The 144,179-nt window shown below is 34.6% G+C and overlaps 13 protein-coding genes, 3 long non-coding RNA genes and 1 pseudogene across 25 annotated transcripts; 6 read left to right on the top strand and 11 right to left on the bottom strand.

The window, feature by feature from the left end:
- Window positions 1–6,521: 6,521 nt before the first annotated feature.
- On the bottom strand, window positions 6,522–7,778 carry LOC140005270 (uncharacterized). The gene is made up of 2 exons (XM_072045990.1): window positions 6,922–7,778; window positions 6,522–6,839 (listed from the first exon to the last, which is right to left on the bottom strand). The coding sequence occupies exon 1, from the start codon at window positions 7,511–7,513 to the stop codon at window positions 6,935–6,937; it is 579 nt and encodes a 192-aa protein (XP_071902091.1). The 5' UTR covers window positions 7,514–7,778; the 3' UTR covers window positions 6,522–6,839; window positions 6,922–6,934.
- Window positions 7,779–33,204: 25,426 nt separating this feature from the next.
- LOC113739865 (elongation factor Tu, chloroplastic) lies at window positions 33,205–34,984 on the bottom strand. Its single transcript, XM_027267257.2, has one exon. The coding sequence runs from the start codon at window positions 34,824–34,826 to the stop codon at window positions 33,348–33,350; it is 1,479 nt and encodes a 492-aa protein (XP_027123058.1). The 5' UTR covers window positions 34,827–34,984; the 3' UTR covers window positions 33,205–33,347.
- A 4,058-nt stretch (window positions 34,985–39,042) lies between these two features.
- Window positions 39,043–45,766, bottom strand: LOC113739862 (probable serine/threonine-protein kinase WNK3). 2 transcript variants are annotated; one of them, XM_027267248.2, is made up of 8 exons: window positions 45,201–45,762; window positions 45,031–45,068; window positions 44,667–44,894; window positions 44,353–44,576; window positions 44,091–44,248; window positions 40,845–41,022; window positions 40,623–40,760; window positions 39,043–40,498 (listed from the first exon to the last, which is right to left on the bottom strand). In XM_027267248.2, the coding sequence occupies exons 1-8, from the start codon at window positions 45,291–45,293 to the stop codon at window positions 39,630–39,632; spliced, it is 1,926 nt and encodes a 641-aa protein (XP_027123049.1). In that variant the 5' UTR covers window positions 45,294–45,762; the 3' UTR covers window positions 39,043–39,629. The 2 variants fall into 2 exon arrangements, with proteins under 2 accessions (XP_027123049.1, XP_027123050.1); XM_027267249.2 differs by lacking the exon at window positions 45,031–45,068 and having other exon boundaries at window positions 45,201–45,766.
- A 3,733-nt stretch (window positions 45,767–49,499) lies between these two features.
- LOC113739863 (uncharacterized) lies at window positions 49,500–54,737 on the bottom strand. 2 transcript variants are annotated; one of them, XM_027267252.2, is made up of 6 exons: window positions 54,465–54,737; window positions 53,952–54,123; window positions 51,034–51,288; window positions 50,820–50,906; window positions 50,527–50,660; window positions 49,500–49,729 (listed from the first exon to the last, which is right to left on the bottom strand). In XM_027267252.2, the coding sequence occupies exons 2-6, from the start codon at window positions 54,093–54,095 to the stop codon at window positions 49,627–49,629; spliced, it is 723 nt and encodes a 240-aa protein (XP_027123053.2). In that variant the 5' UTR covers window positions 54,096–54,123; window positions 54,465–54,737; the 3' UTR covers window positions 49,500–49,626. The 2 variants fall into 2 exon arrangements, with proteins under 2 accessions (XP_027123053.2, XP_027123051.2); XM_027267250.2 differs by having other exon boundaries at window positions 49,584–49,729; window positions 53,952–54,112.
- A 2,427-nt stretch (window positions 54,738–57,164) lies between these two features.
- LOC113738748 (uncharacterized) lies at window positions 57,165–61,071 on the bottom strand. The gene is made up of 4 exons (XR_011812730.1): window positions 60,999–61,071; window positions 59,739–59,794; window positions 58,797–58,895; window positions 57,165–57,397 (listed from the first exon to the last, which is right to left on the bottom strand). It is a non-coding gene; the product is annotated as an uncharacterized lncRNA (long non-coding RNA).
- A 1,227-nt stretch (window positions 61,072–62,298) lies between these two features.
- Window positions 62,299–63,393, bottom strand: LOC140004405 (berberine bridge enzyme-like 22). The gene has a single exon (XM_072044800.1). It carries the CDS (start codon window positions 63,391–63,393, stop codon window positions 62,299–62,301), a length of 1,095 nt encoding a protein of 364 aa, XP_071900901.1.
- Window positions 63,394–66,280: 2,887 nt separating this feature from the next.
- Window positions 66,281–67,949, top strand: LOC113738747 (berberine bridge enzyme-like 22). The gene has a single exon (XM_027266002.2). It carries the CDS (start codon window positions 66,281–66,283, stop codon window positions 67,907–67,909), a length of 1,629 nt encoding a protein of 542 aa, XP_027121803.1. The 3' UTR covers window positions 67,910–67,949.
- Window positions 67,950–70,580: 2,631 nt separating this feature from the next.
- On the bottom strand, window positions 70,581–71,772 carry LOC140004915 (uncharacterized). Its single transcript, XR_011812729.1, has 2 exons — window positions 71,031–71,772; window positions 70,581–70,652 (listed from the first exon to the last, which is right to left on the bottom strand). It is a non-coding gene; the product is annotated as an uncharacterized lncRNA (long non-coding RNA).
- An 11,334-nt stretch (window positions 71,773–83,106) lies between these two features.
- Window positions 83,107–84,075, top strand: LOC113738935 (uncharacterized). Its single transcript, XM_027266200.1, has one exon. The coding sequence runs from the start codon at window positions 83,107–83,109 to the stop codon at window positions 84,073–84,075; it is 969 nt and encodes a 322-aa protein (XP_027122001.1).
- A 1,337-nt stretch (window positions 84,076–85,412) lies between these two features.
- On the bottom strand, window positions 85,413–91,006 carry LOC113738830 (uncharacterized). Its single transcript, XM_027266097.2, has 9 exons — window positions 90,481–91,006; window positions 88,771–89,495; window positions 88,244–88,458; window positions 87,779–87,859; window positions 87,560–87,646; window positions 87,285–87,417; window positions 87,132–87,203; window positions 86,525–86,662; window positions 85,413–85,765 (listed from the first exon to the last, which is right to left on the bottom strand). The coding sequence occupies exons 1-9, from the start codon at window positions 90,882–90,884 to the stop codon at window positions 85,647–85,649; spliced, it is 1,974 nt and encodes a 657-aa protein (XP_027121898.2). The 5' UTR covers window positions 90,885–91,006; the 3' UTR covers window positions 85,413–85,646.
- Window positions 91,007–100,907: 9,901 nt separating this feature from the next.
- On the top strand, window positions 100,908–102,349 carry LOC113738522 (high-affinity nitrate transporter 3.1-like). The gene is made up of 2 exons (XM_027265761.2): window positions 100,908–101,163; window positions 101,521–102,349. Exons 1-2 carry the CDS (start codon window positions 101,037–101,039, stop codon window positions 102,006–102,008), a joined length of 615 nt encoding a protein of 204 aa, XP_027121562.1. The 5' UTR covers window positions 100,908–101,036; the 3' UTR covers window positions 102,009–102,349.
- Window positions 102,350–105,405: 3,056 nt separating this feature from the next.
- On the top strand, window positions 105,406–106,595 carry LOC113740271 (high-affinity nitrate transporter 3.1-like). The gene is made up of 2 exons (XM_027267833.2): window positions 105,406–105,654; window positions 105,779–106,595. The coding sequence occupies exons 1-2, from the start codon at window positions 105,528–105,530 to the stop codon at window positions 106,261–106,263; spliced, it is 612 nt and encodes a 203-aa protein (XP_027123634.1). The 5' UTR covers window positions 105,406–105,527; the 3' UTR covers window positions 106,264–106,595.
- A 4,079-nt stretch (window positions 106,596–110,674) lies between these two features.
- On the bottom strand, window positions 110,675–117,266 carry LOC113738838 (manganese-dependent ADP-ribose/CDP-alcohol diphosphatase-like). 5 transcript variants are annotated; one of them, XM_027266114.2, is made up of 5 exons: window positions 117,136–117,266; window positions 116,246–116,531; window positions 114,136–114,557; window positions 113,397–113,535; window positions 110,675–111,901 (listed from the first exon to the last, which is right to left on the bottom strand). In XM_027266114.2, exon 5 carries the CDS (start codon window positions 111,889–111,891, stop codon window positions 110,932–110,934), a length of 960 nt encoding a protein of 319 aa, XP_027121915.1. In that variant the 5' UTR covers window positions 111,892–111,901; window positions 113,397–113,535; window positions 114,136–114,557; window positions 116,246–116,531; window positions 117,136–117,266; the 3' UTR covers window positions 110,675–110,931. The 5 variants fall into 5 exon arrangements, with proteins under 5 accessions (XP_027121915.1, XP_071902088.1, XP_071902087.1 ...); XM_072045987.1 differs by having other exon boundaries at window positions 113,405–113,535; XM_072045986.1 differs by lacking the exon at window positions 113,397–113,535.
- LOC113740174 (quinolinate synthase, chloroplastic-like) lies at window positions 116,974–124,456 on the bottom strand. 3 transcript variants are annotated; one of them, XR_011813063.1, is made up of 8 exons: window positions 123,372–124,456; window positions 122,063–122,347; window positions 119,986–120,204; window positions 119,704–119,883; window positions 118,910–119,425; window positions 117,964–118,125; window positions 117,715–117,876; window positions 116,974–117,271 (listed from the first exon to the last, which is right to left on the bottom strand). XR_011813063.1 is itself a non-coding variant. In XM_027267699.2 (7 exons), the coding sequence occupies exons 1-7, from the start codon at window positions 124,158–124,160 to the stop codon at window positions 117,805–117,807; spliced, it is 2,223 nt and encodes a 740-aa protein (XP_027123500.2). In that variant the 5' UTR covers window positions 124,161–124,456; the 3' UTR covers window positions 117,469–117,804. The 3 variants fall into 3 exon arrangements, 1 of the variants encoding a protein (XP_027123500.2); XR_011813064.1 differs by having other exon boundaries at window positions 116,974–117,266; XM_027267699.2 differs by lacking the exon at window positions 116,974–117,271 and having other exon boundaries at window positions 117,469–117,876.
- Window positions 124,457–127,920: 3,464 nt separating this feature from the next.
- LOC140004914 (uncharacterized) lies at window positions 127,921–128,945 on the top strand. The gene is made up of 2 exons (XR_011812728.1): window positions 127,921–128,142; window positions 128,671–128,945. It is a non-coding gene; the product is annotated as an uncharacterized lncRNA (long non-coding RNA).
- A 1,058-nt stretch (window positions 128,946–130,003) lies between these two features.
- LOC113738934 (lysM domain receptor-like kinase 4) lies at window positions 130,004–131,860 on the top strand. The gene has a single exon (XM_027266199.2). It carries the CDS (start codon window positions 130,004–130,006, stop codon window positions 131,858–131,860), a length of 1,857 nt encoding a protein of 618 aa, XP_027122000.2.
- A 1,101-nt stretch (window positions 131,861–132,961) lies between these two features.
- On the bottom strand, window positions 132,962–137,007 carry LOC113739861 (serine/threonine-protein kinase AFC2-like; annotated as a pseudogene). The gene is made up of 12 exons (XR_011813062.1): window positions 136,731–137,007; window positions 135,789–135,978; window positions 135,451–135,477; window positions 135,221–135,363; window positions 135,070–135,118; window positions 134,858–134,972; window positions 134,561–134,652; window positions 134,217–134,373; window positions 134,050–134,114; window positions 133,843–133,940; window positions 133,657–133,759; window positions 132,962–133,544 (listed from the first exon to the last, which is right to left on the bottom strand). The product of XR_011813062.1 is annotated as a serine/threonine-protein kinase AFC2-like (transcript).
- Window positions 137,008–144,179: the final 7,172 nt, after the last annotated feature.

Genomic DNA, 144,179 nt, shown 5'->3' with positions numbered 1-144,179 from the left:
AAACACTGTATCATTAACGTGCACTCAGCAGAATTCTAGTGAAAAAAGAAACGAATGGCCATTCAGATATCATACAACACAAGGACAGATATTAGGAGACCATTAGCATCTGCAGCGAAAAACTGAAAATCTAGAGAAAACCTGAAAGTAAGGACTGCCTCTTCCCTCTTACCAAACCAATGACAAAGGGGGAAAAAGATGTCAAAACACACATATGCGCGTGCAGCAGAAACATCTCTTATGGGCAAGAAAATGCATGGTACATGCAAAAATAAGATGAGATGTTACTATGCTATACATAAATAATGTAAATTAGAAAATCCTTTGCTCTATGCATTCTCTTTTACCAACTCCATTGAATACAAAAGAGAAAAGCGCAATGAATCGTGATAAGGTGAAAATATACTCATAAGATCAGAATAAATTGTTCAGTACACCAACCTGACGCATATCACCTCTGCTAAGTTGTCAAACAGTTGTGGTCCTGCAGAGAAAAATCCTCGTCCAAGAGGGGTGTAAGGGACAATGCCAATACCAAGCACTCTGATAATGAAACATGAAAGTAAATAGAGTCATTTAATTTCCTCCAAACCAATTGTAACAGCACAAAATATTTCTACCTGCTTGTCGGAAGAATTTCTTCCTCCAAATCTCTTGACCACAACGGACATTCTAACTGAACAGCTATTATAGGATGAACAGCATGAGCCCTTCTGATTCTCGAAGCAGAGGCCTCTGATAGACCGATGTATTTAAATTTACCCTCCTCAACAAGTTTTTTCATCTCTCCAGCCTGGCTCAAAAAATTCCAGAAGGAATCGAAGACAAGCATGTTCATTTTACTGGTAATCACAAGACATGGCAGGCATCAGAGATGAGCACCAAGCAAGCACAACTGAAATTAACACCTTTAAAGTAGGCAGATATGTACTCCAAAAATCTTAACAGACAGCTCTCGCTCTTAATTTTGCCTCCCAAATTTAGGTCAGATAATCATGGACAAGGCTTTGTTGGAAAGGACAAACAGGCTAAAAGCCAACAGATGAGCCTTTAAAATATGGCAGTTCTTTTACGATGACCAATATATCTAAAAGCGAACATTTCAAAGAATTCATACCAGTACTACTTTATACAAACCATAATTGTAGTAATGTTGAAACATAAGGCAGTTTAAAATATGACAGTTTTTTTAAAATATGGCAGCTTTTCTATGTCAGTTACTGCTGTTTTTGAGACGAAGCTTTACTAAATCAGTTGAAGAAACAGTATTTTGTAATCAGGATTATCCAATCTAAAAATTGTAATTTCAAATGGTTAAACCCATAATACCAGGTAAAAATGGCATTAAAGTGGTATCGAAAATATAACTAACCGTGACTTCAATGGGAACATGAGTATTAATACGATGAGCATAAAAAAGATCAATGTATTCAACATCAAGCCACTTCAGGCTGCTGTCACAATAAGCACGCACATACTCTGGATCACCACGAATGTCCGTTTTCCCATCCCTTGCTCCAATGCCAAACTTGATTGCTATCTGCACTTTCTCTCTGTATCCTCCTTTCAAAGCCTACGCCCAATTTAACCCAATTATAATACTTATCAATTACCATAGCTGAAAGGACAATCAGAATCCAATCTCATTCAAGGACCAAGGCAACAAGCATAACACTCAACGCTGCATTTCTTTAAAGTCGCACCATCATTCAAAACACAAACAATAAAAGTTCAATAAAACTCCCAGAAAATTAGCCCGTTTGCTTGTTCCACAGGTTCTATTCTTAAACAACTAAACATTGTCAGATCTATGCCAGGTCAACTTCTACCGTTTGCTTGTACTGTTTTGATACATATTGTTTTAGTAAGACTAGAAAAAAGCACATGAGTTGCACTTTATGATAAAGTTTAGCACAGACTTGTATTTATTCATTTAATGTGAACTGATAAAATTGACAAACTAATTTTGAGAACCAAAACATGTTTTGTTTTCTAGCAAAGAAAAAATAAAGTCTCATGAATACTGCCCAAGATGAGATCTTTTGATCGAAAATTTTCCTATCTAACAGTTAAATCTAAGGCGAAACTAAAAACTTTTGATCTTTTGTGATTCAATAGACCCACATCAGCTTTATAACTAAAAACTAAAAAGATCTGTCTTTGGCTTTCCTTTTTAGGATGCAATGATAATAATAAATTCAATGATAGGTTTCATGACTGAGAAGATCAATTCTCTGTGATCAGATATTTGATCACGACGACACGATGTCCATATTCGAACACAGAAATGATTAAAAAAATACATAACATCATTTATAAAAAAAAAAAAGTCTGAACACCTGCTGAATTATATCCTTAATAGTCAAAGAAATAATCCACATGTATAACACCTTGACCTCTCTTTTTCTTTCAAAGACATTCGACAAAAACATACTACTATCATAACTGCTCACCTTCGAGAATACCCCACGAAATACAACTGAGCTCATAAACTGCTAGTTAAAAACTTAAAATAAAAGCAGAAACTAATTAACAAGCAAACAAACCACTAGGAATATATATATGGATTTATTGTGTCTCAGGGCATCAAAAGTTTGGCAACGATGTTGAGAAGGATGAAAATGAAGTAGAGTGCCATGTTGATCACCAGAACTGGGGTCGGAAAGTTCATTGAGATGGCCAGCATGAACGCCGCGGCCAGCAATAAAATGGCAGCATGGTGCATCACAAGAGATGCCAGCTGGTTACGGGGTCGGATGTATATAGGCACAATCATGGAGAGAAAGGACAGCTCGAGAGCCACGCAAAACCAATGAAAGGCCATCGGAAGTGGTTTTGAAGTTTGGAGAGCTTGCAGAGCAGCCCCAACAGCAGTCAAACAAACTCCCATCACCAACAATAACAGTTTCACGCTCATCTTGTTACCATCAGCAGTGCTAGCGGCTGGACGTGGTCTCCCACCCCCGGGTGGCTCATCAGTGGAATGTGTTGCATTAGTCTGGTCTACTCGGATGCTTTGCAATTCAGGTGGCGACTGGGACTGTTCTGGACTGTCCGCCCACCACGTACAGGGTCTAAAGAGACGGATGTCTTTAGCACGATTGATGACGTTCATGGATTTTTTCCAGATGCTCATCACCATAGTTGTGAAGGACAAATCCAGGTACGTACAGGTATTATTTTGGTAATAAGGTTAAGAGAGTGCGGAATTGAAAAGGGCTGACGGAGTGTGAAATTGAGGATTTCTTGACAAGGTATTATTTTTGGCTATCAGATGGAGAGAGTGAGGAATTGAAAAAGGTTGAGAGAGAGAAACTGAAGATGTGTTGCCAATCCTGGAACGATACCATATATATAGGCAGGGGGTGTCACACAGTCACACATTACAGCAATGTCGAGGGGAGGCGACGTTCTTGACTGCAGACACTAGCTAGTGGCGACGTTATGATAACGTCGCCACTAGCTAGTGTCTGCAGTGTCAAGAACGTCGCGCTCTCAAACTACAGCCTCCCCTCGACTTAATGTACAAAGTCGAGGGAGATATCTTCGAAACTTCGAGTGGGAGCAGATCGAACTGGGACGTAAGCCAAGAACCTTTGGACAAGATTTTGCTCCTAGCCCAACGAGAGTATCCTTGAGCCCAAGGATTAGCCCAACAGCCTATTGCAAGATTTGGCTTTTAGTTCAATGAATCTAAAGACATATTCCAAGCACGTTCACTTCAAATTTTCGATATGGGACGAATTGGATCCTCGAGACTTTGCGTTTCCGTGGAACCTAATCAAAATCCAAATTGTCACCTGCAAAGCGATTAGTAAATTTTGCTGTTACTATCATTTGACGAATGAATTGGAAATATAGTGTTTTGTTCCGACATTGGCCTTCATATTCTTCATTGAAGGCATATAATTTGCCTTTTTTCTAATAAAAATTTATCAAGATTACTAGAAGTCAGAGAAATTAAGCATGATAAATTGTCTCCAGACACATGATATACATAATTTGCAGACACTTGATAAATTAGCTCTAGACACATGATGAACTAGGTAGTAAAAATGATTTAACTAACAATAGCTCTTCCTTCCCACCATTTTTGTCGATTCTTGGACCTAAACAAAATTTTATATTAACTAAATTTACTGTAGCTGCCTCATTCACTATCAGCCCCTTCTCACTGTCAAAAACCAAGCCCAAACGCAAAAGACCAAATCCCTCATTTTCGTTTTATTTCCACTCTACATCAACATGGTCGTTTTAGCTAGGCAAAATTGGGTTCTCGTCCCATAAGTTCTAGACTCGTGATGCTTTAATTCCTTGTATATCTTCTACAAACAAATTTGGTCCCTTTAAATTTCCTACTTCCTGTGGTTTACGTCTAGTTCCTTTAGCTTTAACAGTTTCTGATGTTAGTATATCCTTTAATTACATTTCCTGTAGAATACTATTATACAAAACAAAAAAATAAAAAAAGGAAATGACCAATTAGATAAATAGTCTTGTTGATGTGAAATTGTTGAATATAGACAATGATCACACTCTAATGCACTCTAAATTAAATTCTGTTGGCAATTAGCGCCACCCCATAAACAATATTTACAGAGATAGCCCCGGTAAATTTTTGTTGTACGCAAAAGGATTTAGTAAAAAAAAATGCACATAATTGTTTTCTATTGCATTCATGTCCTTGCCAGGTTGCAAGTTCCACAAATGAAATCTACAGTCATTGGACAAGAATGTTACGTCATTACATTACATAGTCTTATTGAGATAATATATTTAGGAAGCACTACACTACCATTTTAAAAGAGACTAATCTTTACAAGTTTAGGAGCCAACAAAGTTGAAAAAGAGACTTTACGAGGGGGATCAAATTTTAGGGTATTGTCACTGATCATGATAATGGATGTGTTTAATAAAAAATTGTTTTGAAAGAATTGCTCCATCCATGATCAAAGTTTAGCATAAAGTCACTGATCATGATTTCTAGGTTAGACGCAATCATTTTTCAGAGTAAAGTCTTTTTTTTTTTTTTTTGAGAATCAGCAACTATTTATTAAGATATGCCTTGTGCAGGAGCAAGAAAACATCAGGAAGAAAATCATCCCACAAGAATTTGTCTGAAAATTATATACTTGAATGTGCAATTTTGATATTTTGCTCGTCTGAAAATTACCGAATGTTCAACAGCAGATAGTAAGAAAAGGAAAGAATAACTGAATAGTTGCATGTCCTCTCGTGAACTGGTGAAAGACATAGAGTTCTATTGTGCATGACCTCGACTTTCACGATAGGATGACAGAATTTGTGATTAATTTTCTTCTTGCAGTAACTGACCATCTTTCCCAGATGCAGTTCAAGAACAAGATTATGAGGACAGAACGCAGCGAGCAGCATTCTTTCAGGAACTTATCATGTCAGCTATTTTATAGGCTTGTCTGCTCTCTATTTAATACAACATAATATGTGGTGGAAGACACTGCAGTTTACGTTGATGTCAGTTAAATATTGGCATTGTATGTTTGTAATGAATCGACTCATATGTAATCATAATATTACCAGATAATGCATCAGTATTCTTTTATCTGTGAGGAGGAGCCATTTTGCGTTCTTTCTTGTACTCTTGAGCAAACTTTATGGCAGTACTGCATCATCGGTTATCACAGGGTATTAATGGCACTTTTATGCTATTGAACTATATATTATCTTGAAGCTCTAATTTACAGGAGATATTAGAAGGAAAAAAGCTAGCATGTCGGTACTTTCCTGTGCTTGCTTACTTTATCAGAAGCTCTATGATAGAAGGCCTAGATTTAACTTATACCTGGGTTCAGATTTGTACATCCAGTGCATTCCTGCCCTACCATTAATTATGCATATATAAGTTGGTGAGCCATGGTGTATGATTATAATCTTTTAACATGTATAAGAATATATGGGATTTTGAGTAGTGATTATAACTGTAAAAGTGACTAAATCCGTTGCGTGGATCGAGTCACCTGAAGGATCCAAAACAGTTATCACTTCATAGGGGTGCTTAATCAAGGAACTCTAATTTGTTTGATAAATCATTTGAATGAGCGACCTATCAAAAGTAATTCCTTAAAGGACAAAAATCACCAACTTATGATAAAGTAGAATGATGCAGTTTAGTAATATACTACAAGGAAAAATTAAGTCTTTATGGCACAAGATTTGTGGAATTTCAACTTCGATGTTGAATTCAAGTTTCCTTGAAGAGATCTCTTTATTTCTCCAAGAGAATAAAGTCAATCACGGCTTTATTTTTTTGTCAAAAAAAAAAAATTGGATCATGGTTAACAATTCTAGTCATTCCTAATTTCTTATCCACGTCATTTCTTCTTTTGTTGTATGCACTGCGCAATAAAACCAATCATCAGGTGCAGAAATTAAAACCGCTATATATCGACACTCGAATTTTCTGTTCTGTCTTCTTCTTCTTTTTTGTGAAATAAATAATTCAGTGCCATCAATCCAATAAATAATAGGCTTTACACTTGTCAGAACAGGAAAAGATGCACTTATATATAACCAGAAATTCAATTCAAATATAGCATGATGTCCGCATTCCAAGAATGGAATAGTACGAACGTGGTGGTAGTCATAAAAACATCATCCTTGAGGCAACAACAGCTAAAACAACAACATCTGCCCTGTTTACACGGATTCGTAAAATACATGGATAACAATCCTTTCAAAAACACACACACAAATGAAAAGACAAAGCGAAAAAGCATGAGCTTAACTTTTAGGAGAATTTTGGCGTCGCGAAGATGTTCGAGCATTTCAGAGAATAACACAGTAGTACGTCCTGGCAAGCCCTGTTTCAGCCAGGTAGATATGTATATAAAGAAAACACTGAAAAATGCCAAAAAGAAAAAGAAAAAGTTAACAAACAAATACCTGAGCAGGAGATTCAACGATTAGCAAAGATGATTGCGAGGATTGCAACGATGTAGAGTGCGATGGATATCCCAGTGAGCGGAGCCGGAAATGTCACTGCAATGGCCAGCATGAATGCAGTGGCGCCCAAGAAAATTGCAACATGCGCCATGACAAGAGATGCCGTCTTGTAACGGCGGCGGATGTAAACGGAGACCAACAAAGCAAGAAAGGCCAGCTCCAGAAGCATGCAAAACCAGTGAAAGGTTGGAGGGAGAGGTGCAGGAGTGCGGAGAGCTTGCAAGGCGGCGCTAAAGGCTGCAATACAAACTCCAATGACTAGAAACGCCCATTGCATCTTCATCACATAGTCGACGAAGTTGGGGTTCTGATCATCGCCATTATTATTAGGTTGCCGGGCGGTAGGCAGGGACGGCTGCTCCTCAAGTTGAGATACTGCACTAGGTTGGAGTTGGAGTTGCACGGTTGGCGGCTGTTGGGCGGCCCCGTTTCGAGACTCCCACCATTTCCATACCGGGAACCACTGACCCTGAGCGAAATTCTTCAAGGTCAAGAAGAAGTTGATAGCTGCAAGCCTGAGTTCTCCCAACATTTCTGAGACGGGTAATTCTCCGGAAGAAATATTCTCAATGGGTTTGCCACCTCTGTTGTGTTGCGCCTCTATTTATATCGTCGGACAAGCATCTACATACATAGATTCTTTACCTTGCGGGTGGGTTCCCAGTTTTTTGTTGTTTGCTCTGGTGGCAGAGCTTCTGTTTAGCAAATTTGAGTAAGGGCTGTGCAGCCGTCACAGGAATAGTGATTTTGTGAGGTTGGCACTGAGATTAGTTTTGTGCATAATGCATCTTTTTTTTTTTTTTTTGGTCAAAAGTGCATAATGCATCTTGAATGCTCTAATTATATAATTTTGTAAGAGATCTTTGGTCAAACTTCCAACTGTAACTTTTTTTAAAAAAAATTGTCTGTTTAGCCATTTAGTTGGACCTAATGGGTTTTATTACTATTTCTATTCAATAATGCTGTGCTATTCTAATCCTCTACTGTGATGCATGCAGTTGTGTGACTTTGGATTAGCTACGTGGACTCCTGCACCCTCCTTGCCCTTCCTCTGCAAGACTGCGATACCTGTCATTATCCTTCCTTACATTTATATATTTTCTTTATTTAATTTTATTTACCTGCCATTATATTTATTTATTTATTATAATTAATTTTATATTTTAAAAAATATGACACTTAAAATATATTTTAACAGGTGCTTAATAGTCACCTGTTAGACACAGAGTCATACATAAATATTCTATGAGTACGTACTCAGACTAATTGACCCCATGGCACTTTACCACAAGATATACTGGTAAAGGGAAAAAAAAATGGAAAAATAAAGGCAGAAACAACCTATTCAATATTGAGCTTAAGCTAGCTTACTAGTCGTTTCATACAAATTTTTTGTTCATGGCATATTAAATTAATCATATGAAGTCTTATTTATTGGCTATAGCATGGCTTGCTCAGTACGTGTATGTATACTAGTTTAGGTGTGCCCAAATTAGTTGATGATTGTATACTTTAAAAAAGCAGTGTGAAATGATCATTATGTTACATTGATCTCATCCGCGCAAATGGTTGCCAAATGCTACTGTATGAAGTAAAGATGTCATATGACACATTAATTATTCCACTTCTTAGACTTCTGGCTGTTAATTCATCAATCACTTGTAGCAGGCTAGGACCATTATTTGTACCACATTTAATGTCATCCTATAAATATGTTTTGGGTTTCTTTTTTATGTTGATATTGATTTAGGTTGGGTTTCTTTTCATGTTGTCATTGATTTAGGACAACATTTGGCTTTATTTGCCTTTTTTTTTTTTTTTTAATTTGCCGTGCATTCAGCATTCCATTATTTGCCTACTATTGCGTATTCGGAATAAACCCTATTTACAAAATCAGATTGATGGGTTTAAATCGTTAATAGACCACCTAATGTCGTCATCGTTAAATCAATTTGCAATTTTTGACCTCAAACCCATGGGTTTAAATCGTTATTAAATCAATTTTCAATTTTTTACCTCAGACACATAGTGTCGTCATCGTTTAAATCGTTAATAGACCCCCTAGTGTCGTAATCGTCAATTTTCAATCTTTGTTAAGCAAAAAAGTTTTTTTCTTTTTTTTGCCCTTTTGAAAAAACACAATCTTTGTTGTTGGAATGCATCCTTTTCTTTTGGTATCTTTAGTTATCCTTAGCACTAAGGATAAAAGATGTTATGCTGAACAAAGGAATCGTGGAATTTATAAGTACCTCGTCATCAGGTAGTTTTTCAGTGGCAGCAATTAATTAAGCAATAGCCTTTCAGTAGTTACAGACATATTTTTTGAAAAAAAAATATGAAAAATTGTTCAAATAAAGAAAAAAATATAAGAAAATTTTGATTTAATAATATTCCAACAAAGATCAAAGGCAGCAATTTATCTAACAATAGCCCAACAGTAATTGTAGTAATATTTTCTTTTGGAAAAGATAACAAACCTGTTATTTGAAAAGAACACCTTTAATGACAACACCTTTAGTTGACTTATCAAGTCAACTATTTTCTAGGCTTGACATTCGAATTTTCTGCTCTCTTCTTTTTCTTCTTTTTTGGTGAAATAAATAATTCAGTGCCATCAATCCAATAAATAAATAGACTTTACACTCTTCGTAACAGGAAAAGATGGACAAGGGGCACAAACGGTTGCAGGGTGTGTGTATGTTGTGTGCATTTTGCACTGTGAGTAACATCGATTGCACACGGTGTAACTTTCTTTGCACACGACGTAACTTTAAGACAAATTTTTATGGATCCCACACTTGACGTGAAAAACGAGTTACAAAACGTAATCTGAACCGCACAAAATTTTGAGGCCAAATCATGGCCGTCCCCATTTCTGGAAAAGATGCACTTATATATAGCCAGAAATTCAAAAATAGCACGATGTCCACATTCCAAGAATGGAATAGTGCGAACATGGTAATCATAAAACATCCTTGAGGTGAATTATGCTACATATATTTCAAACAACAACAACAGAAAAAACAACAACATCTCCTGTGCTTACACGCTTTCGTAAGGTACACACGCACAAATGAAAAGACAAAGCGAAAAAACATGAGCTTAACTTTTAGGAGAATTTTGGCGTCATCATATCAGCGAAGACGTTCGAGCATTTCAGAGAATAACAGAGTAGTACATCCTGGCAAGCCCTGTTTCTGCCAGGTAGATATGTAAATAACAAAACAAATTCAAAATATGCTAAAAAACGCCAAAAAGAAAAAGAAAAAGTTAATAAACAAATACCTGGGCAGGAGATTCAACGATTAGCAAAGATGATTGCGAGGATTGCAACGAAGTAGAGTGCGATGGATATCCCAGTGAGCGGACTGCGGAGCCGGAAAAGTCACTCCAATGGCCAGCATGAATGCAGTGGTCCCCAAGAAAATTGCAACATGTGCCATGACAAGAGATGCCGTCTCGTAACCAATGATGGAGCCAAGGCGAGGCAGAGGAGGGTCATGGCCCCCCTAAGTTTTGAGAATTTTAATTCATAATATGTAAATATGTGTGTAAAATTGGCCTCTCCTAAATTTTAGTTTATATTATGAGAGTTGATATATATATATATATATATATATATATATATATGTGTGTGTAAAATAAATTTGGCCCCTCCTAAATTTTAGTTTATATTATGAGAGTTGATATATATATATATATATATATATATATATAAATTAGTCATCTTTGAATGGAATGGCTTGCAACCTTTAATTTGCCATGAATGTCCATATGCCTGTTACATTCATTGTTTGGCTCATAGGTTTCAACTTGCTTTAGTTGCAGTTTCTAAAGAAGTAACTTCTGTTCACCAATTCTTCTCTAATTTAGTCTTCATTATCAACATTGCTACTACATCTAACAAACGTAATGATGAATTATAGGAGGCTCAAGCAATTGAAGTTGCTACTAAGATTGCTAATGGTGAACTTGAAACTGGAAGGGAGTTTAATCAAATTGGCACTTTAAAACGAGCTGGAGATACTTGTTGGGGTTCTCATTTGGATTCTATTTCTAATTTACTGAAAATGTTCAATGCTACTTGTATAGTTTTAAGTAACATTGCAGTAGATGGAGGTTCATACTCTTAACGTGGAGATGCAAATTTTGTTCAATGTTATTCTTTAAGTTTGTTTTCACTTTGCATCTTATGAAAGACATTATGGAAATTACTCATCTTCTTTGTATAGCATTACAACATAAATCTCAAGATATTTTGAATGCAATGCATCTTGTCTCAAGCACAATAAAGCTGCTGAAGAATTTTTGAGATTCGGGATGGGATGATTTCTTGGTGAAAGTTAAATTATTTTGTGAGCAATATCAAATTGATATCCCATGTATGAATGCTCAATATATTGCAAGACGTGGTAGATCTCAAAATCATCATGATGAGATTAGTGTGGACCATTACTATCGAGTGGATATATTTCTTGCAATAATTGATTATCAATTGCAAGAGTTACATAGCAGGTTTAATGATCATACCGTGAAATTGCTTATTTTGAACACTGCTTTAGATCCTAGAAATGGATTTATGCTGTTCAAGATTGATGATATTTGTAAACTTGTAGAGAAGTTCTATCCGAATGATTTTATGGAGCAAGAACTAGTACGTCTAAGAATAGAATTTCAACATTTTGAGCTCTACATTCCAAATCATTCTGAATTGCAAGAATTATCTGGTATTAATGAGTTATGTCAAGACTTGGTGAAGACAAGAAAATCAGTGATATATCCTGTTATTGATAGATTGATTAGACTTGTTCTTATTCTTCCTGTATCAACTGCAACTTCAAAGCAGGCATTTTCAATTATGAAAATAATCAAGACAAAACTCCAAAACAAGATGGAAGATAATTTCTTGAATGATTGTCTAACTGTGTATATAGAAAAGGAAGTTGTTGAAAAATTTAGCAGTGATTCAATCATAAATGAATTTAGTTCTGTGAAAGAGCGTAGAGCTCAATTTACTTCTAAGAAAAGATGTTGAAATTTCAAAGTATGCTAACATAACTTTTATTTTTTTTAATTGAAAATAGTTACATTTATATTACAAGGTTATATATATATATATATATATATATATATATATATATATATATATATATATATATATTGCATAAGTGACATATTGAAGAGCATCTTCTCATAATGTGCAAATTGGATGGTTTGTGATGTTATAAGATATTTAATCAAAGGTTATCTTTTTTGTTAATTTTTGTTATGACTGTACCGTATATTTATGAATAGACATACCTTTATAATTAAATTTAATATTTGATATTTTTAGATGTCGTATATTTAAATAGAAGAAAATTATTTTGAACATAATATATTAAAATAATTTTATGAGGAAAAAATTTTGGCCCCTCCAAAAAAAAAATTCTGGCTCCGTCACTGCTCGTAACGGCGGCGGATGTATAAAGTGCAGATAACTGAATGATACATCCCAGCTATTCTTGTCCCACTCCCAACAAAACAAATCTCCCTCTCTCTTTTTTATCAGCACTGCCAGAAAAAAAGAAGAAGAATGAATCCAGAATCATTCTTGGCTTATAGCCTGACCATGAATGAGAAAGGAGGGACTATTTCATAAATAATAAAGGAGATGATAAAATGCCTCTCTCTCTCTCTCTCTCTCTCTCTGCCTTATCTTTCTCATTTATTTTAGCATAATTTTTTTAAATATTATCAGTGTAAAGATTTTTTTTATTCAAATAAATTTAAATCATACCACATAACATGAATTAAAATTTGAAATTCAATCTTACATATATGACATATATCAAATGACCCTATCAATACATAAAAAGTTAGGGCAACGTTCATAAAGAGAATAATTACTCAAATGAGCTCCACTTGCCCAAGTGCAACTGTTCCTGCCAGTTATATGCATTTTGCACATCACATAATTTTGATTACATATGATGTAATTTACTTTCGATAACGTGTAATTTTAGAATAAAATTTTATAGATTCTACACATGTCGTTAAAATCAAGATACAGGATGAAATTTGGACCGTACAAATTTTTTTGATCAAATTTTAGCCGTGAACTCGGGACGGTCCTTCGGATGACCGTCCCTCCCCATTTCCCACATTAGTCTGGTCTACTCGGATGCTTTCCTTTGACTTTAACTGGATCCGATTAATGCATAAGTACAAATGAGTCGTCTATTTGGCTTAATTTTTCTACATCTTGGTTGGACCTGAGAATACCTCAAATAAAATTTGAAGCACTAAATCTTACATTCATCTTAAAAAAAACACACAAATGATCTTGGTAGATGAATGTAAGATCACAAGTAGTGCACAAATTGGGCTACTGATACTGCTACAGCACATTTTGTGATTTAAAATGATGAATTTGCCCTTGATGCTCAATCAAAAGAGTTAATGTATGGCGGTGAATTGATAGTTAATTTAGTTAAATTGGGATATGGGAGTGAAGTTATTGCTGTGGCAATGTGAACAGCCGTACAATTCGCGCGAGATAAGAAGAAAATTAGCTAGCATCCACTAGATAAACCGGTCGAGTGATCGGAAATTTCTCTTCTAATCTTTCCGCAGTATTTGGTTGGTACAAATCAAAGAAGCTGGCACGATCCGATGGTTCAATGGGACCAAATACAACACAAGGAGTCTGCGTAAAACACAAATATTTCTTCCTATAGGCTATAGCTGTTGGGAAATATGTTGTGCCAGGCTTATGCCATATATTACAGTGTAGATACTAATAGTAGCATTACAAGCACTATGATTTTTTTTTTTCAACAAACACTAAGATTTTGAAAGACACAAGCGATCGATAAATGTCTTCCAACTTCCAATAGCCTATTTCGCTTTTTTTCGGCTTGGTTTTGGAAGGATCCTGGAAGTTGAGTTACAGTTTCCTCCAAAAAAAAAATTTTTATAGTGTCAATTTGCATGACTGACTTTTACGTACGTCTATAAATTTCCCCGAAATCAGTTATTTCTTCAACCGATCTAACTACTAGAAATAATTTGGTCTTCACTACTATGACGAGGAGGATATGGAGAAATTTTGAGAATTTCTTGACCCTTGTCATTATCCCCTTTGTACCCTACACCCCTTCGCCGGACAGCCCACAACACTCCGAGTCTCCGCCTGAATCCCAAACCATCCAAATAACTCACACCCGGAGGCCGGACAACCCACAATGCTCCGTCTATCTGCCTGAATCCCAAATCATCCAAAAACCTCGTACCCCTCCGTCGGATAGCCCACAGCACTCCGAGCCTCAACCTGAATCCCAAACCATCCAAATACCTCACACCCCTTCGGCGGACAGTTCACAACACTCCGGCTCTCCGCCTGAATCCGAAACCATCCAAATACCTCACACCCCGAGGCCAAACAGCCCACAACACTCCCAGTCTCCACCTGGATCCCATACCATCCAAATACCCCGGACTAATCCAACAGATTCCACTGACCAGCCAGCCCCAAGACCGGGCGGCGAGAGGCCACATGCTCATGATTGCAGGAGGATGAGTATGGAAACGCGGTTATTGGTCATGGGGGTTTGTTTGACGGCTGTCGCAAGTGTCGCCCTGCAAGCTCCCCAAACTTCTACACCACTTCCAATGATTTATCATCACTGGGTCTGTATGCTTCTTGAGTTGTCCTTCGTTTTTATGATGTCGTCTGTGTACATCCGAGTCATCCGACCACTTAACGAGCGGGCATCTCTTGTGATGGACGAGGCTGCCATTCTTTTCCTCTCCACGGCGTTCATGTTGGCCATTTCGATGATCTTTCCATCCCCATTTCTGGAGATATCCGTAGCGCTCTACTTCGGTCTTGTCCTCCACATTATCGTTGCCAATATTTTCAGGGCCGGCTGATATTGACACAGCAGAAATTATACCAGCACATAGCATTTTGACTTGAATTCACTACCACATCACATTATGTTAATTAATTGCGTTCTTTTCATTTTTCCTTTCTGTTTTTCAATTATTGCTTTCTCCTGTATTAGTTTATTTATTAAGCATTGCGTTGGGTTTGGATTTTATCCCACCAATCATTATTTGGTTAAATTTGAATTTTATTTTATCAACTTGTTATTTTGTTGGGTTTGAGTTTTATTCTACCAACCCTTTTATCTTGTTGGATTGGTGCGATAAAATCCAAACTCAATGTATGAAAAAGTTATAAAATATATACAAAAAAAAAATTTAAACATGGAGCATTAGCCTGATATGAGATATATTTGGGTCAGCTTTCCATTTATTGTTTCCCTCTGTTGTCTTTCCAGATAATGGATACCTTTGCCCTTGCATTCGTACTTTTCAAGCATGGCTATGAGGATCTTTAATCGCATAGGAGTTAAGTACTTGATATGCTCTCTAGTTCTACTAGCTTCTGTTTAAATTTTCTGCTCGGAGAAGTTAAAAAAGGATATGATAGTTGATGAGCATCTAACTGGAGTCTTGAACAGCATGAGAAAACAGCAACGAGTAAATATCATATAGAAGTGTCTTATTTTGATCATAAAATCTCCACATAAATCTCTTCTTAGACTTCTTGATATTGAAGCCAAAGTGCTGTTACTAAAACTCAGATGAAGCTGAAAAATATTTGAACTGCTGGGACCATTTTTGGTTAACAACTAATAACATAAATTTGCTTGTCATTAATTTGGTAATTTATACTTACATAAATGAACATCTGTCAGTAGATCAAATGTGAGTTATCACATGTTGCTGGAAGGTAGTGTTGCATTGAAAGTTCAATAAAAACAAGAGGAAAGTGATCTCTTCTGAGAAGAAGAATTCTAGATAGTATTTCTTGAATCTCTGGTCCTCTTTTATACAGTAACTTCTTGTATTCATTAAATTTGCTGTTCTTTTTGTTCTTCACGTAATGGGGATAAGGTGGAGCAGCTACTGAATTCCAACACTAAAAGCCATACGATATTCCTCAGATGGTAGCACGCTTATTGGCAATCAACTGCAGTAACCAGTAAGCCTATAAGAATGTTTCTGGAACATTAAAACAGGATAGAGTGAATGCTTGTCAAATTAATGATTAAATGAAAGGCCAAACTCGATATAAGCTCCACTACTTTAGCTCTGTTTGCATGACAGTTCACAGACTAAGAGTAACAATTCCTTGTATGCTCTGGTGCAGAGTAGCTTGCTTTTAGCAATTATTTGATGTCATTGAACTTTCCTTTTTATCTTTGTCTGAAGTTATTCAAAATAGAATGTGCAAGGGAAGGATTTTACTGACTGGAAATTACCCAACAATCAACCGTAGTTTTGTGATATGGTAAAATAGGAAAGAGCAGAGGAATGATAAAGATGTACTCTCAGTTAGTGAAGTGGTAAAATGACTGCACTGGACTAGGGTTGCATGCTTTATGACCTTCATTTTCCAGATAGGATGACATAATTTACAGTTGAATTTGCAAGATCAAGATTTTACCTAAAAGTATTCTAGGCTTGTCTGCTCTCAATATACTTTGACAGATAAACTCAGGAAGGATGATTGCTTTATGGACTTAGATATCAGGTTGCTCTTAGAGTCTTAGTGGTGCAAGATGTTAGAATGACTCATTAATCATTGGTTAAAACTTGTAAGGAGAATGGTTGCATAATTCACATGTATTGTATTATTGGTTTGTCCGTGAGGATCAATTTTTTGTGTCTTTCTTGGCCTGTTGAGTGAACTTTATGGTGGATGCTATTAAAAGGTTGTCTCTTCTAAAGGGATGGGATCATCCATCATACTCAAACCCTATTGAACTATGTATTAAAACTAATAGGAGGTACTATTAGAAAAGATCCATCAGCAGTATAGGCAGTCTAGAGTTAATGATCAATTATTCTCCCTTGCTCCTTTAATCCAGTCCCCTTTTCCCCACATTAGTACTAGTTCAACCTGAACCACCTGATTAGTTCCTATCCACGTCCTTTCTTCTTCCCTTCCATGTCCTTAAATAAAAGCAATAATGAGGTGCATAACTCGAAAATTCTAAATATTGCGAGTCCAATCCTTTCCTTATTACCTTTTTTCTCTCTCTTTTTTTCAAAAGAAAAAAGAAAAAAAAAAGTTCAAGGCCATCAAACCCAAAACAGGCAGGCTTCAGTAACAGAAAAGATCCACTTTAATATAAATAGGAATACAACGTAAGAAAGGAAACTGCCTAAGAAAAACGTAAAACTACTCGTTACAGGAAATATAATGCAGGTATTTCCTCCAACAACAAACATGGTCTCTGTTTGTCCTGTTTTGCACGTACCTGTCCAACGCATATAAAAACAACACGTACTAAAATGCTGAAAACGAAAATACACAGTGGAAAAGAGAATTTTAACTTGCTAGGAGGTAGAAAATGATTGGTGGAGATGTTAAACAGCATACATCAGCGAATAACACTGCAGCAGTCCTGTTAAACCCTGTTTCAGATATATCTCTGTATTAACAAGCGTTATAAAACCAAAATAAAGTGAAAAATTCTAGAAAGAAAGAAAGAAAGAGAGAAAAATCACCAGTCACGCAGAGAACGATTGGCAAGGATTATTATGGTGAATCCAATGAAGAAGAGGGCGACAGACATCTGGTTATGTGGGGGATGGAGGGTCATCAAGATGGCCAGGAGAAGTGCAACAACGCAGAAGAAGACTGCAACGTGCTCCATGACACGGGATGCCTTGTGGTAATGCCTACGTATGTAAACAGATACCAACAAAGCTAAGAAGGCCATCTCGAAAGCCATGCAGAACCAGGGGAAGGTTGAAGCTACAGGGAGAGTTGCACGAGTTTGGAGAGCTTGCAAGATAATGGTAATGGCCGCAAAACAAGCTCCAATGACCAGCAATGCCCACTGCATGTTCATCATGTTATCAATCTGGACGCGAGGATCATGATCATTATGACCGGGCTGCTGCTGGATCATAGGCAGGGGCAGCTGCAGCTGCTGCTGCTCTGTTTCGGAGAATACTGCACTAGGCTGCTCGAGTTGGGTGGTGGGCAACTCTGGCGCAATGGGCCTGTCGTTCCTCCATAGCCGGAGCTGCTTGGCAAGCTCGATCAACGTGAGGAAGAAGCTGACGAGTGCAAGCCTGAATTTTCCCCACATTTCTGACTACGTTACTTTGGTGCTGGCAGAAATATTTGGAGCCCGCTTTTATACTTCCAGTTGCAAGCCATTGGAATTGGAGAAACTCTCCCATTTTCGGAGTGCGTGCAAAATTCGAGTCAGTGGACTGGAGAGAGTCTCCACTTCCAATTTTGCGAAATAAGGCAATTTCCGTGAAGGTAGAGCCCAACTGAAAAGAGTTAAATAGTGATTCTCTGTCGGGGACTTTTGTAGTTCCTTTTTGTGTACTGATAATGCGACGGAATTTTTTGCGAGCGTGAATCTCGGAAGCGCTGTGATCCTGCGCCAAGATGAATACTAAAAAGTAAAATGATAGGAAAATTGATCCTAAAACACACAAATCAATCGCCCATATTTTCCAATGTATTTCTTTAAGTTCCTTACTTTTAGTATTAAAGGTTTTTTTTGTGGTTTGCTTTGTCGGAGATAGCATGAAGAAGTAGTTTGCTTCCATACATGTTCAATTTGTTAGCACATGGAGAATACCATCAAATTTAGACAGACTTTTTGAGTCTTTTTTTCACTTACTTTAAACTTTAAAGTACTGTTATTCGACTGTAGTAAGCGAAAGCAGATTAACTTTGAGAAATGTGAAAGTTAGAAGAAAAATTGTAGTTCAAGAATATCAACTAGTACATTCCTAAGAACGTTAGTATTTTTTCTAAGAGCTAAAGTTGATATTCAAAGATTTAGAGGCCTTGCATTCAAATTTTTCTTTTCTCTTCTATTTTTAAAATTTCACCCTTTCCCTGTTAATTTTTTCTTACAAACAAAAAAGGATGAAAAGATATCTATTAACGAGATATCTAAATTTGCATGTGGCTATGCACTTGAAAATCAACCAATTTTGCTTTTCTTTTGACCCGAAAGTGGTTCTTATGTAGATAAAGGATATTACACGTTGTAATAACTTTAACTTTTCACAACTTCCCTTCAACGGATTAATCTTAACACAAGTGGGACGTTCAATTCCTTTTAAGTTTGACAATTTCTTAGGTTTCCTATGGGTTTTTCTCAATCCGCTATCGGACCAGCGTTGATGACATAAAGCACTGTAACTTTGATTAATCATTTCTTGCCCTGAAACTCTGGTTAATCAAATAAGGAAATGAGAATTTCTTTATTTTGTACACAGCTGTAGTGGTGCCATAACACTCTAGGCTGCTTAAGAGACTTATTGGCAATTGGCACGTCACTCGGCTCAGTGACTCACTTCGGTTGCATAAGAAGGTTGGGACATAATTCCTCCGGACTCCGGCAAACACAGAACAGGAAAAGACATCATCAACTTTTGGAATTGAAATCATCAATAAACTCAGCGAAGATGAACAAGAGAAAGGTTGTATAAGTTATGTAGCATGCTATACTATTCTTCAATCTTTGAAATTTAGGGGAGGAAAGTCGGAGATGAAGAATAAACAGTGCTTTAAAAAATAAATTTGCAAGTAAATATGAGTTATGAAAATTAGGGGAGGAAATTACGTTTGCATTATATTGCACATCGTTACTACTAAATAATTGTCGAGCGATTGTTTAGGGAAATGTTTGCACCAGGCACCTGCGCGTCGCACAGAATGCTTGTCTGGTATCCAAATTATAAAAGGATTTAATGCACTTGTAATTGTAAACGAACTGAATATCTCATGTTTGAGTTCTGTTGATTAAATTACTCGAAATCTCTGTTCGTGTTCGACTCATTAATTAAAATCTTTGTTCGAATTCAAACTTGAGTTCGACTTGTTTACCATAAACGAGCTGATCTCGAACAGGCTCTAGAAACTCGAATTCAGGCTCTTTTTTTCAAATAATCAATGGATTCAATACTAAACTAACCATCTAACACTGATTTTTGTGAAGACATTTAGGGCCGTGTTTGCAAACGAGCATTTAAATTTGCAAACGAGACTCATATTCGTTCAATTATTTATTGAGCTGAAATGTTTGTTCAAACTTGACTCTAATAAAATTTTCAATGACTAACAAGTTGAGCAATCGAACACTTCCACTCGCATAACAACACTAAATGCAGTGTACCGCGAATACTATTTGATGTGTTTTGCAGTAAACTCCCTTATTTTTTTTGTCACATTAGCCCCTCCAATAGATTAACTCAGCATTGGACCATTTGACCTTGTTAGAAATCTGAATTTGCTCCTTTGTTGAACTTGAATTCTTTTTCTAACCAGCTGCTACAAAACCCCTTTCTCTCTCTTTTAATTGTCTTAACTTGCGATTGATATATCTTGAAATTATTTTTCCCCACTTTTTTTTATTTTTGAAAACAAAATTGAATCCCAGTTTCCTATGTATTCTTCCCCAAATCAAGTAGGCCAATTTAGGGACTATTCGTTAGGGTGAAAAAGTGCTAAATCTAAATCTTTTCAAAGATTTAAGAATTTTAGTTGTTTGATAAACAAAGACTTATGTGCTGAAATTATTAAGTGGTGGTAAATTTTTGTGTGCTTGTGTATGTTTTTTTAGCACAAAAAATTTATTTCTTGAGATATCAATAATATTGTGAATTATTTATTTCTTCTCTCTTACATAGATAGTTTGCGTAGTTATTTTATTCTTTCATTTCTGTAACCCTACACACATCAATTATTATTAGAGCCTTAAATTTGAGTTCTACATCCAAGAGGGAGTAATTGCCACCGAGTCACTGAGGAGCAATCTGACTGTAAGCAACGGGAACCGGAGGAGGAGTCCTCCTCGATGATGGGCTGCTACTCAATGTCAGTTGCTGCTGTTTTCGAGCTGGATAATGTGAGATTGTGGTGATGGACCTGATGGAGTCGGGGTACTGTCCCTTCAAAGAGATTGATGACGGTGAGAATGAATTGTGGCGCCATTCTGATTAAGACTATAGTCCAAAGGAAAATTGGTAGCAAAAACTTTTTTGAGTGTTTGAGAAGAAGAATCGTTTTTCTGGAAGGTTTTTTCTAAGGGACAAGAGAAGGCATAAAGCTGCTCTGCATAAAGTTTTGCAATTTACCCACCTTGTTTGACGGATTTGGATTGGAGTCATGATCAACGGATTATTGTGGTCTTAAATTAATGGGAACAAAATTTAAAAAAATAAAGAAGGGGAAAAACAAATGGCTCGAGTCTATATTAGACACCAAACTGGTGTTCATCGTGGCATAATTTGAATCATTGATTTTTGAAAATTGAATTCACTCTAAATATAACGTGACACAATCTGAACCATTTATTTGAATAGTACGTTATTTTTTCAAATGTATTTATTTACATCATCATTATAATTTTCAATACAACTTTTTATCTTTTCAATTACCTTTTTATCTCACATACATCATATTACAAAAAGTGCTACGGTAAAAATATCTCAAATAATTTACAATCCAAACACAATAAAATCAGGTTTACTCAGATGTGAGCCTATCACAATTGGTTAAAGGAAGCTACGTTGAATGTGAGCCAATCACAATTGGTTGAAGTCTTAAACTTTTTTTTTTTTTTTTTTTTAAAGTCTTAAACATTCAAAGTAAGTTCATCAAAACCAAAATTGATAACTTATACACTTAAAGGCTAAGGCATGTACACGTGAGGTGGGGTACTAGCGACCGCCGTTAACTTTGACAAAATAGAGGACAGGTCAGGAAAAGTCATAAAAACTTTGAATTTTTTCCTATAATTGCACCCTACTCAATTTTATAAATTTACTTTTTATCTATATATATTGCCCACCAAAAAAATCACGTCTTTCCATCATATTATCAATAAAGGGTTTTTTTTTTTTTTGCTCTTTTCTTTCGTTTCTTGTTGTCAAAAACTGTACCTCAGGTGATTTATCCATCGTTCTTGAAAAAGATAGCAATTACGAGTAAATTTTTTTTTAACAGTGACAGTATATAGTGCTATAAATCCATTGATAGCTTTGAGAACTGAAAAGATTCCATAATTAAAGATTTAATCGTAACATGTTATCCACCTTCTAAGAAAGAAAAGACTGAAAAAAAAAATAGATATCATAAAACATCTAATTTTTTCCAACAAACATAAAACATCTAATCACCTGCTGAAACCAGGGAATAATTAGATGGACTAATTAATTACAACCAGAGATTTCAATAATCTGAAAATACATTGCCTCGACTACGTGGCCCTTAGATATGCTAAACCCCCTATTATTCACTTGTAAAGTGGTAAAAGAGAAGCAAATGTAATTGCATGCACACTGGTAGTCACAGCCCAGCCTCCTTGCTACAGCATGAAACTGAAAATGATTGCTGACCACCGAACCCAACAAAAAAAAAAAAGAGATTGCTCATATTGCCACAGCAGCAATATCTCTCTTGCCACAGCCCAATCTGACTAAATGATCAATTTACCACCAAAAGCTCATTCTTTTTCTGATCGAGTATTAAGGGTGAATTCGTGAATTTAAGTCAAAAGTGTGTTTTGACAAAAGATTATTTGAAATAATTACCGACAAAACAGCGGTTGAAAAATTAAGAAGAGTGGTTGAAAATTATGTTTACAATACAAATAATATATTAATTAAAATAAAAATACTGTCCAAAAATTATTGTTTGTGACGTGGGAGTAAAATTTCTGCTGTGGCAATATCAGCCCCAGCCGATGAAAACTTTGGCAAAGATGATGAGGAGGACAAGAACGAAGTAGAGTGCCAAGGATATCTCCAGAAATGGGGCCGAAAAGTTGATCGTGGTGATCAACATGTACGCCGTGGAGCAGAAGAAAATGGCAACATGGCCCATCACAAGAGATGCTTGCCGGCTAAGTGGTCGAATGTATATAGACAGAATCAAAGCAATGAAGGCCAGCTGAAGAAGCATGCAAAACCAATGAAATGTCAGTGGATGTGGTTTAGCAGTTTGGAGAGCTTGCAGAGCAGCACCGACGGCCGTAAAACAAACCCCCATTATCAACAATGCCCATTCCATCCCCATCACCGTCATGTGACCTTCAGCAGCGTTAGTGCTAGGATCTCGATCAGCCCTCCCGCCGCCCGGTATTGGGGGTGGCTGGTCAGTGGGAGCTATTGGATTAGTCTGGTGGGGTATATGGATGGTTTGGGATTCTGGGGGGGAGTGGGAGTACCGGGCGGCCCTTGGTGTTTCGGGCGGCTGATCAGTGGGAGCTGTTGGAGTAGTCTGAAGTATTTGGATGGTTCGGGATTCAGGTGGGGACTGGGAGTGTTGTGGGCTGTCCAGCCTTCGGTTGTAGGGTCTAAAGAGATGGATGACAAAGATCATGAAATTCATGAACTTTTCCCCGATCCTTCTCATCATAGTCATAAAAACCAAAATTCTTGCTTTAAGGCCGAGAGAGAGACCAATATTCCTCTACGAGCAAGCTTTGGTTGAAGGGGCAGGCATATAACACACACACACACACATATATATATATATATATACACAGTTTATGCATCTGTATATATATATATATATACAGATATATATATATCTGTATGCATGTGTCTTGAGTGCAAATGAGTTTCGATGAAGCTTCTCAAAGGCTGGCTTAAAGTTTACGCACAAAAAAAAAAAAATGCTTTAAGTTTTTTTTTTTCTTTTTAATTTTCCGTGTGATATAGGGTCCTTACCATGATAGGCTATTGGAAGACATAACATGGATTGATTAGTCATCAAGGGTTTACATCATTCGAAAGCCTTTTCAATTAAATCATTTTATTTACTCTGCCATACATTAATTGATCCATGAATGTGGCCATATCCTTGAACAAGTTAGTTTACTGTTATAAGAGAAGTTGAAGCTCTCGGTTTCCTTCTTAGGCAATTTTGCTTTTCATGGATTGGTTCCTATTTTCGTCAATAAAAGTTACTTTACTATGCAAAAAAAAAAATATTTAGAAAGTTTATTATGACAATATTTTATACAATATTCAATAACCTATTAAAATATTAATTACTTTAAGAATTAGGACAATATGAATTTAACTAATAATCCACCGAGACAGAGAGAGAGAGAGAGAGACCAAATTAAATTCCTCTACTAGCAAGCTTTGGTTGAAGAGGCAGGCATGTATATATATATATATATATATATATATATATATATGTATGTATGTATGTGTGTATGTAAGCTATAAATAATCTCTCCAACAAAAGGACTTTAATATTATTGCACACTCTTTTTTTTTCTTTGCATTTTGAACCTTGATTAGTTTTATAGTCGGTGAAATTAACTTGTTCTGGCGTGCCAGTGTGGAGGCTTCAATGAAATTCTGGAACCTTCTTCTTGCAGTGAAACTCCCATTTCGAAGGGTCGGTTTGAAACTTTTCAAGTGCCGTGCTGACGCAGTGGGGCTCAGGTCACTCAGTATGACGTGCCAAGTGCCAAGTCGGAGGATAAGATTGTGCCGTAACCTTTGGACGTATCAATCAAGTGGTTCTTATCTGCTTACCAAACTTGTCCAACATGGTGCTTACCAAAATAAAATTAGAAAAAAAATTGTATCCAACATGGGAAAGATTGGACAATATAAATAAAATATATATATATATATATATATATGCAGAATAATCTAAAGAAAAATGTTAAGTGCCTATTATTAACATACTTTCTCACATTTTGGTTAGTATAAACATATCTTCACTTGCATTTTTTTATTAATCAAAAGACATGCTCCCAAATAAAGAAGATGAGATATAGAAATTGAGAGAAAAACATACCTTCATGATATTCCCAAATTTGGTTTGATTCTTGAATTTGATAGTCCATTTTAGCTTTGGTATTCGCTAGGTTGTTTTAATTTCAATGTTGCCAATTGAAGGATTTTGAAATAGCGTTTGAATTGCAAATTGTTTGCAAAAATTTTTTTTTATTTGATTGCATCACAAACATATTTTTTAATTAAATTTTTTCTTTTACAAATCTAACATCCGTTTGATTTTGTAAACCCACACTTATTTGTGTAACTCTAACAAAGATTTTACTACATTATAATCTATCCTTCCAAATTTTCAACACACGGACACAAAATATTGATCAAAGTGAAAACAACATTAAAGCCCTTTTTTGGGGTAGATGACAGAAAAACTGATTAATCATTTAATCTACAATGCAAAATATGGTTGGAAGTTTATTGATGAAAAGTACAAAAGGTTTTCCGCTTTCCCATTTGGTTCCTTTATCAAAAACATTTAGAGACAGACTAAATCCACAATTTGAGAACAATGCCCTTATCTATTAACTTCATTTGATGTTTCTTATAGTCTCAAAAAACATTTATTAACAAAGCGAAAAAGAGAGGAAAAAATGCTTTCATTGTAGAAGAGAATATTTTTAAATATTTTACAAGGGCTCAAGAATATTAATTTTTAATTTAGCAATCCAGATTTTTCAATTATGAATAAGAATGTAATTAGCAATATCTACACGTTTCAAATCTATAAAATAGTTTTCAAAATGAAACATTCAATCATAATGATTTTTCATATAAATATCTGTCATTTGGTTAGGTGTAAATTAGTATTAAAAACAATTCTACAAATAAATGTAGTAGGATCCTAAATGGAAAGAAGAAAAAGTTATTTTAAAGCAACTTCAAAGAAACAAAAATATTGCAATGTAAAAAACAAGTAAATTTCTCTATAAAACTAACATAAAGATTACGGTATATATATATATATATATATATGTTTTCTCTAGAATATATATATATATATATTACAATTTGTTTTTTGTTTTCCATTATGTAGGAAGATAATATAAATACTACAAAAGTTTTGATTTAATGCATAAAAGTTAAGGACATTAATGTCTAATCCATAAAGAGTAAATCTTACATTTACATACATACATACATAAATATACACACGTACAAAATTCCAGAAACTTCATAGATAACTTAATTACGATTGAGCTGTGTAATGCTAGTGATAGTGACAAGTCATCTGAAAAGGCTGGCTCTATAAAATGACCAACCAATAACAAGCCAACCTTTTGCTCATCCAGGCCAGCAAAATTCAGGAGTCAGCTTGCAAGTTGCAGGGGGACGGTGGCAGCCGGAGGAACAGTATCAAAAGCAATGAAAAATGAACTGAGGGAAACCTTTGCTGGAGACTCCGTGACCAAAAATGAGGAGCTCGGGACTGAGGTTTTGAAATTGAACACAAAATTGAGGATAGTGAATTGGATGCTTGAAACCACCGGGCCAATGACTTAGTGACCACCAAGGTTAAGTTCCTCTTGGACTGTAGTCTCACCTGCAGTAAAAAAAAAATTTAAGAATTGTGCTATAGCACTTTTTTGATTTAATTAAATTTGTATACTCATTAGTCCCTACAACAGCCTTCTTAGGCTCTTCCTCCTCCCTAGATTAAGATAGACTAGGTTATACAAATATATCGTTGCTGATAAAAAAAAAAAAAGAATTGAATGCTCGAAATTATCTATCCCCTTCTGAATCTAATTGCCAACAACCTGTGCAACAATTGCAGGAAAATTAATAGAAGTGCCATAAAATTGGGATTCCAACAAGGCTATTTACCCTCAAAAACATTTAAACGGTGTAATAGTACACTTTCCTGATATGAAGATTCACCTCTAGTTTCCGTACAAGTCTTGTTTAACACCTCCTCCCACATAGAAAAGATTGAGGTTAGATAAAAAAAAAAATGAAAAGCAAAAAACCCCAAGGTGGGGGCATTTAATTGAGCAAAAAGGAACCAACATAGTAACCCTGCGATAACCAAAGCATTTCTCTTAAAATAAGGTTTAAAGTGGAAATGGAAGGGAAGATGAAATATGCATTGCAACAAATAAATTGTGGGAGTAAAGAAAAAGTCCGAGGCGATTTAAATTTAGTTAAGTTGTAAATTGTCGATACTTGTATTTGATATGGAAGGAAAACAAAATGGCATGTACGTGTTAAATAATTGAACTCGTACTAGTATAAAATATAAATTATGATGATATATAATACAATATATTAATGCTAATACATTTTAGTTTTATTTCTAGAAAAACATAGCTAGAAATTTATAAAAGTTGGATTAGTAGGTATGCCTTCTAGATTAGTATGTCTAGTAATGTTCTACTTGGCGGTTCTCTTCTAGTTTAGTAGGATAGGGGCGGCACAAATATTTGTAGTTGATATTCCGACCGAAACTATTGCATTTATAGTTGCCACTCCAATGGACATCAAGTACGGTAATAATAATCCCGATCAGTATTGAAATTTGTGAGCAAACCTAGCTAATGAATTAGTTGAATTTCACTGTAAATTTGTGCGCAGCAGTGGGTATTGGTGGGGGCTACTATATAACCTGCCTCGTAGAAGACTTGAATATTTTAATATATATTTTTTAGAATTAATCTTTTATATATTGATATTGTATATGAATAAATCTTTTATACATTGACAGTGTATATATGACACAAAATTTAAAATTTAAAATTTAAATTCAGATTAATTATCATGCATCCAACATGGTTATTGCTTATTACTTTAGATTTCAATAATGTATTTTTTATATTACTTTGCCCTTAATAGAGCTTTTAACAAGCCAAATTTTTTTTAGCGTTTAGCCTTTATTCGTGTATTATACTAACAGGATTCAAATTCGATCGAATATTAAACTGGCTATAAATGTTGCCCGAATTTGATTCATTAATTTGTATAAATATTTGAGTTCTAATTCGAGCTCGGCTCATTAAACTAAATGAGTAGAGCTCGAACTCGAGTTTGAATTTGAGTTTTGAAATGATTTAATTATTTTTTGGAAAATATATTATTTAGAATAACTTTAATTGTGTTTCTTTGATTTTGAAATAAACGATGCTAACTTTATGTATAATTACTTGTTTGAATAAAATATAATATATAATAATAATAATATTAACTATATTTTTATTTTTATTTATTTATTTTTATAATCGTATATGTGTTGGCAAACTATTCGAATAGTTCGTGAATAGATTTATGTTTGACTCGATTATTAAACGAATCTAATATTGTATTCGAGTTTGATTCGTTTATTAAACAATCCAACTTTTTTCGAACTCCAATGAACCAAACGCGAGTATGTTTGTGAACAGTCGATTTATTAAAAGTTAGTTCCCAACATGGTTATCGCTTATTAGTTCTTTCCATTCATTCCTCCTTTTTTCAAGCTTTTTTATAACAAACTAACTCTAACCTTAAAGATAACAACTCAACAAAACACCGGGCTCGTTTGGATATCGAAAATTTAAAAAAAAAAATATCAGATTTGCTTTGCTTACATCATATACATAAATTTCAACCACCTTTTTATTTCACATACATTATATCACAAAAAGTGTTATAGTAATTATTTCAAATAACCTAATCTATATACATAGGAAACAAAGGCCTAAAAAATTTTCATTTTAGCAACTATACTGATATAGATTGACTTGAATTACATAAAAGTAGGATTATTATTTTAAAACAAACACCAAGTAAGACTTTAAATCTTTCAAGTGTCATCTCAACTTTTCACCAAATCTGTCTCGAGACTCTTCCTCATAGTCGGAGCATTTCTCTTTGCGCTCTAGAACTTTTCTACTATACATTGAATGTTAGTTATTGATCAATTAACTTTTACTCGATCTCGTATCCTTTCGGACTTAATATTCCTGCACACAAGCATGAATTGTAATAAATAAAAAATATTATCTCAGGATGCTTTTATAAATTTATTACTCTTATACAAGGTAAAGTCGATTCATCCATTAATAAGTGAGTTTCACATTAAGGGTCCGTTCGTTTCGGGTGAAAATGTTTTCCAGGAAAATATTTTCCTAATTTCCCGTGTTTGGTTGCACAAAAGTTACTGAAAACATTTTCCTATGTAAAATATTTTCACTTATCTTATGGAAAACAACTTCCCTTCCAAACTTACTGAAGTTGTTTTCCGAAATGCATGCATCCCGTCTGTAGTAGTTCCAAACTTACTGAAAACATCTTGTAGTATGTTCTTTTTTTTTTTTTTAGTGTAAACAGGAGGACTCGAATCCAAGACTTCTTCCTTACACTCCTCCCTCCCCTGTACCACCCAACCCAACCTAACCCAACCCTCCCCCTAGTATATTCAAAATAAAAATAAAAAACTCATCTTGCTCATCCTATACTAGTAATTAATTATGTATAATAGGGACATTCTTTTCTAGAGAAACTTTTAGCCGTGAAAGTGCAAGATATATGTCACAATAAGCATTGCATGTGATTGATATTTGACACTCAATGGCCAGCAATTTGTTTATTGCTTAAGGAGATATTTTTTATTCATATATACATTTCTCCAAGATTTTTTAAAGTTAAACAATGAGATAAATTTTCTTATTTTGCATGGGAAGAAGTATGTAGTTATAATGTGTCGAAAGTAAAGATAGAGATAAAAGTGAAAATATTTCAAAAGTTAAACAAACACCAGAAAAATGAAGTAAGAAAATATTTTCAATAAACTAACCAAACACCTGAAAATGATGAAAGGGAAATGATTTTTATGGAAAATTACTTCCACGGAAAATATTTTCCCAAGAAAAATATTTTACTTCCAACCAAACAGACCCAAAATGTAGTGTTTTTGTTCACATTGGCCTTCATACTCTTCATTTAAGGGTTATAATTTACCTCTTTCAATTAAAAACGTCTTAAAATTACTAGAAGTCATAGAAATTAAGCACATAATAATTTCTAACAACTGTTTGGGTTGACAATACGATATGCATAATTTGCAGATAAACTTGAATTGTACGAATTGAAGTGTAGGACATGTTTTATATATGTGACATAGTAACTGAGGAGATTGCTTTCTGAAAACAACTAACTAGAATACAATAATTTCTTCTCAATCTTTTGGCATCAAAACCACAAGGACTTAATCTGTAATATGATAATCTGAAATGAAAATTTAAGGGTTTTGAAGAGCCAAAATAATGCTTCTTCAAAACTTGACAAAGTATGAAATATAACGAAGGCATGGTGGAGACATCAAAAATAGAAAACTAAAAAAAAAAAAACAAGAAATTTGGAGTAATCGAACTTGATTTTTTGTTCTTATAGGATTCTGTTGGTGGGATACCACTCATTTATTTCACCAAAATAACTGAGTTCTAAATTAAACAAAATGAAAAACCAAAAACCATCATGTGCACGTGCAAATCACTTGCTCTGTTATCAGTTAGACATTGACAAGGTGACGTGGTTGGATTTCATCTCATCCAAACCCACCTGTTTTAAACAGGATTAGCAAGTGTTATTTAGCTCTGTTTTACAACTAAGAACCAAACCAACCAAGCTTGAGCTTAAGCTAGCTAATTTGTCAAAGGAGCATAATCTAGAATATATTTCTTTTTTTTTTTTCAATTCGGGCATCTTAAATTAATCATACCAAGTCTTGTCGATTGAATATAGTATTTCTTCTAGAGCATGGCCCGCTAAATAAGTATCAAATTTACTAATGCCCTAGGGAAAATTCGACCATATTTGCACCACAAATTGTCTGAAAACTGAAAATATCAGTCCACTCGAAACAACTTCTTCCCATAATGGTAACACTCACGCAGGCATATCAATGAGTCACATCTTATCAAAATCAAACCTAGATCCAATATATTTGAATAAGCTTTGGGTTTAATCTCTTAAATCCCGATCCTATCTAAATTTAGAACTTGTAAAAGAATCATGAGTTTGAATAAGATTTGATTTTCTATAATCCATAACTAAACACAGATCCAAACACACACGCACACTAATCTAATATTATATAGCCATTGGATCACATACAGTAAGATTTCATGACTATTAGATTAAATGCTACGCTCTTAACTAAAAAAAAAAAAACACAACTCAAATGGAAATAATTAATAATAATTTTTTCTTTGAATTCATAATATTGCATTCAACTTCTTGAATGTTGATTTTTTTATTTAAAAACAAAAATTAGATGACATTTATGTCAACACTCGTTTGTGTTAATTTTTTAGTAAGAGCAGAATTAATTCAGAAAAGTATCTAAATATAGGAGACAATAAATGTATATATATACATTCATATAGTAAGTTATGCGTCCCCTAGAGACTCTTAGAAAGAATCCTTTGTTGTTTGGCTAAAACCGTGTTGTTCGATTACCAGTATCTAGTAAAGGTATGTTTAGGTATCAGACAAGAATAAAGTTCAAATACATCAGCCAATGCTGCCATAGAAAAAGAAAAAGGAATAGTATGGAATCCGTTGAGTAAATAGAAACAACTCAAAAATTAACACTAACAGTAATTTTTTTTAAAAAAAAGGCTAAATGACCCATCTCGAGTCAAAATTATAGTGACAGTTAATTGGACTTGAGAAGGATAAGTATGATATATTAGAAAAAAATTGGCGTGGCATTAAAATTTGGAATTTCCCAATATCACTAGCCAATATTGACGTGAGGACAAAAGCCAGTGCAGTATTCACATAAGCCATTTTCTACAATCTTGTTGAAATTTGGAAATGGTTTCAACATTTTTGTGAATGTTTACTGTTTGTTTGCAATGACGAACAATGTACAGGACAATCCCCTACAACTGTTCCGACCTTGATATCTTTTCTCCCATTACTCTTCCCCTATGGTTCTCTGCTTTCTGCAACAAGGCTGCTATAAGTTCTCCCCAGCACACCACCATCACCTCCTGTTCTTCTCTCCCCTCTTCCACATCACCCTGCACTAGTACAGCTCTTTCCCTTGTTGCCCTGCAGCTCCAAAACTCTAAATCTGTCGAACCTAGCAACTTCCCTAAGAGTTCACAGAATCTCCAAAACTCTAAATGCCCCCCCTGCTTTTCGAGGGGCGTTTAAGACCTGTAGCTATGGACTGCACTTGACAGAAGCTCCCCAACCCTCCCCTCAATATCCTCCATCTTACCATCTCCATACATGTCCATCCTACAGGGTCGTGTCAATAAGCCTTTCCCTTTCCTTCACCACCCAACCATTTATGTCGACTGACCTTCCTCCTATCCTCTTCATGCACTTCCTTGGGGAATTTGCTATCTTCCCCCGCTTCCTAATTCCTATCATAGCAAAAGAACATAATTTTCTACACCCTGCCTAGAAGCCATCTAGAAACTGAGAGAGAGAGGGTAGGGTTGGGGGGGGGGGGGAGAGAACATGTACAACCAAGATACATAATGAATGTACTAATTCTAGATCCTAACTTGAAATATTCAAACTTGCTGCCAAGATTGTATGCTCTGTTATGAGTGCAATAGCACTGAGTTTCTGAGAGCAGAAGCTTTGAAGAGCAAAAAACAAAGGAAGGAATGAGGGAAAAGAAATATTAAAAAAAAGGAAGAGCGTCAATGAGGTAAATACTAGTTTATTATACATGCAAAGGTAGAAATGTTACATAGCCTGAATGTATAACTTTTTGAATATTTGCAAGACTAAATTAGACAAGTTTCACCCAAAGCAAAGCAGAAAACTGACGCCCCTTTGCAAACTGAATATAAGATGGACAACTGAAAAAAAGAAGCGGAAGCCTGCAGATATAAGAGCAGAAATTCACATTGAGCATGTTAATAAGCAAAGAGTTAGCAAACTAGATCAGCAATCTTTCATAGCAGAAAGCAAGAAAGAAATCAAACAACCTAGAGATAACTCATTATGCCATCCCACTTCAAATAAAATTACATGTGAACCAGACAAACTCTCACTGCCTCAATTTGCAAAACACGTTCCTGGCAGCTCCATCGAATGCCTATCCAAGAGTTCAAAAAACCGACTTATTGGAGTGCTTAAATGTGTTCAGATCTGGTTGCAGTAACAGATATCAATGTTGAAGCTAAGTCCAAAAAATTCAATTGTAAAATGATATTATTTATCAGCAACAGGTTGTGCACATTTTGATTTACATATAGCTAAAGAGATGCTTGGCACAAGAAAAGTCATGAATTTGATTTTTGGAACACTATGTTGTAAATAGCAGCAGAAACTCTTATTAACAAGCAAAAACTATATCAAAAAGGTCAATAGAAGCTAAATAGTAGCTAAGCCACCAAACAGAGATATAGTAAAGGAAAACTAAAATCAGCAAAGGCAATAAGAAGTATTCTTCCATTCATCATAACAGCAACTTCTTGAAGTAAACTAAGGCACTAAAAATAAAGAAGTAAACAAAAACTTCATCATATATGCCACTGGAATCCCAATTTTGCACGGAAAGGCCTGTATCACTCAATGATAGATTGAATAACCCCGGCTCCAACAGTCTTCCCTCCTTCGCGAATAGCAAACCTCATTCCCTGCTCACAAGCAACAGGCACAATGAGCTCAACCACAATCTTCACACGATCACCAGGCATAACCATCTTTGATTCCTCATCCTTATCGTTCTTAATCTGAGTCACCTTACCTGTCACATCAGTAGTTCTCATGTAAAACTGAGGCCTGTACCCTGAGAAAAATGGAGAATGCCTTCCACCCTCCTCCTTCTTCAACACATAAACAATAGCCTCAAACTTAGTATGAGGCGTAATTGTCCCAGGCTTAGCCAACACCATTCCTCTCTGAATATCCACCTTCTGCATACCTCTCAACAACAACCCCACATTATCCCCAGCCATTGCCTCATCCAAAATCTTCTGAAACATCTCAACCCCAGTAACCGTCGTATTCCTTGTGTCCTTCAACCCCACTATATCAACAGTTTCCCCAACCTTAACAGTCCCTCTCTCAACCCTCCCAGTAGCCACTGTCCCTCTACCCGTAATTGAAAAAACATCTTCAACAGCCAATAAAAATGGCAAATCAGTCTGCCTTTGTGGGACAGGAATATAACTATCAACAGCATCCATCAACTCATAAATCTTATCCACCCATTGGTTTTCACCCCTCTTAATACCAGGATTAGCCAACAAAGCCTCCAAAGCCAACAAAGCAGAACCCGAAATAATCGGAATATCATCACCAGGAAACTCATAAGAAGACAAAAGCTCCCTTACCTCCAATTCCACAAGCTGAAGCAACTCCTCATCATCCACCTGATCCTGTTTATTCAAGAAGACAACCATATTCGGCACCCCAACTTGCTTAGCCAACAAAATATGCTCCTTCGTCTGCGGCATCGGGCCATCTGCCCCAGAAACCACCAATATCGCTCCATCCATCTGGGCAGCACCAGTAATCATATTCTTTACGTAATCCGCGTGCCCGGGGCAATCCACATGGGCGTAATGCCGATTCTCAGTCTCATACTCCACAGTAGCAGTGTTAATAGTAATCCCACGAGCCCTCTCTTCAGGGGCAGCATCAATCTCATCGTATTTCTTCGGTGTGGAGTTTCCCATGGAGGCTAAAGCCATTGTCAAAGCAGCTGTGAGAGTAGTCTTTCCATGGTCAACATGTCCAATAGTACCAATATTCACATGGGGTTTTTTCCTCTCAAATTTCCCCCTGGCAGCCCTGACCGTTAACCGGCCGCCCCGGGGGGAAGGAGCGGAGGAAGAGCAAGGGGAGTTGATGAAAAGGGTGGAAGGGGATGAAAGAAAGGATGAGGATAAGATAACTTTAGTGGGTTTTTGAGTAGAAATTGAAACTAAAGAAGGGCTAGAAGAAGAGGAAGAAGGGGAAGGGGAATAAGGGCAGATGAATTTTGTGGAGGCTGCTGTAGCTGCTGCTCCCGCTGTTGCAGTAGCTGAAATTGAAGCCATTTTTGTGGTGGGCTATGAGAGATCGAGAGGCTTTGGGGGGCTCGAGAATGGAAGGAAGAATTGCTGTGGCTGAAGGGGTTTGGATTGGGGAGGAGAGGGGTGGTGCGGGAAGTAGACTACAGAGAGTTATCTCTGCCAAGGAAAAATTGGGGCCTTTCAAAATTGGTGCTATCCTTTTTTAACCTCATTGCGTTGGATACCTTGACAGGGTGAGGTAGTATGGGATTTGTGTGAAATGGGGGTTGTGGAGCGACACCTGGCAAAATTAGGTCTAATTGGGTCAAATGAAAAATTGACTCCTTGACTCCCTCAAATTTGAGGTTTTGTGATTTAGTGTTATAGGTAAGGTTGTAAAATATTAAAAAAAAAAATGATGGCCAATGATTTTTGAACCGTTTTATTGGCACTAAACCTGATATCAGAAAAGAGGTTCTAAGCGCCCTCTCTAATCACTAGGCCGATCCGAATTATTAATGTATTCACTTAATATGTTATTAGAATACTGATATATTCTTATAAAAATGCCTTCAATTGTAAAATATCTCTAGTATTTTTGGCTAATTTCTCAGATTATTTGTATTTAAAAAAAATAACCGTTAAATGCACCTCTGACAGGGGGTCTTTCTAATTGTATAGCGGCCGTGCTGACTCAGCACGGCCCGTAACTAAAAATTTGACCAAAATATTCTCTGCAAAAAATTCAGTGATGCCAGTAGATGCCAGACCGGGACGTGCTGACTGGGCACGTCCCGGTCAGACCGAAAACGAACTTGGTCAGAGCATTTGTCAGCCGGGGACGTGCTGACTGGGCACGTCCCCCGGCTGACAGAAAACTGGCATAATCATTATCAAATGCTTATGACAGAAAACTGGCATAAGCATTTGTCCCGGGGACGTACTTAAATTTTTTATTATTATTAAATCATTATCGAACGCATAATAGTTGTTAATTAAAGAAAGATTCATGTATTCTAATAAGCAGGAATTAATATAATGAAATATATTTATAAATTATAAATTATATAAATATTTATATAATGATGACAGTATAATATAAATAATGTAATTAATAACTAAATTATGTTTCATTAACATAAATAATGTTTCATTAACCCTCCTGTCAGACATACATTTGACGAAATTTTTTCAGATTACGAATCTTTTCGTACAGGTTAGTATTTAAAATTATTATTACTTTAGTTATTAATTACATTATTTATGTTATGTTAATGAAACATGTAGCTTATTTATGTATTTACATGTTATATTATACTGTCATCAAATGATATTAATTAAACATGTTTTTTGTATAGTGTGTTGTTGTTATGCTATATTAATTAATAGTTAATGTAAAGTGTATTAAATTTATTTATAATTTTATAATATTGAAGTGCAGCAAAAAGAGTTAACTAGTGGTGATGGTTCTATAGTATTGTCGACTACGACTTATATAAAATTATAGAAGTACTATATAATATGATTCATATAGAATTAGTAGAAGAATCAATTAAAATTATTAGTTTTTAGAATCAATAAAAAAATTTGAGGAGATAAGATTGATATAGATGAAGAATTCCTGTACGTAGGACTTTTGTAAGATATCATTTATAATACATTTATAAATATTTACAAATAAATATATTTATATATTTATATAAAAATATATAAAATGTATTATATTATCTATAATATATAATATACATATATTTATAAATGTATAAGTGTATATTATTATAAAAGTATAAATTATAAATGAATATTATATAAATGTATAAATTAATATATTATAAATATATATTAATATTATGTATAAAAGTATTAATATAATTAATATAAATATATAAATGTATTAATTTTATGTATAAATATAATATTAATATTATGTATATTAATATAAATGTATAAATGTATTATATTATATATAATACATAATATAAATGTATATTATATATATACATTAATATATATTATGTATAAATGTACATTTATATATTATATATAATATAATATATATTATATATAATTTATATAGTATATAATATTTATATAAATATATTATAAATACATAAAAATATTTTGGGTAAAAATAAAATATTTATAATATGTATAAATAAATAAAAAAATAAATAATATATAAGTATTTAATATATATAAGATACATTAATATTAATTATAAATATTATAATATTATAAATATGGTGTTTATATAATATTTCAATTTGTAATATTTATTATATATTTCATTATATAAATATTTATATAATTTATAATTTATAAATATATTTCATTATATTAATTCCTGCTTATTAGAATACATGAATCTTTCTTTAATTAACAACTATTATGCATTTGATAATGATTTAATAATAATAAAAAATTTAAGTACGTCCCCGGGACAAATGCTTATGCCAGTTTTCTGTCATAAGCATTTGATAATGATTATGCCAGTTTTCTGTCAGCCGGGGGACGTGCCCAGTCAGCACGTCCCCGGCTGACAAATGCTCTGACCAAGTTCGTTTTCGGTCTGATCGGGACGTGCCCAGTCAGCACGTCCCGGTCTGGCATCTACTGGCACCACTGAATTTTTTGCAGAGAATATTTGGTCAAATTTTTAGTTACGGGCCGTGCTAAGTCAGCACGGCCGCTATACAATTAGAAAGACCCCCTGTCAAAGGTGCATTTGACGGTTATTTTTTTTAAATACAAATAATCTGAGAAATTAGCCAGTATTTTTGTATTGATATATGTCTGAAATGAGAAAATAGATGATATTATTCTTGAATAGAAAAACTTGGTTATGTTAGATAAGATATATCAAGTCTTTTGCCCTGTTATTTGATCCTAAAATGTCAATGACAAGAGTAATTGGCATTGCTTGGTATTACGTTGCAGTCCCAAAAAAAAATTATAATTGGCTAAGAGACCATGTACATCATTTGTCATACAATGCATAAATTCTTTTTTTTTTTTCCAAACTTTTAAAATTAGTTAATTAAACCTAATCCTAAATTTAACCCCAAAAGCCGGCAACTCTTGAGGCAAACTTGAGGACTTAACTATCCAACTCCCAACCCCAGAGAAACGCATACATTCTTATTGAAAAGCCAAATTTTTATCGTTCAGGAAAATAGTTTGTGAGAATAAGTTTAAAATTCCAGCTTGGAAACTTTTTCTTTGAAAAAAGCTTTTTTTCCCAATAGAGAAAAGAGTGGAATTTAAAAAGCAAGGAGGGACAAGGGATTAGCTCGAAACTCAAAAGCTTATTGATTTTGAAGTTCAATGGTTTTATATGACTAAAACACTATGATGTCAAAAAAAGATTTGTAATGAAAGATGTTGAGAAACATTTGCGTCTTGATCTTATTGAATTGACCTACTGTTTCCTAGAGCATATTCTTTCAATATGTGATTTTGTTCTTGCAGGTATCTAAAATCTTGGAAGTCTTTTGATTCTGTAATTTCGTTCACTTAATTTTATGGGACTAGCTAAAAGAGCCGTGAAGCCAAAATAATTTTGTTAAAAGAACTTTCGTGGCTGATACCATGGGAAAATGATTGATAGTGAGTACTAAATGTTGACAGCATAATCAAGGCCAGATTTGAGAAGCAAAAAATGAGTCCCTGTTTGGGCCACGTTTTGAGCTTCAGATGCTCTCATTTGCTCCAAGTCACTGCTTCTTTTTTTTTTTTTTTTTTTATCGCAACAATAATATTTGTATGATTTACTTTAGTCTAGTCTAAAGAGGAGGGGGAGCTGATGAAATTTTCCTATAAGAGGCAACCAAAACTTAAGGGTCTTGATGGTACAAATAGCCTCTTAGACTGTTGACTCCAAGTCACTGCTATATACTCCGCCTTTTTTTTACCTTTTTCTTTCTTGATGGTGGGATGATTTCATTTTCCTTTATCCTTTTGAAAGGAAAAGGAAGAAGGTCAAGACTTAACCATTACTACTATTTATTGGTTCATTTCCAATTGAATTGAAAAACCATTGCAGCCCCTCAATAGATCATCTCTTCTGTAAACGGATGTAAAATGATTGACAATGGAAACCCATGTTAAGTGTAGCTAGGGGTTTGTACTCTGTAAAAGAGTAAATGTAATGCCAAAGGCAAAAAACTACCTAGTGGAAAGAAGGGAATGCATGCATTTTACAAGTCTACAGCAAGCATATAAATAGCCTGGCAAAGCAGACAACACAGGTAAATTCTTGAAATTAAGAGAAACAAACAACAAATATATTTATTCGACAGCGCAACATTTGGGGAATGAATGTCATGTCCATATGTACAAGTATACAAATCATAAGAGAAAAAATCAATCACCTGTTTTATCTGTGATTTGACATTCAGAAACATTATATGCGTGTGAATGGAATGTAAATTATAATTAGATTAAATCAAACGAAATGTAATGAACCCTTTTACAAAGATTTACAAGTTTCAGTTAACTCCGCACCTCATCTCACAGCAGCATATGACCATCTACATTACTGCGAGAGATGGAGTGATGGATGCAGACCTTGCCCACAAGCTTTTATTCCAGCACATCATCAGAACAAATTGCTGCAATACCAGTGCCAGAATTGAAATTCCACTTGACTGCTCTGAAGCTGTATCTAGAAATAAGCCCACAATTACGGTTTTCAGATACGGTTGTGTGCTTGTGATATTTCCCTGAAACATGGTGCCTTAGCATTCTGGAATATCTCAAAACCTTCAAGGATGAGTAGATGAATGGTGCAATCGAAGAGCAATCCACATTATTATCCACAGGTGAGTTGGGAAAGTAAGACTGCAACACTTACATCGGCCAGCGGGAGACTGGATATGTAGAACTTTTGGCTGAACCATATGTATCATATTGCAATTTGTAGTCAGAGATCTTCAAATCGCAGTTACTGAGAATTCTAGAACAAGTATCTGGAGGTAGGCCCTTCAGAAGATCTAAGACAGCCACTTCATGCTTTCTTCTAAGTTCATCTAGCTCATTTTTTTGCTCAACCAGAAGCTGCTCAAGTTTCTCTTCAATTATTCTCAAATCAGGGGAGCAACCAATAACTGAATCATTAACATCCAACAGATGAGGCGGCCCATTGGCTGAATGGAAATCTGCAGAATGATCAGTTTCATCAGAGGGTGCATGATGGAGTTTGGAAGCTTCATCTTCTTTCACGTTATCATCAGGTTCAGTCTCATTCTCAGCAACATCTGAATTGCAGTGATAATTATGGCTATCAGGTGAGAGCTCATTTTCTTCAGTCCAGCTGTCTCCAGGAGTTGTTGAGTCTGACCCTGACAAATTCGAAGGCTGTGGTCCAAGGGGAGAGCTTCCACCCACAGTTTTGGGTGAATCAGACCAATATTTACGGCCTGAAGGCAGTCTTTCCAAAACTAAGCCAGGAGAACTAACACATTCATTTATAGAGGGGGAAGCACCAGCCTGAACTTCAAAGGTGCCACTATCTGACACTGTAACTTCACCACTATAACTGCTAGAATTTTCTTGAGGTGCCCAATCTGGAATATATGACCGAATTTCAACATCAATCATCTCTGCAATTGCTGAGACATCTTGATCCGTTAAGTCTAGCTCTTCAACCATTTCACTAGCAACAGCTGCTGCAGTATCCACCTCGATGTTAAATGGAAAATGGATATTGCGAATATTACCTGAACATGTGAAGTAAGTATGAGAGACATTGTTATTAGTCCTACTGACCAGATCACTGCCTTGAAACAAATGCATACATACAACAAGTAATTGGTCACAGTGAGAAGGAAAACAACAAATAACCTGTGGAGTCTGCAATTTTTAATTTCAAAAATATTGTATTCTGGTCTTTCCTTTGACCCTGCACAGTGAAATCTCGACTTCCCTCAGGAATGTGCTCCTTAGGAAATTGACCACCATCAGAATGACGGCTATTTCCATCTGCAAAAGTTAAAAAAGTAGAGTAGAAATATATCTCGATTCAAACAGTCAAAAGATACAAAGAGTCCACAAAGCTTCCCAAACCTTGGGGAGTGGGATGCAAGGATCGACCTATACTTCCACCATCATCATCAGATCGGAGAAAAGGGTCCAACAATAGTTCTTTGGCAGAGAGCCGATCAGAAACTTTTGCTATACACTTTTCAATAAACTCTCTAACTCCAGGATCCTTTACTTTTGTTAATGATGCTGGCTTGATTCCCTATGAAGAAACCAAAAAAAAACATGACCTGAGATCTTAAATCTTAGTCAAAAAGCAAAACTAAGAGATACAAGCACATTGGTTAATACTGAGATACAATAATAAATTTCACCTACTCTGCAAACCTGATTCAGTTTTGTCATATAACAAATTGAGAGCAAATTCTCAGAAGAATCATGTTTAATTGTTTGGCTTCCGGAAAGTAATAATATACCATTCACAAGGTGTTAGCAACCAAGTTAACCATGAATAACTTAATGATGTTAAGCAACTGGCCTGATCAAGGTAGAGACCTTCAGAGAGTCACAGTAGAGCAAAAACCCAAAGTCCACCTAAATGTTGGCCCTGACAACAGTATTGTCAAGGTCGGAAGGTGCTCTTTTATAGGTGAAGCTGAGAACCACTCTTCTAGAATGATGTGCAATTTTCCAAATTTGCAGCATTTGCGCCATTTTTTATGCTGAAAAGCTAAAATTACTACATCTGGTTCAAATTTTTCTTCTAAATTTTTACAATGATTCAACATTTTCTTAAAGTTTCAACCATTTAATCAAGAAGGAATGCATGTCTACTACCTTACTAGAAAATAAATTGAAATGGATTACTTGTGGCACCAAAATTTATGCTACAACATTCACAAATGCAGTGAGTGTCATACTTTTTTCTCATAAGAAAATTGATAACAACATTAAACATGCATGAGCAAATAGAGGTTGCATCCTTGTGCATAAGGCAGCACATATCTTCAACTTAAACTATATTTGCTTTCTACTGTCAGTGAGTACAACTAGTGTAAGAGATAGATGGTAAAGAAGTGAGGAAGTGTCCACAAGTCAAAAGACATAAAGCAACCGAACAATAGAGAGATTCAAAAATGGTAAATAAGTACTCAGAAGATTAAAAAACTCTCTGCTGAAAAGCCAACTTCCGCAAGCCATAGGCAAAAAAAAAAAATGCAGCTGGCACATAGAACAATGATGACTGCCAGGTGCAAGAACCAAGAAGTCTCAGAGGGGAAGACAAAAAGCAACCCAAACAAGAATGAGAGAGAAAACTGGCAAAAAAAAAAATACAATGATTACTGCAGAAGAAAAATAGTCATGTGTTGAGAAAGCAAACTTCAGCTATTCATAAGCAGAAAAAGTCAACCTGGCATGTAGAAGAACGTTCCAGGTTATGGTAAGATTATCTTGGGGAGAAGGTGAATCAAGATGGTCAAAATATTCATAGTGAGTAATGGACAAAGAAAGAGTGTAGTAACATATAGACAAAATGCAACAAAAATAATTTGAGAAGTGAAACGGTATTGTTAAGCCGTATCTCTGGGTTAGGTATCGTGAAAACATGGTCCCATATAGGGCCCACATATCGATGAATCTTCTCTTATAACCTTCAGGCAAAAAGATCTAGAAATCCAAGGGTAGTACGCTGTTCCCTGGGCACCGGGCATCTACACAACCCAGGAGTTGGAAAATGATGTTAATGTGTGAGCACGACTTAACATACCAATGTTAGCAAACATACACAAATTAAATCACAAGAATAAATACACCCTACAGTTTCCACTTTAAGTACATAGTGACTGCATACCCATTAGTGTGCTTAAGAGAATGAGAGTGGATAAGCAGTGTGCTTATAGGGAAATAGTGAGGACACTGGATGGTTGTGGCATATAACTGGTCAATAAATTAACCAGGTGAAATTACCAATTAATTTTGAAATTTAGCCTCATATGAGCATCTTTATGGCAAAACAGGTAATGAGGTTTCACCAAAATCTGGCTTTGCGATTCATCCATCATAGTAACATAGGGTTTAAGATGCAAAAAGCAAACAAAAAAGCCAAGGACTCGGCATGTCATGTAAAAATGATGTGTAAGTCACCTGGAAACAGAAGATGGTATGCCAACGAAGACAGCTTTCAATAGCATACCAACATGTCACAAACCCAATAGACAGGTATCATGGTAAAAAGCATATTCTCATAAAATCTATAGCTGAATGAAGTTGAGCATAGAAAATATGAATCACTTCAAATCACATATTAGTTAGCACCCTAAAGTATTACACTCCTAATTATCTTGGAAAATAAATTATCAATTTATCAACCTCATCTCATGTTTATGTTCTGTCCTCTTCTCCTCCCCTTTTATATCACAAAAGCCAACGTAATTGCGGCACAAGAGGTAATTTTTTATCCTAAGGTCTCTGCGTAACAATCTGAAAAAAGAAAAAATAAAAATTCAAAACGAAGTCCTTTGATTTGCAAATTGGCGTAATACTTCATTGGTGAAGAAGTTGCAGGATGTGAAGAAGGGCTTTATGAAAGTTGTAACACTCCTTTTCTCTAATAAAAGAACTAGTAGGTTCAAAAGATGCACCACTAAAAGAAACAAAAAAAGCTTAGAATTTTCCAAAAGCAGATATCAACTAACAAAGGCAAGTCAATCCTGCACATCTCTTTGTAAGAGATCTCAGAAAATAAGAACAAAAAAGAAGCCCAACAAAAGTTACTAAAGCAAATTGATTCAAAGCCTTAAGAAGATCAGATGCATGGACTGACCTCAGTGATCCTAATAATCTGAGCTCTCAAAGTTCCAAACAATTCAGAAGTTAGTAAATCTACAGTGATGGTTATGAGTACAGGGTTTAGCATATATAAATCTTGAACTGAACCCATCCCCACAGAGAGGCGTGTCTTGTGTATCCCCTTCTGATATCACAACTGCTTATTCCAAGAACATGAAGCCTCAAGCTATCAATAATGCAATAAACAGCACTGTTTTGTACATACTGCTTCACTCCAAGGAGAACAAGCATGTACATATAATAAACATATTGCATATACATGTCCACAAATATACATCAGCTGGAAAATCCCAGATTTTGCCTCATCACACTTGCCACTCCAAAAAAAGATCATAAGAAAAGTAGTTCATTAAATTGAATAAAAGAAGCACTATGTAACATAAAATAGTGAGCAAAAGTCATAGAGGCCCCGTGGATGTAAATTTCTTAAATTCAACACACATAGTATAAGATAGTGAACAAAAGTCATAGAGGCCTTACTGATGTAACCTTCTTAAATATCTGGGCAGCATTAGAGCATTCAACATAGGGATACTCAAACGTCACCAATTCTAACAAGCACATCCCAAATGCATATACATCTACCAGCTCATTATATTCCTCCTCATACAATTCTGGTGCCATGAACTCAGGAGTGCCTATATAAGGAGCAAAATTACAACGGCAACATGTCATTGAGCACTTCGGTAGACCCAATGTAAAGAATGTGAACAATAAATGAAGAAACAAGATCAAGACTGACCTATGACACTGTGAGCAGACCGAGCCTGTTGTAGGATAGCAGCAAGTCCCAAGTCACCAATTTTCACCTCTCCTTGGTTTCCATTAACAAAAATGTTATCACATTTCAAATCCCGATGTATAACTGGTGGATCATGACTGTGGAGATAAAAAAGCCCTTCTAATATCTGCCTAGACCACTTCTTCAATGCTCGTAAATCAACATTTTTATGTTTCTTCCTGTACCTACACAGAACATTCAAAATTAATTGCATCCTAGCTGCTAAATAGATATTTCCATATCCACAAACATAAACAAAATTATTTACAACATACTGTCGTAAAGTCCCAGAAGTGAAAATCTCTGTAATGAAGTTAATATTCTCATGCTTAGAATCGACCCATGAGTTGTAAAACTTGATAATGTTCTTGTGCTTAAGGGTTTTTAGCAAATGAACTTCTGAATACAAACGCTCCACATCGTCCTTATTCCTTAAAAGATCAGACACCTTCACTTGATTCCATGCCACTTCAATCCCTTCCAGTTCATCAAACGCTCTATATCTACATTGCCATCATCCAGAAAAAAATATTAAAAAAATTAATCAAACAGCCACTCACCCTGTGCAACAAGCGTTCAAAAGCACCTATATACAACATATTTACACAATAAATAATAAAAATTCAGAAAAAGACATACACTTTCTTGAATGCTCCTTTCCCCAATATTTCCTTGTACTGCCAAATGCAATAGAAAATACCCAAAATTAAATCTTTTTCTAATATGAATCCAGTATGCTTCTCATTCGGATGGCAGTTATGAAACACTCCTAAAGAATCCCAAATGCATAAACTCATAAATATGCTTACCCGCCCATATCGACCAGAAGGATCCACCTCAACAAATTCGGGTTCAACATCAGACTCATCCGGGTCTTGCTCCGAGGCAGAATCCTGGGCCATTGTCTCAGTGAGCTGGAGTTCAATCCAATCAAATCCACCAAATGAAAGATTTTTCTCTCTATCTGGAGGAAATAACGCAAACCCTTTTAACCCCAAAAAGACAAAAAACTCAGATCAACTGGAGGAATTCAACTCCAAAATCCAAATTCAATCAAAATCCACTTAGGAAACTCAAATTTCAACAGTAAATTCGACAAATTTGGACTGATTACAGAAAAAGATCGAATTTTTATAGTATGTATAGGAATCCCATTCGAACTACGTATTTACATCTTGTTCAGAATAAATCAGATAAATAAAGGGGAAGAAGAAACGTGTATAACAAGTGAGGAGCAGTTTGAGAACTTTCGTTCACGCCTTTATCATATTCTACAGTATATTAGTAATACAAGTAATACTAATGACAGGAGAAAAGTTGCTTTTTATTTTTATTTGTTTGTTTAATCATGAAATTCAAAAAGTCAACTTAGGATCACATGTCATTTTCTACTTTTCTGCTAACTTTTTGTGGTACTTTGGCAAAAGCAAAATTAAACCTAAAACGGCAATTTAGCATTATTTTTTTCATATGGTGCGTTTATTTGGATAGCCTATTTATTGGAAAAAAAAATATGTTGCATCATAAATATATTTTTATAATCAGATTTTTATTGTTAATCACTTCTTTATTTTACATATATCATATCACAAATTATTGAATTAAGATTGAAATACATAAATGAGGTTTTTTTTTTAATCTTCCCACTCCTCCCCACACCTTTCCCACCTCTAATTGACAGGTATAGGATTCGAATCATAAATTTGATAGTGCATATTCCTTTTCGTTAATTACAAAGTTCAATTTAAAATATCAATTTTTTGAAAAATTATTTTCAAAATTAAATATAGGTTGCAACATAATTGATTGGTTGTTGTATTTATCAAGTTTTCATTAGATTCATCAGGAGTGAAAAATGTTTCGTGTAGAAACAATTTTTAGCATATCATCTGTAAAATGATGCACCATAATATTGATCTAATCGATTAATCTATCATCTTTTACATAATGTTAATTTAATGATATTATTTATATACAAATAATAGATTATGCCAATAAGGCTTTGATTTTGTGATAAAATAACCAATTATTTATTTCAGTAAATGTGGGTTAGTTGAAGTGATGTAATCTTCATTAATTTTAAGTTTGTGACAAGTTTAATTCATCTCACAATAGTCAATTACATATAATCCTACCAAACCAATACCAATAATAATATATTCAGCCGTTTTATGAGTTTTCTACAATTCCCTTGTAATTGCTTTCATATTACTTTCATTGTTTGAACATTTAGTTCTATTGAAGCCTAATTTCTTTATCATATATCAGTCAGCACACATGCTTTTTTTTTATTATTATTTATAGTGCACATACACTTATTTATTTCTCTCTTCCCCTCTTTTTTTTTTTTTTTTAACTTTACTCTTTTTAAATAAGAATTTAAAACCTCACTTGACCAGTAGAGACAGGTTTAGACAAATTCTGTATTTATTCACAGCTCCATGAATGAAACTTTTTATCATTAATTGTTTTTAGAAAATATTTTTATCAGAAAAAAGCAAAAAAAAAAAAAAAAGAAAAGGTGGCAGCCTCCTAGACTATTCTAGCTTTCACGAGGTTGGCTGCTAAATGTGAAAAGATTTCTTTTTCTCTTTTTTGGTACATAAAGATCACAAGCTTTGAGTCTTTGACCACCTAAATTTCCACTAAAAAGTGAAAAAAAAATGAGTGGTCAAATTAAGCCACAAGATTGTTGGGCGGCAACAAAACAGTCTAAACTATAGTCCTCTACAAAGAAGTCATCCTTCAACAATCAGTCTAAACTATATAGTTGCGTGTGAATGGCAAAATTCTCTATCTTAATAAGAGATTGATTGCACTTTTAGGTCCATTTTACGATAGCCAATTTACAACGAATATTACCTCCAAATCATGAATAATGACTAACTTGTAATTGTTGCTTTTATTTGAATTGGATTTACGACAATCAAAATGGCAATTGCATTCAAATTTCTTTTCATCCGCATACAAGTTCATTCTACACCAAAATTTCAAAATGAGGGAAGATCCCTAGCTTTTATAAAAACTACGCGGGGGGATCATTTACATTTGCCGCTTTAATTGTAATGTCTTGTCAATTATAAATGCTAAATTTCTTCAAATGTTACTGGAGAATGAGTAGATATGAGGAGAGAAAGAGAGAGTTTGACCAAAGGATACATTCAACTCTACTTGAAAAAATCTATCGCTATATTTCAATACAATAATAGAACGAACTATAACTAATGAAACAAAGAGACGTTTAAAACTCAGTAAATTCAAGTTTCATACAATCAACAAGTTATAATGCATTAGCTACTGTGCTATCACATTATTTGACGCGACAACTAACCGTGTTTATTACTTTGTTCTTATATGTGAGGCAAACCATTGTTCAAAAATTTTGAGAGGATAAAATGATCCTCAAGCATAAGTTTAAGGGGCTAAGCGTAATTAAAACATACAAAGAAAGGATCAGGAAAAAGACTGACAACTACTTCGGATTATTCCATTAATTTTCTGTTCGCATAAAAATGGAATAATTTTCAAGTGAGAGCCAATTTTTTCCATGATCAGTAATCATATCCATCCACCAATTTGTCTTAAAAGAATGCCTCATGACTCATAAGTCACTAATTTCGTGTTTGAGCATCAGCCCACCAACCATTTTTTCCATTTAATGCCTCTTCACGTTCACTTAGAGCTCCTCCATCTTGAATCCAATTGGATTCAATAATTCATTCGCATCTCAACAAATAGCACGATTTTGTATTCGAGGAACTGGAGATTAGTACTAATTTGAGTGATTACACCAGGCCATGATGCTCGTTGCCTGATTCAGAAGTACATTATGCTTCAAGAAATGGGAAGCAAAATGGTTATAAGCTATCCAAAAAAGAGATCTACTGTCTGCTTAACTCTACAATGACTATGACACTAAAGTATAAAATTGTCAAATAAGTAACATGGCTATTCTCTTCTTTCCCTTTTTCCCCCTAGCAAGAAATGGATGAGATTTAAGAAACAAGAGGAGGGAGGAAAGATAGGGAATTCAAACTCAGAATCTCCCAAGTTTTGGAACCTCAACTTTAGCCACTACACCATAGTCTCGTCAGCCTGTGACTATTCAGTTTTGCCTCTCAAGTTCATTGATGAAGTTATGGGTACAAGCCAAGTAATATTTTCTGCAGAAATTGACCTTGTCGTCAGCAGATACCTCCTAACCGAACATCCAAAAGTCAAGGCTCAATCAAGGATTACCAGGACAACAACACTGCAACATTACAAGTTTTTAGTTCTTGTTGACAAACATAAACAAACAGAACAGCACTAGTTGACAAATCTTAAGATCACGGTCATAGTAAGCATGCGACAGTCGTCTTACTCTTTTGAGGTCCACTAGCACATGTTGATATAATGCAAATCTCAGATGTAGACCAAGGGTTAGTAGAATTATTATACCTTGCCAAATGTTAGTACCTTTTTTTCCTCAAAAGGGGAAAAAAAACTTAGTATCTTTTATGATTGCAGAAGCAACTGTAAATATTTCACATTTGGTGTATGATATTATAATTTTTCGGCCAGTCTAAGCAGTAGCAATTGACCTTCAACGGTGACTAGTCTGATGAATAATTAACAATATTTATCTACTTATAAGACCTGAATACCAAGTAAAACTGCTTCTGGTAGAAAACCATTTTAAAAAGCTAAATTAAAGCGTTATCTTTTGAACAAATCCTTTAGCTGGCCTTTCACATTCTTCATAGAGTACTTTGAATATTCTGCTGTAAGAAATTTTGTAACATATCTACAAGGAATGAAGCAAGAAGATCTAACCAGTTTAATGGAGTAAAGCACAAAAGTATTGTTTATGACATGTTACTACAAATTATCTGTACCAACAGAAATAGAATGCAGATGGTATAAAGTTGGTGGATTGCGTCACTTAACTGCCCTGAAAATCACAAGACCATAGCTATATTATTTAGTCTACGAGGTGAGCAATATAATGCTGCCATAGAAGAGTTAGTATATTCTAAGAATTTAGGCAGTTAGTCAAGCATTCTGATCCAATGCAGCCTCTTCCAACCAACTAATCAAATCAAAAGGATAAATGGACAAAACCCTGATAAAAAGAAAAATCACTTTGCATACAGAATTATTTGCATAAAGTCAGTCGAAGTGTCTGCAGAAGAAAAAATGGAGCCCTACCATTTTCTGAATTCACATACACTTTTCATCTTAGACAACGTGCTATTATTTCTTAAGTGCATTCATCTTGTCCCTGAGATAGTATAGCTTGGCCCTCCGCACTTTCTTTTTGTCCAGTACCTTAATCTCCTTGATATTAGGCGAGTACCTGAGATCACCACCCATTCAGTCATTACTTGAAGCACTATTCCAGTGAAAGTAGCTCATCACAATTAGACGTAGAGGAGCACATGCTATATATATATATATATATATATATATATATAAAAGCACATGCCAGAAGAGAATGTGATGGGACATGATTGAAACTTCACACAAATTATTTCATAAACTTGAGAGTATAGATATCAGAAGACAGAGAAGAGGTGAAGCCATGATAATGATCAAAAGAAGGGTGATGAGATGTGATGCAAACAACCTAGTTTCAGGGTGAAAAGGCAACCAGGTTCAAAACCCAGATAAATGCAATACGGGGAGATTCCAGAACTAATTGAGACATGCAAAATTCCAAATTAAATGACATTACCAACCATATTCTGCTTCTACCAGGTGGGATAATAAAGTTTAACATAAGACCAAAGACAACATGATCCAGCTTATAACCTACCAACTCAGAAACTGACTTTGAGAACCATTAGTCTTTTATCAGCCTATGTAAATCCCAGGCACCTGGTGGATTAAGTTGAAGAGGTGGCCAAATAAAGCACTGCTGCCACTTACCAGATATACTGGCTTCCACCTAAAGAGTTTCCCCATGATGATCCCAAACAGCTTAAATTCTACACAATTCCCAGAAAGAGACATACATCTGTTCTGGATGCTATGTGTAAGAAGGACACTCTCCTCAAAGCAGAAAACAAAAGGGTAAACAAAGAAGAGTTTCACTGTGGACATGCAGCAGGTCATTTGATTCTCAATCTCAATGACAATAAACTAAAGACTTACAGTTGATAAAGGGATTCAACGCCAACGCCAGCCACAAGTCTTCTCAATCTAAATGTTGTACTGATACCAGAATTTCGTCTTGCTATTACTATGCCTTTAATTACTGAAACACGTCTTTTGTTCTCAGGCACTTCCTGTTTTAATGAAATCACATGAAATTAATAAGTTATCTTTACTATCAATCAGCAAATAAACGCATTTAGACGCCAAGAGACCTGATGTCAAATCTGCAAAGGAAAAGAGGCCAAAAAATTTGAAAACCATAATTTCCTTTTAACCAAAATCTTCCATACCACTTTGAGCTGGACCATATAACCAGGTTTAATTTCAGGAATCCCTCTCTTTGACTTCACTTCCTCAACTGCTTCCTTATCAAGAATCTGTCACAATCACAAGTTAAACAAAGTTACGAGTAGAGATAAGCATAACGGTAGAAGAATATAATTAGTGAAAAATAATAAAAGATGGAAGTAAAATTACTAGAAACATGATCAATAACTTTCATGCCTGCATTATGTGCCTTGCTGTTTTATCAAGCCTCTTAAATTTGATCCGTGTAGGTATGTTCGCTGTAGTGACAGAAGCATCTTGAGGAGCAGATTCGACTGAATTTCCAATTGTTGAGAAGCACCTGTTGGTTGGCACAAGTCTAACCAATTGAGATAAACACGGTGCAGGCCCAGTCCAAGATTTTTCCCCTTTCCACATGCCATTGTTCTTGAATGACATCAAGAAGCCAGTTTCTGTACCAAACTCCTTGAGCTGAAAGAATCATCAGCATAAAACAATATTAAAATACAGAAAATGTTTTTTGGTTATTAGCATCATGAGCAATTGGTTAGATATATTCCTGTAAAGCATATATTAGTAAAACACATTGTATCTTCGACATGAGTTACTTGATGATTCAAATCTGTACCTCCCAGATAATGCACAAATGCACATCTGCGACATGACTTCCAAGGAAAGCATTATAGATCATCATGTAGACATATGCATATCACATCACTTCACTTTTAGTTGCAGAAACAACAATGAATAAGAAAGCACCAAGCTAACCATAGGCAACTGTTACCATACAAGTTAAGGAATTTGGACAAATAAATTCCAAATCACTCTGGAAAGCAAGAAAGCGAACTTATCAAACTCAGGCAGTGTTCTCGTTCAGTAGTTCTCTATTGTCATACTGTATTACAAGACTATTTTTGTCATACTAATGGTTTTCATAGTTGAGTTTTCAGGTTTTATTATTTGTATGAACAAATTAGGTTGCAGATTTTTTTTTTTAATTTCCTAACGTCTTGAATTCCATTTTCTATTTTCCAATATAAATGGACAGCCATTATATCTATATCTGTATTTCTATCTACACATTACCTTGACGTGCCAAAATGCAAACACCAAGCTTCAGGTGCAGGTCCTAGAAGTAAACAGCAAACATTTGCTTCTCTCTCCTACTACCAGCTTCTTTTAATGGAAGAAATAGCAATGCATCTTAACTTGCCTAAGGAACTTATTTTCCTATAGACCAATCTAAGTAATGCACAAGATTAAGAATCTTAATCCAAGTTTACAGTGATCTTAAGTATCTTTTGAAACATATATTGCTTAATTAGGGCATAACTCATACAAGTAAGACATTGGAGTTAGTTTATTTTGGCTTTCCAAGGAAGTTTACGATGACAATATTCAACAAATATGCCAATTTTGTCATGACTTAGCACTTCTTTCGGGATAAAGATAAGGATCCCATAATATAAAGGGCTCAAAGTGCTGCAACCCACATAACAATGAGCATGAATCAGTAAGAGTAAGGACAATTATGTTCAGAGAAAACAAAAAACCTTGAGAAAGCAAAAACCTTAAGAAATGCACAAAAACGTCCAGCCCCTCAAGAGTTTCGTGCGTACACAACGCAAATAAAAGATTCAGCAAAACCTGGTTTTAGCTCTTGGATATTGGCATCCTCAAAAACATTTCCAATAATGTCTTTCCAAATGATCCACAGAATTATGTGACATAATTCCTTCCATGAGCCACCATTTTTGGATGTTAAGAGGATTCTACATAGCCTACCTCTGGTCCTTTTTGACCAATGGGGAACATGACAATCAAAAGAAAGTTCTGGCTTTTAAGGCAATCTCAAGATTCCATCTAATATAATATCAAAACTGTACAAATAAGATTCACTGTCAAGCGGATATAAACGGTGACGTGTGAGAAGAAAGACATTGGAAATAGTATAAGAACATAACAGCATTTAAATGTTAATTCAGATAAATCAGATTAGGGACAGGAAACTGCTGAAAACTGAGAAAAACTCGCCGCAGCTAGGAACATAGTTAGTTCACCAATATTTTACTACTGAGAACAAGATAGTTTCTCACTCATTTTACTTGCTCAGTCTGTTGTCCTCAAATAGTAAAGTTATTGTAGAAAGAATTTTTTACAAGCATGATGCTGTGCATGTACGCTTGAAAGTAAATTTCACTGATGTCCAAATGAATAAAATTAGGACACTCCTTACATATGCTTTAGAGAATGAGGTTGGCCATACTAAAAGCAAGCCATGTATGTTCCCCCTCTTAAGAACATAAGCATTTGTTTCCTCGTCTTAACAAAAGATAAGGACAAGATATACTGTTACAACGCAACATGTCGGTCAGAAGTGAACTCCAACTGGTGCCCCAATTTAATTACTGTTACAGATATCAGTATCTTTGAATTGATTATACTATTACAATACTAACAATCTTCCCTATTGCAGGCAGCAAGAATTAGAACAACAGAGTGGAGAACTAAACAGAACAGCGAAACCATTCCATTTGAATTCTGAGGGCCCGTAAATATCCTATATTTTACTGGCAAAGTGGCAACATAGTTAACTCAGTTCCAGTCATCCAATTTAACTCGTCAAAATGCCAGAACAACTATCTCATAATCTCCAAAAGCAAAACTTAATTCTGCTCATACCCATATAAACTCCCTCAGTACCATGATCAAGCTGTGTTCTGCAGACCTAAAGCCTTCAACATCTAATCTCTTCTCATATATTTTCTACATAAATCACTATAGCATCCTACTTGACCATCACTTAAATTATAGATTCCACCCTTTTCATTCTACCATCCACTTCCTCTATTAAATGGAGGTTCTTAACACGAAACTAGTTGTGTAGTCGAGGACTCGCTGTTTAATTCTTGTACTCCCAAGTCAAATTCAACATTAAAATACTTTTTCCTACACGGGACACAAGTAATAATCTTTCTCAAGTTAATTATGGAAAAATGAAAAATATTACAAGCGGCAAAAAAAAAAAAAAAAAAAAAAAAACTAGCATACAACATACAAAAAAATTTCAAAATAAAACAGTTTGGCAACAAAAATACAATGAAAAAAATTATCTTAAAAACCTTTTAACTGACCTGCAACCATAAGGGATTTGAACCAAGATGAGTGCTCGAGCTAGTGACAGCACTGTCCCACACTGCTCTCTTGAGATCAACATTTTTAAAATTGTTGATGGTCAGCCTCCCTATCAGTCGAATCTTTCCATGAATGGCTTGCATTTCTCCACACTATTATCCTGCAATCAACCTCAAAAAAAAATAGAACATCAATAAAAAGTACAATGCTTTATCTTTTTAATTTACTTCCCAAGAAACCACGGCAGATGAATTCAATCAACGCACAAACAAGATTAAATCTTTAAGCACTATTGGAGCAACCCATTATGCTAAATCTAAAGGAAATTGAAAATAAGTAAGTGCGTCTGATTCTATTCATTGTTTGGATGGGTTAATAAAGATTTTCATTAAATTTTTGTGCTTTTTGTGGGTTTTATCAGGTTGGGCATAATAGAAGAATTGAAAGGAAAAAGGAAATGCCTACAGAATATTAGAATATTGAGGAGGGAATGGCCTAGAACTGTTACTCACCAAAAAAAAAACAGAAGGAGGAGAGGAGGGAGACAAAGGAGGATGATCCGATACTAGGGAAAATGAAATCTACAGGGTGGTGGCAGTGGTGGTGGTGGGTGGTGGTGGATGGGTGATTGTGGCAGGGTTTAGGGCTTTGAGCGCTTACAACAAGTTTATGGGATATTTTGTTTGATATAATTTCACAAACCTCCACTGAGGCATAAAATACATCTGCAAGCGCTCTCGAGTTCTAAAAATTATACATGCATCATGTGGTTTTTAAACCCAATACACTAATTTAACGATTCAATAATTGGGATTTTATAAATGTATATTTTTCTCTACTGTATGATACATGGAAATTATGAGGTTCAAAATATTATGGCGGATGTTGTATTAAAATTTTTACTGCTTGCAAATGAATTTCTACAATAATTTCTCTAAAAACTACAACAAAATAGTAAACTTTATGTTCTTGTATATGTTTGAAAAGAATTAGTATAAGATATATAAGGATATAGAGGAAAAACATGAGAAATCATCTCTTCTCTCTTTTTCATTCCCTAATAGCTATTAGATGTTTACTTTTTTTTTTTTTTTTTTTTTTTGTAAGCGGGAGGACTCGAACCCGAGACCTCTTGCTTACACTCCCTCCCCCGTACCACCCAACCCAACCCTCCCCCCTATTAGATGTTTACTTTGTCATGACAATATATTTTATACAAGATACATTTGTTGGTTTGGATTTCTTATATATCCCATTTGTAAAATATTAGTTGTATGATGTTACGGGGAGGACTTTGTTTTTTGTGAAAACATATTTCATTTTTTGGTAATTTATGTCCTGAAAAGAAAATTCAGGAAAATAACTATCTTCTTATTGTTTCAAAATGCTTTTAGTTTTATTCTTCAAAAATAAACTTTTCAAAATATTAGAAATTATTTATCTACATCAACCGTGTTAGGTGGAAAAAAGAAGTTAAGAGTGTAGTTTAAATGGCATATGATTTAGCGGCTAAGGGTAAGACCCTAAAAGTTAAAAGTGTGGTCTTGAGTTCTAGCCTCCTGTCCCCTTTCCGCTTCCATTTTCAATATGCTATATGTAGTAAGGCATACATGTAGATTGTGAAAGTAGATTAAAAGTAAACTCCCATTTGTACTGAAAAAAAAGTAAGTAAACTCGAATCTACGACGTCCATAAGGGGTATAAATAGTTGGGTAAGGCAAATTTTATGAGTTTTACATTATCTTCATGTTCAGAATTGTATGTTATTATCTTGATAATGGAGATGATAGAGTGGTTAGTATTTTGCAACAGAGTACTATTGGAATCCAAAATTTATGTCCAATATAATGAATGGATTGACATATAATCATTTAGATGTATATGTATATGTTGAAAATGGTAGAATTTTAAGAGTTACTTCTACTTTAACTTTTCTTGGTGATCATGGTAAACCGAATGACACCAAAACTGAACGCCTCATTCAAAAATACTTATCAAATAAGACATTGCTGTAATGTCTTACTCTGGCTGGATCCAAAAGTATTTGTGGTTGGACATTACTCTAAATCCAAAAGTGTGTTATTTTGAAGTTTCAGTAGCGCATCCAGAACAAGGAATTTGATTTGAAAGGGATGAAATAATAACTCGATCTTATTAACTTTGCATATCATTTAGGGGAGAGAGGACACAATGAATCACATCGTGTAACCCTCCATTGCTCCATTGAATTGAGCTGAGAAGGACGAGAAAGTTGTGGAGCCTGAAATCTTGAAATTGAGATTCAGATTTAGAAGACTCTGTGACTTTGCAGCAGTCACTTGAGATTGCAGCATTCAATTGAGAAGACTGTGTGGCTTTGTAGCAGTCAATTGAGATTGAGATTGAGAACACTACGATGGCATTTTGTAGCAGATGGCTCAACGCAGGAACACATTAGACAGTGGCGGATTAGGATGAACTAGGAGGGTATCACCGCGCATCGCGCGGTGTGAGATTGTATCTAAGTCTGTATTATTTCTAAAGAAAAGAAAAATACATTATCATGGGAGTCATATGAGTTAAAAGGGTGTCAATGTATAAATGCAATTTTCCGTAATGATATTAAATTAGAAATTAGTTTTGCATTAATTATTTAGGGAGTTGATAGCTATGATGTATATATACAAGCAATATCAATCCTCAATTGGTAGACTTGCATTTATACGAGTGTGATAATGTACTTTGTCACCATGGCTTTTGTATGTGCCAAAATCAACTGTGAATTTAACTTTTGTATGTTACAACCAAAGCTTCACATTTTATTGTGAAAGTTGAGGATGATGCTATCTAATAGTTGATAAATTTTTGAAACCAAACACTTGATAATTCGAGAAACACATGATTCAGATTAAAATGACAGAACTCTAATAAAAAACAAATATAAGGAGGCCAATCGATTGTTAGGCCATTGCTGCTACTCTTACTTATAGTAAAATTACTTTTCCTTTAATTGTACCTTTATCCACACTATCCTGAAAAAATCCAATTTCTTATATTTATTGGTGACAGGTTCCGGAGTCATGTTCTAAACTTAACCTTCACAAAATCCTACTTGACTAAATAAATAAAAAAATATTATGAACTCGTAAACAGAAGCAAAAGTGCCAAGACAAAATGTACCAAAAATTGGGCACAGTGAATTACATAATCGTGAATAGCTGTCCCATAAAACTAAGAATTCTAACAAGTTTCTTAGTCTTAATTGCCTATGGCTCTTAGACATTCAAAAGTCTTTAAAAGAGCAGCCATGAAAGCGGACAGAGAGTGATTGACTAATAAGATCAAAAGCAGACTAATTATTAGCAGAAAAATTTCCCAACATCCAATAAGACCATATAGCAGCTGTTGCAAAGTAGGTAGGTTCGGTAGAATTTCCACACTGTTCAACTCTCTACTTTTGCTGTAACTTCAGGCATAGAGAAAAAGAAAATGAGCTGAAGACCACAACATAAATAGAATAAAGACAATTTCAATTTACTAAACATTACTTGTGTCGACTATAGATCAATGCTTGATCATGCTAAGAAGTTTGAATTATTTTCTCATGCAATAAATTCAAGAAGTTCAAGAGGATAAGAACATCTTTTGCAGATAAACAGAAGAGCCGATGAAAAAAAAAGAGCAAAAAAGTAGGCATTTAAATCACTTTTGTAAAAAAATAAAAGAGCCAAAAACAAAGAAAGAAAAAAGAACAGTTAAATAATTTCTAATTTTAAATTCAAGTTAGCATCAACTCATGTAGCTGAGTCTTTGCTTTGAGTTGATTGAAGCTAAAAAACCACAACCAAAAGGTTCCAAATAAATTGAGCTATGTGTTTGGATAGCAAAAATATCTCAAATAATATATCAACATATTTCCCAATCCAACTTTTTATATTCCCAATCACCTTTTTATCTCACATACATCACATCACAAAAAGTGTTACAGTAATTATTCCAAATAATGTTTCAAATAATACTCTAAAGGAATCTTCAATATCAAAGGTTCCAATAGGTTCCAGAAAATGCAACCAATAGTTTCCAAAAAAATTGAGTTGTTTAGCTTCCAAATGAATCATCAATATCAAAGCAATATAAAAGCAATTCTCTTTTCTGAACAAGGAAATCCATTTTCCAAATAAGAGTAATCAATAACTTCAAAAAAAGAAAGAAAAAAAATATCATTACAACGAACCCGCCATGGTTTTTACCTTTAACAATTAAGAAGTCATACAGAGTAAGAGAAGGAAATCAAAAGATAAAAGGAAGACAAAAAAACAAAAGATATGCAAAAGCTACATGCCTCTTCTTGTCCTTAGGCAAGCAAGACACTGAGCTTGCGTACCTTAGAATCTTAAAGCACTTTTAGTCGCTATTGCAAAAAGAGTGCCTAAGTGCACATTCAGCCATAGCAATCCCAAGCTACAGAGAGACATTAGAATCAAGGATATTAAGATCTACTTAATGCACATAACTAAATTTGGAAGTGTTTGGAATACATCATCAACATAACTAAATTTAAGAAGAAGAAAACTACATTAAATTACATACCCATAACTAAGAAAATACTTAATGTACATAAATAAATTTAAGAAGAAGAAAATTACATAAATTTTCAAAGATTGAAATATTTCAAAACAAATTTATTTGAATTATCTAAATGGTTTCCATCATTTTATAGCAATGACGGAACCATTCTGCATTCTCTGAGAAGATGTGATTTAGCTTTTATTTAATTACATTTGACTATACAAAATTTTTGCTAATATGCAGAATAAAAAGTACTCTTGTGAGCATAAATGAATATAGATACTAGCAATGCATACCTCTGTTGCCAAGTAAATACACCAATGACTAACGTATACCCCAGTGCTTAACTGAAAAATGTTGCATCCTTTTTTCTTTCTTCCTTTCCCTGACAATAACTTGATTAAAAACATAGGTGAAATTAGATTGGAGGAAAAATGTTTGTAGTTTATCTTTCAAAATAAATCCAAATAAACGTGACACCAAAAAAACAAAAATTCTTTATCTTTTGTCCAATGACAAAAAAAAAAAAAAAAGTAAAGGGAAACAACCTGACAAATAAAATACAAACAAGAAAAACTTTCCAGGGATCTGACAACTGCGAGATACACTCGTTTAGCAAGTGAGTTTTTTGGGTGTTTGTCTAAAATTTTACTGTAACTTACTGTAGAAGTTTTTAAAAAAATTTTTGATATGTGTTTTTTTTTTTTGAATATTTTGAAGTGTATAATTTAAAAACTTTGAAAAGTTTTTTGAGATTACTGTAGTTAAAGTTTTTAAAAAACTTGTAACAGACAAACTTGGCAAAAAACTTGTCTGCCAAACAAGAAGTTTTTTAAAAAATTTTAAAATGGTAGAGGGTTCAAGCGTGGCAATGATTTTCCAGAAACCAGAAAGGCTTCTCCGATCTTCAAAGAATATTTGCTACTTCAAGAATTATTCACGCCCAAATTTCACATTCCAGGTGAATTAGTTTTTCGATAAAAGTACAATTTGGTCATGCAAATATAACTATTTTATTAGTTTCTTTTTTATATACAGTTAGAAAGAATCAATAATCATAGACTCATGGCACTTAAAAAAAAGAGTTGCAAACGTTTTTAAGCTTGCACAAGATTTTGCTTAATCAATCGCAAATTCCCAATGGCTTAAATGGCTGTTGAAATATCTAGGCATTAACGCAAGACAAATATTAAAACACTAAATAAGTGGTTCATTTACCACGAATTAATTCCCTTTACCTGCCTAAAACAACTCTTACAAGTTTAGTCCATCCATTGCCAGGTATCTTCCGTGTCTGCATACCATTTAAAAATTTCAGATTATCCCATCCAATAAGAAAAATTTGACCATCCAAACTGAAACGATTAGATTGGTAAAATTACGCAATGACTCAGAGGCATAATATCACGTACAAAGCCAAAGAAAATACAAGAAAAATAAACATTAATAAGATTCTCCAGTTATTTCTTCAACTGATTTCTAAAGCTGAATGATTTCAGAAAGATGAAAAAGTGGCAAAGGTACCATAATGTACTAATAGCAGTTAATGAATGTTCAATCCTATAACAAATTCACCATCATTGACCTCTAAGCTTATTCATCAAATCACCATCATTGACTCTCTGAGCTTAATGACAGTCCACCTCAATTAAGCTAAGCAAGTATGAGTTGAAAAATTAAGACAAAAAAAAAAAAAAAAGATTGCAAAAACAAAGAACAAAAACCTCTTCTTGGATAGATGCAGAACCATAAGAGATTTTTTAGTCAATAATCACAAAATGAAACAAAAGGAAAAAACTACAGCTTTGTAGCAATTTGATCCATTTTGTAGTTAACAAATACCTAATTTAAAGTTGCTAAGCAATATGATAATTTAATTACTAATCTAGCATGTGGTTGATTCTAATATTCGAGACTTGTTAATCTTGGTCTAAACTTTTACTGCCTATAAACATAAAAACAATTTATTCTAGTCCCTTGTATTTTAGTGAAAATTGCCATAGGGCTGAAAGCAATTGGTTGGCTTGTACAGTTCAAATTCATGGAATAAATAAATAAGAGGTTTTACCAAGAGATTTACTGCGTCCGGTACAACTAAACTGTACCACGAAAGCCAGCCAAAAGGTGTGAAGAAGGGAATAAAAAAGCTCCATTAACAATAAAAAGCCTCTTGAATGGCAGGAAAGAAGTGAAGAAAATCCATTTTGGTAAAAGGTAATTTAGATCTAAATTGCAAGATTTTCCTGCAATAACAAAGTGACTCTCAACTAAAGTAATAACAAATATAGGGAGCACTAATTCAGCTATAATTTACATTATAGTCGCAAAATATCATCCTATTAAATACGCAGGCCAATCCCTTGGAACAAATTGGCAAAATTTTAATGAAAAACTCGTACTCTAGCAAAAGAAAATGAAAGGCAAGATTTATGCAAAGACACGAGGAAAAGGCACTTAAAAACAATAATCTAAAATAATGGAAATCCTTGATGACTTACAATGCTTTTCGTCATTTGTGGCTGAAAGCCCGGCGTCTAAGTACGCACAGAACTATCAAAAATAGATCCATCATTTAATGGGATAGAGATGCAAAGCAGATAAAGAAAACAGACCTTCTCCATAATGAATGGAAAAGGAAGCTTGTGAAAGAGCATCCAAATAATGAATAACCAGGAAAATCACAACCGAAACTTGATTGAAAAAAAAAACAGAGTGTATGAAAGTAAACTTTTTAATAGTGAATGACATAAAATATACCATATCTTGGAGTGTTTCAGCAGTCTTGAAGAGGAAAAAGCCCAACTTTCTCCACTTGCAATCACCAAAAAAACATGTAAAACTTAGATTAGTAAAAAGGGGAGAAAAAAGCGAAGAGAAAATTAAATATACAAAAATAAAATTCAGAATGCGTAAGCAGCAACTTTTGGATTACCAATAGAAGATAAGGATCATGATGTCTGCAAAACACCACATGGAAACTATTAACTGCCCAATTTCCAAATCGAAAGTATCTAGGTTCTTAACCTTCCCCATTGGAGAAATTTATCAAATAACAAAAAATCATTCCACAGTGTTAAAATAGTTAGGCAGATAAAAGATTTAGAAATTTATCTGAATAATAAAAAAATCATTGCACAGCATAAAAATAATTAGGCAAATAAAAGATTAAACAGTTTAAACCAAGTACTCCAACATCCTAACTCATTAGATTCGGTTCCACCGCTGGCTTAACATAAACTTTCGCACTATCAACTGCATTTTAGAAATATCTAATTCAACTTGCTCCAATCAATAAACTGAAAATTTACACTTTAAAATTTCAATTGTCCTATTCCCGTAACTAACTACTACATCAAACCATCCAACCGAAACAAAACTTTCTAGTTTTCAACACCCAATTTGATGACATCAACAATTTGTAATAAAAAAGGAACCGTCTCTATTTCCATATAACGACGATTCCTACGTGTCATGGGAGCTTTCACCCTTAGTCTATATCGTAGAAGAAGATAATGAATGCTTGTACAACCACATAGGGTCATGATCAATTCAACATGAATGCATTGTTTATTATTAAGATAAGATAATAAATGCTTATACAACCATACAGAGTCATGATCAATTCAACATGCACTTGATATATATCCTGCAAGACTGGTTGTATTTTGATAAAGAAGTATATCAAGGTAGGCAAACTACGCAAATGCATATTTGTGCTGTTTTAGCCTCAAAATAAAAGTGGAATACTTTGTTCATTCTTGAAGAAGTTGCTGGGATCAACCTTGCTCTTTATCCTTGTCAACTTTTCACAATTGTCTTTGAAGTACATTTCTCCCCATGTCTTTGCTTTGTTATAATTGTACCCCTCTCCATTGACCCCCAAATCAAGATCCCTGTAATTGATATATGCAGCTTTAGGAGATTGAGAACAAATGGCTCCATTTTCTTATGGAGCCTTCTTATCCATTCAATATGCTTGTTGCTCTCACTTTGGTTATTGTGCTTCCAATTCATCAAGTATTGTATGTTATATAATGTCCCATTTCTGTGTGGGAATGGAAGTTCAGACTTGCAAATTTGACTCATTCTTCCACCAAAAGGATCTAATATCATCATGGGACTGTCTTCTTCAAGAAACATTTTCTTTATCAATACCCATGCCTTATCTGGTATTGGTCGTGTAACAAAATCAGATTTTGCCTTGTAATAAGCAAGCGTGCTACTTTTGCTCACCAAATATTGCAACGAACTTTTAGGTGTTTTTGATGCGAAATAAAGCGTTGATTTGATTTGATAGCATTCTTTCTTGATGCAAGGTTTCCTTTTGCAATTTTTAATTTCAGTGGGATCTTGAAAGCAATCTCTAACATTTATCCCAAATTCCGGCAAGTATCGGCTTGATAAAGTAACAAGCTTATCAGCCGTCCCAAGATACCAACCTTGAAAGGAAATCCGAACAATCTTTTTTCCTCCTTTTACAACTGGTGCTGGATTTTGAAGGATCATTCTCACGAAAAGATTTTCAAGAAATTGATGGGCAATATTTTGCCATCTCTGGATCAATTTTATATTGCCACGATCAAGCTTTCTACGAACTGTGAAAGCTGTAACCTGCTCAGGAACACGAGATAGCTTGAGTTTCCATGCAAGTATTACCCCAAAACTTGCTCCTCTACCTCCCCTTATAGCCCAAAACAAATCTTCACCCATTTTTCTCCTGTCAAGAATTTGTCCATTGGCATCCATAACCCTTGCATCTACAACGTTATCAGCAGCAAGACCATATTTTCTTAACAAAGTCCCTACTCCTCCACCACTTATGTGCCCACCTGATCCAACTGTAGGACATAGCCTACCAGCAAATGCATGGGTTTTACTTTTTTGAGCTATCATATATATATATATATATATATATATATATATATAATAAAGTCGTATTCTCATTCTTATCACGTTATACTTTCTCTTTCCTATGTGGCTTAACGACACAGCAAGTAGTTTCAACTCGCTCTATAAAATAACCTACGTTCTTCCATCTCAATTTCCACCTTTTTTTTAAAAAATAACCTATGCTCTATATGGAGTTTATCTCTCTCTTTTCATAAGCATGAAATCAATTATCAATATCTATCTAAATTTAATTTCAAATATAAAACCGTCCTTATCATCCATGTATGACTTATAAAACCATCCTTATAACCGTCCTAAGCATTCTATCCTATATTTGCGGCAGATTATCATTCTATCATAATCATATATTTGCGGCCACTTGCTTCTCTTTTGATTTGTGAACTTCTAGGTATAACAAGGTATGACCCGTATAATTTCTTTAACATGCACGCCTTTAGTAAAACTATTTTTTATTCTTATCTTTTTATATTCTTATCAATATCTTTATATCCTTATCAATTCTTATTTCCTACCCAAAGTTAAATACTTTAAGCAACTTAATTTAAGATAAAACTACTTTTAATATTTTTATCAATATCTCTTTATATCCTTATCAATTCTTATTTCTTACCCAAAATTAAATACTTTAAGCAACTTAAATTAAGATAAAATTACTTTTAATATTCTTATCAATATCTCTTTATATGCTTATCAATTCTTATGCCTATATATAGCCTCTAATAAACGAATTTCAAGCATCAAATTCATGGTTAAGTATTTCCAGTGCAAGCGGTTGGCCTATTAAAGTATCGATTTTGGGTTTTCACTCCTCTTGATTATCAGGTACATCTTTTTTCGATACACATTTTTTTTTTAAAAAGACACGTTCATCTTCAATTGTAGGCATTTAGTAACATATCTTGAATTTTGTGTGTTTTGGTTTTATTTTCTATTTGTTTTGTATGAAGAGAGATGATTTAAACAAGTGTTTTCATCGTAAGTTTTCATATACATTAAGTTTGTATTTAAGAAAGGTTATAATAAAAGATACATTAAATTTGTATTTCATATCGACATTTTTATAAAATTGGCTAAATAATTTATTATTTTTTGACGATTCCCGTTCAACGAACGGGTACAAAACTGGTTGCATAGTAAAGTTGGCCTAGAGTCACCCCAGTTTGAATCCAGGCAGTTTCACTTTCTAGATCAATGTTAATGGATTTGATATTGCACAGATCAATCACGATGAACGGGGATCGCAACGGTATGAGAGGCCTTCATAGTCATGTCCCCCACTCTTGACTCTGACTTGTAAACCAAGCTTTTTGCTGCAAAGAATAATGGCTCTCATTTGGGCCTCATGATATGGGGTGACAATAAAAAGACGGAACACGGATGTTGAATTTGACCATCTTGAAATTTTTTGGGCATATTTCAGGAATGATGAGTATTCTGGAGAATTAGGCTTGTGAATATATTTTTCAATGTTTTCTTTGGAACTGGTGGATATGCAATGAAGAAAATCTTCAAATGCATTACAGGTTACTAAGACAAATAATGGAATCAACACAAGGGATCTAAGAGCATGTCTACTACCCATGGATTCTTTCCTTTTGATGGTTTTGTATAAGAAGAGGTTCTTTGAAACGAAGCACAAAAAGTATGTAAAGGCCAAAGGGTAGGAAACTTTGCACTCATGAAAATCTAGGGCTTTAAACTTCTATCTTTCATGGTTAAGGAATATCTTTCATGATTTTCTAAATTAAATGGGTTGAATTATTGTAAAATATGCAGACTAAAGTGAGAAAAGATAGGAAAATAATGAATTCAATGCATAAAACATTAATTTGGATACTTTATTCTGTAGTAGAAACGCAAAATTTGGTGTTTTCCCAATTTTGTCTATACGTTTCAGAGCATATCAAATGCATTAATTCCTACCATTATGGAACCAAATTTTGCGTTTCTACTACAGAGTAAAGTATCCAAATTAATGTTTTATGCATTGAATCCATTATTTTCCTATCTTTTCTCACTTTACTCTGCATATTTTACAATAATTCAACCCACTTAATTTAGAAAACCATAAAAGATATTCCTTAACCATGAAAGATAGAAGTTGATGGTTTTGTATAAGAAGAGGTTCTTTGAAACGAAACACAAAAAGTATGTAAAGGCCAAAGGGTAGGAAACTTTGCACTCATGAAAATCTAGGACTTTAAACTTCTATCTTTCATGGTAAAGGAATATCTTTCATGGTTTTCTAAATTTATCTTTCATGGTTAAGGAATATCTTTCATGGTTTTCTAAATTTATCTTTCATGGTTAAGGAATATCTTTCATGATTTTCTAAATTAAATGGGTTGAATTATTGTAAAATATTTAGAGTAAAGTGAGAAAAAATAGGAAAATAATGAATTCAATGCATAAAACATTAATTTGGATACTTTATTCTGTAGTAGAAACGCAAAATTTGGTGCTTTCCCAATTTTGTCTCTACGTTTCAGAGCATATCAGATGCATTAATTCCTACCGTTATGGATCCAATTTTGTCTCTACGTTTCAGAGCATATCAGATGCATTAATTCCTACCGTTATGGAACCAAATTTTGCATTTCTACTACAGAATAAAGTATCCAAATTAATGTTTTATGCATTGAATTCATTATTTTCCTATCTTTTCTCACTTTAGTCTGCATATCTTACAATAATTCAACCCATTTAATTTAGAAAATCATGAAAGATATTCCTTAACCATGAAAGATAGAAGTTTAAAGTCCTAGATTTTCATGAGTGCAAAGTTTCCTACCTTTTGGCCTTTATATACTTTTTGTGCTTCGTTTCAAAGAACCTCTTCTTATACAAAACCATCAAAAGGATAGAATCCATGGGTAGTAGACATGCTCTTAAATCCCTTGTGTTGATACCATTATTTGTCTTAGTAACCTGTAATGCATTTGAAGATTTTCTTCATTGCATATCCACCAGTTCCAAAGAAAACATTGAAAAATATATTCACAAGCCTAATTCTCCAGAATACTCATCACTCCTGAAATATGCCCAAAAAATTTCAAGATGGTCAAATTCAACATCTGCGTTCCCTCTTTTCATTGTTACACCATATCATGAGACCCAAATGAGATCCATTATTCTTTGCAGCAAAAAGCTTGGTTTACAAGTCAGAGTCAAGAGTGGGGGACATGACTATGAAGGCCTCTCATACCGCTGTCGATCCCCGTTCATCATGATTGATCTATGCAATCTCAAATCCATTAACATTGATCTGGAAAGTGAAACTGCCTGGATTCAAACTGGGGTGACTCTAGGCCAACTTTACTATGCAATTGCTCAAAAAAGTAAAACCCATGCATTTGCTGGTGGGCTATGTCCTACAGTTGGATCAGGTGGACACATAAGTGGTGGAGGCATAGGGACTTTGTTAAGAAAGTATGGTCTTGCTGCTGATAACGTTGTAGATGCAAGGGTTATGGATGCCAATGGACAAATTCTTGACAGGAGAGAAATGGGTGAAGATTTGTTTTGGGCTATAAGGGGAGGTGGAGGAGCAAGTTTTGGGGTAATACTTGCATGGAAACTCAAGCTATCTCGTGTTCCTGAGCAGGTTACAGCTTTCACAATTCGTAGAAAGCTTGATCGTAACAATATAAAATTGATCCAGAGATGGCAAAATATTGCCCATCAATTTCCTGAAGATCTTTTCGTGAGAATGATCCTTCAAAATCAAGCACCAGTTGTAAAAGGAGGAGAAAAGATTGTTCAGATTTCCTTTCAAGGTTTGTATCTTGGGACGGCTGATAAGCTTGTTACTTTATCAAGCCGATACTTGCCGGAATTTGGGATAAAGGTTAGAGATTGCTTTCAAGATCCCACTGAAATTAAAAATTGCAAAAGGAAACCTTGCATCAAGAAAGAATGCTATCAAGTTCCATGGATCAAATCAGCGCTTTATTTCGCGTCAAAAATACCTAAAAGTTCGTTGCAGTATTTGGTGAGCAAAAGGAGCACGCCTGCTTATTACAAGGCAAAATCTGATTTTGTTATACGACCAATACCAGAAAAGGCATGGGTATTGATAAAGAAAATGTTTCTTGAAGAAGACAGTCCCATGATGATATTAGATCCTTTTGGTGGAAGAATGAGTCAAATTTGCGAGTCTAAACTTCCATTCCCACATAGGAATGGGACATTGTATAACATACAATACTTGGTAAATTGGAAGCACAATAACCAAAGTGAGAGCAACAAGCATATTGAATGGATAAGAAGGCTCCATAAGAAAATGGAGCCATTTGTTTCTCAATATCCTAGAGCTGCATATATCAATTACAGGGATCTTGATTTGGGGGTCAATGGAGAGGAGTACAAGTATGAAGAAGCAAAGACATGGGGAGAAATGTACTTCAAAGACAATTTTGAAAAGTTGGCAAGGATAAAGAGCAAGGTTGATCCTAGCAACTTCTTCAGGAATGAACAAAGTATTCCACTTTTATTTTGAGGCTAAAACAGCACAAAGATGCATTTGCGTAGTTTGCCTACCATGATATACTTCTTTATCAAAATACAACCAGTCTTGCAGGATATATATCAAGTGTATGTTGAATTGATCATGACTCTGTATGGTTGTATAAGCATTTATTATCTTTTTTTAATAATAAACAATGCATTCATGTTGAATTGATCATGACTCTATGTGGTTGTACAAGCATTCATTATCTTCTTCTACGATATAGACTAAGGGTGAAAGCTCCCATGACACGTAGGAATCGTCGTTATATGGAAATAGGGATGGTTCCTTTTTTATTACAAATTGTTGATGTCATCAAATTGGGTGTTGAAAACTAGAAAGTTTTGCTTCGGTTAGATGGTTTGATGTAGTAGTTAGTTACGGGAAATAGGACAATTGAAAATTTAAAGTGTGAATTTTCACTTTATTGATTGGAGCAAGTTGAATTAGATATTTCTAAAATTCAGTTGATAGTGCGAAAGTTTATGTTAAGCCGGCGGTGGAACCGAATCTAATGAGTTAGGATGTTGGAGTACTTGGTTTAAACTGTTTAATCTTTTATTTGCTAATTATTTTTATGCTGTGCAATGATTTTTTTATTATTCAGATAAATTTCTAAATCTTTTATCTGCCTAACTATTTTAACACTGTGGAATGATTTTTTGTTATTTGATAAATTTCTCCAATGAGGAAGATTAAGAACCTAGATACTTTCGATTTGGAAATTGGGCAGTTAATAATTTCCATGTGGTGTTTTGCAGACATCATGATCGGTATCTTCGATTGGTAATCCAAAAGTCGTTTCTTATGCATTCTGAATTTTACTCCAACATCCTAACTTTCCAGTATTATGGAAATAGCTAGAGTTGGCAAAATGGATTCAAATCCATTTATGCATCTATATAAACCAAGTTTAAATGGATTTGGATGACTCAAAAAAGGACGATAACTTTAAATGGATAACTATTTAAAATCAATTAAATTGATGGATTTGCATGGATTATCCGCTAGATCCGTATAAATCAATTTAGCAAAATAGAATGCAACGGGAAGACGGACAGACCCAGGACTCACAACTTCTTCGTTCCAGAAAGCGTCAGCGTTGTGGGCCCACAAAACAGGAGAACATCATGTCTGAACGCTTGTATAATTCTCACAAAAGAAGTGGAGCTAGAAACAAATAGTCAAAATATTGATAACTGGCCTCAATGAGTTGGTTAAATTTGAGAAGAATCTTTTTTTGTTATTGTCTTGTACTTCCTTCAATATAGTTTCGTTTTTTTCTTTTTTGTAGATTTTTCCCTTTAGTTGCTTAATAATCACATGTCCTTTGCCTTCTACTAAGGTCCGTTTGGAGTTGCAATAACTTATTAAAAAGTAATTCTTCAATAGAGTTTTTAATAAAAATACTTATTAAGTGTTTAAGTGCTTTTAATATATTATTTGGAAATATAGTTCAATAAATACTTATTGTATTGGATAATATGTAATTTAAAAATTTTTAAATGTATTTATCTCTTTATTTAGTTCATAATATAGGATAAAATGATTAAATTCAATGTTTTATTTTTTAAATCACAAAAGCTACTATGAAAGTACCAAATTTAACCTTTTGCTAAAAATGCATTTAACACAAAAAAGTTCACTTCTAATTTTATGAAATGATATTCACCAAATATTTTACTTTTAGCACCTAATAATGCATTTTTACCGGAAGCACCGCAACCCCAAATAGGGCCTAAATCTATTCCAAGTACTAAATTCATCATTATCAAATGTTTGAACTCAAGTTGCTTTTTTTAAAAAAAAAATTCAGTAGGAAAAGGGTAAAACTTAAGAAACAGAAGGAAGAAAGAGATTTAAACTCAAAACTAATTCTTTAGATTTGAACCTTAACCAGTTACTGCCCCTTTTCTTCTTTTTTAATCTTTTTCATTTTCACTCAAATTTTCTAGTAAGATAGTTTGCTATATAGAATGAAATTTTTATTGCCAATTTTTTACACATTATGGAAATGAAAAAAATCGCTCCTTTTTTTTTATTTTTTGGGTAGCGGCTTGAGATAATCTTTAAGCATTATGAATCAGAACTTTCGTATCACATTATCTTTGTTTTAGATTTATTGGATTACATTCTAACCAATCATTATAATCATTTTGATGAATTCCTAATTTAATGAATTAGAATAGGATAAGCAGTAAAGAGGTGTGGGAGTGAACTAAAATTGTGAATCATCATCGAGGAACCAAAAAAACTTGCAAGGACAACAAAATATGGACTACGGAATATAGACAACGAGAATCCATATGCACACCAAAAAAAAAAAAATACAGTACTAGTCTACTCTACTAATGGGTTAAATGGATGGATTATGGTTTCCCATTATCCATTTAAACCCTATCTATCTAGATCCATTTACTAAATGGTTGTAATTGAATTGGATTAATTTTATCCACTATCCATTAAACAAAAATCATTTATCAACCATTTATCCATTTTGCCACTTCTAGAAATAGCTATGGAATCCGATTAAAACTTAAATCATAAAGAGGCGAAACGATAAGTAGGAGGCATAATAATAAAAGTAAAGATTGGGAAACCCCAAGTTTTGGAGTTTCGAAAAAATAGTATTGATATAAAAGACAAAAAGTAGTATTACCTCTTCATTTGCTTATTCCACTATCAGAGTTCATGGGCAGGAAGGCGGAAACATCCATATCGATTTTGTGGTTCACTGACATATCATTTCATTAATATAACGCATCATCAAAATGAAAGACAAAGTAATAACAAGGAATTTTTTTTTATGGCATCTAAATATTCCTCCAAAAGTCAGGGTGTTCATATGGAGGGCATGCTCAGGTATTTTACCCACTGGTCGTAATTTAAGTGCTAGAGTACGATGTGAAAATCAAAGTTGCAGATGTTGTGGGTGTGAAGTGGAAACTGATAAACACATATTTTTTGAGTGTGAGTTTGCCCAAGATTTGTGGAAAGGACTTGACAAACAGAAGTTGTTAGAGAACTCTTGTGCCCCAAATTTCAAGGAATGGTTTGGTTGGGTTATGAATTCACAAGGAAAGCAAGAGGCAGAGTTAGCAGCAGTACTTACTTGGCTAATTTGGAGATGCAGGAATGAGAGGATTTTTGACGGAAAAGTAAGGGAGGCGCTCAGCGTTGGTGAATATGCAATAGAGTTCTTGCAGGAATATTGGAATTTTCATTGCAAAGCTGAGTTACCAAAGACTGATAGTTCGACCAAGTGGGTAGCTCCTGAAGAAGGTATTTTGAAAATAAATGTTGATGGAGCCTTCTCTGATACTGGGGCTGGAATTGGAGTTGTGGTGAGAGACCATCAAGGACAAGTGGAAGCTTTAATGGCTGAAAGAGTTTCGGAGGCCCTTAATGCAGAGCATGTGGAATGCTTGGATTTTCTTAAAGCTTTACAGTTTGCCAAAGATTTTGGTATTTCTCATCTCACTCTAGAAGGGGATGCCGGGATTTTGGTTGGGTTATGAATTCACAAGGAAAGCAAGAGGCAGAGTTAGCAGCAGTACTTACTTGGCTAATTTGGAGATGGAGGAATGAGAGGATTTTTGACGGAAAAGTAAGGGAGGCGCTCAGCGTTGGTGAATATGCAATAGAGTTCTTGCAGGAATATTGGAATTTTCATTGCAAAGCTGAGTTACCAAAGACTGATAGTTCGACCAAGTGGGTAGCTCCTGAAGAAGGTATTTTGAAAATAAATGTTGATGGAGCCTTCTCTGATACTGGGGCTGGAATTGGAGTTGTGGTGAGAGACCATCAAGGACAAGTGGAAGCTTTAATGGCTGAAAGAGTTTCGGAGGCCCATAATGCAGAGCATGTGGAATGCTTGGCTTTTCTTAAAGCTTTACAGTTTGCCAAAGATTTTGGTATTTCTCATCTCACTCTAGAAGGGGATGCCTTGGGTATTGTCCAGAGAATCAATAGCACAAGTCTTGACTTATCGGTGTTAGGTAACTTGATCAGAGGCATTAGAGATATGCTGAAGGATTTTTGCTATACACGGGTTTCACATGTAAGAAGGAAGAACAATGTTCCTGCTCATTTATTGTCTCATTTGTCTCTGTCAATTGAGGAAAGCCACGTCTGGTTTGTAAACTTCTCAAAGGAGATTATGTACACTGCAAAAGCAGATTTATTTTAATGAAGCTCGATTTTCATTATAAAAAAAATAATAATAATAACTTCTAGCCAAAACAAATGGAAAACATTAGACGCAAATACAAGAAACAAAATAAGGGTGTTTTCTAACCCAAAAAAAAACTTCAATAACAATAAAACAAAACAAAATAAGGAATAATTGAACAAAAATAACCTCATAACATGTCAGAAAGGGAAACTAAGGGAAACGGGGCAGGAGCGGTCATCAAAAAATGACCGCTCCTGAGCTGTTAATGGTCATGATTTGGCCTCAATAAATTGTGCGATCCAAATCACAAGTTGTGCATCGATTTTCACACCGTGTGTGGGACCCACAAAATTTTGTACTAAAATTACACGTTATACAAACAAAATTACACGTGTTGAAAATGGCCAAAATCGTTGGGATGGTTGCACGTCCGTGCCCCTTGTCCGAAACTAAGAGATGCATTTGAGGGAGAAGAGTACAATGGGGGAAAAGAGGTCTTCCAAAAGTGCAAAAATAAAATAGAAAAGTTTTTTTAATGCAAATCTACAGAGCAAAAAAGATCACCTTATTAGTCTTGCAACCTGAGGAAGCCGAAGATGGCAGAGGAGAAGAAAAGGTGAGAGAATGACGAAAAAGAGAGAGAAGCACCCGGTTTCTGACTTTCTGGCCTCCAACCCATCGCCCCAAAGAAACATGCCGTGATTTGTAAAAGAGGACAGGCCATGGACGAGAGTGGTTACCTCGTAAATGCACAACAGAGCCCAATTCGCAAGCATCCAATCACATGCACTGCTCATGGAGGACGACAACATACGAAGTTGTCTAATGACAAAAAAAACTTCGAAAAGCAACTCCGTTCATCGTTGCAATTACTTAAACCTCGGAAAACAATGGCAAAACCCAGAAGGAAATGTACGGTTCCTCGCTCACAAACCCCAAGAAGAAGTTGAATTTCTGGTTAATCAAACCAGAGGTGACAAATCCCACATTACCAATATACCCCTGAAAAGAAACACTAACTCCAAAATACAATAAAGAGTGTCCAATGTAAATAGGAATAGACCAATATGCTAAAACCGTAATATCAACTGATTCTGAGGTCAACGACCACAATACCAAACCAACTGCTCTACTGTATCAGCAACAACTGCAAATCCAAAACCGTTTAAAATAAATTTAAATATAATTGGCCAAGCAGAAGACGAAGACCACATCCAGACGGAGACCACCAAGGCCAGTTCACCATTCATGTCAGTAGAAGCCAATCACCTACCGCCACATGGGCGGACGACGATTCCTAGGAATGAGAGTTTGTAACAAACTAGAGCTTCTTCAAGAAAGAGGTGGATGTAGTTGACACACAACACTACTAGTAGTTTCCAAAGCATCAAGAATGAGAGGTCGGACAATTAAAATGATGACTAAGAAATGAATGACAAAAAAATAATTCGAATTAGCAAAGAAAATGTGAATGTTGTTAACTTGTATTTTCAAGTTGCTTTTATGTAAAGTTAAGAGCTAGTTTATTAAACAAATCATGAAAGGAGTATAGAATTTTAACTAGCTCCGGAGTCATGAAAAATAGATAGATATCTGTAATGATGCCAAGTCTTCTTGCAATCATTAGCTGGACTTGTTATGGCCTTTGGGGCAAATTTATAATAGTTAGAAACAACCACTGAAGAAGATATATTATTTTGAATTTGGACATTCATATTTTGTTTGTTTAAAAGTTTGATTAATATGTCCAAAAGCAGTTAGAAAACTATTTAGTTTTATGCTGTTCTTCTCATTTGCCCAAAAAAAAAAAAGCAAAAAACGGATGATAAAATACAAATATGCAAGTCAAACTTGAATGAATATTCCCCAAAAGTAATTAGAAAACTATACCGTAGGCACGAGCCTAATTACCCTCTTAAAAGTTATAAAGGGGCCTATTAGTGCATAAGAGTAAACAACTAAGAGCTAGTTTATTTAACGTATACTTTCAGCATTTAAGAGCTAGTTTATTAAACAAATCATGAGAGGAGTAGAGAATTTTAACTACCTCTAGAGTTATACATATCGTCATCCAAGAAAATAGAAAGATAAGCATATTTGTTTGATATGTACTTTCAACAATTTTCATTCGGCATTGTGTGAAATAGACTCCCTAGAGGCTAGAATTATACATATAGTCGTCCAAAAAAAAAAATAGGAAGATAGCTATATTTAATTGAGGCCTCCTTTCCTTTCAGCATTGTTCATTTATAGGTTTATCTGCAGTTTTGCCATTGTTGTAGTAATAAAATAAAGGGTAAACAACAAAAAAGCCTCCTGTAGTATAGTTATCTTACAGAAAAACCCCCTATGATTTCAAATCATACACATCGGTACCTCATAGTTTGAAGTAAAGTGAAAAATTAAAGGTAATCGTTAAATTTAACGTGTGTGACGTAAACATGCTTGAAATGAGCGCGGTTCTTCCAAAAATAGTTTTTTAAAGCAAATTTTGACCTGAAATACCTATTTTACCCCTCATACCTTAATAAAAATAACCATGATTCTTCTTCAAATTTGCTTCAAACTTGTAGAAATCGACATTTTTTGCTTATATTATTAGTGAATAAAACTAATGAATCAAAAACCATTTGTTTTAGGCTATTTTTTGCTTATATTATTAGGGTATTTCTGTCATTTCACTTAAAACCGTTTGTTTTAACGATTTCTATCAATGTTCAAATTACATCAAACCATGAGGTACCAACACGCATGATTTGAAATTATAGGGGGTTTTTCTGTAAGATAGTTATACCACAGGGGTTTTTTGTTGTTTACCCTAAAATAAATTTAACATAATTATTGGAAATTCGTTCAAAAATTTTAACTAGATTCTAGGTTATACATGTAGTCATCCAACAAAACAACTAGATAGCTATACTTGGTTGAGGGCCCCTTTTTAGCATTGTTAATCTATACGTTTATCATGCTTGGTATTGTTCATTTATAGGTTTATTTGCCATTTGCCGTTGTTGTAGTAATAAAATAAATTTAACATAAGTCTTGGAGATTCGTTCGAGAATTTTAACTAGACACTTAAGTTATACATGTAAAAAAAAAAGCTCCCTGTAGTAAACCTAATACACCGAAAAACCTCCCGTGGTTTCAAAATATACAACACGACAACCCGTACTGTGAACTAAATTATAAAGGTGACAGAATCCGTCAAATTTAACAGAAATGACTTATTGCAACCTGAAAAAAAATTTATATCTAATTTTTAACAAATATACCTGTTCTACCCCTTTACCCTCAATTCTCTTTATCTAGAGAATAAAACAAATAATTTTTTTGAGCTATCTTTTGCTTAATTATATCAGGGCATTTTTGTCATTTCGTCCATTTCCGTTAAGTTTAACGGATTCCGTCACCTTTACAATTTAATTCAAAATACGAGGTGTCGTGTTGTATATTTTGAAACCATGAGAGGCTTTTCTGTGTATTAGGTTTACCATAGGGGATTTTTTTTGTTTTTTTACCCAAACAAAAAGATAGCTATATTTGGTTGAGTCACCTTTTCAGCAGTGTTCATTGATAGGTTTATCTGCCGGACATGTGAATTGACATTGGCCATATGGTTTGGAGTCTTCCCTTCATCTCTTTGTAAAATTTGGAGTCTCCAGGAGAATCAGAGGTTTATCTGCCAGGCATGTGAATTGACACTGGCCGTATGGTTTGGAGTCTCCCTTTTCTTTCTTTAAAATTTGGAGCCTTCTGTAGAATCAAAAAAAATTATGATGAATCTTGTCAAGGAAATAAAGCGAGGAAACTAATATAATATTAATGAAGGAAATAAAGTGAGGGAACTAATATAATATTTGTTTTTGTACTTTTTTCTCACCTTTGGGATTTGAGTAGTACGAAATTTGGTTGGGATTGACTAACTTCACAACTTTTAGATACCTTATACTGTAAGATAAGCAAAGCCCAAAGTTACTGTAACAACTCCCGTTACTGACACATGATATTATGGGTGAATTTTGAGTTTTTCTTTTGCTTTCTTTATGAATGTGACATTGTTTTATAAGGTTGACTAGGGAAATAAGATCCTCTATCTACGGTTATGAAGCTCAAATATTTTTAATAGACTTTTCAAACTCTAGAGTTTGGAGAGATATAATTCAATTGGAATATCATTTACATGATCATATCAAGTTATATTTGACTAATTAACTTAAGTTTTAATGGGATTACAATGTTATTATCACTTGTATTATTATTTGAATTTATATTTATATTTATTTTAATATGAATTATCATTTAAAGTTATATTTGACAAATTAAATTGCACTTGTTAAAAATCGTCGAATTGCATGAATTTTTTTAAATTGTTATATTCTTTGAGATTTTGTTATTTTGTTAATGTAATGAAAAATATTATTTAAAATTAATTTCATATTATTACAAAGAAAAAGATTATCACCGCTGCTTAAGGTAGTGTACATTTTTCTGTTTCAAATTTATTTTACTTTGTTCATATTAAAATATTTGGTAGCATTTGACTTTATGTTCATATATTTTTGTTATCAATTCTATTTTAATTCATTTATAGCTTAATATGTGTTATTTATTACAATTAATTTTTTCCTTTCTTAATCAAAGGAATGCATTAACATCTAAATGAAAAAAATATGTGTATTTCTATTATATTTCACTAAAATGCTCTTTGTTGTTGTTTTCATGGTAACCATTAGATTTGCATTTTTTTCTTATTTTCTATGCTTTTAGATTATTAAATTATTCAATAAAACTATTACTCCTTCCGTCCTATTGATAGTGTTATACTTCCCTTTTTATCTGTTCCAAAATGATTGTCACTTACTAAATTTGGCAATGAAATCTTTCACACATTTCTATTCTATACCCTTCAATGTGGCAGCCCTTTCTTATCTTTTAGTGGGCCCAATTATGCACTTACCAAGTACCAACACTGCACTTAATAATTCATGACTTCCACGTGAAATGCAAATAACAATAGTAAGGATGGCAATAGTAGTGGGTGGCCGCGGGCACCTGCCCCACGGGGGGCTAACGGGGCGGGGATAGGGGGAATTTTTCCCCCCCGCTTAGAAAGGGGGGGGGGGAGTGTAACCCCCGCCCTGCCACTCGCTTTAAAAAAATAAATATATAAATATATATAATATATAATTTAATTAGTTACAAACTTATGATAATGATATTATTAGTTATATGTATTACATAATGTATATTAGTATATGTAATATAATTGATAATATCAATTATACTAATAATTATATATATGTACTAATACAAATTATTAATTGGTTGGTTATACTAAATTTACTAATACATTTATACTAAATCCCTAATTACACTTAATACAATAACATTTTTTTCTCAAAAAAAAAGTACAAGCACAATAATGAATTAGTGATTGTATTTATGCAAAAAGTGAAAACTTGACTGCTTTAGTTGTATTTATTTCATCATGTTGGATTGTATTCAAATAACTTTTGTTTGATTATTTTTATAAGTTTCAATTGTGAAATTACAATGAATAATAATTTGGTGATGTGTTGATATTTTAATACTTAATTATTTGCTAAAATTTAATTATAATAAAATTATATAACAGATTTTTATTAGCCCCACGGGGGAAGCGGGGCGGGGCGGGGACGGGAGGAATTTGTAGGCAGCTCTAACCCCGCCCCCGTTGCCCTCCTTAAACAATCGTGCATGACACTTTCCTCTAAAGTAGTGTGGAGACATTTCATTCTTTTGGGTCCCACATGTCTTATCACACCTTGTGACTTTTTTATCATTCAACTATGTATGAATACATTGAAAGTCAAGCCGGGTATTACTGGAACTTAAACGCAAATCATTTAAAAGTCTTGCGCTGTTGATAATTGCTAGTCTCGAAATGCGACACACTTTCTGAGGCAGAGGGAGTATTTATTATAAGTTCTAATTTGGAGAGAAAAATGGTTTTCCAAACTTATTACATTATTAGATTATTCAACAAGTCAACTTATAGATTGCTTGGTTCTCATATTTTTCTTTTGCTTTGCTTGTAATAAGTCATAAGTCATATAATATAATCATTATTCAACTACTCAACTTTTTCTCAATTATCTAATCAAATTAGATACTTACATTTTCTTCAATGTTAGGTTATCCTTTACAAGAAAGTCAAATTTTTGATGAATTATCAATTATACTTCATCTATTTATAACCATTAGATTGAAAGACAGAGTACTAGTTTAATTTAACTTTCATAAACTAGCTTTTTAGATGAAATTATTATCAACAAACTAACCTTGAATAGTATAGTACAGACCCTTACATACACTTCCAACTTTTATTGTGCTTCATATTTTTCTTGTTTTATTTCCTTCTCGTTCTCATACAGCAGAGAGAAAGCTTTCTTCACTTTCTTGTCTTCTCACATTTGGTAATACAATTTTTCTTATTTTTTGCTTTGGCAAATCTATGCATTTACATCTTGCTGTAGTAACATATACTTTCTTTTGCATTTTTTGCATTTTCCTTTTACAGCAATACTTTCGATACTCAAAATTTTTGCTTTGCTTGTCACTTTACTCCAAGTTAGTTACTTCACTTATAACCAGAATGCCTAATGTTTGATAAAATACTGGTTAAGTTTCGTTGATATTCACAAGTTTCATAAGTAAACTATTACTAACTATTTAGTATTGAACTATATACACTGTGTAACTTGTGATTGGAAACTCTGGGGATGAATATTGAAATTCGATTAAAACTTAAGTTAATTTGTTAAATATAACTTGAGATATGGTACTCCAATTGAATTATATCTCTCCAAAATCTAGAGTTTGAAAAGTCTATTAAATTATTTCAACTTTATATTATTGCAAATAAATAAAATGGATGTAATTTCAAAAACAGAAAAAATATTTAAAATTGAATGCGACTTATTACAAAGATAAAGATTATTATTGCTGCCAAATGCATTGTACATTCTTCTCTTTTACTTTTATTCATTAATAAATTAATATTTAACAACTTTTTAAATTATCTTAAAATATTTAGCACCAGTTAAACCTGTATAAACTAATTAGAATTGCCACCAATCACAATATACACTTTTCCTATCTATTTTATTTTATTTTATTTATGCGTTAATACTTGCTTTTCATTACAACGAATTTTTTCCCTTTATTAACCAAAGCAATGCATTAAGATGCTCTTTATAATATATTTACACATGACACTCAACTCATAGACAATCCTTCAAATTTTGTTACCCTTGAACACTTTAGGGTGGACATTAGCTGTGCATACAGGCCTTACTAGTTCTCTAAATATGGGATGCAACTTAAACTGCAATGAATTAAATATAAAACCCAAAGTCCTGAACCAAACATGAATTATCTAGATAATATAGTATTACTTCTTGGCAATAGTGTCACTTTTTAAAGTTCCTAATTTACTCTCAATTATATAGGTAAATTTTTCCTAATCTATTTCAAAAAACCCCTCATAATGCACGCTGTTATCTGTGTTATCCCCTGATATTACTTACAACTTCTCACATAACAATCATGAATTCTTCTCAACTTCTAGAATATAAAGGAATCTGACCCAGTAGAAAGACTTTTATGGCAGAATGATTTTGATGATTATTTTTTTAATTAACTGTACGCATGTTAAAGTATGCTTTGATGACTAGTTCAAATAAATTAAGCATTAACATATTATAAGTATACTTTTACTAAAGTTAAGAAGGCAATGCAAACTATGTAATATGAATATCTACAAAATCAAGTGTTTTGTGTCTTGTGAAAATAAATTTCTTGATCATTTTCAAAATAACTCTCTATAGTTCCTTGGTCATTTCCATAATCCACCTATAATCATTTTACAGAGTAACATGCCCAAATGTATTGCACGTGTCTTCCAAAACTAGTTGAGAAAGACCTTGTTCTCGTTGTTTTAGATTTTACAAAATCTGATTATAAAAGCAGATTATGGAAAATAATCAAAATCAGTAAAAGTTATTTTTTGGGTGATTATAAATTTTAATTTTTGGATCATTATAAAATCTGTAATTAGAATACAAAAAGAATCGAAAGCATCACAAAAATTACTTATTCAAAATCAGAATTTGTAATTAGTTTATAATCTACCGAAAGCATGCCCAAAGTAAATACAATTGATTTCTTAACTGATGCACCCTCAATCATTTGACGCTTATGGTTTCAACTATAAAAGTCATGTCAATCATCAAATTTGCGTTGACTAATTCCCTCGTAGTACAAATTTTCATGCATCTACATGACATAAAATCTAATATTTGATTTCCTGATTACTAGTTCAGATTCAAGGTCAATTGAAAATTTGTAGACAGCAATAATGTAAGGAATCCTAGGTCATCATTTTCTTGACTTCAACTTTATTCTATTGAGTGCTTCTAGGACTAACCAAAGCTGCAGGGAACTATCAGTACAGCCAAGGGACCATATCCCTTTGCAATTTGCTGTTTGTTGTGTCTTCCCTTGCCTTATCTCGAACATTACAAATCCAAATCTCTTATGAAAACTTGAAAATTTTCATCATCAAGACGGATTCAATTCCTTTATGAGTCAAATCTTTTTCATCCTTTTTTTTTCACGAAAATGGATGAATGAACCTGAAAGCCCTCTCTTTTTTAGTTAAAAAAAATAGAAAAATGAAAACCATTATGGAACTAGGCTCAAGTTTTTTTTTTTTTTTTTGCTTTTTTTTGTTGGAATTAATCTTTTTCATGTAAAATAATTTTACAGCAGAAATTATAGCACTAGCAGCAAAGATAACAACTCCATTGTTTTCCCTTATCTTTGACACTATACTTGTTTCATATTTATTTATAAGAACTATAGAAATAATGGATTGCTAATGATAAAAATTGGAGTGCCAATATCATCACTTATTAGGCTGATGAGCATACTTTAGAATGACTAGATAGAATGACTATAGCAAACACAAATAAGTAGATAATCTTGTTTCTATGTTTTAAATGGGGTTTATTTTTGTTTTCATTATTATTTTTTGTTTTGATGGAGAGGGTGGGAACTTTATATTGAGTGGAGGAGGAGGAGTAGGATTTATTGGAGTTTGAAGAATGAGAAAGAAGAAAAGAAACCAATGGCCATGGACCAAAAGCTTTTGAAAAGGGAAAATAATACACAGCACTTGTCTACCTATTAACAACATATGGCATGTAAATGTGTTTGGAGAAGAGGGACCATTAGAAGGCACTGCATGTAGCTTCACCTTTTCATATTTGTTCCATTCCTTTTAGATAACTAATTTTCTGCTGTTTTTTTGTTAATTTTGTTTTTTCAAAAATTGGTACGTCCACACAGATAAGTCCATTATTAATCATCCCCACATTGTTTTGGTCAAGTCCCGAGAGCCCCAACCCTATCAACTGTCATAATGGTCCAAAAAAAAAGAAACAACCATGTGAAAGCTTTTTTTCTTTCTTTCTTGCTCTTTCTGAAATGGAACCTGAATTAAATTAAAAAGGAGTATTCAAAGAAAAATATGTCCACCTACATCAGTAGCTGTAGAAATTTCGTGGGATTTCACAATTTTTGTCTGTTTATCTACTACCGATTTCATTAGAAAGGACAGATCTAACAGTTGCTGGTCGTTTAGTTTTTGTTTGCTGTTTGTCCTGAACTTAGCTAACTAAATTCAGAAGATAATTAAGCATGGACCAGATCTGCAACTACCACTTTATTTTACAGACTTAGTCAGCCAGTACCATTCCCTATGGATTCCTCTCCTACTTACCTGTTACACCATCTAGGTCAAGGATAGATGTAGCAATATAATCTCTGTCACACACATGTTATGATTTTCATTGCTTCAAACTTCTCAATCCTTCACTTTAAGATGATTGTCTTGTGTTCATTTGGCAACCAAACAATAAAAGTTGCATGCAACCACTGCCATCTGCATTTTATAGTTCCAACAAATTGGTTGACAATTTGGGTCAGTGACTTTCTCTAGATTATTTATGATAATAAATGGCTAAATTGGTTGAATTAATTTGTCATTTGAATGTAGCTTAAACCTAAATGATAAGCAGTTAATAAGGCCTATACATGACCTAGCCAAAGTGATCAAATTGCAATCTGATGGTATTACATATTCAATATTATAAACTGACTCTAACTTTATATGTTATTCATCAATTGGAATTGTATTAGGATTACACAGTTTGAAAGATGAAATCAAACATTTAAAAGTGGATATTTAAGTAAAAATTTGACTATGTTATATGCTGGTACAGCCAACTGTCTACCAGTAGTACTTTCCAAACAAGGTTAATAAAAAGTTTGAAGTGTCACATTGGAAAACAAACTCTATGTTACTATCATCCTTTTCTTTAACCCTTTTACCTTTAATAAATTTTGACTGGTCTTCATTAACCCTCAACTTCACACATGTGCTGTCATGCATTGAAGGGGAGTTGAAATTGTACGCAGAAACCTATGCCCATAATCTGATGAAGATTGCTTCTCTGCATCTTTACCATGCACGGAAGTAAGTATTTTAACTGTTAACAGAATCAAGCATACCTTGGATTCAGAAAATTTGTCTTCTTGAAAAGAATATTGAATAGATTATACTCCAATAACCAATGATACACAAAAAGCAATAATACTACCAGGTAAAATTAAAATAATGCCAGGTAAGAAGACATATGATAATTCAATATAAAAGGGTAGCTCTTCACTCACTCTTATTCATCTGCCATCTACATGCCAGTTTGTAGACACGTTGTTTATTTTGAGGTTTCATTAATGCTGCCAAGAACAACTTTGGCAGCATCTGTAACTGAATAACATTTAGTGACTAAGATCTCTTCTACGTCTATGTCAATATACTTCTCCAAACCCCTCATTTTCCTCATCTTGTGGGCTAATTCCATTTCCAACGGAAGTGTTGTGTTCAAGCTTTGAAAAGCTCCAGTCAGTAATGATGCAGGACCAAGTTCTCATTCCTGCCTGCTTTTCATCCAGTGAGAAGCTGATGGATGATTCAGCTGGAGTAACCAGGTCAGGACAGAGTGTTTTCATGTCAGTTTATCGGACAAAAATTGCAGATCAATGCAGGTTAATCACCATTACTTGGTGCAAAAATTTGCTACTCCATGGCCTTTCTGTTTCAGTTGAAGGGCCTGAAGGAGAGAGCCAGTATACATGCAAAGTTGAGCTGAAGCCATGGTACTTCTGGAGAAAACAAGGATCAAAACGCTTTCTTGTTGAAGGTAAGCCAGTTGACATCTTTTGGGATCTCAAGGCTGCAAAGTTTAATGGTGAGACAGAGCCAAGCTCTGAGTATTATGTTGCAGTAGTTTATGATGAAGAAGTTGTGCTACTTATTGGTGACTTGAAGAAGGATGGCTATAGGAAGACAGGCTGCAGACCAGCTCTTATTGATCCCCTTTTAGTATCAAGGAAAGAACATATATTTGGTAAGAAGAAGTTTTTGACAAGAGTTAAGTTTCATGAGAAGGGGAGAATACATGAGATTGCGATTGAGTGCAAAAGCCGAAGCAACAACAGTGGGAACCTCAGTAATGCAAATTCTCCAAATGGGGTTGATCCTGAGATGGAGATAAGGATAGATGGGAATTTGGTTATTCATGTCAAACACCTGCAGTGGAAATTCAGAGGCAATGATTCAATTAAAATGAATAAAGTAAGATTAGAAGTGTATTGGGATGTTCATGATTGGCTATTTAGTCCTGGTTTAAGGCATGCACTGTTCATCTTCAAACCAACATTGGTATCATCATCTCCTTCATTAGTATCAACGTCATCCTCTCCACCATTTTCATCTTCCTTGTCTTCACAAACAGTGAGTTCTGGTTCATTGGAGGGGTTTAGTGCAAGTGGTTCATCTGATTTTTGCCTGTTTCTCTATGCTTGGAGTTACAATTAGGCCAATGCTAATTCATTACATCATTATCATGATTATCATCAAAGCCAAAGAGCCGTGGGAAAATGAGATGAGACTCAAGTCATGCGGGCCAATGTGGAATGTGGTGAGGATGAAGACTGGATTGAGATAGAACAGGCAAGCACATGGCATGGAAGTAGGGTCCAAAGAGGGGTTGGAATTTAGTTTACAGCTGGGATTGAACAAGTGGCATAATTGGAAAAGACAGGTTGCACAACATACATGCCCAATTATTCCTCATCTAGAGGCATCTCCATATTGTTTTCCTACAGCCAATCTTGATCTGACCTTGATAAGTGAGCACTTAGATGTGATATTTGTGATTTCTTAATTCTGTATACAGAATATTTTTCAATATTGTCATACTTCGTTGTATATCTTCATTTGGCCAAACAATTGTGAATGTGATGCATATTTTGGAGCATTTTGTCATGTGTATGACATAACAAACTAGAAAAGCTTGTACACCCACCCAAAGAAAGAAAAAGGATAATGAAAGGAATAAACAAGAAAAGCGGAAAAAAAAAATAAATGTGCTGAGGTACACTAATTCCTAACCTTTCCCCTTCAATTAATTATAGCTCTTCTTCAGCTGAAATTGGATGATATGTTAAAAGTAGAGTGGAGAGGCATGCTCTTGATATGTATATGGTATCAAATTAACTTCACAATTCAAGATGTTCAATTTAGTTAACTTCAACAATACAAGATTACAAGCTTCTAAACAAGAAGTGTTCCATTGCTGTTGTGGCCCAAAAGCTTTTACCTTTCTAGAAAACCTACCATTGCTTTTGTGGCCCAAATAATTTCACCAAGAAAACCTACCAAGTGACATAAATGAACATTGACTACTTGGCCTTACTGATATATCTACCTGAAAAGATCGATAGCGCACTTGATTATTGCAAGATATGTTTGATAATCTGATTTGGTATTTAAATTTAATAGATTAAGATTTTAACATATTTAGATACGTTTGATAACAAAAAATAGAACATCTGAATGAATTAAGTGACGCTGAATTTTCTAGACAAAACTTGTTCCTAAAAATAACTGATAAGTTGTTCACTTGCCACTTAATGTGATTACATTCAAATATATCAAATTGAATACTTAACCGTTCAATAATTTAATGAATTCAAATTTCATGTTTTATATTTCAGTTTTCATACTTCAATTTTACCAAATGCCGCACCCTACTACTGACTGCACACCTGACATAATATTGAGCTAAGGAAGATAAAACTAAGGATACACAACCAATTGAAGGGGTCTTCACCTTAAAAGATCCAATGAACCTTACAAGTTAGCAGCAGCAGTAAAGATAAATAATGAACAAATCAATTTCAATTAGAAACTCTGATCACAGCATTGACCAACTTTGGCCCCAATATTGTCTTTGGTAAAAAAATATGTATGAAATAAATATATATATTTGTAGAACCACAACAAACTTCTAAAAACTATCTCACCAGCTTCACAAAGAATCATAAAACTTTAAACAGCACACCATCACACCGATAATTCAATGACAACATGGATCTCTTTTGTTTTCATTTCGAGCCAAATCCGAACCATTTTGCCAAGAAGAAAGTATTCTTTCCACGATTGGTATCAGGTGCTTTAGCTGGTGTTACTGCAGGAGATTTTGTAGGTGTTGGTATAGGTTTACCTGTTAAAAAGAAATAAATGATGGTCACCAGCCAATTTGATGAGCTAGAAACATATGATCCGAATACATGAACTTGTTGAATCAAAAAAATTGAACTGACAATTTGGAAGTGCAGTACATAAGAGCAACATTTTTTTTTTGGGTTCAGAAACTGCATTATGGAGGATTATTATTACTTGCAGTTGGACCACCGTGGGAATTGAGAAGAATAAATTTTTGGGTTTTTTCAATCTGTCGTAATGCCTTTAATATATCTCTTCTTATTAATAATATTCTCATTTGAAAAGCAGACATTGACAAGAGAATGTAGCGTATGTCATTGCAAAAGTTATTAACCATTCATAATTATAACATGGAAAATTTGTATAATCTTCAGTAATAATCAACACATGACTGATTATATTTTACTAATCAATGCGCCACTGATGATCTTCGCTAACATGGAAAACTTATCTGTATACTAATTTTACGTAGTAGAATATAGATATTTTTCGAAACCATGACTAGTAATTATCTTTTGGACCATCAATATGGGCACTTCATATAGAAACAAAACAAGCTCTCAGAGCAGAAAATTTCTGAAATCAGTACCAGTTCTTTACAGAAGTTTGCGATAGAGTTTACTTGATTAACATAGGTGTAAATTCATATGAACAGCCCTCACTTAAATTTCCTTGCTTTCTAGAAGTTGCAAGGACAATCCAAGCTAAAATTGCGCAGAAATAACACAAAAATTGAAAAGCAACAGAATAAAGTTACCTGGCTTTGGCGACACTGTGTTTGCTTTAGCATTTTGCGCGTCCTTAGGACTTTTATCTGCAACTGGGGCTACCCCTTCTTGATCAGTATTTTTATCAGAAATTTGCTGATCTAGTGTTGATCCCTTGCTATTGTTACCTATATTCATCAGTGAAAAGTCTAAGATTGAAATGATATTACCGTTTCAGTTAAGAGCAATTTATTGTGCATCTCTACAATATATGCACTGGGGAGGAACGATAAAGCTTGCATAAGCATAATGTACAACGCCATTGCATTAAGATGAAAAGAACTGCAATGCAAGCACTCCATCTTCAAGTGGTGGTGAGAAAAAGAACAGTCACAAATACAAAACAAAAGACAGTTGCAACGATATGGTAATATTGCTGCTTATCCTTGTGTATTTGTCTTACTTCGGTGAACTAAGTGAAGTCCTTTCAATAACTTGCAAATGGCTACAAACTCGAAGAAAAAGATCGCACAAGCTATGCCATTTAATGAAGCCAACGAGACATTTGGAATTTTGAAGCAGAATTTTGTGGTATTCTACAAAGAAACACTAGGAAGCATTCTGTAGAGATCCACGATAGTAAAGCTAGTGACTTACACTCAGTAGGAGGCTTGACATAATTTTTCTGCAAAACTCCAGAGAAAGCGTCATCTCTTTGATCTTGCATCACTGAAAGAAAAACCAAGGTTATCAGTTCAATTACTTTGCCATGATGAATTTTTCTCAGTAGTTAAGTGAAGTAGGACATACATTGATCAAATAGAGAATTTCTGTAAGTGGGAGCTGATCCTACTAGGAGCAGTTGAATTGCCTCTGAATCTCTAGTCATAGACAACTTAGCAGATGGATTCAAGTTTTGTGTGTCTAATAGAATACCTGCAAGCTGACAAAGAGATGCTAATGATTTTACTGTCTCAAAAAATGGAAATCAATTGTGCCTGAAAGAATTCAGAGGCGCAGAAATATGTATAGCATAGTGGAAAGACCAAATGCAGCCATGTCAGAAAAGAATCATTTAGCTTTACCAGAAGTTTCTTCAGCATGGGGGTTTGGAGCAAATCATAGGCATCCTCGCAGTAGTTGTCGGTAAGAATGGTACATGCAGATCCAACCTACAGATTTGGAACAGAACAGAAAAGAAAAGAAAAGAAAAACGCCAGGAGAAGAAAATCAGGTCATGAATTATCTTTCAACAGAAATCACCTTTTGGCACAACTCGAACTCATTTACATAATAAAATTAACCTCGCCATTTTTTTGGAGAATGTCTTCGCCAATGATGAGGATGCTCAACTTCTTAGTCATCATTAACGTTTCCAAATCCACCTGACATCATTTGGCAGTGACAAAATCAGAGAACCATTCTGCTAGGGGTTCAACGAATGAAGTTGCATAAACAATTATATCACAGTGTTTCAGTCTGATTCTAGAGACATTCCAGCATTCATATAAATATATTGTTGAATCCTGGCCTATCTAGAGACTTGTTGGTCCAATGACTAAAACAATTGGACCTTGAAAATTCAAACAACTGTAACATGGACCAAAATTGATTGCTAGCCAACCATGATTTTTCAATATAATGTGGAATCATCTATTTCTAATCCTTCAGTTGCTACTTGTTTTTTCTTGATCATGAAATTAGTTTTCTGAACACAATAAATAGGCATTCAGTACTAAAACTATCAAGGAGAAACAAATGGGAATTACCTCATCAGAGAAAAGTAAAGCAGAAGCATCAATACCAACATGGTGAAAAAGCCAAGCAGCTTGCTTCTGCTTCCACATTTTCCCTCTCCTCATATTCATCACAGGCACCAGTAATTCCCCATTAGTTCCTTCACTCCCTCTTCCCTCATTATCAGCCTTCATCCTATTCTCCATCAACCATGTATAACATATTGCTGCCACCATTGAACTAGTACCTACATCGAACAAAGTGTCCTTAGGGTGTATGGGAGAATAATTTTTGTAGGGCAAGAATTCAAATTCAAATTCAAAAAGAGTTCTTGAAACGAGAAGATATGAGATACATGTCATCTAGGACACGTAACACCTAACTTCCACTAATATACATCAAACAAAAAGTCCATAATTAGAGCTCGATAGCGTATAATATTTAAAATTTAGGTTCCACATATCATACATGACAAGTATCCAAAACTTTTTCTTTTTCAAAAACAAGTAGACCAAAGAAATTACTTCGGAAATGAAAGTGCAATGAAATTATACTCAACTGTTTGAAGGTCCAGAAAGCACAATCTTGGCCTTCCCATTGATCTCTCCACTCATAATTTTCTTCATTGTCGGCCTCTGCTCTTTCAAAAATCTATTGAGTGCTTGATTCTTCGATTCTTGGGCTTGCAATTGCTCAATCAAATTATCTCTAGTCAAAGGTCTGTCATTGGGGAATACCGATACTGATCTTCTTTGTGGTGACACGGCCGTGTTGGACGCCATCAGAGTCTCCGGTACTGAGCAAGTAGACGCCGAAATCGATCTCCGTTGAGCAGATTCCACGAGATGCTTTGGTGGAGAGAGCAATTGGGTGTCCAAAATGGTTGCTAAATTTGTTGTAGCTGAAGGATTGATGTTGGAGGGACTTTTAAAAGTTCGTTTGGATAACGGATAGTTAGATGGAGGCGGGATCAAGTGTGGCTGAGATCCGTCAATGTCTTTCTGGAACCGGGATTTTCTGGGTGTTAATTGGCGGGGTGGAAGGGTTGGGGACCCTATATTGTTGATTGGTTTTGGAGGGCTGGGGTCTGATGGGATTGTGGGGTTATGATAGACGGTGGAGCCATTTTGGGGTTTGAGAATGTTGGAGAACCATTTTTGGATTGCTGATGCAGGGGATTCCTCTGCTTCTGATGGAGAGTATAAATCGGCTTGTGATTTATTGCGATTGTGTTTTGCTGATTTTGAGAGAATTTCTCCACTGACACCCTCCAATGTTCTATGTCTGCATGCATTTCAAAAGGGAAAAATCTGAGTCTAATTTTTGGAACTTATGTTCTTAATGCGCTGCTTAAGCTTATTTCTTTCAATCACAACAAATTAGATCATTTGTGTAGGTAGGTTCATTGTTTCACTATTTGTGTGGAATGTTGTTCGAATACTTATAACTAGTGTTAAGGGCACACATGATGTGTGTGTAATTTAAAAATAATTAAAATAAATTACTATTATATGAATTTTATATTTTTCACATAAATACAATTTATATAAATTAATTAAAAGAACTTTGATTTATAAGGATATAGTAGTTTGATAGTTATAGTACTTAAGGTAGTTATAAACAGTTATGTTAGTAAAATATGATTAGCTAATTGAGGAGTTTCTATAAGGATAAAATTGAAAGTTTAAAAAATGACAAAAAATATTTACACCGACTGCTATCTGTCTGACTTTATATATTGCATAGATATTGTTTAGAAGTAATCATTTGTATTCGCCCTAACACTCTTGTATTAAGAAAAACAAAATCATATGTACATTGTTTTCGAATTTTGGGGTAATTAATTCTTTTCAAATGTCATTTTTTAGGGTTGTAAAGCGACCAAGATGAGTCGAAAGAAATTTAGAAGATTTTGGAGATGAAACCAACATTGGATCAAATAGGTCCAACTAAATTAGTCTTTGTTTCGGATTGAACAAACTAGAACGATATTAATCTTGTCGTGATTTTTAATTTTGTTCAATTACCCGGTTATCAACTCTCAAAAACAACCTTTTCGAGATGTAAAGGGACCATATGTGGCAAAGTATATAAATATACAAGACGGACCTTTAAAATCCTAGCACTAAATTTCTTTGAATAAGCCCAAGAGGGAAAAAGCTCAGAAAGGCATCAACATGCATGAAAACTGAAAACAACAGCAATCCTAATTCAACCATTTCTTGAATTTGACACGAAAAATGATCAAGGGACAAAATATTATTGTTACCTTCTAGCAGATCTCGAAAGAGGGTCTCTTTTATCAAGAAGAGTTGTTGATTGAGCAGTGGCAAACCGAGGGGAGCCAACAAGCCTGGAAGGTGACTCACACCTAGCAGGAGATTGAGCAACCATCCTCTTAGCTTCCTCAAGCCATTCCTGAGTTGATCTACTGCTAACACTTCTTCTGCTGGAGTCAAAACTATCTGAATCATCATCCAAACCTTCACCACCCCTCAAATTGTACACTTTTTTCTCTGTGTTAGCCGTTCCAAAGAACATATCATTCATAAAATCGGTCAGGTCGGGGGCATTTTCGTTGCGATTACGCCTATTCTCTAATACTTGCTTTTGCAGACCTAACGACCCCCCTCTGACGTTGTTCGACAAGTTTCTGTTGAACCTTCTCTCCATTTCTTCCCACTTTTTTTGTGCGTCGGGCCAAAATTCGGGGCCTAGCTAGCACATTCCACACATTACAGTGACGAATAAAGGGATAGGAGACTATTGGCAAGAGGAAGGTGATGGGCGAATTCCTGGCTGAAAGAGCAAGGATAATGATTCATATAGTTTTGGAGACATTGATTAAGTTAATTAAACTCATAGAAGCATTGTAAAATTTGGCCGGCATTAAATTTGTGTCTTTTCTGTTTGTAGTTATACGACATTGTCACAAGAATACCAATTCCAATGTCCTTCGAGTCCAAAACTTGGCTGCATTTTGTTGCTAATTAAAGAAATCAAAAGACGACGACCCAGGTCGTCAAAGACATCAATGTTATTGACATTGACGTTTGAAATATTTTGGATAAAGAGCTCAAGGAGAATTTTGAATGGTAACAAATGTATCGTATGGCACTAGGGGTGGCAATTCGGGGCCAAATCAGGTTGACCTGACCCGTCAGAAAATCTATTGACCCGAATCCGACCCGTCAACCCGTGATGGGTCAGGTATATTGACCCGAATCCGAAAATTTCAGGTTGACGGGTTGGCGGGTCGACCTGAAATGATCCGAAATTTAATTTTAATTTATCACTGTAATTTCTAATAAAATTAATTTCTCACAAAACTAATTACATAATCAAGTAATAAAAATTTAAATAAATAATTTCAAACCAAATCTAAAATAAATTAAACACCGTAAAAGTGTTTTATCCCAAACAAAATATAAAATAAATTAAAACAATATAAAAGTAAAAAAAAATATAATAATTTCAACTTCACACAAATTAAATAATTTCATTTAGGATTAAGTAATTAATGCCTTTGAAAAAAAGAATAACTTAGTTTAGTTAGATAAAATTATTTTTATGTTTATTAAATTATTTTTAATTCGTAAACGGGTCATATCGGGTCATATCAGGTCACCACGGGTTGACTCGAAATCGACTTGTTTTCTTTTCGGGTTCTTTGGGTTCAACCCGATTCTCACCCGAATTCCCGAAACCTCAACCCAAACCTATTAATTTCGTGTTAGGTTCGTGTCGTGTTTTCAGGTCGTGTCGAAAATTGCCACCCCTATATGGCACAATTAAAAACATAATTGTATATATTTTTCCCTAATTTCTGTGTACAATTATCATCATAAACTGTCCCTAGTCGTTGCCAAAATCATCATTTGCAGCATCCACAGATGAATACAGTCTAGGGAACTTGAATTCGTATGGAAATATGAAGCATTAGGTCGATCATTTAATTTAATAGGGTTGAAGAATTCTATACTTCTAGTCAATTGACATTATGCTTTGAAGGAAATACCAGCGGTTGCAACTTGCATGCAGGAAAATCATATCCAAGCTAGCAAAGATTTTATGCAAATTTTAAAGTATGTGGCTGCTTAACTTCTTTTTTTTTTTTTTTTTGATGTACTAGAAAACAAATTGGAGGAATTTTTAAAACGATTTATTGGTCTTGAGTTTCTCCCGAATAATTTCGTCCTGAATATGTTGGAATTATGCAACTGTAGTGTTTCCTCGATTCAGAAAAGCATGATCACTTGGTGCTGCTGCTAATTTGAGGTAGAAAAATGTAAAAAGACTTGTCTCATTAATGATTGATAAAAGGTTAATTCATTTGGTGCCTAAATTTGCAATAGGCCTTGAAAAGAGAGTTCGTGACCAAAAAAAACTTTCTCCGTGGACCGATACCATATTCATATATATAGGAGGATTTATTCTTGAATTCCTACTTCTCTTCTAGGTACCTGAAGGACTATTTACTCATCTATTATTCCATTTGCCTCCTCAAAGAAATAGAGAACTGTTTTTAGAAGTGGGGTAGGCAGCTTAGAGAGCTCCTACCAAACCCCCTAATATCACTGGAGAAAATAATGAGACATGCCAGCAAGGAAAGGGCTATGGAAAATTCTATTTGCTAGGGTTGATCCTTCGAGTCAGATAACCTGCCAACGACAGAGTTCCTAGTTTTGGTTCAGCCTTTGTTTTTTTCCCCTCTTAGCAGAAAAGTAATATAATCATATAATCATGTGTACATCCAAAAGAGGGATTTGTCCTCTTATTTTTTGGATCATTTTAGGATATCCTTTTGTCCTCGACAATTTCATAAACAATGTTCTCTAATGTCTGTTTTTTTTTTTTTTTTGGTTAGTTGAGATTCATTCATGAATACTCACTTTTTGAAGATATATAAACCCTTCGATCTAAAGAAGAAGTAGTTCCTCTTATTTGGACTATTCTCCTTAGCATCCCATTCTTCTTTCTTTTTCCTTTCATACATTCTCACTTAAAAACTTGAAGAACTTTCATCTTGAACAATCAAAAACCCTAATGTTTTTAACAGATCACCCCACCACTAACAATATGTTAAGTAAATTAGTCCAGCACTTTCCATAGATATTTGCCTACATTTTCCCGTTTGGATAGAGAGCTACTAAAGATTTTTTAAAAAGAATAGGGTCGACTGTATAGAAGGTGTACTAGTCCTCTTAAAAAAGTTTCCATCCAATGATATAGATGAGTTGGGAGTGATCAATTTGTTTCAAGTTAAATTGGACCATAATTGCTGAAACTCTCAACAATTTCTAGTGCAGGAAATACTAGACTATTTACGAGCATGTGTATACATTTATGTGATTCACCTATTGTCTCAAGATTAAAAAACAACAAGAAGGTCCATTTGAAAAATCTTTATTGCAAAATTATTTGTGTCTAACTTTTATTTGGTTCAATATAGATGCCATATGCTACACTACATTTATTATGGAGCACTACATATATCTTGTTTGAAGAATCAGATGCAACTTATTTTTAAAAGGGTAATACTTGGAAAGTTAATGGAAGAACAAAACTAAGGCATTGTTTGATAATTTTATTAAGCATTTAAACTTTTAACAGATTAAGTGTTTTTTTCTATTAAGTTTGTTTGACAATAAAATTTTCTTGCTTGTGAATTTATTAGGAGCCACTTAATTTCTATACAAAATTTTAAGTAAAGTTTGATTAATCAATTTGCTGAATTTATTAAGAGCCACTTAATTATCATGTACTTTCAACATACATACATAATCTCTTTTTCTCTTACACACTCATACACTTTCACAGCTCTCTCTCTTTCTCTCTCTCTCTCACACGTATACACACACTCTCACACAGATTAACACACGTTGTTTAACATTTTTTATTTCAAACATAATTTGCTTAATATAAACATAGACATGCATTTTTTTTCTCAGGCACAAATTTGGATATATAAACACATACATAAATTTGTTTTTTATACTAGAATTTTAGTTTAACAATATCATGGCTGATATTTAAAAAAACTAATTTACTATAATAATAAAACAAGGTACTAGTATTAAATTATATAATATACGTACAATAAATTTTTTATGTTAATTCCGTGCTCGAATTCAATAGGTTATCAAACAGGCTTGATTGCAAATTAGATTTCAGTACTCAAATTTCAATCGTTAGATTTCAATTTAAGTTTTTATCAAATGCCTCCTAAGAAACATTTCCTAAAGAGGAGAAATATCTTCATTACCTCCACAGCGTCTTCGTTTCTTTGTCAAAAATTCGCGGGTTAGGTCATATTCGCAATAACTCCATCCAATGTTTGTAGTATTTTGCAGTACAGTCCCTAATGTTATTGTTTTGCCACTTTACTAATGATTAATTCGAACGGTTCTTAACGGTCGAAGTATTTGCTAGTCCAAAGACAGTAATACACTCAATGTGTCTTGCAATATAGTCCCTAATGATTAATTCTAACGGTTCTTAACAGTTGAAGTATTTGTTAGTCCAAAGATATTAATACACTTAATGTGTTTTACAATATAGTCCCTAATGCTTGGCATGTTTCGCAGTATAGTCCCTTATGTTATCTTTGTGCCATTGTAGTCTCTAGAGTAATAGTCCATGCTACAGCCTACAGGTTTATCAGTACAAAGAGTATCTTTGAATTAGATAAAAATACCTATGAGATAGGGATTCGATTTTTCCTTTTTTAAAAAAATGTATGTTCCCTCTCATGTTGTGACTGGAAAAAGGAAAAACAAAAAAAAAATAAAACAAATGCCACCATAATATGTTGTAAGAAAAAAGAAAGATAAAATCACGTACAGAAAAAATTCCCAACTTATAATATTAACCAAAAATAGTTTTTAAGTTGAAATTTTTGGAAACTGGTATCTAAATCTTTTACAAGTGCAAAATGTATAAAAAGAAAGAGAGAAATTAACTGCTAAACTAGACAGAAAAATGAGAGGATTTGGAGCAGCTGGTGAGAAGAAGAATTAACAACAGTCCATTTTGAAAATTTGATAGCATTTAAGGGTCAAAAACTGAGTGCCTCTCTTGTTTTATAAAAAAAAAAAAAAAAAAAGGGAGATAACTGAAGGTATTTGCTAGTTGGAAACATGCTTAAAAACTCCAATGTCAAACTTCACTGCAGAATTATACTTGGAAGATTAATTTGTTTCAAGTTGGATTGAATCAAAACTACTAATGACTTAAAATTTCTTTCATGTTGGACTGGATCAAAACCACTGAGACTCTTGACAGATTTAAGTACAATATATACCAGCATTTCCAAACCTTTGTATCTATTCATGTGATTCAACTTTGACAAACAACAAGATCCGTATCAAACCTTCAACTTTGACAAGCATGAAGATCCGTATCAAACCCTCAACTGCAAAATTTTCAAAATGAATGAGGCAACAATCTAAAAGCCGTGATATAAGTGACAAAAACCTTAGCATGTATAATCATTTTTTCTTGAAGAAATCAAGCCTCTTTAATTTCTTTAATTTGATGTGTCGTGTGGTGATCAATACAAGAGGAAGGGTCAAGGAAGATTGTTACATAATCACAAGACAAGTCAAGATGCACGTGCTGGTCATTATTTTCGTACATTCACCTAAAAAAGTACAGTAAACTCTTTAGCATTCCGTACATGAACCTGCCCAGCTGACCCTTTCATGATTTACCTGCACCTAAGACTTTAATAGATCATGGATCCTAAGCAACAACTATGTTAAGGCAGAAATATATACTAGTTATATATAGGCGAACATAAATTTGCTCAATTATCAAGGACGAGTCACATTTTCACGAAAGGTCGTGTGTTTGAATTCTGCTACCAATGTGAGATTTGTATTGATGGGCGATCTGTAAGTACTTCTGTAACCGGCCTATAGTTTCGGAGGCCTGTCCTCACCTGTGGTAATGATCGGAATCGAACTCACCCAAACTTTTTTCACTCAAATAAAAGTCATATATGTGTAGAAAGTATTTTGATTAATTATGCATGCATGGATTATTGTATGTTTGGTTTCTTAATTTTCATATTAAATACAATCCAAATCAATTTGTTTTCTATCATTTAACCCAATTTAGTCTGTCAGCAATCACTTGGATTCTACTATTCATTGTTAAGAGTGCCATTGGATGCAAATTTTCAGAGTTATAGAAAATGTGCATCCTCCAGTGACACGCTTAAAACTTTTATTTTGAACACTTTGTCTATCAAGGTTTTTGGCCAACCACCCTCCAAAAAAAATTTGGAAAAAAAAAACTTAGAGTATGAACCAGGAACTTGTTGAAACAGAAGGGCAATAGAGATGCTTTTTTTTTGGCATCCTCCATATATCACTAATTCTATGCCGCATATACCAACTTCTTCGTGTACAGTAACCAGATAACTGCCCTGGGCTGCTAATTAGGTGCCATGAGTTTTTCAATTGTTGATGTTGTGTGTTGTTTAACAATGTCCTTGCCCTTTCCATTTGAATTCTGACTTCTTCTTTTATAAGTAATTAAAGCAGAAATTGCATAATAATAAAACAGCAGCCATAGCATGCTTCCATTATCATTCATCTTTTTGCTTCATCATCCTGTTGAGAGGAGTGGAGGGTACTTATAACTTCCAAGCCATCTTGAACATTAATGTTCAGCTCTTTTCTATGAAAATTTTCATCTGATGGTATCTTAGAATATAGTTAATTTACAAAACAGAAAAAAAAAATGTGAGAAGATTTTTATGATAAAGGTTCCAACAACCATAAAGCCATGATCTAAGTGATAAGAACCTGTTTTTGAGTGAAATAATGAACATCATCATTTACTAAATCATTCCGTTGACTTTGAGTTTTTATCTAATTTTGATGTGTCATGTGGACCTGTGATGATGGCTACAAGAGCAGGTGGCTTGCTTGCTGAAGTCAACCTGCAGCATGCACGAAATTTTCCGTACAGTCAATTACAAATTTTCTTGATTACTTCCATGAATCTGTCCCTTCACTCAATTGCAAGAAAATACACAGTAATAACCTCATCAACTATGAAATGATTTTGGTTTTAAAGCCCAATTCGAAATCCTTAGACCAGTTTTTCTTGAGTTTTCTTCCCGTTATTATGGATATCAACTAAGCAATATATTCTGTGCCGGTAAGGTTTCGACATATCGTGGAAGCTAAGCAACAACTATATATATATTATATCTGGTATATGTTTTTCTCAATATTCTGTTCATCAATTTGTGTTTGAAAGGTACGCTCTTTTTTTTTTTTTTTTTGAATAAACCAATTCAGATGACTCATAAATTGGCAATGACCCTAAATCATTTCAATCTTCTTGATATGCTCATGAGGTAAGCATTTGAAGTTTCCTTCGTTGGTTTTGTCGTGGAAGACAATGGTTGACTTTCGATTTATAGGTTAACCTAGTTGACCACAACTATGTCATCATGATTCAGCACACATGTTTGATTCTCAGCCCCCCTTCCACTTTAAAATCACAAAAATGTATGAAACACACATGAGCGTGCAGGGGGTAAATGAATTATGCCCTTAACGTATAATTCGATTTATCAAGATTTCATTATGAGTTTGATTTTAGTTAATTCAAGCTCGAAGTTGAACCAAAATTAGAATTCAATTAACTTATCAAATCGAGTTTGAAGTTGTAAACATGTGATTCATTAAGAAACACACATGAGCGTGCAAGGGGTAAATGAATTATGCCCTTACCGTATAATTCGATTTATCAAGATTTCATTATGAGTTTGATTTTAGTTACTTCAAGCTCGAAGTTGAACCAAAATTAGAATTCAATTAACTTATCAAATCGAGTTTGAAGTTGTAAACTTGTGATTCATTAAGGCTCAATAAGAACGAGGTATTTTTTCAATAAATTACCACTAACATTTGTTTAATATTATATATAAATTGTATGAAATAAAATTCAACTTTCAAGTGGAATTTGAATTGAATTGAGCTCAACCTTAAACTTTAAACTCATGTAGAATTCAAGGTCGAAATTGAGTTCGAGTACAAAATTTTGAATCCAGTCTGACAATTAAAAGTTGGAGTAGATTTGATCCGTTTACGATGTCAAACATCCCATTTCCCAAGTTGCAGTGATGCAGCCAAGTTGCATTTGTGCTGCTTTGGTGATTGGTATATGCTAAATCCTCCCGATTTTGTTGTAATTTGCTCCTTCCAATGCGCTAGGGGACAAAAACAAAATGCTTATGCAATTATGCTTAATCAAGTTCAAGGCCTAGTAGAATTCTTTAAAACGATAGGTATTGCAGCTCTACATCCTTGGGACTTGGCAACTCGGTAATTTAAATTCGGACTCAATATGACCCCAAAAAAAAATTGTTAAAGGAAATGTCTTCCCATTTAAATAGTGTTTCCTCTTTCTATGCTTTTGTGTGGCCCAATACAGATTTGTCATTTGTATGCACTGAGTAAAATATAGAAAAACCTCTTAAAATTAAACGAACATACAAAAAATCCCCTATAGTTTCAAAACATACACTCCTGTACCTTGTAGTTTGAACTAATTTAAAAAGCAATAGAAATCATTTGAATTAACAAGTTTGAAATACACGTGCTTTGTTGCGAGTATTTGTACTAAAAATAAACAAATTTTAAGTTAATATACATATTATACCCTTAAAGTTATAATACAGAAAAGCCCCTATGGTTAAACAAACCTACAGAAAAAGTCCTTTATAGTTTCAAATCATACAATCCAGTACCTCGTGATTTAAACTAATGTGAAAATTCGACAAAAATCATTTAAATTAACGAGTTTGAGATTACTTAACATGAAAAATAATTTTTTAAAACAAATGGTTAGCTGATATACCTATGAAACACTTTAGAAGTCATAAATTTTTCAAAAACAATCCAAAACTCCCAAATACAACTCATCTTATTTTTATACATAAAATAAATGAATAAAATTTTTCAAATAAAACTCACCTTATTTTTATATACAAAATAAATAAATAAAAACGTTCAAATATAACTTACCTTATTCCTATTCACAAAATAAATAAATAAAAACTCCTAAATAAACTCATCGTATTTCTATACAAAAAATAAAATACCACTCTCAACTCTTCCGCCACCACTACCCTCACCTCTTGCCACCACCACTTCCCACCTTCTACCGCCATTCTCCCCTCTATCACCACCCCTTTACTCTCCTTCTTCCTTCTCTCCCTTTCTCTTTTCTCCACTCCTCTCTTCAGCATTCTGCTCCTTCTCATCCCCTCACAGCCATTTCCCCACACCTTCTCTCCTTTCAGTGACCATAACTAGTTGCGGTGGAGAGAGAAAAGGGTGTAGGTAAGAGGTCGCAAATCAAATTGCCTCTTCCCTGCATCTTCTTCCCTTCCTCTTGTGATAGATTGGTCAAGGGAAAGAGGTGAAGAGATGCAGAAAGAGGGCCACAATGGGAGGGAACCGGTGCAAGGGAGGTAAACGAAGAGGAGACAAAAGGAGAGGGATAGGGGTTGTGACCAAGTGGAAGGTGGCAGTAGAAAATGGAGAATGGTGGTGTCAACAACATGTAACTATAGGGGGTTTTTTCGTAGGTTGATTTAACCACAAGAGGTTTTTTTCATAAGCTTGCTTAATAGGATGGTTGTTAGAAGGCTTTTTATTAGTTATATATATTAAGATAATTGTGTCATTTTGTTAGCCTCCGTTACTTTTGGTGATTTTTGTTACTATTTCAAATTAGTTCAAATCATGAAGGTGCGAAATGTATGATTTGAAACTCTAAGGGACCTTTTTTTAGGTTAACTTAACTATAGGGGGATTTTTTATATTTTATCCTATATATATATAAGTGCCAGAATTTTATTGATGGGCAAGAACGAGTACAAAAGTTTGGAATATCTCCAAGCATTTACAACCAAAAGAAAACATACAGTAAAATTCTAATGCCTCTAACCTATACAAAATGTTCTAAATTGGAGCAAACACAACTAAAGAAATGCCAAGCTCTAAAAACAACTTCAATTTTAGTTCTTTGCAGTGTTAATAGAATTGATGAACCCATTGCTCGATACAAATTTATTTCTTTGCATTTTGCCGATGATGTTTCTGACTTGTAGATATTTTATTTTAATTTAGCAAACTTTTGATATTTGGACTTCTTTAAAAAGTAAACAGCTTATGACTCTATAATTTCAAAAAACTAAAATCAAATGAACAATTTATAGAGTTTGAATCTTCAAGATTATCAATTCTCAAAAGGTCTTGTACATTTCTCTTGAAAGGAGAGAGTTATTGTCATTGCGAAATGTTTCTTTTTTTATTCATCCTTTCCACTCTAAACATCTTCTAAACATTAAGGGATATGAATCAGCCGCATAAAAGTCAACCAATTAACTGAATCCCAAACACATTCTTCCTAAATTGTCTTTTTCATTCATACCATCCAATTCACGCAACTCTAGCCTTTGAACATGCTATAGAGCCATTTCACCACATTAAAAAACCATTATCTCTGCACAAAGTCTTAAACTGATGCATAGAATTTTATTTCCATCTTTCTCTATATCCTGTACGTAAAAGCCAGCTTAAGGCTGTTTGACAATTTCCAACTTACACTCAAACATGTCCCTTCTCCTTGGGAGACCCCTAAAGATCTATATATATATTCAAAGTCTAAGCACCCTCCATCCGCTATCTCTAGCTTCATCCATATCTCTTCATCTGTTGCATCGTCTTCATCACTTCTATCTATCATCTTTTGCTTCCTAAACATTTGGTCTTTGAAAGAAGATACAAAGACTCAATGGCTCGTGCTGCTTTGCTCGTGTCCTCAATATTGCTTTCTTGTTTGGTAGCCACTAGTTATGGAGCGACCTTTTCGTCCCTTATGAGAACTCTTGTAGTCACCGCCTCACCTGCAGCTGGACAAGGTATCACATTTCATTTTCCTTTATATTCTTTACACGTAGTTCTTAACACCAACAATGTAACACCTCAAAGTTATCACAATTGGCACAACATAAATTGCTTCAGTCGAACTTAAATTTGAGATTCATATCTCTAATTAAGTCCGTTTGAACTAGTTGAATGATTCATTGTACGTTATGTTTCAGTGTTGTGTCTGAGCCTTTGTCATGGGGCAAAATATATGTCCCACGGTAACAAAAAAAAAAATCAACAATCTGATTTCTTGATTGGATAAGTTTGCACTTTGAGGTCATCAATTAGATCAATGATTGTAATTCCATTAGATTGCTTCACTTTCTGAAATTCCAAATTGAAAACAGTTGTAAAATCTGGAGAAGACAAGATCACAGTTTCATGGTCATACAACAATACTTTTGCACGGGGGACAGACTCAACTTACAAGACTATTAAGGTCAAGCTCTGCTATGCTCCTATCAGCCAAGTGGATAGAGCATGGAGAAAGACAGTGGACGATTTGTCTAAGGACAAGACTTGCCAATTCAATATTGTGACAAAGCCATACAATCCCTCTAACAACAACACATTCACTTGGACGGTAGAGAGGGATACTCCCACTGCTACATATTTTGTGAGGGCATATGCTTACAATTCTGCAGAAGAAGAGGTAGGATTTGGCCAAACCACAGATTCTCATAAGACTACCAACTTGTTTGAGGTTCACGCGATTTCCGGCCGCCATACTTCCCTGGATATAGCCTCCATCTGCTTCTCTGCGTTCTCTGTGGTGTCCTTGTTTGGATTCTTCTTCATCGAGAAAAGAAAGGCCAAAGCTTCCCAGCAGAAATGATCAGAAAATGGTTCTTTCCAAATTTCCAAGTTTGTAACTTTTGTATGCATCAAGGGACCATCCTCTAACTTCAATGGCCATGGTACGATTGGATCAATCCCAGTTGGAAGGTTTAAACCTTGAATTAATCTCACCAGTTGTATCTTTAAATAGTAGTATACATAGGTCCTATCGAGAAAAGAAGTGCCTGATGTTATCTTTAAAGTATTATACAAGTTTCCTGTTGTTGCCCAAAAAAGTGTTGCATACTACAATTTACACCTTCAAACTCTTATATCTAGTGAAATATAGATATATACTAAGTCTTTAATATTGATGTTATAATGAACATTAATTCATCATATTCTGCCTCAAAGGTGTTTATCTTGTGACTGATTGACTGACAATGTTAAGCGTTCTAATTACACAACTCACTACGTTTTAGTGAAATATATTCTTCGTGCAATACTGCAATTGGCCAAAATATTACACTATCAGCCCCCAAATTAAAGTGGCAATCAAGGAAATTGTTTGTAAAATTTCTTTACAGATTTTAAGTATTTGTTTTGGATTGGATCATATAAGCCACTCACGTAATGTACGTTAGGGATGCCCAAATGTCAAAAAAATTAAGACTTTGGAATTATGCTTTTTTTTTTTTGACTATATCATCTCAAAAGTCTTAACTATTTTGTTTCACTTATTGGCTATATTTTCCTTGCAAATTTCATATCATCATCTCCTCATTGGCATGCAATTTCTGTCTCGAACTCGAAAGGCTGGCACTCTCAAAATCTTTGCAGTTTCAGTCTTTTTCTATTTTTTTTGTCCAAAAATCTTTGCAATTATAGGAGGGGCTAATTTAAAACAGCTTTTACAAGGTACAAGTATTGATACATATGGTACAGTCATTAAAAGCTTCGCTCTAAGGACAGAGTCCGATTTGTACTCTATCCAACCGCAGTCCCCCATCCCAGGCCCATGATCGACCTGACTCGACAGATTTGATTGGGCCTGTCTGACAATGCTCTTGTCACACACACACACGCATGTGTGTGTGTGTGTGTATATATATATATATATATATTTGCTGGTAGAGATAATAATTAGGTAATCCTAACGTTCCGATTCAACGGTCAATCCCCCTCTTCTCCTTTGTAAGATTCAGAATCTCCTCTAAGATAAAAAAAAATATATATATAGATATATTAAGTTGTTTTTCTTTTTTTACAAGAGAGATACAAGAGAGATATTCTAGTTTAATAAATTGAACTAAACCCAAAAAAAAAAAAAGAAAAAACCCTGTAGTAGCTGAAGAAGCTCTTTGTTATTTTGAAGTTGGAATCAAAGTAGGTATTACCCCAGATTCTGAATGTTGTCTCATATCAAGAAAGGGACCATCTCAAAAAACCTTTTCTTTATGTTTAGAGAACATGTCAAACGAAGACAATATGACCTTCCCATTGATCATTAAGTAGTCAAAATCAATAAAATCAATTATTTCCCTCCAATGCTGATACTAAATTTTTGTTTTTATATACCTTTAAGTCCCATAAGTCAGAGATAATAGCTAAATATATGATTCAAAGATTTCTATTCTTCATTTGAAAATGATATTACACTATTTTTTATAAAGAACTTAAAAACCTTTACAACTAAATTAGTATGATGAGAAAGGTCATTAATCCACCTATAATTATTATGATCACTATATTCTAGATCCAAGAGCCCGGAGAAGGAAGATTTTTTTTTCTTTTTCAATCATCATTTATTTACAATTATTACTAACCTACGTGGTAGATAACGGGCATAATTGGATTTGGACCTTCAAGAAATCAAAAAAGATTAACTCATCATCAGGATCAAATAGTTGCATAGTGATTAGATCTAAGTTAAAATGAATCATATTACAATTACAGAAGTCAAGGATCAAACCCTTGACCATCCACCCACAAAAGCCTCAGGGAGGGAAGGAAGGAAGATGAAATTGCAAAATCTGCCAAGTTACTACTTACCTGTACAGACTGTACATTGCCACATGGTGAAAACTATCTAAGTCAAAGGGTTCGATATGTCCCTTCATTTATTTATTATGCTTGGGATGGGTTAAATGTTCAACAGCCAAATATCATCACTAAAGGTTAATTTATTATTCCAATGCTTATACATCTAAAATATCTAGACTGATATTTATTGATACACAGAATATCTTTTTCCAACGCTACAATTTCACTCTATTGTTTCTTCGTTCTGCTGATATTCCAATGAAGGAACCAAAATTTGTGGATAGTAATTAATACTAACTAGTAAGGCTGGTCAACCTGTCTTTCTTCCTATAGCTTCATATATAATTCAAGAGGCGTTTCGGACAGCTTTTTCTCATGTGGCTTTCGCTCATCTTTGTTCTTTCTAGTCCATTAGGAGGCAGCAATGACTGACCAACCCATAAAGAAACAAATTGATATCAAACTTCAAGGTACCTTCAATTGAATCTATCTCTTGGAATGCATGAAATTGCAGTATAATTTAATCTGCACGTATCTTTTGTTCATAATAAGTTTCAATAAACATTAATTGAGCTATATTTTATTCGTAAGGTCAACCAATAAAATTCTCTATCACCATTTGCATATGCTTTGAGATACTTCCTGATTTTAAAGACTACGCTTTGATTGTAAAATCATATAAAATGATACAAGTTTCTTAGATGCAATTTTCTGATGAAAAGGAGTTTATCATACCTCTTATATACATCTACAAAAAATTGTTAATAAACTACACATGAAAACCTGGTTTCATTTGAATATTACGGTAAAAGAATATAGCCTTGAAAAATAGGATCATAACTTTGAAAGCTAAAGATAACTTTTAATCATTAGTTTTTCCCTGTATATAAATTAAGTGTTGAGAGAATTTTTGCATGCTTATAAATTTCAATCTGTGATGCTACCAGAATCCTATAGTATTTTACCATCATATTCCTCAACACATGCAAATCATACATCCCACCTTTTTCTTACTAAATTTAAATTAGAAAGCAACTTTTGTGAGAAAGTACAATACGTTGCAAGGCTATAAAACCATTCTAGCATAAGAACATTTTCACGTAGATTTTTGCAACTAATTCTGGTGCCATCTATATCATATATAGCTTGTATACTTTCATATGTTAAAAAAAAATCCAAAAATCCTAGAATCCAAATTTCTAGTGAATGACAACATCCCCAGTCCCTTGTAAATCTTCAAAAGCAGCAGCCACCGGTGGGCGTTGACTCTTCTTTGTTTAAGGCCGAAAAAGAGTAGAAAACCAGTTACACCGCTTGTCTAGCTGTCTTATGTGAAAGTGTTTTGGTACCCCACTCGTGACTTCTCCCCTTGCATAAAAACCAACCCACAAGCAAAGTCTTTTGGTCCATCTTTACATCTATTTCTGTATCACAATTAGTGGTAGCCTTCCACCAAATCTTTTCACCACCATTCACCATATATTGCTCAATCCCTTAGTTTTGGAACTTTAAAAGAGCCAACTCTAAAGCCTAAATGGCAGCTGGTGGTTTCCTAGTTGCTTTACTTGTGCTTTCTTGCTTAGCAGCCTCTTCCAATGGTGTCACCTTCTCTTCCCTTCAGAGAACTCTTATTGTCCGAGCTTCTCCTACACAAGGACAAGGTAAAGAGCAATATGGCTTCCTTTCTTTTCCATAGTTTCATTCTTTAGCTTCAAGATCCATTTTTTTTCTCCCTTTTCTGTGAAAGGCTGAAGATTGTTGATTGTTTTGTTAAAAACTTGGCAGTTCTAAAAGCTGGGGAAGACAAAATCACAGTGACTTGGTCATACAACAACACCCTTGCACCTGGGACAGACTCAACTTACAAGACTATTAAGGTAAAGCTGTGCTATGCACCAATCAGCCAGGTAGATCGTGCATGGAGGAAAACTGTGGATGATTTGGCTAAGGACAAGACTTGCCAATTCAAGATTGTTGCCAAGCCATACAGTGCCTCTAACAGCACCATCACTTGGACAATAGAGAGGGATACACCCACCGCTACATATTTCCTCAGAGCCTACGCATTCAACTCTGCAGAAGAAGAGGTCGCTTTTGGCCAAACCACAGATGCACACAAGACTACAAACTTGTTTCAGGTTGAGGCAATTTCCGGGCGCCATGCGTCGCTAGATATTGCTGCCATCTGTTTCTCTTCTTTCTCTGTCTTGTCCCTCTTTGGATTCTTTTTCATTGAGAAGAGAAAAGGCAAAGCATCCCGACAAAAGTGAGTTAAAAAAACTTTTGTGGTTTTCAGATCATGGGCTAATTATTGTAGTTTGATGTTCATGTTTTGAAACATTTGGCGTCTAGCAGAATCAACTACTTTTTGAACTGCTTGATGCCTGTGTAATAGTTAAGGATCTTGGGTGAGTGGGGAACATCAAATTTCAAAGTGAGTGGGACTTGGATCGGCAAAAGGAAATGCTTGACAGGCATATGTCATATATGTCAATACAGTATAATTGCTATATGGGGATCAACGAAGTTCGTCATGTATTGAAAGTGAAACAGGCAAGATTTGGCTAATAGGGAAGATTTGGTGAATAATTTTGGTGTTTTATTTGGTTCTCTTTGTTTTACACCCTTTATCATGCCATACATGATGTCTCCCCCTTCTTCTCTCCAGATGCGCAGAATTTCTTTCTCTGCAATGTGATGGACCCAGGATTTTGGTCTTGTGGCGTGCGTGGGTGTGGGGGGGTTGGGGTTGGGGGAGAGGGAGGGGGCGAATCATCAATGATATAAAAGCAAAAGAATTTTACAGCAAAAAAAGTATACTAAATGTAAAATGAAAGTTCACTAGCCTATAATTAGAAATAAGAACATTTTAAAAAATAAATGCAAAGTATAAAAAAAATGTGAAAATTAGACTTTATACCATTTTATTTGCAATCAATGTGATGCATTCAAAATTGTGGTTGAAACTTTTTCAATTTGTATGATAGTTAGAACATAATTTTCTTTTCTTTTCTTTTCTTTATCTTTGATTTCATATGTAACATGTACAGTGTTACCTCAGTTGCTATTTTGAAGTTATAGTAATCAAATAAACTAAAAGTTGGTCTGTTATAAGAAATTTGGTTAAAAGAAAAATTAATGTTTTTGTAATTGTTATTCAAAAATAGTATTAATAGTATGGTCATGTAGATACTAACGGTATACTTTTATAAGAAAACTAATTGTTCGTTTGGTAAAGGACATTTCATCAAAAGAAATTAAACAAAATAATAAAAAAAATATTGATAATTATATATAGGTGGAGGCCTAAGTACTACAACGTTAATTGACAACTAAAATTATAAGAAGGATTTTAAAATTTCTCAAATTTTGGTTGCTGGGCAACTACGCCCCACATTTGAGTTATCCTTGAGTTATCAATGCATTAATATACATAACAACCATATAAACACGAGACAAACAGAACAAAAGGTAATTTCAGAACAGAACATTTGAAACGCGAACCCCATCCCCTTAAAAGCCTCCATAATCTTCCCCTCTCACCCCACTGCAGCCATAATGTCCTTCTGATTCAATTCAAAAAATGAGAGGGACTATGTAAAAATAAAGAAAAAGAGAATAAGACAAAATGTGTTTGGATTGTAATGCTTTGAGAAAAAATAATTTGTAACATAAATTTTAATATAATTTTTTATCTTTTCAATCATCTTTTCATCTCACATATATCACATCATAAAAAAATATTATAATAATTACTTCAAATAAACTCCTCTCTCCAATAATTTCTATACGAATTTATTCAAAAAAGATAAGCTCTGTTTGGATTGTAAATTATTTGAGATATTTTTACTGTAGCACTTTTTGTGATGTGATGTATGTGAGATAAAAAGATAATTGAGAAGATAAAAAGGTGCGTTGAAAATTGTAATGATGATGGGTCTGTTTGGATTGTGAATTATTAGAGATATTTTTACTGTAGCACTTTTTGTGATGTAATGTATGTGAGATAAAAAGGTAATTGGGAAGGTAAAAAGGTGTATTGAAAATTGTAATGATGATGTAAGCAAATAAATTTTGAGAAATAAAGCCCAATCCAAACAAAGCCGATGTAAGCAAATAAATTTTGGCTAATAATTCTCTATCCAAACAAACCCATAGTCTGCCTAACGTGACAAATTTGAGGCTAATGACTTGAAACAGACGGCTAGATTGCCTCTTTATTTTCCACAACTAATACTATGTTCTTTTATGCACGTGGACATTAAAAGTCAACTAAGAACCTCCATCATTACCAACCACCACTAACGAATTGGAGGAAGAAAACAAGAAAAGGAAAGAGCGGCATTCCCATTGAAAAGGGGATATAGAAGAAATTTTTATTTTCAGAAGAAAGTGAAATGTGAAAGAATGTTTAAATATTGGAAGCCACAGGCGAGGGTAGAGGGCTTTACTGGGTTGGGTTGGATGAGGAAATCTATTGGAAGGAGGCAGCAGTATCCAAAATCCTACAGTAGCCATCTAACTCAAATGAAAAAACCAACATCATCCATCCAGTCAATTGTTGACAGAAGGTGCGGCTGAGAATCTTAAATTCAGATTAAAGAACCCACAATCTTTCAATGTGGGACGGAAGCCCATCCCCCTTCCTGAGCACAAGAACTTATGGTTATTTGCTTAAAGCTATTCATTATTGTTGAATAATTACAGGTTACAATTGTTACAATTACTTGGAAGACATTTAAATTTGCAAATCATCGACTATTCTAGTAATTAAAATGTATTTTAATAATTGATGAATTATCAATTTAAACGCCTCTTAAACAATCCATACAATTAGAGCGACGGATTTCAATTCCATCGTCCAATCCCTTAATCCAAAGTAAGCAGAGTATCTAGTCACAATCCTCTGACAGGACAGAAGTAGATGAATATCAACCTTCCAAAGTGCTTATCCATCTTCATGATGCCAGTGCTCCAAAATTATACAAGTAACACAACTTTGCCGACTACCATATCTCATCATCCTACAGTTACCTTATTTTTTTTCCTGTATGACAACTCTAACTTGTCTCCAACGAAATGGGAAGAGGTAAGTCAACTGCAAGACGTATGGAGGTCAGGCTCTGTCTTTTTAACGATTTAAAGCATCCAAAAACAAAGAATTGCCGACTTTGTGATGATTGTTGACAGCAAATCCCCTGGCCACCACATGTAGGGTTTAGCACGGGTGGGATATCCGTCTTGTACGCCATTTAGTTGACTGAGACCGATAAATTATTTTTCGGTCCTTATTCGTCTTGCATATGAGTGATTACTTAGTTGTTAGATACTTGCCAAAAAAAGATTAGATCAATGAGTATCCGTCCTGCCCCACTCATTATTTAATTTTTTAAATGATTGATATTAATTTAATTTTATATTTTACATATTCATCTAAAACCCAATATAGATTTTTTTTTCTAGAAAAAAAAGTTTCTTGCTAAGAAACAAATATACAAAGAGAATACACTAAAAAGGAAAAATTTTAAATAATTCAAAATCAATGAAAATTTAAAATAAGTAGTTCCCTTTTTTTAATATATATTCTACATCAATTAAACTCTTTCCTTAAAAACATAAGATCATGACGTCTATAAATAAATCTTATAAACAAACTATAGTTTCTTATATTTGTAGTGCAATGCAAACTACAATTTCATATATTTGTAGTGCAATTTGTTTGATGAAATTATTTAGTTAATTCAAAAAATATTATTTTATAATGTGTATAAAAATAAAAAAATATATATGTAGGGTAGGTCGGGTATTCGCGAATTTTTAATCCTGTAACCCTCATCCGCCTCGCATGTAAGTGAGTATCCAATCCTCTTTTGACCTAATTAAATAATTTGAATCGAATACCCTATTCTTCAAAACAAATTGGATCAGATATTGTGGATTTTTTGAGTCCACGAATATTTTTGCCCACTCCTAACCGCATGGCACGTTGGTGTAAAAGCTACAGTAAGCAACTGTACTCACTCATAAGTCATAACTATTCTAAGCAGACCGACATAGCTTAAGCTAATTCGTGAATATCCCAAAGTATGATTGTTGCGAATAGACAAAACTATGAAAGATGCGAATAGACAAAACTATGAAAGATGCAAATAGACTCTATCTAGTTTGGGAGATGAGATTCGAGTAGAAAAGAAAAGAAGGGAAGAGAAAGTTAGGTGTTTTCAATGTTTAGAAATTTTAGTGAAATAAAAAAGAAAAGAAACTGATTGATTTGGGGGGAAGCAGAGGCCAGCTACAGTTAAAAAATTTTCCGTCCAAAATGGGGCAGAAAACGAATGAAAGTTGTAGAATGCCAACAAAAAATTTTTTAAATTGTTCATTTTATTCTTGAAAAGCTATTGAATGAAATTTTATTGACCTAGATGTTCAAAATCATTTTCCTTCTTTCATAAACTCCCAACCAACATTAAAATCTCCTCTGTTTTTCTTATCCATTCTTTTCTTTTCTATCCTCAACTCCCAAACTAGCTATAGTAAATAATTGATGAAAAGCAGCAAGTAGTTTATGTTGTAGGCCTTAAGCTAAGTCAAGAGTGTACCAATATATATCTGTTGCAAATAAACCAAAGAGATTTATTGATCCTTTATTCTTCTTACATCATGGGTTGATGAACAATTGAATTGAACTAACAACAATGTTTGAGATTTATTGATTTTTGGTTCAATCAAAGGCTCCACGAACAAGAAAAAGGATCATCATAGTATAGTATCAATGGTGGACTTCTTGGAAGGAAATCCAGATTAATATAGATCAGCGTAACCATCTTACACTTTCCTGAGATAAAAACGGTTTTTCCGTGAATACTAACTACATTCCGTATCAGTAACTGCAACTCAGAATTGGTCATAACTTCTATAATCTGCCATTCTTTCAAAAATCAACGACAGAAAATCATTTCTGTGCTCTTCATTCTATCAGTGCCAGAAAGTGATAACCTATCATCAAAAACATCTACACACCCGAAAGCATCTGTACCTGGAGGGCACTCCAATGCCGCTTCAAAAACCCGATGATGAATACCATGAGAGTCAACTGAATGCCCACCCTTGTGATCATGTCCTGCTAGACAGACCTTGACACAACTGTACCGGTGTAGTACTTCCATCACTTCATCATAATTCCATAATAGAGCTTCACGAGATGATGCATTAGGATCCAGAGGCAGATGGCAGCACACCACTACTTTCTGATTCAGCCTTGTTGCATCTGATAGCACATTATCCAACCATTCTAACTGATCTTTCCCGACAGCTCCATTGAACATAAGGAACCTTCTCTCCAGATCAACCAGCCCATTTGGACTATTCTTGTCTGAATTGGGATTCTTCTCATTTAGAAATTTTAAGGCTTTCAAAGTTTTAGGATGATCCTTGGGCCAGCCAATGGCACTGACATCATAGCCATCAAGGATTACAAATCTATATTCAGGAATTGGAGAAAAATCATAGTAGGCATGATCATTGTGGCTATGGATTCTCAAAAGGGGAAGCAATTTCTCTCGAGGGAGATTGTAGAGGCAGTGATTGCCAATCATGTGATAAACGGGACCATTGCAATTATCAAATTCCATTACCAGTTTCTTCACAGCATCAAGAGATTGCTCTTTGGGACAAAATCCATCAATAATGTCCCCAAAATTCATTATGAAGTTAGGCCTTCGGTGGTTCCATTTCTTTACAGCCCTTTGCAATACAAGAAGGCTGTGTCGGTAATAGCGTGGAACCCCAAGGAATGAACGCCCATCGGGAATGTCAGCATACTGGACATCTGTTATGACCCCAAATGAAAAAAGAGGTTGATTACTTTGGACATTCACAAGGCCATTTGCAGAACCCATAGCCCCAGTCCTGAGGATGTGCAGTAACAAGATGTAAGAAGCATTTCATAATTGCAAAAGGAAAGATGCAGGTAACAAAAAATGAAAAGGTGCTCCATAAAGGAGATAACAGGAAAATTGAAGCAACAAGAAGCCACATAATATTCCAGTAAAGAAACTTAGGATCACTATCACATGCACCGCTTCCAATCAGAATTACAGGAAAACCATAAAATAAGGAAAATCATATTCCTTCAACCTGAGGTAAAACAAACCACCATATTAAATACCAAGACAAGGTTACAAACATAATCATGCATAAATCTTCCACTTTTGCTGTTCTTTTCTCCATCTCTGGCATTATAAGACAATAAGTTGTAAATCATTGGTTATAGATCTTTGCATTGCATGACAGAGACTTCAGGAAATTCTTCAACAAACAGCAACAATGTCTGAGTGTGCAATGAGCTACCATGCAACAGAGAAATAATAGCACATGCATTCTGTAGCCTGAATCTTCCAAAAGCACTAAGATATTTGTATCATCACAATTGAGTACTTCACACAAAATCAGAACTCAAACAGAATTCTTGTTCCACCAGAAGTCAGCAGGGATCTCAAGTAGATAAAAGATATAGCCACACACTATGTGCCAATTCATGCTCAAGGAAAAATATAACACTATCAGGCAGTCAATTAGCTAATCTCAAGAGATGATTAACCACTTTCAATACATATTTACATGTGCTAAATGTACTTCCACAAAAATTTAAGAAATAAATGAGTTCATGGAGAATAACCAAGGAAGCAAGCTACATCTAAAAGCACAAAGCCGTACTTATCCAGTCATATTTGGCCTACATATAACTTAAACTAGTAGTATGCAGGGGAAGAGGCAGGATGACAATTTGGACACCAAATTTGACTTGCATTAATGCCCTCAAACTTCAGGGGAATAAACTACAAAATCTCCCATAACTTCTATTAGCAGATCAGAGTGTGTGAGAGTGGACAGTAGGTAGGATGGCTAGAAGCTTGAATTGGGACTTCAAGTCAGCAAACTAAATCACAAGAGCTAAAAATTGTGTTAAAACAGCTATGAGTCTCTGAAATGATGTGGAACTATCTGCAACTAAGGTAAAATACGAAAATGTCATGAGCATGCGAAAACACAAAGGACTCTGGGTAAAAAATCATTTTTACAATATAACATCTTGATAAAGTTCCTGAAGTGTGCCTTCCAATTGGAAATCAAATAACTCTCTCTCTCTCTCTCTCTCCGCCTCCAGTGAAGGTTCACCAAATGGCTTAAAAAAAGTTTCAAAATAGTTTTTTCTATGTCGGAAATTTCATTTTACATCTCCTACATCACTAGGAATTTGTCCAGTCTACCAACAAAAAAAAAGATATAAAATAAACTAGGAAGTTATTCAGGGAAAATTCTGTAAAACTAAGAAGTAACATGTAGACCCAAAAAAAAAAACAGTTAATGTATGTTCCACAACAAAATTAAAGTAACAAGAGACTTTTTTACACATTGCAAGTAGGCCCCAATAGGTCCGATAGGAAGGATCAAACTCCAGTTGAGGTTACAATACCATCCTCCATCAAAGCTTCTCACTACCTCATCTCTTCTCAGATGTACACCTGCCTCCACCTAGTGTTCTTGAGAAAATAAGGGCCAGTGTCTAAGTACTAAAGCAACTCACACTGTGATTCAAATTCGTAAAAGGGCTTCTTATCAATAGCTTAAAACAACCTATAGGCAGCTTATCTGAAATTGATAAACAAGTCAAGTCTAAAATTCTGCTAAAAGTTTTGAATTTTTTTTCCAACTTCCCATGTATTAGTTGATAAAATTGATCAAAAAAGAAAAGGGATAAAAGAACTTCCCAGAAAAATAAAGAAATAATAACCAAAGATACCTCAAACAGAGAATTAGCCAGAAATTACGCAACAAAACGTTGATAGAACACACATTATTCAACTGCATTCTCTCTTCAGAACAATACATTTAAAATTGAGCAAAAAAATTCCCTCTTTGGTTTGTTTTCACATGTGGGCTGTTGAATAAATTTAAAAACAAACATTCTGCAGTGGGTTAAGGAATTACCAGACTAATGTGAATCATAAATCTCATGAAAAAGGATACATGATCATAGATTAATACACACAACAATCAGTACCCAAAAAAAAAGCCTAATTAAAATCCTTTTCTAGAGAGAGAGAGAGATTAAATAAGAAATATGCAATTCATATACGTACCGCTTTTAGCGAATCTGATGAAGGCTTTGGTGTGTGTTTTCTTTTCTGATGATGGTTGGGAGGTCTGGTTCTATTGTTATGAAGGATTGTACTACAAATATAAGAGGGAGCGACGGAGGGCGATAAACGACGACGTAGTAATGACTTCTGGTCCTTTTTGAGGAAGGAGTTGTTTGTTGGTGGTTTTTTTAGTTCTTTTTAATTCTGGACTTGCCACGTGTAGTGAGTGGCAGTTGATTGCGGGTTTTGGATTCTTTTCTTTTCTGACTGCCCAACAAAAACTGGCCACGTGGCTCTTGCCTGACTTTTGAGACAGGATTTTGAATCCATGACATATTCTGTCTTTGCTCAGAGCACTTCTTTGGTCAGTCCGGTATATATACCTGTACCCCTTACCAAGTCGCTTTACACTTCTCCTCCCTCTATAATAGAATATATCAGATTGTACAAATATTTGTCATTATCGATAAAAAAAAAAATTTTTACTTCATATTTGGTTTAGTTTTCTAACGGATATCCTGTTCATCAATACATTTAATATTCATTTAACCTATTATATGTATATATACAGACTAATAATTATTATTCTTATTTATATTTATATATTTTTCTTATTTAATCTTATCTACCCTTCCTTGTATTTACTTACTATCTCTAATTAATTTTACATTTTAAAAAATATGACATCTGTAATATATTTTAATGGCTGCTCTATAGATAGATGGTAGAAGAATTTAGTAAGTCAAGAAGGCCTTAGTCTAATAGTTAAAGTTAAAATTTCACGGTCTTGGATTCTAATTCTTCCTTCTTTCTTACTGCTTTTTGAATATTATCCCTCCTCTGTTTTTAAATTAAAAAAATTCTACCATTTAAGAAGGACAAATGGTATTGCACATCACAAATTTTACTTCCATAGCAATTTTTTTTTTTCAAATAACAACTATTCCCTTCACTATTCAAAGATTAAGTTCGTTTTGGAAGGTATAAATTTGTCGTTTTATAAATAATTTGCTGTGAAACTAAAATAGGTACTTTAGCATTATCACTAGCAAAAAATTCAGGCATGCTTTCCATACCTTTGCATTAATTTATAACTTATTCTTCAAGTTTGAAATTCTGCATTTCAATTAATGTTTATTTTTTTATGATCAATTACTATTTGAATGTCCCATTGGTTTGACCAATTTAAAATTAGTTCCAATATTATCATATTTGGTTATCGTCATGGTTTTAACTTTTACATCCTCTAATGAAGACCATTGGGTGTGAATTGTACTTTTAACCCACTAATACCTATAATGAAAATCACAAAATATTTTGAAAAAGTTTGGACAATTTTCAACAACTAATTATATTTGGATGTGATTAAATCATCTACCCATTATCTTTCGATATTCTTAAATCAGTGTATTTAATAAAAATGAAGTCTAAAATCTGAAATCTGAAATTTGCATATATTAAATTGTTGAATTGTTAAGTACTGAAATCTTATCATTTGAACGTATTTTACATTAAGTGAAAAATGAACTCTTATTACTTATTTGTTGGAATAAGTTTTGTCTAACAATTTAGGCCCCACTTAATTTATTAAGATGTTCAATTTTTTGTTATCAAACATATTTAAACCCGTTAAGATCTAAATCCATTAGATTTAAATACTGAACTGGATTATCAAACATGAACTTTGTCATATCCACTCCCAATTTTATACTTATGTTTATATACGGTTCTCTAAATCATAAGCGAGAGATAGTAATAATTCTCAGTGACTTACAAAAGCCACTAGAGCACTAAAATAATTACTAGTACTTTCCAAATTCCAATGTTTCCTAATTGCCTCGTCTTAGTTTACAGATACTATTGTTTTTTTTTTTTTTTTCAGTGCAACATTTTTACAACTGGTCCTATATTGGGGGAGGGAGGAACGGGATGGAAATGGATTCACCTAGGTTATTGAGAAATCTAAAGGAACTAAGTTACCTCAACTGGTCCTATATTAGGGGAGGGAGAAAAGAGACCGAGATGGATTCAATTAAGTTACTGAGAATTCTAATGGAACTAAAAGTTACCTCCGGAAATGTTTCAAAAAATTCTGAACGAAAATGTATACCTAGGCCCAAGAAGGGGTTCTTGTGGCCAACTGTTGCTTAGATGCCATTGTCTATTGCACAAGTTCCGCGTGTTGTGGAAGTCCCCACATAATGCTGGGCCGAAAAAGTCTACCTTTAATTAACAGGTTGGAGGCTCAGGGGCTAGATCACGCGGTCTGTGGCTGCTTCCGGCACTCGCAGGTCGTGGGGTCGAACTTCACTTAACACATGGGTGCGATTGGAGTGGCGCTGTACTCCAGGCACAAGGGATTAGTCGGACCGCCTTCGGGTCTTGACCCAAACACACTGTGTTGACAAAAAAAATAAAAATAAAAAATTAAGAGGTTGGAGCACCCACCCTATCTCCACCGCACCTAGTAAGAATTTGTAACACTAAATTTTTGTGCCGTCATGCAAATTATTTTTATTATTCAACGTTAGCATCTATTTTGTTTCTTCTTTAAAAAATTCAATTTAATAAACACGTGACTAATTGTTTCAATAATTAAAAAAATCCTCGACAATCTTAAATTTGCTTTAAAGAGGAAAATCAATCCAGAACTTGATTTGTTTTTGTTAAAACTTTAGCGACCAAATTTTGTTTTTGAATGCCAAATATTAATGACCTAATTTGTTTCTGATGAATATTTATGAATTAAAATTGCACATGTGCAAAACATTGAGAATCAACACTGAAGATATATATATATATATATATATTTTTGGATAACCATATGATTCATGTGAATTTGGGGCACAAACGGTTGCCAGATCAACCTTTTGTTGTTTCGATTTTGTCCAATTCCACAAGATATAACTCACTTTTACCAAAAAGTTATCATGAAACAAATTTTTATGAATCCCACGCATGACTTTAAAAATGATATACATGCACTGATCTGAGTCTTACGTTTTCTTGTTGGTCAATCTTGGTGTTAACTGCTCAAGAATGGTCATTTCTGCTTCCGATTCATGTATATCCCATGAGTTGAAGATAGGAGTTTTGTCGCTTCTTTCCTCTCTGGTCTTTTACTCCTTGAACTTAACTTCACACAAGCAGAGAAAGCAAAACCAAATTATTATTGCTGATTTCACAAAAACAAGATAATAGCTGCCTGATCCTTCTTTCTTTCAAACTTCTGTTCTTTTGGCTAATCAATCATAAATCTGTTCTTTTTGCTAATGAATCTGTTCTTTTTCTTTCAAGCCTGTTTTGAGTTCCAAATAAGCCATCTTTGACAGCTTTGTCAAAAAGCTACTCTTATCATTATCACATAGTTAGTTCTGAAGGAAACAAGGAAATGCAAGCGAACAACTATATCTGATCTGATCTATATGCTACAGATCTAACTTCAGTCAGACCTAATTAATTGAAAATCAAAACTAAAAAGGGAAATAAATTAAAAGAAAAAGAAGCATTTGTATACAACACAACCAGTCTCTATCAGAGACATTCTCTACGGTAAAAATTCTTTGGAGGATAGCTTACGTTGAAGGCCTTCACATCCCAAGAAAGAACAGTCTGAAATTCGCATTCAATACAGGATAGCCATTGGTTGCTTTACAAGCACCCGTGCTTTCAGTAACTCGTACTTTTGTCGGAATGATGAAGGATTTGATGAATTAGTTTCTCTGGAAGTCTTTTTGTTGCCTGCAGGTAGCAGTCAACCAGAGCCAGTTAATAACAGACAACATATATAGCTCTGTAAGAGTAGTCGAGACTGTTAAGGAAATATACCTGGAAGTGTCTCATGTGGAGAATTGGTTCACAACCAACATCTGCGATCAGTTTTCCATTAGGAGTTTTCATACTGAATCTTCCTGCCTCATAGGCTGACAGTTTACTTTTATTGTTGGGCAGATTCTGGCAAACTTTTAGTAGCGAGTCAAGTGAATTCATCTGTCAGATCAACAAATAATAACAGGTAAGAAACCCAAATTTTATAATAAATGAACTGCAAAGGATGTATTATGTTAATGATCAGACACATTGACATCTAGAACTGTGCCTCCATTTTGCTCATATGTAGACCAAAACAGAAAACTTTAGCTGCAGCAATTAACAACACAACAAAATTTGGGCAGGTCCAGAATAGCCAACCTTTGGAACCAAAAAAGGGGTAACAGAAATCAGATCTTAATCAATATTCAAAGCTTCTCATAGAACCCCACACCTGGCAGTAGGATGCTTTAAAGCCAGTTGCATGGGGAAAAAATGCAACGGAAAATAGTATACACAGCCAATAGCTAGCTCTTGGTTGCCTCAACATTATCTCAAGAAATGAAGATTATACCATCCATTCTCATAGGGTGTATCAATCCAATAAGATTTTAACATCCCAAAAGTCGATGCAAAAATATCAATTGCATCTATGCTGTGCATATTTTGGCTGAATACTCACTAGCGCTATGCACATAAAATGGCGACAATAGCTAATAGCCAAAAATTACGAAGGCAGAAGCCAGCTATGGTTGTCACTACAGCCACCTCATGTCAATTAAATTCCAACTATAAAGCTCTTAAGACTGCTGAGTAAAGGGCATGAAATGTGTGGAGGCACAGGTAAAAAGGTAAGCCCAATGTTGCAACCTAAACACACAGTGTGTCTTAACCATACAGGCATTTAATCAACAGGCTATGACATAAGCAATTGATATAAGAGAAAGATGAGGAGTATGCCAACCTTCATATATGGACAGGAGGCACAGCCACCATGGAGGGAGCATCCCTCTCCACTTGCAACACCGGGTATAACTGAAACTCCCATTAATTCCCTTGAATCACCCAAATTTAGACCCACAGATGAACTTGGAGCTGTTCTTGTCACCGACTCTGATGAGACAGGAAAGACAATCTCAACACTAACTTTTCCTCTGTCAGAAGATGAGTTGGCAGAACCTAATAATTGGCGCACTGCTGCCACAATTGAAGTCACCATACCAGATTCAGTCCCCAATACAAATTGAAGATGGTCATCAACATTTCTGTTCAGAGCCTCTTGCAGTTTCTGTTTGATAAAATCTAGTATGTTTTTGGTGGAACCAACTACTCCCATTCCCCGTCTCTTTGCTTCCATCGCCAAAGAAAACATTTCACCAGGAACTTCAAGGTGGGCAGTTAAAAATGCATCACAATACATTTCATTTATCTTCTCAACAACTTCATGACCAAAAAGGTGATGAACGATGCACGTTCCATCCTGTATCAGAAAAAACAGAGTCAAGAAAATTAATACTTGCATAGCTAATCAGACTGCAAACTAATCCGACTTTTGGTGTGAATTATCAAAATTTTCCCTCTAATTTATTATATCATTCTTGAGCCATTCTATTTAATTCCTTTCTTATGCATGCAGGCGCTGACATTAAGACGGATGTACTTGTCACTGATTCAGAACCAATACTTGAACTCTACTTAAAATGACTACAATAGAATCATCTGTTCCAACAGTATAACCAAGCCCCAAACTCAGAACACCTGAAAATAGTGCAGGCGAGGCAGCAAAGACTTGATTGAGCTTCTACTATGTTTTGGATGTATCTCAGCAATTTCTTCATCAGTCATCACAGCCATTTGGCGGAACAGTTCCGCGATGTTTGCACCCATGTAGGAATCAGGCCCATACCATACACTCAAGTTAGGCACTTCAGCAAATGCCTGCATATACATAAAATGGCAGCAGGGTTTAACTGAGTACATAAAATTGAATAGAAAAGCAAAGTAAAGAAAATATACTAATATTTCCATAAGGTATTAGACCTGTAAAATTGTTTGTACAACGTTCGAAGAAGTGCAAGTTATTGTAGGCACAATTTCATGAGAATATGCTTTTGTCTCCAGAGAAGTGTTTATATAAACTACATGCAGCGGTGGAGAAGAAACAGAAGCCCCAGAAAGATAATCCATATATGCTGGACTGGCAGCAGCATCAGCCAAAGAACAACCAATCTGTTCATTAGACATCCTGTACACTCCAACCTGCGAATGGTAGATGATCATCAACATTTTGAAACATGTACAACACTCATCCACATAACCTACAATAAAGTCAACGACAGTACTACGTACATACAAACTGATCTTAAAGACTTCTGCATCGTCAACCAGGGCTCTGCTACTTAACAAAACAGTATATATTAAGCAATAAAACCGAATAACAAGGGTTCAAATTCAACGATAGATATTAATCAATAAAAAACCATATAACAAGGGTCCATCTATAACGGTTGATGTTAAGCAATAAAAAACCAAATAACAAGGTTCAAATTCTTTCTTTTCATGACGTGAGGAGCAATTCTTGTTACTTACTTGATTCCTGTCATATGTTGGATATTCTTAGTCTCAACAGTGTTTGGCTTTCCTGTCATATCATATATTGTATTAATTCTTAGTAAATCCATTCATTACTTGACTAGCTGACTTCAAGGGGAGGGGGGGAAGCTTCAACTACTAAATCTTATATCTTTAGGCACCCAAATATCATAGTTAAGAAATAATCCTTGTAGAACAAGTACAATTAATTACAATATCTTCCCATTGCTGCTGTTCCTGTCTCGTTAAAGCTTACAGCGTCCTACGTGTTAATAGGAAATAATGAACTTAACCAGCAACAACTGAAAAAGTTGGTCCAATACAAGACATCCTAACAATACTCTCCATTTCATGCAACAAGAAAGTTAAGAAACTGCACAGTAAAATGCTCATGAGAATCTATAACATGTCATGGCCCCCCCCCACCCCCCGCATGGGGAGGGGGCCCTTTTCCCTTTATGGCAGGTAGAAAATCAAATGACATTCCTAACCAAGAACATAATGCAAATTCCTAATATATGCTATGTCTCTCTACCACTCCAGCTAATGACAGTAATAACAGGCCACATCAAAATATTTATTCTGCTACATGACTAATTCTGTCATAATGTAGTAAGTTACAAAGGAAATGAATCCATGAGAAGAATGTCAACTACTCCAATTTTATTGGTGAAAACTTAACCTACAATTGCATCTGATGCGTTTGAAATCAAAATGGTTTGGAAGCCTACGCATGAGAAAAACATATATGGAAACAAAGGTCAGAATGATCAGAAAAAAGTTACAAACAAATAATCCAGGTAAGCTAAATATTAACCTCAACGATATCCCAATCTCTCTCTCTCCATCTCACTCTCTCTCAAATCTCTACCAAGAAGTCTTCATCACTCACTCCTTTATCCAGAACTTCAAAGGATCTGTCTTTAGCTATGTTATCTCATGATAATTATTCCATAAACAGAAGACAAGAATCTCAAACCAGTTATTTAAAACAACTAAGTACCTTTCTCTAAGTTAAATTTACCAAATTGTTTCCCACCTCATGGTTTGATAGAACGAGGAGTAATTCACTAACTACATACCAGGTTATAAGCAATATGTCTTCAGATCTATCATAGGTTCTTGATTTTGACCACAAGGATATTTTACAATATGTAAAGGCCATAATGGAGTTAGAACAGATTTAAAGAATACTAATACAAAGTTCATAGTTCCTGTTCCCATTTGAGATCTCCTCCTAACTGTGTCATGATTGTGCATTTAAAGGAATCAAATTTTGCCCTAAGAAGATGCATAATTTCTTCTTCCCCCTCTTTGGGGTACTGTTGATAGATACCTAATTCAGGGTGATAGCACTTTCTGACTGCATACAGGGAGGAAAGTAAGAAATTACAGTCCACACAAGCAAAATTAACTAATGTACATGTGCCATAGGCACACGTCCACAGCTATGTAAAACTAAAGCTTGCATGAAAGATTATGTAAATCAAAATAGGCTGGGAGAATGTAATGGAGGAGGAAGTACCTCTGTAAATCCTGCCTGATCGAGGATTGCACGTACATTCTCTGACATAAAATCTACACCTAGAACAGTTATGAATTTGCATCCAGCTTTTGCCATCTTGACAGCTGAATCTGCCATAACCAAGGAATCAGATATATGGATGTGAGGCCACAGCTTCTGGGCAGCAGTTAAAACACCTTGGACCTCAGGGTCCATGTAAAAATGTGCTACAACACCAATTTTCTTCTCCTTAAGCAAATTGGCAAGTTCTTGAACTTTTAATGGATCAGCGGACAAAAACCTAGCCTGCATTTGAACTACAATGAAACTGAGGCTTTTAACAGTCCAAGAATTTCATATTCATTATTAAAGACGACTTAAAGAAGTAATCAACAATAATAAAATATATAATATTCCAGAAACACTCCTGAATATCACCAGATTTAAAAATTTTAAATGGTTCAATTATCTAATCCTCGCCCATTCAAACCTTATGCTTGTTACACCTCCGAACCATGGGAAGGCAGTTGAGTGAGAGCGTGTGTGTGTGTGAACTGATTCATACTTTCAAAACAACATGGTACTCCTCAAAGGAGGGGCAGAGAATAATCATGCATAAGAAAAACTCACTCTTTAGACAAAGGTTATTCTGACAATCAATGGAGTCAAGAAATCAAATCACCCAATCTTTGTCTAAGAGTACATTATCTCTCCCTAATCTTTTCATATCAACTTATGTGATTGATGTTGAAAATTCAGATATTCAGGTTCGGACACCAGTTCACCTTGTAGGAAACCAGTTCACAATTCTCAAGTTAAAGTTTAACCAGGCCAGATTTCAAGAAAACCATTCAACTCTCCTCCAACTAAAACCACTGCTAAGAGTATGCTATTTGAACAGTTTCCAAAGCCAGATACAGCAAGTAGAATTCTTCTAAAGCCAATTGCATAAGAACTGAATATACATCACATGGTGTGAGGAAACTGAATATAGAAACTTGCAATCTCACCAGTCCAAAAGATCCACACTTTTTCACTAAATTACCAATAACCTTGTAACTATTTGTGGAAATCACTCCTCTTATAGCTCCTTTTTGGTTCTAAACAATGTTGGAACCTGAATGCTCTAGCCAGCCACTCAATGGTATGTCTAAGCAAACCATAAAGTTCCATTCTTTGTAGAACTTAACCTAGCATAAATCCTTATAGCAACATAAAGATCCAGTAACAATTAAACTTGCAGAAAAGAAAAAAAGAATGAACATCTATCCAATCAGCGAATCATCATATTTGACATCAATAAAAAACTTAAAGGGAAAGATAAGTCCACCTGAGCTTGAGCATAGCTCCCTTTAGCTTCTATGCCGTCAGCATTCACAATAAGAGATGGGAACGGCTCGCCACGCGGCCTACCTTGGCGCTCAGCCACCAAAGCCTTGGTCCTTTTCTGCATACTAACCAACACATTGTGCCAAGTATTAACTCTAGAAGCAGTAGAACTTAAACCGCCTATTCCATTCAATCCCACAACACTCAAAGCACCCAAATCTTCAGTTTTCAACTCCAATACCTCCTCAGCCGTAGCCCCATCGAGAACCGAAATCAAACAAGAACAGAACCCTTTAGTAATCTCCGAGTCACTATCAGCTAAAAACCTCATTCTCTGATCATCATCCATCATCACATACAACCAAACCTGAGCTGTGCAGCCTGGAACCCTATTTGCGGCTATTTTCAGGGATGCTTCCATCGATGGACAACAAGAAGCATAGTTCAAAAGACGCTTAACGCGATCAACAGGCTCCTTAAGGGCCTGAAACTCAGAAACTAAGAGCTGCAGTTTTTCCCTTGTATTGGACGAAATATTGGGTTGATGAGAAGTGAAAGAGGTGACAGCAGAGCAAGAAAAAGATGGGATTTTTCCAGAAGGGTCTTCTGAGGTGGATTTGAAAAGGGGTTGTGAATTGGGGTCGGAATTTAAAATATCTAAGCATCTGATTGGTGGTTTGTAAAAAGAAAAACAAGGCTGCAGAGTTCTATGATTGGTATTAAAAGGGCTGAGCGATTTTGAGAAAAAACTTGAACAGGATGCCCTCATAGCTAGGCTTGCTGTTTCCATCTTTATGTATTTTGAACAAAAATTCGTGCTTTTCTTTTTTCTGGGTTTTCTGTGTTCTCGTGTGTGTGTGTGTGTGTGTGTGTGTGTGTGTGTGTGTGTGCGTGTGTTATTGATTTGCAGAGAAGTGTGTGTAGTGTGTGTTTTTGAAGCCCTGGGAATGCGGGAATGGAGAGTTAATAAGGAGGAGTATAAGTAGAGTTAGAGCAGGAGAGGAGAAAGAGGGAGGGGAGGGGAAGGAGGATGGAAGGCCACCAATTGAGGCGCGCAAAGGAAAGGAGAAAGGGTGAGGAAATGAGCGAGCAAAGAATGGTGGTGAATATTATAATATTAGATTTTTCCCAAAAGGGTCATCTTTTTGTAGTATTTTATGATTGGATAGGGAATATATGAATACAAATTTGATTTTATATAGCAATGAATTAGATCTGTTGTATACAAATTTCTGGCACGATCGATGACAAAAATTGTGGCGGCTCGGTGATGATTTCTGCCAGTCAGGGCCATTTGAAAAAAATGGAAAAGATTCATTTATTGTTGATACAAATAAAATATTTTTGAACAAAAAACCAAGGGATAATTGCAGAAACCTCCCCTGAGATTTCTGACATTTGCACTGACCTCCCCTGTGGTTTGAAACATTACACTAACCTCCCCTGAGATTACTAATCCTTTACAACTTCAGTCCAAACGATTAAAATATTATTTTAGGGAGTGAAATTAAAATTTTTTACCAAATTTGTCATTTGTACTACATGTTCAATGAATGACAAAGTATTATAAATCAATTAACAATTAATAAACTTTAAAAAATATAATTTATAGGCAAACACGCATTACTCATTTAAAATATGTTGGTCTAATCAACAACATCCTTCAGATCCCCGCTCAAAGGGACTAACCGCCCAACCCGTGGCACCCAAGGGTGCAACCCCTCATGCTGGACGAGCGTGGTACGGTACTTTGCACTGCCATTGTGGTTAAGGAAATAAAGTTGCGCCTTCGCTAATAGTTATAGCTTTTGGTGCAATGATAAGTGCTTGATCCTGACAAAGTACCAGTTTTTTACTGGTATTTTAGTTTCAAATATTTAATTTATGATAAATATATCAACATTTGTAAGTAAAATTCAAAAATTATTACAGTAATATTCTTGCAAAAAGGAAATCGATAGTTTATTTATTTAATATAAATTAATTATTTTTTTTTAAAAAAATAAATGGCCCATAAAGTATTAATTTTTTATGGATTTTATCCATTACATGAGTAAAGTATTCGCTCTTTATGTGCATTTTATTCTGAATCATTTAATTTATATTAAATACATAAATATTTATAACTAAAATTGAAAAGTGTTATATTAATATTTTTACGGAAGAGAGATTGGTAGGTTTTGTATTTAACAAAAATTAAATATTTGAAAGTAAATACAAATATGTATTTGAGCGTAAATATTTGTATTAAATTAAATGTTTGAAAATAAAATATCCTTAATGAACAGATACTTTAAATAGTTACCGCCTCTTTATAGGCAAACACGCATTACTCATTTAAAGTACCGGCTTTTTACGAATATTTTACTTTCAAACATTTAATTTATGATAAATATATCAATGTTTTTAAGTAAAATTCAAAAAGTGTTACAGTAATATTCTTGCAAAAAGAAAATTGGTAGGTTATTTATTTAATATAAATTAAATATATTTTTTAAAAAGAAATGGCCCATAAAGTATTAATTCTTTATAACTTTCATCCATTACATGAGTAAAGTATTGGCTCTTTATGGGTATTTTATCTTGAATCATTTAATTTATGTTAAATACATAAATGTTTGTAACTAAAATTGAAAAAGTGTTATATTAATATTTTTACGGAAGAGAGAATGGTAGTTTTTGTATTTAACAAAAATTAAATATTTGAAAGTAAATATAAATATGTATTTGAGCGTAAATATTTGTATTAAATTAAATATTTGAAAGTAAAATACCCATAAAGAACCGGTACTTTAAATAAGTAATGCGTATTTGCCTATAAATTATACTCTTTAAAGTTTATTAATTATTAATTAATTTATAATATTTTGTTATTTATTGGACATGTAGTACAAAGGACAAATTTGGTAAAAAATTCTAATTCACTCCCTAAAACAATATTTTAATCGTTTGGACTGAATTTGTAAAGGATTAGAAACTTCAGGGGAGGTTAGTGTAATTTTTTAAACCACAGGGGAGGTCAGTGCAAATGTCAGAAACCTCAGGAGAGGTTTCTGCAATTATCCCAAAAACCAATTGAAGCAATAGAACATCTCATGCACATTTTAGTTGTAAAATCATATAAGGCGGTGGTGGAAGAAATATAAGTGGGTTGGTAGATTCTTAATAAAGTGTATTTGATGATGATGTATATTATGGGCTTGTACAAATTTTATTTAGTTTGCTAATAAAATTAAGTATTAATCTTTTGTACGTCTTCACCGTTCAATACGTGACACATAATTTTCATTTAAATTTAAATTTTATATTTTACGTGTGTACAGTGCATTCAACTGTAATAGTCGTAATGATCAGAGAAAGCCTTTGGTCTAACAAAAGCAAACCTACAAAGCAAAGAAAAAGCTGTCTATAAAACAGAATGAAACTAAAACTAGAAAAATCTCATAACAAAAAACATATTATTTATCCCATGTATCTAATTAGCTAGAATTTTTTTTAAATACTTTTAAAAGTGGAATCTATTGCTCGTTTTGAATGAATTTTTCACTTCTGCAATACAAGATAATTGAAAATATATAAGAGGAGGCAAAAAATAAATAATTGTGATGTATAGGAGACCTTTCTTTGAAGCCCATTTGCTCAAAGTTGAGGGAGAATTGAAAACACAGCTGTGTGGTGCGTGAACTGTGAACTTTGAAGTCTCTTTCTATTTGCCTTTGTGTGTCCTGAGAGGAGAGGTGCACAAAAAGGATACGCAAACTCACACACACTTGGCAGCAACAGTTGAAATGGATGTCACTTTCTTGGATGCCAGCAGCAGCTGAGAAAAGTGGAAACATCCTATGAAATTTGAAAGGGTGGAAGCAAAAAGTCGGTACATGCCTTTCCAAGCTTTTTGGGGTCGGATAATATCGATGTACTCTTTTAAGGTAGGATTATTGAGGCCAAGCAAATGTTTTTGCTAGTCGCTAGGCCATTTCTTGTGCATGGTTTAATTTGACAAGTCCATTAGCTTCTTATCTAACAAGTCTCAATTTGTCAGCCTTTGAGCCACTCATATGACAATCAAATTCTCGTCACTGAGAAAATCATGCCCTTGCCCCACCACACAAATTATATTCCAACAAATAATCATCTTTGTACCTGTGAATGAATTTATTCGCAACATATATTGCAAGCAGATTTTTTGAGCTCATATTACATTTTTGTCCTTTGCTTATTTATCGTCCGTACTCTCAAAAGATCCCTTTTGTACGGTCCTTTGACTCTTCTGAAGTGGGCTTTTTGGTCAATTAGTTTGACAAGATTGCTGTGTTAAATCACTAAATAGTAATTTCAGGCCCCAATTTACTAATTCCTCCTCAAAGATGCTTTTCTTATGGGTTATGATATTTTTGATTGAGGCTAAAATTGGACGGTAAGTTTTTTTGTATCTACTTGCATGTTTCTACTGTTTCCAATGCCATTTTCAGCAGAATCACAATCATATACGTGCAAAAAACTCAATGCGGAGATAGAGATGTGCTGTGCCTCATAGATATAAGCTTTGTTCTTTTAGCCAGTAATATTAAAGTGCTTGTACTCACTGTTAAATGCATAAAGCAAAGCATATTTAACTATATCATAGGATGAGTAGTTATAGTAATAGCGATAAGGTAGCTGCGCGAAAAGCTATTCATAATCAGAAGTTGAGGGAGAAATGTGCTATGTTATCATCTGTAGTAAAGCTGTGATTTTGCTCTGCCCTGACATGCAAGTTACTCCTGATGAAGGTACAGATATTATTCGTTGTAATTACTTATTGAAATTTAGTATCGATCACAATTCTCACCTGTATGAATGATAATTATTCGGTGTGATTGTTTTTCTGTTAACAAATGCTGTGAAGAATCCATTAGTGCTCAGAATTTATCAGCTGGCAGCAATTTTGATCATGAATTGCAGGCTAGGATGCCTTTCTGTATTGATGAGACTATTTTTAATTGGAAAAAGGGTAGGTTTAATGCTATTGCATTGCCATTTCATTTCTGCTATTGTTTAAGAATTTTAGTCGGGAATAAGGGAAACTTCATCTAATGATGTCTAGACTGTGGGACAATTCATGTCTCCCAATTTTGCGCGTACAAATCATAATTACCTGAAATTTTCTCTTTCTTTAGATGCACTGCAACATTTCTTTGTCTGACTGTTCAATATATGGGCAAGGTTATATTACTTTCAATTAATATACCATGTCTTACCTGCTTAAAGCCCATACTTCTTCACTATGAATCTGATTTCGTTATGTTTATCTTCTCTAGGTTCTTCTTCAAAACTGCAATGTCTCCATCAAGCCTTGCAATCCAATACACTGCAAAATTCAGGCTCATTTGCCTAACTATATAACACTTTTTCGAAGTGTCATTGCTTACTAACTACTCTCATCCAGCAGGTCAATCTCCAATCTGCAACAAATACAAAGTACACTAGGTTTGCCATGAACACATTCATTGTTGGTACTGTTAGCGAATGTTACTGCTTTAGCAGTTGTTTTAAAATATTGCCTCTAATGCATTCATTTGTACTCTTATAGGAATTGCTGTGGTGCCTTCAAAGTATTATTTTTTCTACAACTTTCATGTGGAAAAACTTTATCAATGTTAAAATCCAGAACACTTTATGCAACGTTAAAAGACAAATTTAATAATACTATTAAAAATTCAAAGAACTCAAACGAAATTAAGACAAGTTAAAAATTTGTAAGCCCTTAAACTATTCAACTTTGCTCCTCAATTGTTTCAAATATTTCATTTTACTATTCAATTAATCCTCAAAATTTTTTCTAACACATGCAATAAAACACAATTCACAGGCACCCCCGCGCCTGGCGCGGGAAGAGCAGTCTAGTATATATAATTTGAATCATTCTCTTCATATGTAGTGATATCCATCAGGCAGATACTGGGTGCTACAAAGCTGTCCATGAGCAAATGTCAGCTGGGAAAGGGCATAATCATAATAAAAAACAACTTGAGGCTAACGCTAAATAATTTAAAAAAAAAAAAAAAAAAAAACTTGATGCTAACGCTACCAAACAAAGGATTTTTCTAGACAGACTTACAATTAAAAATAGTTTGTATTGAGAAAAAAATTAAAAAGACCAAACATACAATTAATTAAAAGGTTGTATTGAAAAGTTGAAGTACTATGAGATTTGCCCAATACTACTTCTTGTCATCATAATTTAGTGTTTAAATGTATTAGTGTTAAAGTGATGTAACCATAACGGTAATATGATTTTTTTTAAAGCAAATATTAATCTTACTCCAATTTTTTTCTATATATATAAACATTATAATTTCATTAAAATGGACATAGTGTCGTGAAATAGGGCAGAATCATTTAAAAAAAAAAAAAGGTAAAAATTCAAATGGCAAAGCCAGTTGTTCTTCCACTTTAACTTCTTTGAACTTATATTCACAAGAATGAAGGGATAGTTAAAAATAACCATGCAGAGCCGGCAAGGCGGCAAGTTTGATTTGTCCTGTTCATGCAAACTTCCAAATTGGACTCCTTCCGCCCTATCCTAATCTGCTACGAATTCTTAACTTCTCCATTTGGCTTCTGCTCTTCAGTTTCCAGTCCAGAAAAATAATGTCCCTCTTCCAATTGATCTTCTGCTTCTGCTGCCTGATTCTTATGATCAGAACAGCAGTTTCTCAACACAGCTATGACAGTTCTAATTGTACTTCAGATATCCAAGCCCCTGGTTCCAACTACCAATGCAGCCCCAATAGTCCTTCATGCGAAACTTTTATAGTTTACAGAGCTCAAAAAGATTATCAAACACTTAATTCCATTGCTTCTCTTTTCAGTTCAAGCATAGCAGAAATCCTATCTTACAACAACTTCTCCCAAGTTGATCAAAATCTACTCCAACCTGGCTATGAAATTGTCATCCCGGTTACATGCTTTTGCTCAGAAGACAAGTTCTCTCGTGCTGTTTATCAGCATAATGCATCTCGCTCAGACTCTTTATCAGCAATTGCTTGTGGTACTTTTGAAGGGTTGATGACTGCAGCAAGTCTGAGGGACTATAATCAAGATTCTCAAGGTGACAATCAAAGCATTTCTTCCATCCAAGTGCCTATAAAATGTGCTTGTCCTAATACGTCTGATATTGAAAATGGCATAAATTATCTTGTGACGTATCCCATCTTAGAGCATGATAATACAAGTTTGATTAGTCTGAAATTTGATATCCCGCAGAAAATGTTGGCAGATGCAAACAGATTAGTACCATTTCACGCCATTTTCCCTCAAACAACTTTGCTCGTTCCCTTGACTTACAAACCATTCCTTAACCCTGCTGCTATTGTTTCATCTCAAGATGAAGGATCTAGTCCTGGAGTTTTGGTTCCAGGTATATCAGAAACAGAAACAAAAAGCAAGAACTTATTTGCAATTTTGGGAGGGGTAATGTTTGCTGCCAGCTTTTGTATTGCTATGATCTATGGAACAGTCTGCTTCATATGGAGGAAAAACGGCCAAGACACAGTTAAGGACTTGTCCAGAAGAGCTCCAAGGTGGTCAAATTTCGGCTCGGAATTTCTTGATGACATGTCAAAGTTGAAACACTCATTCACATATTTCAGCATGGAGGAACTCATGGTTGCTACAGAGAACTTCAGTGAAGGTTCATTGTTGGCTGCAGGAGTTTATAGAGGCAAAATTGGTGATTCTTGCATGGTAATTAAGCAAATAAGTTCAAGGGAAGTGGCAAATAACATCATTTGCATACTGACAAAGATCAATCATTTAAACGTTGTGAAGCTAGAAGGTTTCTATGATGGAACCTTACCTTACCTTGTGTTTGAGCTTGCTGAAAATGGTAGCTTAAGAGAGTGCCTATCACACTCGAATGTAGGTAAGCAGTTAACTTGGAATATAAGGACCCAAGTAGCTTTTGACCTTGCAGAGGGATTGCACTACTTACATTACTGCACAAAGCCTACCTATGTTCATCGGAACATAAACAACAGAAATGTTCTTTTGACTGCAGATTGGAGGGCCAAGATTTCAGGGTTTGGATCAGCAAAGCCGCTTGATGTGAATAATGAAAAGGGTAAAGACTACTCGAAAGAATCAGCAATAGTGGGCAGAGAAGGGTATTTGGCACCTGAGTATCTTAAATACGGGCAGGCTTCAACTAAGGTGGATGTCTATGCATTTGGTGTGGTCCTAATAGAGTTGTTATCAGGGAAAGAAGCCACTACAAATGGGGAACTTTTGAAGAATTTTCTCAAATCTGCAGCAAATAAAGAGCTTCATCAAGGTTCTCCAGGCTACTTGGAGATGTTGGAACAGTTTATGGATCCTCTCTTGGAGAAGGATTATCCAGTGGATGATGCCTTATATTTAGCATGCTTAGCCAAGGCCTGTATGGAAGAAGACCCCCTTAGCAGGCCTACCATGAACGATGTGCTGATGGTTCTTTCAAGAATATTATGATATTCCTCCATTCTATCTTCTGCTCAATCCTTTTCAGTTTTCTCCTGTCATGCTAATTATAGAATATCAAGCAAGCTATCATTGAAGAGCAAATTCGATGACTATTCTACTTTTACATAGCAAAATCATTAAACCGAAATAGAATGTTGATCAGTCCAAGGAGAAAAGTTAAAGGTGGTATAGCTTGGTTCATATGTTAATGCTGAGACAAGTCTAGTAAGGAATTGGATACAGCCAGTTTCGCACAGTACGTAACAAACAGGACCGTTGAGAATTAGCATTTGCAGGGTTTATAATTATTAGTTAGAAGAGGACTTTGGCCTCTGCATACTGATACCTAAATGGCTAAATCTCATTCGGGCTTTCACATATTAGGACCTGGCATACTCAGGAAATCCAGCAACAGCAAAACCATTTACTGTGGGGAATTCGTGAACTTGAAAGTAAGAGCTCTAGCTCTTTGCTCAAGACTGTAAACCCATGCGTAACTTCATATGCAAATATCTGCAGTTCTGCGAATCAATGGCCGGTGCAGATTTCTGAAGCCAAAATTTGCAGATTTGTGAAACCAGAATCGGATGCTAATGATCAATGCCGGTTTTATTCCTCTACGGCCTCCAATATGCACTAAACTGCCATTTTTCCTTTTTTAAACCCATCGGATCAATTTATTTAAACTGGTGCTAAGCGCTCGTGCTCAGCTACAAACTCCCACATAATTAGGGAGAACCATTACCGAATCTCCATATTGATACGATAGCTAATTTAGTCGGCTAGCAAGCGATTGCAGAACAACTCAAAAGATACACAATAGCCTGTCGAACCCAATTTCTTCTTTTTCTAGTATACTTTTAATATAAAAGATTAATCCAATATCCATTGCACTCCTTTGGGTAATAACTCCTATTCTCCTTTGCAATTTTTCGGCTCCAGCGAATTATCAGCCCTAAATTCTTATCGCCTCGAGTAGCATCTTGCATTGCGTTTGCTTCCCGAGCCACATTTCATCATATAACAAAAAGTGACCAGGCAAAGAAAACTAAAACGAGAGGCAATACAGCAGTTTTATTATCCATAGAAGGGGCGAAAAACAAAAGCCAAGACAAAATAAAGGAGACGTTTCCATTAAACCTAGAAATAATCACGAGGGTCACACTATGTACATTAATCTGAACGTTAATGGTAAGCACTTTGTACAAAGCTGACAATCCAAACCCTCGCTTCATATCACAACTTCATCAGTCAGTGTTAGTATTTCCCCATAACTAAAAATCTAAATGAGAACAATCTCAGAATTCAGAAGCCAAAATTGGATGTCACAGCAACTGCCTTTGCAGCATCTTTACCAACGATATGCACAAACTGCTGCTGCTTCCATTGCTGATATTGGAGTGTAGAATAGATAACAGCTGTTATCTTTCATTCAAACTAGAAGTAACTAAAGAGAACCAGCACGAATAAACTTTCCATGTTTTACAAACAGCAGCATGCATTGCATTTCCTTCCCTGGCACAATCTTACTCCATTGAAATCGTCAGGATCTCCTGAGATAATCCCTGGTGAAAAACGGATTCCTCAAGGCCTCACGTGCTGTTAGCCTCTCCATAGGCTCATACTTGAGAAGACCTTGTAGAAGATGTATCAAATCCCCAGCCGAATGGTCCACATGTTGCATAATTAAATTCTGGAAGTGGAAGGATATTTCATTCACATTCAAAATCAGGAGCAAAAACTATTCCACCACCAAAATAATCCTTAAACTGAGAAGCTTAGAAAATTCTAGATAATACACAAACCTGAAGCCGAGGCAACTTAAGAACAGCTTTAATACTATCACGGGAGGTTGCTCCCTCAGGCCAGTCAAGTCGACCCCTTCTAACATATTTTTCAGCATGACGGCTAGATTAAACAAGGCGAACAGATTAGGCCCTTGAAAACTTACAGCACCGGATATTACAAGTGGGATAACAAACAACACTCACTCTGATTTCTTCAGCATATGTTGGGGCAGGGGACCAAGTACCCTCTCCATCATTGCAAGGTGTTCCAAATTCTCATGTGTTTGGAAAAGAGCTTCTCCCTGCACATTATCAAATAATGTCGATCAGGTCAGATTCAGGTAGATTATACATACAAATGCATTGCGGATGAGAAAACATCATAATCCAGGAGCTAGCAAAGAATCATACCGAACATAACTCAACCAATATGCACCCAACACTCCATACATCACAAGGATAACTCCATCCAAGCCCTGCATAATTCAGCATTACAGGTATCCACATGAGTATTACTGCAGACTTTGAGAGCGACACACACACTAGCACACCTATGACTATTAAAAAGTTCCATTTACCTAGAATGACTTCTGGGGCACGGTAATGACGAGTTGACACAATGTACGACTGATCTTGACGATCATAAGTTGTGCTGCCAAAATCAATCACCTTGATGGCACTTGATTTTGGAATTCTCTTATAATATGAATTGTCTTTTGGTGACCTTGCAGAACCCTGCAAAGATTAATGATCCAATAGGTTAAAACTGCCAAAGACAGAGAACACACAAAAAGTAGAAAGCAAGATCACACAAACTAATAAAACAAGGTCATATACAGTTTTTTGTACTAGAAAAATGCTAGCTCAAGCACAAGCCCATGCAAGCATTCCAACCACAAGAAGGGAACACCTAAATCATTACCCTGTAATCAGGAACTTTAATGTACTCTGGGGAGGTAAGAAGAATATTCTCGGGCTTTAAATCAGTGTGGATAAGATGCAGATCATGCATAACTGCAAATTTTGAAGCCAAAAAAAAAGTTAAAGGCAATGATGGACAGATTGCAGACATAGACTGTCTGCAATTCTGTACAATAAACAAGGGATTTAAATATTTAAGATGCCTATACATATAACACAATAAGAAACTATCATGCTTTGTGAAAAATCATGTGCTGCAATAAATAAAGAAAATCTAGAACAAGTAATTACTACACACATGCTACACATTCCAATAGTTGTCTGCCAATCTCTCGGACAAGATCAATGGGAAATGACCGGTAATTGTTTTTCCGAAGAAAATCGTATAAGCTTGGTCCAAGCTTCTCAAAGACCTGTTAAAACCATTTAAGTTCATCCACAATCTTAACCCCCGAAATATTGTTAAGTTGGGGAAATTAATCCACCAAATCAATCACACTATATACTTACAATACAGATATGGTTACGATAGTCAAACCAGTTCCGTATTTGCACACAACTGCAAGAGATAAACCAGCTCAACAACCGACACATTACACAAGAGCCTAAAATGGCATCAACAATTAAACGAGATGAGTGACAAAAGCACATTGATACTCACCGATTCCCCCCTTTATCATGTTTACCAAGTTGTTGGAGGACTTCAACTTCAATCATGGCAGCTTCCCGATACTTCTTAATGCCACGCACAATTTTAACGGCAACCATTTCCTTCCTTTCATTCTAGGACCTGGCCAAATGTGCCTGAATAAAGCCCGCAGATATGAGTACAGATGAAATGTATAGACATGTAGGAAGGAATACCAACAGACAGCACAATGCACTAAGTACCTTCGCCCATCTTGCTGTGAATTTTATCTGCAGCAACAATCAGAAATAAAAAACAGAACATCTTAAGTCAGAAGTGTAGTACACTAAAGAAGTGAAAAATACAAGCTATATTTATCTAAAGATCAAGAACCTCAATGTTATTGAAGAACAGAAATATTTCCCCTACGTCCAAAAACATTCAAAATAAAATGAAAGACATGCAAAATTTGAAATCCCAACCAACAGAACTATACAGCTACTTGTTACACTAAATCTAATAAGCAAAAATTCACCACGTCATTCAAACATGAGAACAAAACTATAAACATAATTTTCTGGATGATGGTAAAAGTAGTTACAGCGCGAAGTTAAATTTTCTCCAAGCTCAAACAAATAATGCCCATCCTTGTCATCTCCTCGCCATGGGGGAGAACCAGATCGAGCCACACCCTTAACAAACAGGGAACTAGTATGGTCTGGGGTTGCCCTTGAAGATGCATAGCTTGTCACATTTCCAACTTCTTGTCCACAAAACAACCCTAGCTGAGCCTACACACAGGCACCCATTCACATTTTTATTTAATAACAAAATTAATTTTGATTACCTCGGTACACCTCCTATCCTTCCAACAAACTAAATTGTAAATGAGTTTAGGTGAACCACATGATTAAATAATCAAATAAAAATACCATACAACCTGAAACAACACAAACAGAAGACAGAAAATATGTCAACTCTCAAACATCAAGTACTAAGATAACAAATCTCACCAACCAAAGCATAATTTTACTCTTCTCGTTCGCATTTTATGCAGATTTGGGATAAAAATAACTCAACAGAGTAATAAAAAATAGCAGCTAAATCAGTCAAAACATTCAATTGAATCCCCAAAGAAATATTCCCACACGTACTCGGTTTTTAAAAAAAAAGTTCTTAAAGCCAGTTTTTTTAAGCGAAATTTAAGGGGAAACCCGTTCAAAAGCTGGAAAACAAAAAACATGTTGAGAAGATTGGATCGACTCAATTTGCACATCAAAAAGGACGAAAAATTTAAACCAAGAATCTAATTGAACCAAAAAAATCAAAAAGTTGTAAACTTTTACTACCAAAAAACACCGTATCAAAAATTATAGATCTCAAGAAACCCTAGGTCAATTAATCTACACATCAAAATTAAACCTTTTGCATACCTGATCAGAAAAAACCTAATAAACTTCACCAGATCTATCAAAACAAAATCAAGAAAAAGGAAAAACCCAAAAAAGAAGAGATCTTAAGCAAATCAGAACAAATCCCATACCTTAGGAGCCACCTGAGGATGAATCGGAACTGGAGCTTGAGGCATAACATCCCAACCCAAACGCTGCCGTTTCCTCGGCCTCCGATCCATATGGGTGTGGGGAAATTCCGTCACGCGCTCCATCTCCATCACTACAAGAATCAGACTATGGAAAAAAATCGAAAAAACTATGCAAAACTATTCCGAGCGAGAGAGTTTGAAGAAATCTAGAGAGAGAAAGTTTCAACAACAGGGGAGAGAGGGAGAAAGAGAGAGACAGAGAGAGAATGATAACTGGGGGTTGAGGAAGGGCCAACCCTACGCCACAGAAAGCTAAAGAGGATGAGCATTGTCGGTTGAGATGAAATCTGGCCGTCCACGTGTACGTTTCTGAGACGTCGGTCTCTTAGTTGGTGGGTTTGGTTTATGGGATTCTTCGCTTTTGCGGGATTGAATTATTCGCTTTGGGCTGGGGCCTGGGAGTTGAGTTAACTAGAGTTAGTGGGTGAGGGTCGAATCTAACCCTGGTTGAGTTAGAGTGTTGACAAGGTTGGGTTGAATCTGGGATCTGTATATTGGGCTGGGTAAAAAATATGCTGAATGGTTTTTGGGCCTTGAGGGGACAGTTCCATTTCAAAGCCCGGCCATCGTTACCTGTATGAACCACGAAGTGGTAGTACAATTGTTTACCCGTACGGGGAAATTGTGGGATTGTGTTTGGACAGTGGATTATTTGAAATAATATTGTAGAACCTTTTTTTTGTGATATAATATATGTAAAATATAAATGTGGTTAAAAAGATAAAATAGCATTTGAAAAATATGTTTATAGTGCAAGTAAAAAAAAAAAATCACAAATAAGAACATATACTAACAATGTTGATCCTCTCTCCTACGAGGCTTCAAGTTTTGCTTGATAATCATCGATTAATGTTGAATCAATCGATAATTTTTGGATGCAAATTGCAAGCATGCCAATGTTTATTTTGTAGTTTTTTACAGAAAATTTTTACATTTTTTGTGAACACATTTTTTAATCACCTTTTTATTTCACAAATATCAAATTATTACTATATATATATATATATATATATATATGTATATATATTACAAAACTCCTAAAGATGGCAATCTGAGTTCTAACGTTTCATCAATTACAGACACTAGACATTGGTGTACTTTAAGATTCTCCGATAAACCCAATAATGTAGAAATGGAGTAAACATAACATATTTGTTTATTGTAATCTAATTTTCAGTCTGGACATCTATTTTTTGACTAATTCTTTTTGGATGTTTCTTAAATATGCCTCTAATCATTTTTTCATATTTCCAATTTTTTTATCTCTCTTTTTTTTTTTGGTCTCAGAAACATTACATCCCAAAAAGTCTTCTTTTTTTTTTAAAAAAAAAAATTGGTTTTGCAAGTTAATACTTGGAACTCCAAACCTTTTACTCTGGATTTCGATCAACTTTGAATAACTTGAAGATCCTCCAGTGCAACTTGCAACAATGCTGCAATGTTCAGCCAAAACATAGAATTACTCGATGATTAGTAATTGATATCAAAGCAATGGAAGTTGGAGTTTTCTAAGCCTCAAGGGTTTGCGTGAATTTCTCAATAAACTCCAGTATCTTGTATACCCACTAATTTTGCTTGATCAAAACTCTCCCATTTCAAAGTATAACAATATTCCTAGACAGTGAGAAGCAAGAAGACAACATTTAGGGGAAACAAGAGTTTATTTCATCTATGCATTGGTAAAATATATGAATCATTTTCACTCAGCAGCCTTGGAGCACCCAAAAGCTTTGAAGGGTGCCTCTTTATGCATGTGGGCTGTTTATAAACTCCTGGTGTGTGAGGATTTAAAGGAGAAATTTCTAATTTTGTGATGATTTTAAAAAAAATTCTACAAAAGGGGTGATTGTGGCGAGGGATTCCGTTGGGGGGTCTTCGCATTTCACGAATGCGAGCTCTTCTCAACAGAGATCCATCCCTTTTTTGCTTAATTTTTTTCGGAGGCAGAGATTTATATTTTTGTATTAAAACAAAATGTTTAAAGATTTCACATTCGCGTTCGCATTCCCTAAAAAAAATTTACTTCGGAGGTCGCGAAATGCGAGCTTAACTCAACTTAAGGGCGATTCGCGAGCTCAAAGACACTAAGTATAATTAAATATTTTGTTTTTTTTTGGGAGCTAGAGAATTTTTTCAAGAAAATAGTAAGAGCTAAGTGCGAGGTCCTAAATGTTTTTTTAAAAAAATTTTCAAATAGCTCGCATTTGATAAGTTTGACCTCCAAAAATTGTATTTAATTTTTGTGTTAGATTTCGCATTTATAAGCATGACTTTCATAAAAATAAATTCAAACTTGGTAGAAAAAAAAATTTAAAATGAAATTTACAAGCTCAAAAAAAATGTACAATTAAATGTAAATGTTGTTTGTTTTGTAGAATTTGCCTTTACTAAAATGTTCTCGGTAGTAAAATCTTATTTAAAATCTCAACTAAAATCTTATATTTTGGAGAAATGTAGGGAAATTTTATTTAAAAATCTGTAATTAGCAGAGGAATAAAATTTTTTTATTTTAAAACTTGCACGTGCCTAATCTTCATCAAATATGTGCTGTAAAGAAAAATCATATTCACAACAATCTGTTTAATATAATTTACTATACATGCATATTTCTTTTATATTAAAAAAAATTGATAATTTTAAGGTTTGAAATACGTTATTTTATTATAATACATTTAAAGGGTGGAAAAAGAACACATGCATAGTTCTTTCTATTTCATAGATCAATGTAAAAATAGAATGAAATTATTAACATGTAAGGTGTTGACTATATTTTATGAATAAAATACTAACTTTTGATCCTTTTTTATGAAATAAATTTATTTATCAAATTCTAATTTTCCTTTGTTATTAATAAATCGTATTTATTTGTTGACACCGATGAATATTAGTTATAAGAATGTAATAATTAATAGTCATTAATATCTGTTACAATTTTTTTATTGTAATTTTAGAAATTCCATAACGCAATGCTATTTAAAAAAAGTATATAAGTTATTTTTATGAAGTGCATGTTATTTGTTTGGTAGTTGAAAAGGAAAAGAAAAAAAATAAAATCAAATATCTAGCGATTAAATCTTGCGTGTTTTACCTTTTACAATTGATGCGAATGTAGATATTTTTAGATGAAAATCACCGGTTACTCAACATTTCACATACTGAAGTTGCTTTTCATACTCTTAATTTAAGTATCGTTTTACGCGAAAGTCGACATTTGTAGATGAAAACTGCCGGTTACTAAGTACAAAAACATTTGGAGTAGAATAACCCTTCTTTATTTTGGTGTATATATAATAAAATTCCCTCTAAGAATAATCATGAGAAAAGTATGACACTTATTGACCATATTAATTTCTTAACTTATAAAATCAGATAAAAAAAAGAATTTTCATCAAATGTGCAAAATGTAGGCATAATTTTGTCCACTTTACTAGATATACTTTCCTATAGATGTAAAAATTATAATCACATAAAAATCATTTCCCAAATTCAATGAGAAAAGAAGTTTCAAAACTATATATATTTATTTCAAAAGGATAAGTGAAAAAATTGTTTTTATTTATTATGGTTAATAACATATATATGTATAAGGTTTTGGAAAAATTTTGACAGAGTCTCCCCTTAAAAGTGGACTAAAACTCCCTGCCAGCAACCACAAGAAATACAATTTAAGCACAGCAATTATATGAAACACAACTAAAACCACAAGTACCACACATATTTCTCCCCCCACACTTAAATTACACATTGTCCTCAATGTGTAGGGAAGAAATGAAACAAAAGAAGAAAAGAAAAGAAAGAAGTTTCCGCCAAGTCAATGGTTGAGATCCTTTTCAGCCACTATTCACGAACCACTGCCAAAATACAAGTGCCTACCAAATAAAAAACAGAAAAAATAAAATGAAGTTAAACATCTTAAGTTCCACAAGTTAAGATAATTAGGCAAGCAAATCCACCAACTAAAGATAGCTTCTGCAGTGCGCCATGTCAGTTATCCCCCTCGGCATCATCGTCATCCTCTGCATCACGATTGGGTGGTGGATGAATGCCCAAATGATCTTCAATTCGGCTTAGACGATTCCTAACGTCAGCTAACTGGAATGCAAAGTTTTCGATATGGTCAAAGAGTCGCTGCCAATTAGTCTGTGGTGGAGGAGGAGGTGGTGCTGCAGTAGATGGTCCAACTTCATCCCGACCATGTCTAGCCTTCTGTCTCCGCTCCTGAACAGGGCCTGGAATGCCAATACAAAGGCGGCGAAGAGTAGTGATAGTCATCTCAGCCCGTGGTGGAACAATCTCCCGCCTCATTCCTTCCAACTGAACCTCAAAACGCCGGAAGATTAAAGTCAGTAGACGAGAAAATGATAGTTTGAAGGAAGTTGTCTTACGCCTCGCCGTAGACCTAATGTGGCTGATGATGATATTAGGCAATGAAATTCGAGCATATGGAGATGTCCGGTTATGGAACATGTAATCCAAGAAATAGATATCGCTCTTGCGGACCTCCGTGTGCCCCGTCTTCTTTGGGATGACATTGTGAGCCATCATATAAATGATAAGACGATGACGAGGTTCGAACACATTCGCCACTATGGTCTCCTTCCTTGTAGATCGAAAAGGTTGGTACTCAAGACCAAACCTAGCCATGGCCAACGAGGGATCCCACCTCCTATTCGGGGGAACAAACCCCTTCTTCAAATCTACCGGACGACCGTCATCCATACACCCCAGAATAGCGGCCAAATTTTGACGTGACAAGGTGATTCGTCTTCCACGCACCCAGGACTCAACTAGTTCTCCACTATGGCGCGCCTTACTTTTAATGTTGGCATAAAACTCGCGCACCAAGTCGGGGTAGTAATAGTTTGGTAGGACTAGAATCGGAGCCCATCCTAGCTGAACAAAAGCATCTGAGATGTTGTACATCAACTCAACTGGTGGACTGACGTGCATCTCGAACAAAAACTCCAAATTAGCACGCGCCTCATGCCACTCCTGATTCCGGCGAGTGTTGAACCTAGCACTGTCAAATACCGAATTTCCCGCTCCACGGGAGGTGCCCTCACCAGGTCGACGGTTAACTGGTGGAGGAGAAGGTGAATTCTCCTCCTCAGTCACCTCCATCTCCTCATTAACTTCCCTCTCCTCACTACTAGAGGATGAAGTTATCACACGCCTTCCCCTTGGCATAGTACCTAAAAGAAAATGTTGCAATTAACCACATGTATTCTCACACAATTCACAATTTGGCAATGAATATCCTAAAACGATCCAAATAATCTCCAATTTGTCCCTTCAAGTGATAATTCGTCCAATACCTAATGTAAAGGACCGAACAAGACGAGCCATAATTCCAGCCAAAAATTGCTCAAAATGACCAATAAAAACAAGATATGGAATAATTGTAACCCAATTAGTGAAAATAGCAACATGTATGATTATAACTATTTAGAATTAACAATAATAATATGTTTTTAGGTATGATCATGTTTAGGCAAAAATTAAACCAATTAAGAAACCGAATCAACCAAATTACTCACTATACACAATGCACATGCTAAAATATCATCAACTAACCATTCTTAACCATAATTAATCATAACCAATAGCTCAAAAACATCCTAAATCCATTTTTCAATTTCCCCCAAATATAGAAATTGTGAATTTTAAATCACTACGAAACCAATAAATTGCTACATTTAAGCATATAAACATGCTTAAACAATCTTAACATGTATGAATAAAATAAAAAATAGTCATAAATATCATCAAATTTTAGAATCTTGAAGGTTGTCAGATAGCTTTTTCTAAAAAATATGACTTTCTTAAATCAAAAGATTTGATGAAGAAACTTACCTCAGTCACGTAGAAGGAAGTTTGCTGATGCTAAAAATGTCAAAAGCCCTATGAGCATGCCTTTAATTGACCTCCAATTGAAGAAATTAGAGTTTAAGAACCCTAACTTTGAATCCCTCAAAAACCTGATTTTAGGTGTTTTTGTTGGATTTTCATAAGTTAAAAAGGGTGTATGAAGCTCAAAAGGTGTTGGGTTGATGATTTCTAGCAAGATTATGAAGTAAAAATGAAGATTTCTAGCATCTTCGACTCGCGTTACATTAGTCGCGTTTTTTGCCCAAATCTTGCGGGGATAAAAACGCGACTGTGGTTGAAAACGCGACTACAGGCACGTATTTGAAGTCGCGTTTTTTGGTATATGATCCAGGCTTTAAAACGCGATTTAGGATGTCGAGTTTCTTAGCGCGTTTTCTTCAGTGTTTTTGCAGAATTTGATACGCGTTTTGATGAAAACACGACTTAGAAGCGCGTTTTCATGCTTGGTGCGTTTTGTTCTGCAATTTTTTTTGCAGAAAATGAACTTTGAAAAATTACCATCGGTACCCCAATCACTCAAAATGCATCATAGATCATTTGTTTGAAAAATTTATCAATGTGCGCACTTGTAAAATGATAAAAACATGCATTTTACCCCTTTTGGATGCATGAAATACACCTTTAACGCAAATCAAAGGGGTTAAGTGGATTGATCAAAGTTCGTCTTTTTTAATCTCAAATGGTCATTCTTGCCACGAATTGCCAACTCTATACCACAAAAATTTCAACCCACCTAAAACGCTTATTCAACTCATAAAAGCACACCAAATTAACATAAGGTACTAAAACATGAGTTATTCGTGAAATTTTAGAATATATACAAAATGTCACCAAAAAAGTATATAATCCATACGTTAGGTTATTTATACAATAACGATAGTCAATAGCGTGCTATCAATGCTACCCAAATTTTTCATGAGTACCACATATTGTGGGTTTGGGTATTTTTCGGTTTCGACATGGTTGGTTTGGCACTACTGTATGGCCTTGAGTAATATGTGTCAACAGTGTAGCTTGGTGAATTTGAGCGCTTGTGCCTTCACCTCCTTGACATTGCAGAGAAGTATGCTGATGTGAGTCCCTATCGGGCGTAAACTCTGGGAAAGTCAAAGGGGACCTAGAATACCCAATCGATACACCTCTCTCGTGCATGATATCTGTCTGAGGTGTGAGAACAGTAGATGCGCCAGCTTGGTCCTCAGTAGCAATCGAACCTCCATGGAATTCAGTTTGTATGGCGGGTTCTGGTGATCGGAGTCTACGACGTCGTCCACCGCCATGCTGACTTCTGCGGGTATTTCTAGGAGCTCGCTGCACACGACACGGATCAGCATATAGCGAAATTTCCTGTGGTACGTGTGGAGGGCGAAATGCAAGTCGGCGTGACTCTCCTACATGATGCAAAGATGTGGATGTAAAGTCGCCCAACTCTTGAAAATATCTGCTGTGTTGTTCATCACTAACTGCAAGAGAGTCCTGTGCCATGAAATACATGCGAGA

The sequence above is a fragment of the Coffea arabica genome, chromosome 4c (genome assembly GCF_036785885.1).
Source record: "Coffea arabica cultivar ET-39 chromosome 4c, Coffea Arabica ET-39 HiFi, whole genome shotgun sequence".
Lineage (NCBI taxonomy): Eukaryota > Viridiplantae > Streptophyta > Magnoliopsida > Gentianales > Rubiaceae > Coffea > Coffea arabica.
This window is presented reverse-complemented; position numbering and strand designations above follow the sequence as displayed.

Excerpts from the sequence above, each read along its gene's own strand:
- LOC113739865 (XM_027267257.2), bottom strand. The coding sequence starts at position 34,826 with ATGGCTTCAATTTCAGCTACTGCAACAGCGGGAGCAGCAGCTACAGCA.
- LOC113738830 (XM_027266097.2), bottom strand. The coding sequence starts at position 90,884 with ATGGAGAGAAGGTTCAACAGAAACTTGTCGAACAACGTCAGAGGGGGG. Across the intron at positions 88,459-88,770 it reads GCTTTCTGGACCTTCAAACA|GTACTAGTTCAATGGTGGCA; the intron begins GTTGAGTATAAT and ends TGTTCGATGTAG. Across the intron at positions 87,418-87,559 it reads CCATGCTGAAGAAACTTCTG|CTTGCAGGTATTCTATTAGA; the intron begins GTAAAGCTAAAT and ends TCTCTTTGTCAG.
- LOC140005270 (XM_072045990.1), bottom strand. The coding sequence starts at position 7,513 with ATGTTGGGAGAACTCAGGCTTGCAGCTATCAACTTCTTCTTGACCTTG.
- LOC113738838 (XM_027266114.2), bottom strand. The coding sequence starts at position 111,891 with ATGGGTTCTGCAAATGGCCTTGTGAATGTCCAAAGTAATCAACCTCTT.
- LOC113738522 (XM_027265761.2), top strand. The coding sequence starts at position 101,037 with ATGGCTCGTGCTGCTTTGCTCGTGTCCTCAATATTGCTTTCTTGTTTG. Across the intron at positions 101,164-101,520 it reads CTCACCTGCAGCTGGACAAG|TTGTAAAATCTGGAGAAGAC; the intron begins GTATCACATTTC and ends AATTGAAAACAG.
- LOC113738935 (XM_027266200.1), top strand. The coding sequence starts at position 83,107 with ATGATGCAGGACCAAGTTCTCATTCCTGCCTGCTTTTCATCCAGTGAG.
- LOC113738934 (XM_027266199.2), top strand. The coding sequence starts at position 130,004 with ATGTCCCTCTTCCAATTGATCTTCTGCTTCTGCTGCCTGATTCTTATG.
- LOC113738747 (XM_027266002.2), top strand. The coding sequence starts at position 66,281 with ATGGGTAGTAGACATGCTCTTAAATCCCTTGTGTTGATACCATTATTT.
- LOC113739863 (XM_027267252.2), bottom strand. The coding sequence starts at position 54,095 with ATGCAAGCCATTCATGGAAAGATTCGACTGATAGGGAGGCTGACCATC. Across the intron at positions 51,289-53,951 it reads CAAATCCCTTATGGTTGCAG|CTCAAGGAGTTTGGTACAGA; the intron begins GTCAGTTAAAAG and ends TGATTCTTTCAG. Across the intron at positions 50,661-50,819 it reads ATATGGTCCAGCTCAAAGTG|GAAGTGCCTGAGAACAAAAG; the intron begins GTATGGAAGATT and ends TCATTAAAACAG.
- LOC113740174 (XM_027267699.2), bottom strand. The coding sequence starts at position 124,160 with ATGGAAACAGCAAGCCTAGCTATGAGGGCATCCTGTTCAAGTTTTTTC. Across the intron at positions 119,884-119,985 it reads TTGTACAAACAATTTTACAG|GCATTTGCTGAAGTGCCTAA; the intron begins GTCTAATACCTT and ends ATGTATATGCAG. Across the intron at positions 117,877-117,963 it reads TCCACATGAGACACTTCCAG|GCAACAAAAAGACTTCCAGA; the intron begins GTATATTTCCTT and ends TGCTACCTGCAG.
- LOC140004405 (XM_072044800.1), bottom strand. The coding sequence starts at position 63,393 with ATGATAGCTCAAAAAAGTAAAACCCATGCATTTGCTGGTAGGCTATGT.
- LOC113740271 (XM_027267833.2), top strand. The coding sequence starts at position 105,528 with ATGGCAGCTGGTGGTTTCCTAGTTGCTTTACTTGTGCTTTCTTGCTTA. Across the intron at positions 105,655-105,778 it reads TTCTCCTACACAAGGACAAG|TTCTAAAAGCTGGGGAAGAC; the intron begins GTAAAGAGCAAT and ends AAAACTTGGCAG.
- LOC113739862 (XM_027267248.2), bottom strand. The coding sequence starts at position 45,293 with ATGGCCCAGGATTCTGCCTCGGAGCAAGACCCGGATGAGTCTGATGTT. Across the intron at positions 45,069-45,200 it reads CTTCTGGTCGATATGGGCGG|TACAAGGAAATATTGGGGAA; the intron begins GTAAGCATATTT and ends TGCATTTGGCAG. Across the intron at positions 41,023-44,090 it reads TATTTAAGAAGGTTACATCA|GGAATCAAGCCAGCATCATT; the intron begins GTAAGGCCTCTA and ends GTTTCTTCATAG.